Source organism: Scyliorhinus canicula, chromosome 20, assembly GCF_902713615.1.
Source record: "Scyliorhinus canicula chromosome 20, sScyCan1.1, whole genome shotgun sequence".
Classification (NCBI taxonomy): domain Eukaryota; kingdom Metazoa; phylum Chordata; class Chondrichthyes; order Carcharhiniformes; family Scyliorhinidae; genus Scyliorhinus; species Scyliorhinus canicula.
The window spans coordinates 2,727,280-2,871,458 of NC_052165.1; the positions used below are offsets into that span (position 1 = coordinate 2,727,280).

The following is a 144,179-nucleotide window of genomic DNA, read 5'->3' on the forward strand; positions in this document are numbered from 1 at the left end:
CCTACGCTCGAACTATATCAGGCAGTGCCTGCTGGAAAATGGGACCTCCGACCTGCGGGACACGGTAAAGCTAGCGACCTCACTAGCGGTGGCCCACCAAAACCTCAGCGCATTCCCTGCGGGCCTGGCGAACCCCTCGTGGACACCCTCGTCGCGGCGCCCGTCGGACCCGACTACGTCTCAGGCCTGTGCCGCGTGTCTGCCAGCCCAGCCCGGGGAACCGCAGTGCTACTTCTGCGGCCAGGGCCAACACCCCCGGCAGCGCTGCCGAGCCCGCACAGCAACGTGTAGCGATTGTGGGGGAAAATGAGCACTTCGCTAGAGTCTGTCTGGGCCGCCCTAAGGCCCAGAAATCGAAAGCACACCAGGCCCGACCCATGGATTCGCAGTCCCACAGACCCCGCAATGTGGCTGCGTGCCTTCCCGGAACGCCCCCGTCAAATGCGTCATCGGCATCGTGCGACTCATGGAGGCCGCCATATTGGGTGCCGGCCCCAACACCGACCGACGTGCGACTCATGGGGGCGGCCATCTTGGTCGCCATCTACGCCCCAGACCGACACGTGCGACTCATGGGGGCGGCCATCTTGTGACTCCACCGACCACACAGACTACCCGCAGCTGGGCGCAGTCACCCTCGACCAGTCACAGCCAAAACAGCTGAAGAACTCCATGATGGCCGTCAGGGTCAATGGGCACGAGACCCCATGCCCTTGCGACTGAGGGAGCATGGAGAGCTTTGTTCACCCCGACAGGTAAGGCGATGCTCCCTCCGCACCTACCCAGGCTCCCAAACAATCTCCCTTGTCTCTGGATCCCATTCAGTTCAGATCCGAGGGTACTGTATCGCCAATCTCGCGATGCAGGGCGCCGAGTACGCTCGTTTTAAGCTCCACATCCTCCCCCACCTCTGCGCCCCCCTACTGCTCGGATTGGACTTTCAATGTAACCATCAAAGCCTGACCCTACAGTTTGGCGGACCCTTGCCCTCCCTCACGGTGTGCAGCCATGCGACCCTCAAAGTCTTCCCCCCCCCCCTTCACTCTTTGCGAATCTCACCCCTGACTGTAAGCCCATCGCCACCAGGAGGAGGCGGTACAGTTCATAGACATGACATTTATCAAGTCAGAGGTCCAGCGACTGTTGAGTGAAGGGATCATCGAGGCCAGCAACAGCCCTTGGAAAGCACAAGTGTGATCGTCTGGACCAGGGAAAAGAATCGGATGGTTGTGGACTACAGCCAGATCATTAACCGATTCACGCAACTCAATGCGTACCCCCTCCCCCGCATAACGGAGATGGTCAACCAGATCGCGCAGTACTGTGTGTTCTCAATGGTCGATCTGAAGTCGGCCTGCCACCAGCTCTCAATCCGCCCGGAAAAGCGCCACTACACGGCTTTTGAGGCAGCCGGCCGGATCTTCCACTTCCTCAGAGTCCCCGTCAGCGTCACTAACGGGGTCTCGGTCTTTCAGAGAACGATGGACCGAATGGTGGACCAATACGGTTTGTGGGATACATACCCGTACTTGGACAATGTGACCATCTGTGGAATGACCAGCAGGACCATGATGCCAACCTCCAGAGGTTCCTCCAGGCCACTCAATCCCTCAACCTCACATACAATAAAGAAAAATGTGTCTTGCGGACTCCCCGACTGGCCATTCTCGGCTATGTCATAGAGAACGGAGTCCTAGGGCCCGACCCCGACTGCATGCGCCCCCTCACAGAATTCCCCCCTCCCCACAGCCTCAAGGCCCTAAAACAAAGATTGGGGCTGTTCTCCTACTATGCCCAGTGGAGTCCCCAACTATGCGGACAAAGCCCGCCCACTTATTCAAACAACCACTTTTCCCCTGACGGATGCGGCCCGCGCGGCCTTCAGCCACATCAAGGCCGACATCACCAAGGCCGCAATGCACGCGGTGGATGAGTCCGTCCCTTATCAAGTAGAGAGCGACGCGTCAGACGTCGCACTGGCCGCCGCACTCAACCAGGCGGGCAGGCCAGTAGCATTCTTCTCCAGGACCCTCCACGCTTACCCACTTTATTAAGGCCCGCAATCTGCCCTTCTCCACTAAGGAGGTCAAGGCCTTGACCAGGGACTGCCAAGTCTGCGCGGAGTGCAAACCGCACTTCTACCGGCCAGACAAGGCCCACCTGGTAAAGGCCTCCCAGCCCTTTGAGCGCCTAAGCATTGACTTCATGGGCCCCTCCCCGCCACTAACCGGAATATATACTTCCTTACCGTCATCGATGAGTGCTCCCGCCTCCCCTTCGCTGTCCCCTGCCCAACCTCAGCCACCGTAATAAAGGCACTGCAAAGCACCTCCAGACTGTTCGGCTTCCCTGCCTACGTCCACAGCGACCAGGGCACATCGTTCATGAGCAATGAGCTACGTCAGTACCTGCTCAACAAAGGCATTGCCTCGAGCAGGACTATGAGCTATAACCCACAGGGAAACGGGCAGGTGGAGAGGGAGAACGCAACAGTATGGAAGGCCGTTCTTCTGGCCCTTAGGTCTAGAAGTCTTCCAATCCCCCGCTGGCAGGAGGTCCTCCCTGACGCCCTTCACTCCATCAGATCTCTGCTCTGCACGGCCACGAACAAGACCCCTCACGATCGTTTGTTTATCTTCCCCAGGAGGTCCATCTCCGGGGTTTCGCTTCCATCTTGGCTGAAAACTCCGGGACCAGTCCTTCTCCAGGGGCACATGAGGAGCCATAAGACCGACCCCCTGGTCGAGAGGGTCCAGCTGCTCCACGCTAACCCCCAATACGCTTACATCGCGCAAGAGGACGAACGGCAAGATACGGTCTCCCTCGGGACCTGCCGCCCGTCCTGCCTACATCCCCCCTCCCACCCACAGCGCCCCGTACGCCCCCTGGGTCTCCTGTATTGTCCCGCGCCGACACTGCCGCCACCCATCACCCTGCTCCCTACCCCCGCACCCTACTCCAGACACAATGCCCATGGAGTCACCACCGACGACAACTGTGCCCACTGCACCATCAGAGCCGCGGAGGGCGAATATAACGATCCGCCTCCAGATAGACTGAATATGTAATGACCCCACGTCACCCCTGCTGTGTTGTTCCTCGGGTCTTAATAAAGCACGTAGTCTCAAATGTGGAGAAGATGCTTTATTGTGAATTTGTTCTCTCTTCAGAGATTAACTTACGGCTACCTCAAATGCTGCCTGCTTGTCTCTGTGTCCTGATACGAGTTCTGCCTTCCGTGAAGTGTGTCGTCACTTCCTGTCCCTGTGTATATATAGCTCTCCCGTGCTCCCTCTAGTGCTCACTCAGTTGTATTGCATCTACTCAGATCTACGATCACCACATCCCCCTTTTTTCTTTACATATTTTCTGTACATCGTTAAAGAAAATTGTACAAAACAGTTACTTATGATATGTGTATCTATACAAGTGATGGTGCTATTGCATATTTTACAAAGCCAATTTATATTTATGAGTCCACTCTTAATAAAAACATTTATGAGTCCATACTTGATGAATTTGTTCACTGAGTTTTTTCTTTTGTTGTTGTTGACGTGGTGAATGTTGTCGATGTTCTTGTTATTTTAGGTACCCAATGCGTCATCCCGAGGTGTTTGCATGGTCGAACCACTGATGTTGACAGATATGGACTTTTTTCTGTGCTTGTGGTATCGATTTATTATGTCAGCCACCTTGAAAGCTGGTGTGCTTGCTTGTTCTGGAGCAGATGTGAGTTTGTGCGATTCGTTGTCATCCCATGGCATGTCTGTAGTCTTGTCATTGTTTTGCAGCGTGCTGTGGCATTGTCCTTCATGTGCAGAGTTGTACCATTGTGTACAAGTCGTTGTTTCATTGCTGTTGTTTCTGTCATTCCTGTCTTTGTTGTTTTCGTTGCCGTTCTTGTTGCTGTTTTTGTCGTTTCTGTCTTTGTTGTTGTCGCTATCTTTGTTATGCTTCTTGTTGGTTTTGTTGTTCTTCTTGTAGTTTTTGTCGTTGTGCTTGTAGTTTTTGTTGGTGCTGTTGTTGTTCTTGTTTCTGCAGTGCTTCTTGCGATTTCTGTTGATCTTGTCGTGCTTCATGTTGCTTTTGTTCTTGCTGTTGTTGTTCTCGTTTTTGCTGTGCTTCTTTTGGCTTTTGTTTTTCTTGTTATGCTCAATGAGTGTCCCGTGTGGATAATTTGAGTCATTGAACGTTTCGTCTCGAGAATGGTGAGAATGATCTGATGTTGTATTGATGCTGGTGACATCAGTCATTTGTTGTGGATTTGATTCCTCGTCTTTGCTTTCTTGGTGCTCCTCTTCTGGAGTCAAATTCTTCACGATTTCATTTGACGCGGTCTCTCTGGATTCTTGGTGCTCCTCTTCCGGAGTCAAAATCTTCATGATTTCACTTGACGTGGTCTCTCTGGACTCTTGGCGCTCCTCTTCTGGAGTCAAAATCTTCATGGTTTCTGTTGATGTTGTCTCACTGGACTCTTGGTGCTCCTCTTCTGGAGTCAAACTGCGTCTGCGCATGCGCAGGAAACGGAAGCCACGCATGCGCAGTTGCAATCACCCGTTTTGCGTTCTGCGCATGCGCAAGCCGTGCATGCGCAGTTTAAAAGAGTTTGCGTTGCTGATCGTTATGTGCATGCAACATGACAAACAGACACAGTTTGTAGTTCTTTGTGCCCCAGAGACTGTAAAATGTGGTCGGACGCCATTTTATCGCGGATTTCAGCGTGTTTTCTTTCTGAAAGTTGTAAGTTACCTTTTCCTTTCGATCTGGACTGTATTTCAGCGTTGTGGCTGTGTGAAAAATTCAAGCTATTTCTTCTTTTTGATCTGTACTTTTCACTCGCGATTTCTTGTTCTTTTAGTGATTGTTTAAGTTTTGCATCACTCAGTCTCTGTGCAGTGTGGCCTCTGAGCATACCGTGCTGTTCAAATTCCTTACAGTACTCTTCAAATTTGTTTAGTATTGTTTGTAAGTTGTTGCTGTCTTCATCTTTTGAGTATTTAAATCCATTATATACTTTCCTAGCTTCATGTCCTGCAATGAGCATTGCTATTTTAATTTCGTCTGAGGCTGCTGCTACATCATTAGCTATGGTATAAAAATCGAACATTTGTTTAAACATTTTCCAGACATTTCTTACATTGCCAGTCGTGTCCAGCTGAGGTGGGTATCCAAGCCACATCCTCGAATCAGCGATGTCTTCCCAAGTCCAATGTCCAGTAGGAAATTTCCATGCCATTTTGTTCTTTCTGTGTCTGCAGCTGAGTTGTCCTGTAGTAAGCATCTGAAGCCAATCCTGGTACCATGTGTTGTTCCTCGTGTCTTAATAAAGCTCGTAGTCTCAAATGTTGAGAAGATGCTTTATTGTGAATTCATTCTCTCTTCAGAGCTTAACTTACGGCTACCTCAAATGCTGCCTGCTTGTGTGTCTGTGTCCTGCTATGAGTTCTGCCTTCCGTGAAGTGTGTCGTCACTTCCTGTCCCTGTGTATATATAGCTCTCCCGTGCTCCCTCTAGTGCTCGCTCAGTTGTATTGCATCTACTCAGATCTACGATCACCACACCTGCTGGACTTGTTTTTTTAACAGGGGGTGAATGTATTCACCATAATGCATGCATGATACCATAACCTGTGACCTATGACCTGAAAGTGGTGATATGAAGTGCTTCCAGGTACTGTACTGTAACCCCGGTATGGCTCCGACCACACCAGGGCCATATATAGGCCGGCCTCCTGTGGGCGGTATTCATCTGTACTACTGACTCTGGCTCAGCAAGTTCATGACTAATAAAGCCTACTGTTCACTCGCTCTCTCTGCCTCACTGTGGATTGAGGGTATATCAAGATTATTCTCAGTATAAGCAGAATCAAATTTACTACCATTGTCATTTGATATGCAATTAATGTCTTTCAACATTTCTTTCTTTGAGTAATTTAATGCCCAATGAGGTTTTCAAATTCCCATCTGTCCTGCCGTTAGTCTCTCATTTGATATCTAAAGTATTTCCCTCGGACTCTCTGTAATTATGGGTGAAGCTACAACCTTCGTAAGAGAGTTTGAGTAGCACTTGTGTCCCTTAAAATACTTATGGGTTTGGTTCCCTCAGTTGTGGAAAATGAGGTAATCTTCCCCTCATATAAAAACCATGCATATCTCTCATCTACCTCATTCATTATACCCGATCACCCTGCAGTGTTTACCTCAAGTCTCCTAAGTCCAGTTAGAGCAAGTCTGCCCTGTAGTATTCTCCACTTTTGTTCCCTTTTCAGAATCCTCCTTATGAACTCCAACAAGTCCCATGGGCTTTCCATGCAACTTCCAACATTCTGAATGAATGTGTCCCACCTTGTTACAATTGTAATACCTAGGTTTTCGAGTCGCATCTTCACCCTCAGTACCTTCCTTCCTGGTCCGAGGAGGAGATCTCTGAGCGTTCCCATCTACCCATTCTTTAACTTGGCTACCTTTCACTCTCCCACTTCCTATCTTTTTCAAAATTATGGCGGTGATGGAACAAAGGGTTAAATTTATGGACCAACTCATAATCATCAGCCATCACTGCTGCGTTTGATCAATTTATTGGTCACCAGCCAACCAATCTCTCGGCTGCCACAAAGTATGAGTTCTGTTGCTCGAAAACTATTACCATATACTGATGTTGCAACTTGTTGAATTCCTCATTTTCTCTATTGCTTGACTCAACGATACATGAACATTAAGCATCCATGGATCAAAATGATAATGGCAAAAAATAAAGGGAAAATAAGGAAAACAGGAAGGACCCTTACAATGCACACGTAGCTTTAATATGAGCTTTGGAAGTTTCATGATCATCAATATCTCTTTCAACAAGTCTTTACAGGTACAAACAGTACGAGTGGAGTGAGGGATAATCACAGGTAATCACAAGTAATCGAGGTGTGAATTGTCTCAAGCCAGAACAGTTAGTAGGATTCTGCAAACCCGGGCAGGATGGTGGGGGTTTCATGTAATGTGACATGAACCCGAGATCCGGGTTGAGGCCATCCTCATGCTACCAGTTTCTACTTGGCGATTCTGCGTTGTCGTATGTCTTGAAGGCCGCCTTGGAGAACCTAGTGTTGTGAGACTTCTTACTGTGTCATTTCAGACTTCATTTGAAAGCTCAGCTTTTTCAGGTGATGTGGTTTCTCCGGAAATCGGCAAGTCTAAGTCATCAGGTAAGTCACCCATGCGTTTTGGTGGATAAAGATGAATGTGAAATGAAAATCAAAATCGCTTATTGTCACGAGTAGGCTTCAATTAAGTTACTGTGAAAATCCCCTGTGCAGCTGGTGCACTGTTCAATACGTCAAACTTTTTAAAGTGACAAACTGTCTTTTTGTCTGACTTCATTGTCTTGCCTCATCTTCACTTTTATGCGTTTTTTCATATCACTAAAGAAACTTATCTTGATTTTGTGAAACTATTAAATTGTCTGAGAGCAGGCATTTGCACAATTAATACTGCATTTTTATGAGGTTCAAGCTCTGCAAAAATGGGGTTCATCATTTAACTACGAAGCTATGATTCTGATCAAGGATTTCAAACACACTCTACTCTCCCCCTGGTCATTCCCCCCTCAAATCTTCCATCCATGTGGACCCCATCACAAACTACCCGGCCCTCACACAATCTCCCTCCCTGCAAGTATGCAACCCAACAGCCTCACACATTCTCCTCCCCCCCCCCCACTCCGATCCCCTCAAGTTTCCTGCCACCCCTCAAAGTCTCCCATTCTCACTCACCTTGATTACCTAGGGTGTGCAAGGCAACCTGCCTCACCTATGCATTTTCTGCTGTGTCTTTGTTGTGGCTGCTGCACCTTGGGTCACTGTTGTGCATCTGTTGCTGGTCTTGGGGAGGTCTGCTGTGTTAGAACATAGAACAGTACAGCACAGAACAGGCCCTTCGGCCCTCGATGTTGTGCCGAGCAATGATCACCCTACTCAAACCCACGTATCCACCCTATACCCGTAACCCAACAACCCCCCCCCCCCCCCCCCCCTAACCTTACTTTTTAGGACACTACGGGCAATTTAGCATGGCCAATCCACCTAACCCGCACATCTTTGGACTGTGGGAGGAAACCGGAGCACCCGGAGGAAACCCACGCACACACGGGGAGGACGTGCAGACTCCGCACAGACAGTGACCCAGCCGGGAACTGAACCTGGGACCTTGGAGCTGTGAAGCATTTATGCTAACCACCATGCTACCGTGCTGCCCCTGTGTTGTTGGCACAAACCCAGTGCTCAGCTGCTCGTGGCTTTTCGAGGCGTTGTCGCACGCTGGTTGCTGCCCAGGAGGGTCCACTCCACTCGGCGCAAACCTGCAGTCTCACGCATCTGTTGCAAAGAACCGTGACTTTTCCCGCTCTTGGAGACTCATCCAATCAGAGTCTGATTCTGTTGTGCATTTTCTACTGATAGGCTCAAACCCATCTGCAGCAAATGCATAATCAGCCTCCAATTGGATGCCCTGCTAACTGTGGGCTCCGGCCATATCAAGCTAACGCTTACTGGGTCTGGCACAGCCCCCTGCCCTCCGGCCACTGGACGGTCCCTGTGCCTGAGCACGGTGTGGTTCATTGTAAATCCACCTCTGCAAAGACCATAACACTTGTTTCACTGCTGTGAAAAATGAACCCTATGAAGCAACATGGGGGAAAGTCCTTATGGAAGTAAAGGAACCTGTTTTTGTTAGAACAGTTTATTAAAATCAGGCTACAAATACACAAATGCTGGAGAATCTGGAAGAAAACGAGTCAAAGGTGGTCTCTGGCAACATCAATTTATAATTTTTAATTGCAAATTGACAGTCAACAATTCATTGCCCTGGTTGGGAGTATAAACCTGCCAAACAAAAATTGCAAAACAATTTCGCTACATCCTAACGCCCAATTACAACAGGATGCCGAACCAAAGGTTCACTGACATCATGGGGAACTTGGTCTATTTAAAATGTTGAAGAACCCACCTGCTGAACAACACAGAGGGAATTTGCATAGGGAAACTGCAGAGGGAATTTATGACCTCATTAACACTACACCCTGTATACCTTGTGTTGTCCTATTATGTATTTTCTTTTATTCCCCTTTCTTCCCATGTACTGAATGATCTGTTGAGCTGCTCGCAGACAAATACTTTTCACTGTACCTCAGTACACGTGACAATAAACAAAATCTAATCCAATATCCTTGTGTTAAATGTACTTAAGTGAAACCTGGTAAAAGTGACCACCAAGCTATAATGGCAGCAATCTATGTGGAAGCCAAGGTTATGAAAAAGAAACCAAACAGCATTATGGGTGTTCCTGAAACTCTTGGATTGCTGAAGTTCAAGACGACAGCACGCCGCCAGCTTCTCAGGGGAATTAAGGAGAAGCATTAAATGCTGTCCTGGTCCATGGGATGTGGATGCGACGCCCACATCACATGAAAGATGTTTTTTTGAAAGGTGTACCGCGATAGGGAGGGAGATGGGTCAGTGATCAAAGACAGCTTGGGAGACTCCTGTGACTATTATATCTCTGATGGATTTGAAAACAAGTCCTCAGATGAGAACCAAGAAATGCTATTATTAATGTTGTCAAATCCCATATCCCAAGTAAAACGTTAAGGATGGGAAAGAAATTCCCTGGATGAACAGCGAGATAAATATGAGAAAACAGAAACGTCTATAATAGAGCCAAAAATAAACCATGGACAGGTAGAGACTGGGAAGCTCTCCGCTACTTTGAAATAATATTGGACAAGGTTAAAATCACATCCAAGACACGCTAAGTACTGAAGATCTTCACACAGCACCCAAATGCTTCTGATTCTTTGCTGCGCACAAAACGGGAGATAAATCTGGAATACCAGCACCCCCCCACAATTACAACCATGTTGGAAAACATAGAATTACTAGAATATATGGCACAGGAACAGGCCATTCGGCCCAATCAATCTATGCAGGCTTTTACACTCCAAACATCCTACCATTTTTTTCTCATCTAAACCTATTCCCATCTCCCTCATATGCTTGCCTGGTTTCCTGTTAAATGAATCTATTAAATGCACTATTCACTTTAACCACTCTCTGTGGTAGTCAGTTCCACGTTCTTACCGCTCTTTGTTTAAAGAAGTTTCTTCTAAATTCCCTATTGGATTCCTTGGTAACACTTATATTGATCACAGTAATAAGTCTTACAACACCAGGTTAAAGTCCAACAGGTTTGTTTCAAACACTAGCTTTCAGAGCACTGCTCCTTCCTCAGGTGAATGAAGAGGTGTGTTCAAGAAACACACATATATATATATATATATATATATATAGACAAAGTCAAAGACAAAGTCAAATGCAAGACAATGTTTTGAAATGAAATGAAAATCGCTTATTGTCACGAGTAGGCTTCAATGAAGCTACTGTGAAAAGCCCCTAGTCGCCACATTCCGGCGCCTGTTCGGGGAGGCTGGTTCAGGAATCGAACCGTGCTGCTGGCCTGCTTGGTCTGCTTTAAAAGCCAGCGATTTAGCCAAGTGAGCTAAACCAGCCCCTGAATGCGAGCATTTGCAGGTAATTAAGTCTTTACAGATCCAGAGATAGTGGTAACCCCAGGTTAAAGAGGGGTGAATTGTCTCACGCCAGGACAGTCGGTAGGATTTTGCAAGCCCAGGCCAGATGGTGGGGGGTGAATGTAATGCAACATGAATCCCAGTCCCGGTTGAGGCAGCACTCACGTGTGCAGAACTTGGCTATAAGTTATATTCATGGCTTCTTGTTACGCACTTCCTCACAAGATGAAACATTAGCTATGTGGAGAGGTGAGATAAACTAACCTCACTGGAACCACGGGGGTTGAGAGGCGACCTGATAGAGGTCTACAAGATTATGAGTGGCATGGACAGAGTGGATAGTCATATGCTCTTTCCTAGGGTAGGAGAGTCAAGTACTAGGGGACATAGGTTGTTTACACAGAGGGTGGTAAATGTATGGAACACGCTGCCTGGGGAGGTTGTTTTGGAGCAAGTACGATAGCGGCAATTAAGGGGCATCTAGACAAATATATGAATAGGGTGGGAATGGAAGGATACGGACTCCGTAAGTGCAGACAGTTTTAGTTTAGGCAGGTACCATGGTCGGTACAGACTTGGAGGGGGGTGGGTGGGAGGGAGGTGGGGTGGGGGGGAGAGGGCGGGTAGGGTGGAGGGTAGGATGGGTGGGGAGGGGGGTAGGGTGGGTGGGGAGGGTGGGTAGGGGGAATGGGGGGTGCGAGGGGGTGTGCGGGAGGGGTGGGGGGGGTGCGGGAGGGGTGGGGGTGTGAGCGGGAGGGGTGGTGGTGCGTGGGGTGGTGGGGGATGGATAGAGGGAGGGGGTGGGGGATGGATAGAGGGAGGGGATGGATAAGGGAGGGGTGTGAGGGGGAGGTTGGGTGTGGGGAGGGAGTGTGTGAGGGGGGAAAGGATGTGTGAGCGGGAGGGGTGGGGGTGCGTGGGGGGGGAAGGAGTGTGTGTGGGGGCAGGAGGTGTGTGTGCGTGTGGGGGGAAGAGGTGTGTGTCTGGGGGAGGGGATGTGTGCGCGGGACGGGTGGGGGGAAGGTGTGTGGAGGGGAGATTAGGTGTGGGTGGAATGGGCGTGTGTTGGGTTTGAAGGGGAGGGGATGTGTGAGCGCGAGGGGTGGGGGTATGGGGGTGATGGGCGGGGGAGGGGGTTGTAGGTGTGTATGTGTGGGTGTGTGTGTAGGTGTGGGGGGGGTGTGTGTGGGGGTGGGGAGTGTGGGGGTGTGTGTGAGGGAGGGAGTGTGGCTGTGTGTGGGAGAGGATGTGTGTGTGGGTATGTGTATGTGGGGGTGTGTGTCGGGATGTGTGTGGGGGGGTGTGTGTGTTGGGGTGTGTGGGGGGGGTTGGGTGTCTGTGTGGGGGGGAGTGCGGGGGTGTGTGTGTGTGGGGGGATGGGGAGTGTGTTTGGGGGCGGAGGGTGTGTGGGTGAAGGTGTGAGGGGGAGGGTGTGTGTGTGGGAGGGTGTGTGTGTGGGGTGTCTGGGGGGGGTGTGGTGAATGGGTTGGGGTGTGTGGGGGTATGTGTGGGGTGTGTGTGGGGGAGGGGGTGTGTCTGGAGGTGAGTGGGAGGGGGTGTGTGTGGGAGGGGGTGTGTGTGGGGGGGGTGTGTGGGGGGGGTGTCTGTGTGTGGGAGGGTGTGTGTGTGTGTGGAGGGGGGTGAGTGTGGGGAGGAGGGGGGTTGAGTGTGGGGAGGAGGGGGGGTGAGTGTGGGGAGGAGGGGGGGTGAGTGTGTGTGGGGGGGTGGGTGTGTGGGGGGGTGAGTGTGGGGAGGAGGAGGGGTGAGTGTGTGGGGGTGGGTGTGTGAGTGTGGGGAGGGGGGGTGTGTGAGGGGGTGAGTGTGGGGGGGTGAGTGTGTGGGGGGGTGGGTGTGTGGTGGGGGTGAGTGTGGGGGGGGTGTGTGGGGAGGAGGCGGGGTGTGGGGAGGAGGGGGGGTGAGTGTGGGGAGGTGAGTGTGGGGAGGAGGGGGGGGGAGTGTGAGGGGGGTGGGTGTGTGGGGGGGAGTGTGTGTGAGGGGGTGGGTGGGTGGGGGAGGGTGAGTGCGGGGAGAAAGGGGGGTGAGTGTGTGGGGTGGTGGGTGTGTGCGGGGGGGGTGAGTGTGTGGGGGTGAGTGCATGGGGGGGGGGGTGGGGGGGTTGAGTGTGTGGGGGGGTGTGTGGGGAGGATGGGGGGTGAGTGTGTGGGGGGGGTGTGGGGAGGGGGGGTGGGTGTGGGGAGGAGGGGGGTGGGGGGATGGGTGTGTGGGGGGGGGGAGTGTGGGGAGGAGGGGGTGGGTGAATGCGGGGAGGAGGGGGTGGGTGAATGTGGGGAGGAGGGGGTGTGGTGAATGTGGGGAGGAGGGGGTGGGTGAATGTGGGGAGGAGGGGGTGGGTGAATGTGGGGAGGAGGGGGGGGGTGAGTGTGTGGGGGGGTGGTTTGTGGGGGGGTGAGTGTGTGTGGGGGGGTGGGTGTGTGTGGGGGGAGTGGGTGTGGGGAGGGGGGGTGGGTGTGGGGAGGAGGGGGGTGGGTGTGTGGGGGGTGGGTTGTGGGGGGGTGAGTGTGGGGAGGGGCTGGGTGTGTGGGGGGGTGAATGTGGGGAGGAGGGGGGGTGTGTGTGGGGGGGTGAGTGTGTGGGGTGGGGGGGGGTGAGTGTGGGGTGGGGGGGTGAGTGTGGGGTGGGGGGGGTGAGTGTGGGGTGGGGGGGGTGAGTGTGGGGAGGAGGGGGGGGGTGAGTGTGTGGGGGGGTGAGTGTGGGGTGGGGGGGTGAGTGTGGGGTGGGGGTGAGTGTGGGGAGGCGGGGTGGGTGTGTGGGGCGGGGTGTGGGGGGTGAGTGTGTGGGCGGGTGGGTGTGTGGGGAGGAGGGGGGGTGAGTGTGGGGAGGAGGGGGCGTGGGGGTGAGTGTGGGGAGGAGTGTGGGGAGGAGGGGGGTGTGGGGGGGGTGAATGTGTGGGCGGGTGGGTGTGTGGGGGGGGGTGGGTGTGTGGGGGGTTGAGTGTGGGGAGGAGGGGGAGTGTGGGGAGGAGGGGGAGTGTGGGGAGGAGGGGGAGTGTGGGGAGGAGGGGGAGTGTGGGGAGGAGGGGGAGTGTGGGGAGGAGGGGGAGTGTGGGGAGGAGGGGGAGTGGGTGTGTGGGGGGAGTGGGTGTGTGGGGGAGTTGGTGTGTGGGGGGGGTGGGTGTGTGGGGGGGGGTGGGTGTATGGGGGGGTTAGTGTGGGTAGGAGGGGGGGTTAGTGTGGGTAGGGGGGGTGGGTGTATGGGGGTGTTAGTGTGGGTAGGGGGGGTGGGTGTGTGGGGGGGGTTAGTGTGGGTAGGGGGGTGTGTGTGGGGGGGGTTAGTTTGGGTAGGGGGGGGTGAACGTCTCTATCCCCTTCCCCGCCCAGAAGCGGAACCGGAACCGGTTGAACCGGAAATTACGTCACTGTGTGTCACACTGATCTGCTTCCCTGTGTGTGGGTCCGCCCGCTCTCCGCTCCCCCCACCCCGCCCCGCGCACACACTCTCCGCCCGCCCGCTGGCCAACATGTCGGATGCTGACCGCAAACTAATCTGGGCCATCAAGAACGGAGATGTGGATGAAGTGAAGAACTTTGCCCAACAGGTGCGGGGCGGCGGCGGGGAGGGAGTGGCCTCGGAGGCGGGAGGGGAAATAGCTGCTCCGGCCTGGGTCCCCGGGCTCGGGTTCAATCCCCGGGCTCGGGTTCAATCCCCGGGCTCACTATCCGGCCTCAGTCCCCGGCCTCAGTCCCCGGGCTCGGGCTCAGTTCCCGGGCTCGGGTTCAGGCCCCGGGCTCAGTCCCCGGCCTCGGCCTTCGCTCCCCGGGCTGGCTGTCAGGCTGATGGGGTAGTGCAGGGCCGGGAACCCGGGCTGTTGCAGCCTGTGGGGTATTTAGCGGATGTTAATGTTTAACCCGTGAGATGTGTCTCTGATCAGCATCATTATCAGGAATGAGTGAGATTTCCACACTGTAAACACATTGCACACTCCAGGAGCTGCTACACTGCAGGCTGGCTGATCACAGGTTTCTATCCTTTCACAGAGCCCTGTGTCAGGCTTCAACCCTCCTACCTACTCATTCATTAAGTTGGTATGCACAGGCACGACTCACTACTTTGCCTATTACACAGAAACTCGGATGGCAAGGTGTTGTAACCCGAGAATGTAGAAACAAATTTTGAGCTGCAAGGCTGGTTGTTTAGACATAAGGAGGGGAAGGACAAGAGTGGGATTAATTTGATATCCTGACCAAATGAAGTAACGCAGGTGTGATGAGTGTCTGCTCCATCATTTTATAATGATTCTTATGATTTATGCTTTACAATTGAATGGGTTTATTATCACATGTACCGAGTTACAGTGAAAAGTATTCTGTGCACCGCTCAAACAGATCATTGTGTACCTTGTGTTGGCCTATTACGTATTTTCTTTTCAAGTACTAAATGTAAATACATAGACACCGGCATCAAGGGAAGCATACAAGAGTGTAGTGTTAATCAGATCAGTCCACAAGAAGGTCGTTTAGGAGTCTGGTAACAGCGGGGAAGAATCTGTTTGTGTGTTCTCAGACTCTCCTGCCCAATGGAAGAACGAATATGCCGGGTGGGAGGGGCTGGTTTAGCTCACTCAGCTCAATCGCTGGCTTTTTAAGCAGGCCAGCAGCACGGTTCGGTTCCCGTACCAGCCTCCCCAGACAGGCGCCGGAATGTGGCGACTAGGGGCTTTTCACAGTAACTCATTGAAGCCTACTCGTGACAATAAGCGATTTTCATTTTCATTCATTTCATTTTCTTTGATTATGCTTCCCGTTTTCCCATGGTAATGGGAGGTGTCGATAGAATCAGTGCATGGCAGGCGGGTTCATGTGATGTACTGGACTGGGTCGTCTTCAAGACTCTGAAGTTTCTTGCAGTCTTGGGCCGAGCACTTGCCATTACCAAGCTGTGATGCAGCCAGATAGGATGCTTTCTATCATTGAGTTGAGACAATCTGCCCAATGTTTGGGTGTGTATATATACATACATTACTAATGTATTACAGAAACTGGGAGTCTGCACACACATTCCTGTAATGCACTGATCTATCCATATATGTCACAGAAAATGCAACGATGGATGCGGTCTTGATAGCACAAGAAGCCTGATGTACTGGGCTACAATTTCCCGCTTGGATGTAAACATAATTAGAATGGCTTTCCTTTATTGAAAGACTGGCAGTAAAAGACTGAAAGAATGACAGTAACGCCAATGAAAGACTGAACTTTCTACTCCATATCAATCCCTTTTGTAAAATCCAAATTCTTGTCCCAGTGCAAGCTGCCCCATCCCCAACAGGGCCATCTGACACTTGTTCTTAAATTTTACTTTCACAAGGCACTGATAGTAACATTCTGCTATCTTACCTTTGTCACTATTAGCACCTTTTTAAATCCTTCACACTATCATTAATACTTCCTTTGTAAGTGACCTAACATTTGTCCAATCTCTCCTCGCTCACACCTGTACCTGACAGTACCCCCAAACAGTATAAAATCCGTCAAATTTCTTCCGCTCTGATGCATGCAAACTCAAATCCTTAACTCTGTTTCTTTCTACACAGATACTGCCAGACCTGCTGCGCTTTTCAAGCATTTTCTGTTTCTACTTATGAATAGAGTAACAGGGAGTGCCAGTTGCACCTACCCAAAGTTAATTGTGTTACCTATTTGCAATTTCTGGGGTTAGTCAAATTTTAATAACTGATGAGCTCCTGCTTATCTTATTAGAACCTTGTCAGGATCTGTGTGCTGCTGCAAAATTATAGGCCTGCAGCAGATTAAAGAGGGTGGAATTAGAAAGTTTGGTTGTGAGCAGTGAATGCTCGATTAGGCTGGTGTTTCAACCAGAAGTCCGGTTCATCCATCCATCATCCCTGTTCCACGTTAAGCAATGTCTTGGTTATAAAATTCTCCAACATATTTTCAAATCCCTCCACTAACATTCCTAATCTCTGTTATCTTCTCCAACCCCACAACCCTCTGAGATATCCAACATCATTTAATTCTGGACTGGAGTATTCCTAATTTTAATTGCACCACCATTGGCTTTTAGTTACCTGGGCCATAACGTCTGCAACTTTCTACCTACACCTCTTTGGCTTTCTACTTGCTTTTCCGTTTTTTAGTACTCCTTTAAACCTACCTCTTTGAACAAGCTTTTGGTCATCTTTGTAAAAAAAAATGAAATTTAGAGTATCCAATTATTTATTTTCTAATTAAGGGGCAATTTAGCGTGACCAATCCACCTATCCTGCACATCTTTGGACAAACGCGGGGAGAATGTGCAAACTCCACACGGACAGTGTACCGGGACTGAACCTGGGACCTCGGCGCCATGAGACAGCAGTGCGAACCACTGCGCCACCGTGCTGCCCAGCTTTTGGCCATCTGACCTAATATCGCCTTATGAGGTTGGCATTTTACAATGCTCCTGGGAAGTGTTTTGGGATGTTTTAAATGTTTAAGTGCAACATAAATATAGGTAGAAAAGGGCTTCTCTGTTCAGTTATGAATGGTGTAGCTATTAAAAGAAAGCAGCACAACAGCACTAACAAGAACCTGCCAGGCCAGAGACTGCTGATTGAACAATGCCATGCATAACAATCCACTTCTAGAATTATTTTGATTCTTGGTATGGCAGGGAATGTGAGAGGAGTTGGCAGTATCTTTTAAGACGCACTGGTATCTTAGCCGCTTGTAGCCATCGCCATGACCAGGAGGCCACGCATCATTTGCAGCCAGTCTTTAGCTGGCTGTTTGTAATTTAATTGCCTGCATTCCCTCCATGCCCATTGCCCCAAAAGCTTCATATTACATGCAGGTATTGGTTGAATGCACCTAGCATGTTATGTTGAGCTTGCTGGCACCTGTGCTCAGGTGCATAAACGGTATTAGCAACTTCAAGCAGAATATTGCCCACAATAGGACAGGGAGGGCAAATGGACTGCCAAACATCATCTCATTTTCCAGAAAAGAGGAATGATGTTCAGATCCTGATGGGAGGCCATAAAGGAAATTACAGAGAGTAAAGTAGGAAAGCATGTGGCACCTGTAGGTTTCAGTGGCAATGTGAGGAAGGTGGGGAATATTTCAGTGGTGGCAATCAACGGTCTTGTTGATGGATAGGTTATAGAGCTTGAAACCCAGTTTAGGATTGAGTTGGGTATTTACTGTTGGGTTGAACTGAAATGAGCATCTGGGCAGGGGATGGGATGAGGAGCCGAGGGAGTGGATTTTCTGATTGGTGTGAATATAATGGGGTTTTATTTGCCATTGTTAAATGCAACTAATCCAGGCTCATCAAGAACTTTGTCAGACAGGCAATCTAACAACATGGCAACAACCCGAGGAACAGAAGTAGGCTGCCTATTCAGCCCCTCTTGTTCATTCCACAAATTCCAGAATATGAATCTCCACCATATACACTCCTGTGATCGATTTCTCTCGTGTCCTTACAAACCAAAAATCTGACAATTTTGACCTTAAAAATGTAATTAATCCAGCTTCATAACTTGTTGGAACTGGGAATTCCAAATTTTGACTTTTAAAAAGAAAACGTGCTTCTCCTTGATTTGTTCCTCAAGATGATCAAGATACTTTAATTGTATTATTTTAATAGCCATGCCAGATGTGATGTTAGCCAGTTGGGCTAGAGCCTAAGGCAATGTTTAGAATCAAGAAAAAGGGGTTCTTGTGTTTTTTACATATTTTCATTGAAAATATTAGCAATTGAAATATACATACATGCACAACAGCCCTTGTTCTTTTTATTAGGGAATTGCAGGCAACCAATGGCCTGTTGGTCGTACTGAAAGGATGGTGTTGCATTTACCAGTATTATAGCAGTAACAGTTTGAGAAAGTGATGGCTTTTGAGACAGCATCTGGAAATTGTTGGGAATAAAAAAAAGGCATTAATTTAATACAATGGATAATACATTTGTAAAATGATTTGTTTGGGTGAGCACTACAGTAACTAATGTAAATGAGTTGAAATAGTCATTACAGCCCCCAAGAGCAAAGTTTTAAAAGTGACTTACAAAAGATCAAATTGAAAATCTCAAGGAGAAAACAGCTCAGTTGGTCCAATCTTTGCTATTGAAAGTTCTCAAATGTAGACAAAGGTGTGATTACTTCACATGACCATTAGTGAGGTGTTGATTCCAAAATGCACAATATTATTATGTTATTTTTATTAACCTGTTAATTAGTAAATAATAGAAATTGAAATCTTCCAGATGCAAAGAAGTTTAATATCTGGCACCAATGCACTGCATCCCAAACACACCAGCTCAGACTATTGAACCACTTTTCAGGTGCACCTGAAAGCTGGTTAAAACAGGCATTGGGTCATTTGCATGTGTAAATTAGGTGTTTTAGACTCCTTTTTGCTGCCAAAATTGCTTCACGATGTCTGGACCAGACTCTCTCCGGCATTAAAAGTATTTGAAACATTTCAGGAATGCCAGGAGGAACACCAGTCCTTGCAATATCACAGAAGTCCAAAGGGTCGATGCGTGCTTTTCACTGCCCCCTTCCCGTTCTCCTTCTGTCACCCCAGACCTTTACTGAGGGCGGTTGCAATCTGAAAGTCGTATTTCTCCATTTGAAAAGCTGCATGCGAAGGCAGAATTAATTAGATGAATATCAGTTCTCATGATCGTTTAACTACTTGCTTCAAACAGATTGTTTCCAGCTTCCAATTGGTGTCTAGACAAATTTCTGAACTAATGACTCGCGGTATGCAGTGTAATTTTTACATTCCAGGCTGAGTGATGCATTAGTCACATGATGTGGCAGCAATTTCCATACTGAATATTGGATCCATTTGGATTTCATTTGAAATGCGACAGTGCAGATTATTATATTTCATGTTGCAGTTAGATTTTAGTGTCTGGTTAATCAGCATTGCGGTGTGAGAAATTGTCATACTTTATGGTTTGTATTTTCGCAGTAATATTAAGACCTAGTTTAAAATGCTTACAGACAGCATGTCTGTTCGAGCTGTGATTTAAAAGTGAGGTGGTCAGTGATTTTTTCAGCAAAGTGTTTTGCTGATAGAGATTCAAAACTATTTGACCTGTTTGCAGATAGAGAGCTAATGTAATGTTGTAACAGTTTAAACCTAGTTAAACAAATCAAGGCACATCTTGTAACAATAGATAAAAGAATGCTGTGTGCTTTGAGTGCTGCTAGTGTAGGTAATGGGAGGGCAAGGTCTGTCTGGACTTGCTTCCAGGGCTCAGCTGAGCAGAAGGTTTTCAGCTTCATCCTTAAAAAAAGGTTTTTGTATTCAAGGACTCTGCACAAATATAAGCAAGTAAAACCCAGTTGTTATCTTGAGTGGTTTTGACATACGGATTGCTTAATTGGCATACAGAGGCAGGTTTCAGAAAGGAACAATGCTTGCACCTGTTGACTTAAATCTATTTCTTTGTTGCCGATGTGATAAATATAAGACATTGGTGTGTATATATTATATGTGGCTGCTGCAGTAATATTTTTATAAATATTGGTTTAAAAGACAGACTTTGTGGCTGTTGAACATACAATTAAGATCTGTAAATGTGAGATCATCAATCTTTCACTCCATGCTTATGATTATAAGGAGAGACCTTCACAGTGCCAGGATCCCAGGTTCGATTCCCACTTGGGTCACTGCGTGTGGAGTCTGCACGTTCTCCCCGTGCTTGCATGGGTTTGCTCCGCGTGCTCCAGTTTCCTCCCACAAGTCCCAAAAGATGTGCTGTTAGGTAATTTGGACATTCTGAATTCTCCCTCTGTACCCGAACAGGCAACTAGAGGATTTTCACAGTACCTTCATTGCAGTGTTAATTTAAGATGATTTATGACGATAATAAAGATTATTAGATTATTATTGGGCATAATGGGGAGTAGATAATTAGAGACATTTGTTTAGCCTTCGTAAGATGGCCATAACCCAGTTAGTGGGATAGAGGTGGTGTAATTAATGGGAGGAGCCAGGTCTGAAGCAGGCAATTTAGTTTGAGTTAGTTTCTGGAAGCTGTGAGCTGAACAACAGCTTTTGCAGAAAGCTGTCAGATTCAACATTAATCTGACAGACAGGGTTTTGCAGGTTGTTTACTGAAAGGATCTCTCTCTCTCTTCAAAATAATTCTTGATCCAGAGGCCGGCAGGTAATCCTGTGTATTCTAACTTTATTTAAAAGTGGCTTTTGGCCTGTGATGGTTTTTGCTTGATTATATATAGAGAAGATATCAGCTAGAAGTTAGTGTTTCCTTTTATTTAATTATTAAGTGTTGTTAACTGGTAATTGTAAGCTATATTTCTGTTACGGCTAAGTGATTGGTCGTCCTGTCTGATATCCTATATCAAACTCGGGGTCGTAACTCACGGTCGGGTATTGGGAGGGTCCCGGAGCAATTGGCTTTTTAAAATGCTGTCCACGACTGACGTTTAGATTGAGAATGTCGGTCATCCCGCACATGCCTGCCCCATCAGGCAGATTCAGCAGCACGCAGCCTCGGAGCCCAGCAGGACAGACCGTCGGCGCGTTGTCCCAGCACCGTCTCCTCCTGACGTCAGCAGGCTGTCCCAGAAGCAGTGGCAGAGAGCAAGTCATGCACCCAGCACGTACATGCGGTCCATGCTTTGGGTGTGAAATCACAGGAGAGATTCCTCCTTTTGTAGCTGCAAGCAAGCAACAGGACTGTGTGAAGAATTGAAGATGGATCATTTTGTAATAAGGAAGAGAGGGCCAGAGACACAAACAGGCCAGGGTCTCGCAACTGAATCTGCTGGAGAGAGCTGCACAGGAGAGTTCACGGCAGGACAAAGCAGTGCTAGTGTGAGCTCCAGGGCCTCTGATGGATAACCCATTAAGAAGAAGCTGTAATCAGGAACAAAACAGTATGACAATGTTTCTTGAGGTATGGCTTTATTAATTGTGCCAATGCAAATTCAAAGTTCTGGCAAATGAAGATTTATAACCCTCGAAACTTCAAAGGCATTTGAAGACTAAGCATGGCGAGTTCGAGGACAAACCTCTTGATTTCTTTTTTAAAGTATACAGCGAGAACTTAAATCATCAACTGAAGTCCTTAGCAGAAATGTAACATTGAATGTCAAAGCAAGTGAGATCATGAGGACCAAGCAGTCTTACTGTAGCATTAGAAGTAAGCAATAATGCTGTGTTGCATAAGTCACAAAGGTGTAGTTGATAAAGTGGGTCCTGGGAAAATAAGTTGAAAAACACAATCCGAGCTGTTGGGGCCTGGTCTGGGATCGTAATACTAATGTGCTTAATTCTGTGTTCAAATTAAAGTTTGTTTCAATGTAAAACCTGCCTACTGGTCAATATTATCACTCCTGTGGTGCAGGAGCATTTCCTCACAATTTTACCAAAAGCAAATAGTTGAGTTCTGATCAACTTTGCACCCTTGCCCACCAGATGGTCAAGTCTGGCGATGTCAGATTGAAAGTTACTAACTTTCTAATGTGGCAAATGCACTGATACAGCTACGTGAATGAGGGTGAAGAATTAGATTTTCAGAATGAGGTGAAGATTAGATTTTCAGTGTAATGTCTGTCTCTGTTTTCTCTGCATTGGTTTGTGGTTTTATTGGAGGCTTCTTGTACGTTGCACAGTAAGTACCCACTTTTCAGTTGGGTTTTTATCCAACACAGTGATATCTCAGAAGGGTTTTGAAAATAAGCAGAATGTAAGTGGAGATGTATTTAAACATCTGCCACTAATCCTGCTGCTCTTTCGTGTTATTTTTATTCGGAAACAGTTGCTACTGTTTCCCTTCTATTTTTTAAATTCCAACTCCCTTCCCTGTTCCTTGTCAGATCAAAGTTCAAGATTTAAAGCACAGCGCACAATCACATAATAGGCACTTCTGTTACTGACACACAAAGCAATGTGCTCCTTCTATCAGAGCTATCTGGGAGCAGTGTCACCTTTCTCAAGCTGGCGCTGACGCCTCAGCAGATGTGAACATTCCGTACTCCGGTTCTGCCTTTGTTGAAGAAGCTCTGTTGCTGTTCCATGGATGACAGCCAGATCAAGTGGAGTAGAGAGAGAAATGTGGACTCTTAAAGAAGCAACCAGGATCTTCCAAAGAGAACGTGAGGTGCTAACTACCGGGCTGATTGACAAGAACATTCTGCATGGACAAATGCTGTACATAGGAATTTTGTGTTTTGAGTGGAATAATTTATCTGGGGGGGTAGTTTGTTTGATGCTTGCCTCCTGTCCAAACAGTTAAATTAGCAATAAAAACAATCCGAATATTAGGTTACAATGTCAAATTAGTTGAGTTCAAATCTGCAGAAGTCATGTTATTTTGATCAGACTGTACCTAGAATACTGTACACAGCTGTACACAGCTGCAACATAAGGGACTAATCAAATCCTAAAGGTATTGCAGAGGAAAGAATTAAATTATTCCCATAATAACAGGAATCAAATATGAGGAAAGATAATATTTTTCCAAAAGATAAGTTGAAAGTTTAATTTACTGGTGTGCAAAATATGAAACAATACATTCAGAGATATGCCTCAACAGTAGTTTAAAAGGCCGTAGCTTCAGATTTGAGGCTAAAGTTTAAGACAAATGTCAGAATGAACAACTGGAACTGGTTGCAAGGATGGATGTTAAAGACAGGGCTCAGCCTTCATTCAAACAACATGGAGATGCAGTTATGGTTAGGTAGTCAGGATAGTATTCTGGGGGACAAAGTAAAATGGGTTAACCCTGTCGTGTGAACTACTCCTAATGTCAGCTGTTTGTATTGTTAGGGCTGGTGGGTGCTACTGGTTATTGTGCAGCACCTTCAGTAAACTGTAGAGAATATATTCTGATGCATATCATTCAAACTTCGCTGGTTTATAGTGCAGGCTTGTGACCAACCAACCATTCTTGTTCCTTTTTGTTGATTGATGGTAAATTGTTGGGGAAGTTTACTAATCCAAGATTTGGAACCACTGAATGGTGGTCATATTCTTACGGTGGCATTATAACACCTTCCAGATTTTGCCTTCCCAATGACCTGTCTGAGAACAGTTTCCATCTGCTTGCTTTCCTAATTAGCATTATTTATGGGTGGCACGGTAGCACAGTGATTAGCACTGTTGCTTCACGGCGCCAGGGTCCCAGGTTTCATTCCCGGCTTCACTGTCTATGCGGAGTCTGCCTGTTCTCCCTATATCTGCATGGATTTGCTCCGGTTTCCTCCCACAAGTCCCGAAAGAAGTGCTTGTTGGGTGAATTGGACATTCTGAATTCTCCCTCTGTGTACCCGAACAGGCGCCGGAATGTGGTGACTAGGGACTTCTCACAGTAGCTTCATTGCAGTGTTAATGTAAACCTACTTGTGACAATAAAGATTATTTAAAATAAGTAGATTAATTTTATAGGCCGGTGAGCCTCATGTTGGTAGTAGGTAAATTATTGGAGAGAATTCTCAGGGACAGGACTTATGCCCATTTGGAAACAAATGGACTCATAAGCGATAGACATCATGGTTTTGTGAAGGGGAAGTCATGCCTCATCAACTTGATTGAATTTTTTGAGGAGGTGACAAAAATGATTGATATGCCCCTGATGGATGTTCATAGAATCATAGAATTTACAGTGCAGAAGGAGGCCATTCGGCCCATCGAGTCTGCACCGGCCCTTACAAAGAGCAACCCACTCAAGCCCACGTATCTACCCTATCCCTGCAACCCCCACTTAACCTTTTTGGACACTAAGGGCAACTTAGCATGGCCAATCCACCTAACCCGCACATCTTTGGACTGTGGGAGGAAGCCGGAGCACCTGGAGGAAACCCACGCACCCACGGGGAGAATGTGCAGACTCCCCCACAGGAATTGAACTTGGGACCCTGGAGCTGTGAAGCAATTGCTCTAACAACTATGCTGCAGTGCTGCCCCAAATGAACTTCAATTTAGCTTTTAACAAGGTGACTCATTGCAGACTGATACAAAAGGTGAAGTCACACGGGATCAGAGGTGAGGTGGTAAGAACTTGCTCGGTCACAGAAGGCAAAGGGTAGCAGTAGAATGGTGTTTATCTGAATGGAAGGTTGTGACTAGTGGTGTTCCACAGGGAGCTGTGCTTGGGCCTCTGATGTTTGTCGTGTACATAAACGATTTGGAGGAAAATGTAGCTGGTCTGATTAGTAAGTTCGCGGATAACACCAAGGTTGGTGGAGTGGCAGATAGTGTTGAGGATTGTCAGAAGATACAGCAGGATATAGGTTGGAGACTTGGGAAGAGAAATGGCAAATGGGGTTTAATCCGGATAAATGTGAGGTAATTCATTTTGGTAGGTCTAACATAGAGGGGGAATATGCCGTAAATGGCAAAACTCTTAGGAATATAGAAAGTCTGAGAGATCTGGTCGTGCATGTCCACAGATCTTTGAAGGGAGCAACACAAATGGACAAGGTAGTCAAGAAAGCATAGGGAATGCTTGCCTTCATTGGACGGGGCATCGAGTATAAAAACTGGCCAGTCACGCTGCAGTTGCATAGAACCTTGGTAAGGCTGCACTTGGAATATTGCGCACAATTCTGGTCGCCACACGACCAGAAGGAAGTGGAGGCTTTGAAGAGGGTGCAGAGGAGGTTTACCAGGATGTTGCCTGGTCTGGAGGGTATTAGCTATTTGGAGAGACTGAATAAATTTGGACTGTTTTCATTAGAAAGATGGAGGTTAAGGGGTGACCTGATAAGAGGTCTGTAAAATTATGAAGGGCATGGATAGAGTGATGGGCAGGCATTCTTTTCCAGGATTAGGGGTCAGTCACCAGGGGGCATAGGTTTAAGGTCCGTGGAGCAAAGGTTAGAGGAGATGTGCGAGGCAGGTGTTTTGCACAGCGGGTGGTGAGTGCATGGAACGCGTTGCCAGGGGAGGTTGTGGAAGCAGATACATTAACGGCGTTCAAAAGGTCTCTTGACAAACACATGGATAGGATGGGTATAGAAGGATACGGCACAAGGAAGTGCTGAGGGATTTGGCGAAGGTTGGTATTGTGACCGGTACAGGCTTGGAGAGCCGAAGGGCCTGTTCCTGTGCTGTATTGTTCTTTGTTCTCTCACTGATGTCACAGACTTTGGTGAATTTAGCGGGTCAGAATGGCACATTTGCATTCTTATAGATACATAGAAGATAGGAGCAGGAAGAGGCCTTTTGGCCCTTCGAGCCTTCTCTGCCATTCATCACGATCATGGCTGATTTATCCAGCTCAATAGCCTAATCCTGCTTTCTCCCCATAGCCTTTGATCCCATTCTCCCCAAATGCTATATCCAGCCGCCTCCTGAATATATTCAAAGTTTTAGCATCAACTACTTCCTGTGGTAATGAATTCCACTTTGCTTTTGAACTCCACTTTGAACTGTACTTTTGCTTTTCCCACTGTAGCTTAATACTCTTTATTCAGCCCTGTGTAACACCTGTGTCATGATGGCTGCTGAGAGTTCAGGTATAGTAATGATGCCTCTGCCTGATATTCAGTCAAAACATTTATCTGCATTTCCTTCATTCCTTGTATTTCAAATTATTCATCACTGTTTGTTTGTTTTTCCTGCACATTCAGTGCCTGCACTTCCACTGGATTTTAAAAATATTTGCAATAGTAATGGAGTTTTTATTTTAGGATTGTATTGCATTCTCCATTGGCTTTGTTAAAACATCACTGGGGATGGTGGCTTACCATGTGATCACATCCATAGTACAGCTGTTTATCAGCTGTCCCGGCTTCTTTTACACACCTCAGACACATCACAAGTCAGTGAGTTAGTAACCCATTGGGATCTAAATTGTTCTTTTGCAGGATTAGAAAGCCTTGCATTCAAACTCTGCCTCAGGCTTGTTTTTGAATAGTTTATATCTCCCCACAGTTGCATAATGCAACTTATCCATCACAAACCAAAATGCTTAGCTGTTATATTTATTACCGCTCTCAATGGAACGTCCAATGGGCAGCACGGTAGCACAGTGGTTAGCACCGCTGCCTCACAGCACCAGGGTCCCAGGTTCGATTCCCCGCTGGGCTACTGTCTGTGCGGAGTCTGCACGTTCTCCCCGTGTCTGTGTGGGTTTCTTCCGGGTTCTCCGGTTTTCTCCCACAGTCCAAAGACATGCAGGTTAGGTGGATTGGCCATGATAAATTGCCCTTAGTGACCAAAAAGGTTAGGAGGGGTTATTGGGTTACGGGGATAGGATGGAAGTGAGGGCTGAAGTGGATCGGTGCAGACTCGATGAGCCGAATGGCCTCCTTCTGCACTGTATGTCTATGTTCTAATCCATGGACCCAACTGTCACCCACAAGAATTGGAAGAGAATGGTGATTTTCAAGAAATAAAAAGCTTTTTTGGACATAAAAGTAACAGGCTTGCAATGTCACAGAGCAAGCAATCCACCTCTAACACACGTCCACGTTTTTGTGCTAAAATTAAAGCACAAAACTGCTGGAAATCTGAAGTAAAAACAGAAAGTGCTGGAAGAACTCGGCAGGAATGGCGGCATCTGTGGAGAAAGCAACACTGAGTTAGTAGATTTTGCCCTTCTTAATCAGTCCTTTGGTTCGGCTTTTTCTGAGTTTTAAACTGTTCCTAATCCTCGGGTCTATTGCTTTTTCTTACTAATTTGTATGTCTCTTCTTTGAACTTAATGCTATTTCTAATTTCCCTTGGAACCAATGGTTTGGTCACAGTTCCCTTTCTACTCTTCCCCCAAATAGGAATAAACAACTTCTGAAGTTCACCTATGAATTCCTTGAATGTCTGCCATTGCCTGTCCACTGTCCTTACTTTCAGTAATGTTTCCCAGTCCATCATAGCCAGCTCATGCCTCATGCCAAGTAGTTTCCTTTATTGAGATTCAGAACCCTGGTCTCAGAATCAACTACCTTGCTATCCACCTTGAAAGACCTCACTATCGATCTTGATAAAGCGTTCTAGCATATTACGTTCAACCATATGTGCCCATAAACGAGCATAACACACACATTAAACACAAGATGAGAATTGTATGTGACTAGTCTAAATAGTACTGATGGGCGGCTTTGACTAAATCTGTTTGGCTGGTACAATTTAATTGTCTACTGATGGATGCAATATTCTCAAAGCTTTTTCTTAGTCCATATAGACACGTTACAATTGAATGTTTGAGATGATGACCCCTGCTGATGTTGAATATTGGTCTTGCAGTTCATTTCATATTGCATATGAATTAAGATTTGTTCTTGGTGCTTAAAATTCATAAACATATTATGTTATATGGTGTCTGCATTGTTAAAACAACCCTCAACCCAGGGGCAGGAGAAGTGTATATTTCTAAAGTTAGTTGACCCAATTTTAAGGTGGGGCTGGAATACCTGAATCCATTCATTGTAGCTGTCTCCCAAGTTCGGGTTTGATGCATTAATGTCAGGAAAGGTTTTAAGTCAGTTGTTCTCAGTAACCACCTGGGTAGATGTTCATCAAACAGCACAGCCCCGGTTGCAGATTTCCAGGCTTTTATCAATATCCCTCAGTACCTGAATCGTAAAAGGTGTACAGATGCAGAAAAGTCCTTTGATTTTGCATGAAACATTTGGAGAGCAATGCCCAAGACACAGTAGCACCGAGTGGAACTTCTGCTTTGTAAATATGTAAACTTACAAGTTAGCAGTGCAACTATTAGGAAGTTGAAGTGGTTTAGCCTTGGGCTCTGAAAGGAACACGAGTGGGTTTTAAATACTGCTGATACTACTTTACCCATCCCTGAGTGCTATGGAAAGGTGATGGTGAGTGGCCTTCTCGAACCACAGCAGCAGTTTTGGGCAGCTGAGTAGGAGGGCAGCTGAGTAGGAGGGCAGCTGAGTAGGAGGGCAGCTGAGTAGGAGGGCAGCTGAGTAGGAGGGCAGCTGAGTAGGAGGGCAGCTGAGTAGGAGGGCAGCTGAGTAGGAGGGCAGCTGAGTAGGAGGGCAGCTGAGTAGGAGGGCAGCTGAGTAGGAGGGCAGTTCAGAAGGAGGGCAGTTCAGAATCAACCATTTTAATGAGGGTCTGGAGTCCCATATTTTTTTTAAAAATGTGTTCATTGGATGTGCCAGCATTTATAAATAATAATATTAATTGCTTATTGTCACAAGTAGGCTTCAATGAAGTTACTGTGAAAAGCCCCTAGTTGCCACATTCCGGTGCCTGTTCGGGGAGGCCGGTATGGGAATTGAACCTGCGTTGCTGGCCTTGTTCTGCATTACAAGCCAGCTGTTCAGTCCACTGTGCTAAACCAGCCTAACAGTCAATCACGCTGTGGGTCTGGACTCAAATATAGGCCAGACCAGGTAAGGATGACAGATTTCCTTCCCTAAATTACATTACTGAAACAGATATATATTTACGACAATCAGCAATGGTTTCATGGTCATCACCAGATTTTTATTGAATTAAATTTCACCATCTGCAGTGCCGGGATTTGAGCCTGGGACCCCAGAGCAGTACTCTGGGTTTCTGGATTGCTAGTCCAGTGACAATACCACTACGCCACTGACTCCCTGCCATGCTGGATAAGGGCAGAAGGTTTTCTTTCCCATAGGGCATAATGAAGCAGTTAAAGCTTTGCGACAACCTATTAAGCTTTTATTTCCTGTCTTTTTCAAAATTAAACTATATTCGGATCTTCGAACTGCAATGGTGTGGGATTTGAACTCTCATTCTCTGAGTTATTTGTCCAGTCCTCTGGGTTAATAGTCCAGTCACATAAGCACTACTACTGACCTGGTACATATAATAATTCTGTGTATGTGGATGGTCTCCAGTGTGTCGTCATCAAGGTAATTATGAAATAATAGCAAAACGTACATTGCTTGTGGAATGAGGGTGTGATGGTTTTGGATTTTTCCTTCAGTGGCACTGAAGATTAGTCTTGATATTCAGACTGGAATTTAATCTGCATTCTGAACTCATTTAATACCAAAAAAAAAAGGCACCTTGGTGAAAGATAACATTATTAGATACATCAGGGAGATTGAGGAAATTGCCCAGCACTATGTATTTTTGAGGAAGATCCTACCTACATTTTCTACCTGTTGCACCCAATTTGTGCCTTCCTGCAAAGTTAATGAAACAGGTGATTTCATCACCCAATTCTTGAAATGCGCTTTAGAAAACTTGTCCACCTAGTAAAATAGCATTTCATTCATAAATGCATAATCTGCTAATTTCTGTTTCCTGTCTGTTATGTTTCATCCAGAATTATATCCTCGCCATTCAACTATAGCTCATAATTCATCAATAAATACAGTAAAAACAAATGGGTGATGTCATAGGCCCAACCATCTTCAGCTGCTTCGTGAATGACCTTCCTTCCATCAAAAAGTCAGGATTGGGGATGTTCGCTGGTGACTGCGCAGTTTGCGGAATCCAATACAGACGCAGTCCATGTCCAAATGCGGCAAGACCTAGACAATGTCTAGGCTTGGGCTGACATGTGGCAATTAACAAATGCCAGGCAATGACCATCTCCAGCAAGAGAGAAGCCATACATCACTTCTTGATATTCAGCTGCATAACCAGCACTGAATCCACCAGTGTCAACATCCTGGAGGTTACCATTTAACAGAATCTGAACTGGACTAGCCATATAAATATTTCACCTCTTGACTCCCCAAAGCCTGTCCACCATCTACAAGGTTTAAGTCAGGAGTGTGATGGACTTCTCTCCACCTACACCACAGGGACCACGGCAATGTAAGAAGGCAGCTCACCAATTGCCTACTCCTGTTCATTGGTTCTTTCTTAGCACATAAGAACTTTCTGTCTGTTAAGCTTTTAACTATCAACTACCCTGCCTATTAAGCTATTAACTATTCTGTGAATATTCTGTCTCCTAAGCTTTTAAGTAGGGTGCACTTTCCAAGGGACAATGCAGACTCGGTGGGCCAAATGGCCTCCTTCTGCACTGTAGGGATTCTAGAATTCTAATTCCATCTTCCTGCTCTTGGTCTGTAGCCTGTCGGTAGCAGCACCCCTAACATAAATCTGCTGTTCTTGGTTAATAAGGGGATTTCTTGATTAACCATGGGATCAGGGTTATGGGGAGAAGGCATGAGAATGAGGAACATAGCCATGGTCGAATAATGGAGCAGACTCAATGGGCCCAATCGCCTAAACCCCTAAATATTATGGTACAATCTCACAGAGATTTGGGTTGATCTGGCGGAATGTCTTCTGCATTCAGTCCACCTTACTGCACAAATTCAAACTGATTCCTGGAAAGTTTACCTTTCACAACCCTCTTAGCTGTTCCAATGGTGTAACCAGTTCCATCTGGCGACACCAGCACACCTATAACATCTGGTGGTTAAGCTTTGCTGTGGTCAAATGCTGACAGTTAGAATAGCCACATTATCTCCAATATTAACAGCCTGAAGTGACCTTGTGTTGCATGATTATCATCCGATTGGCTTGCTGTGTAATGCTCTGGTGTGCCACCTTCCTTGCACATCTGACAGGATGAAGATCTCCCATCAGATTTAGGGTCATCTGTCATGAATTTTCCAGAAGTCTGCTCAGGGTCATCCATGTTCCAGGAGATGTTTCAGGATCCATGTTGAATTGTCCGAAACTGGCTTAGGGTTGTCAGTTGGGTGGTTCAGGGGCAAACCCGGCAGGCCGTCCATTGTGGATGGTTCTGGGACTCAGTCAGAATCTTCCACGAGGGATGGTGCAGGGGCCAGTTCAGGATCAGGATTTTCCATGTTCCCCTCGCGAAGCCTTTCCAGTTCCTTTTCAATGGCTGTGGAGATTTTGTTGAACTCATCTGGCAACTTTGATCTGAGGCCACACCGTGATTCGTTTCCAGTGAGCGCTTGGTAAGGAGCCATCTTTATAACCTCATGGTAACTGCTGTTCATTGCCCACTGAAAGCAAGGGTCACCACAGCTCCACTGAGTCCAGTTGTTGTTACACATCCAGGCCATTAGCTTCAGCTTCATATCAGCATTACTGTGTTCCACAGAGCACGGACTCTGGGAATGTCTGGGAAACTCATTGGCCAACACCGGTTCTTCCCAGAGTGTTGCCAGTTCGTGGAAGGCCTATGCTGTGAACTCTTATCTGTATATGTGGAGCTTCAATGCCTAGAAATATGAGAAGCAGCTCGTGGGCAACCTCAGCTGCTGTCTTGGATTTCAGAGGATGCATGATGTGAAAATTTGTTAGGTACTCCGTGTAATATAATGGGAAATGATAATCTCCATTCATCATCATAGAATTTACAGTGCAGAAGGAGGCCATTCGGCCCATCGAGTCTGCACCCCATACATGTCAACCAGGTCTACATGTCCACGTTCATTCATGTCATTGATAGACAGGGGTCTCGCAACCACTCCGGTTGCCCATTCCTACCTGCAACCTTTTTCTTTGGTTAGGACACCAGACGAGAAACTTCAAACAATTTTCAATTTGTATAACTGCGAGGAAGTGTTTCATCACCCCCAGGAGTGTTGACTCTGACCAACAGATATCTTTTATGTTAAAACAAACTTTAAATTAAACACAGATTTTTTTTTTTAAATTTAGAGTACCCAATTATTTTTTTTCTAATTAAGGGGCAATTTAACGTGGCCAATCCACCTACCTGCATATCTTTGGGTTGTAGGGGTGAGACCCACGCAGGCATGGGGGAGAATGTGCAAACTCCACACGGACAGTGACCCAGAGCCAGGATTCGAACCCGGGACCTCAGCGCCATAGTCCCAGTGCTAACCACTGCGCCGCCGTGCTGTCCCTTTAAACACTGAGTTAACCATATTAACATTAAATAACTAGCACAGCTCTCGATGCAGTCATTGGTTTTTGCAGGGATTATGCTGGTTAGGGGGTTCCACAAGAGGTGTGAATGCCATCACGTTTTAATTGGGTACAGCAAAGGAGAGTTGAAATTGTCACCAATAAACTGTTGAGTGTTATTTGCCATATGAGCCTTTGAAGTAAACACCATGTTTACATCTTCGTTTGTGCCTTTATTGACAAACTCGCTTGCTGTTATTGAGCAACTTGGTACATGATGTAAAACTTGTACACCAACAGACTTAAGCAACAAATCCGCAAAGATTTTAAAACTCTTACACTGTACTGGCCTTTCATGAAATGAGCAGTCAAACTGTCCATTTCATGATCCGATCTGTTATTCACTCGGGGCTGGTTTAGCTCACTCAGCTAAATCGCTAGCTTTTAAAGCAGACCAAGCAGGCCAGCAGCACGGTTCGATTCCCGTACCAGCCTCCCCGGACAGGCGCCGGAATGTGGCGACTAGGGGCTTTTCACTAACTTCATTGAAGCCTACTCGTGACAATAAGCGATTTTCATTTAATTTCATTTCATTATTGCAGTTCAAGAAATGGGTTCTACCGGTGGCCATTTCATGAATTGGGCAGTTTCACAAATTGGGTGTAATGATTGTTAGGGAACTATGATGATTACCCAGGCACAGGATCAGCAAGGATTGTCAGGAAAGTTATGTTGATCTTGTATTGCATTGTCACCTTCTATTATAATTATTAGGTTATCAATAAAAGAGGCACTATCCTCCTTCTAAAGGTACAGTAAAGGCATTCCAACTTAACTTTCTGGACTGGCGCCTAGAAATTGAGGTTTGTTGGTCTTCCTCCAAGAGGTCTGCTCCTCATCGGGGAGGAGGGTATTTGTGAAAGTCTCCAGAGATTGTGCATTGCTCAGAAGCTAAACTGTTAATTTTAGAACCCTTTGTTTCTCCATGCTCAAACAGTTATGCTGTGGTGACCTTGCACTTCTGCCAATGTACCACCCGTCAGCATTAGTATATGGCGTTGAATAGCAATGCTGATATTGTAGCAGAGTGGTGGAATGTTTCAGATGATGTAGCAGTTTACATTTTGGGGGAGACTTTCTAGAAAGAGCTTTGTTATTGTCAAGCAGGCAGCTGTTTTTTAATTTGGTTCTATTGTAACTTTTCATGTACTGTTCATCGGAAGGATGAAACCTTTCTCTTTCTAATTTTGTCATAATTTTAAGGTGATCTACGTTCAATGTCAGGAAATGGTTCTTTTTTGACCTCAAACAAGCAGTTGGCCTTGTGGTGGATGCCAAGTCATGGAGTTTTTTTTGAAATAAGAGAGCTGAACTTTGTTTCTGGATGGGACAAAGATTATTTTGTACTAAAGATGAGACCCTGCATAAAATTATCAGGGTCAGCGTGATCTGGTTTAGAATCTCTTGGGTTTGTTCTTCCTCCCTCACACGGGATTGACCTGGAGTTCTCAGATTTTTGCTTGCTTCTACAAGAAGGATGTGGTAGCATAATGTTCATGTTACTGGAGTAGTAATCCAGAGACAGGAGCTCCACTCTCATGAGACTAGCCAGGGAGTTTAAATTGAGTTAATGAAATAATTCTGGAGCTAGAAAGAAATAACTGGTATTGGTAATGTGACCTAGTAACTAATGGATTGTCTTATGAACCCACTTGGTTTGCTAATCTCCTTTTAGGAAAGAAAATCTGTTATTCAAAGCCTGGCCTTTTTGACTCCAGATCCTCTGCACTGTGATAGACTCGTAACTGCGCCCTTGGTCGGCATTCAGTTTATCAAACTTTGGCTGGCTAAAACCACATTCATTGCCCACCCTTGGTTGCCCTTGAGAAGGTGCTGATGAGCTGACTTCCTGAACCACTGCAATCCCTGAGCTATGGAAAAAATCTTCAGAACAAAAATCAGATTAGCCACCTCTTATCAACCAAGTCATTAGACATGACAAAGGGTTTACCCAGATCTGTCATTGAGCACGAGATTACGGGCCATTGAGTACAAGAGTTTGCAGGCCATGTTACAGTTGTATAAAATTTTAGGCCACATTTGGAATATTGTGTGCAGCTCTGGCCACCACAGTACCAGAAGGACGCAGATGCTTTGGAGAGAGTGCAAAGAAGGTTTACCAGGATGTTGCCTGGTCTGGAGGTGATAACTATGAGGAGAGGTTGGATGAACTCGGATTGTTTTTGTTGGAAAGACAGAGGCTGAGGGAAGAACTGATTGAGGTCTACAAAATTACAAGGGGTTTAGACAGTGTGAATAGTCAGAAGCATTTACCCAGTGTGGAAGACTCAATTACAAGGCAACATAAGTTCAAGGTGAGAGGGGGAAAGTTTAGAGGAGATGTGCGGGGAATGTTTTACACACAGCGTGGTGGGTGCTTGGAATGCGTTGCCAGTGGAGGTGGTGGAAGCAGGACGATAGCAACGTTTAAGATGTGTCTTGAGACACATGAACAGGTAGGGAAAGGAGGGGTACAGATTGCTTGAGCAATAAGTAGTAGGTTTAAATAATCTGGATCGGTGCAGGTTTCTTGGGCCGAAGGGCCTGTTCCTGTGCTGTAATGTTCTTTGGTCTTTAACCTTGCAAATTCTTCCTCACTAATATCTGGTGATTTATGCTAAAATTTGGAGAGCTGGTTCATAGACTAGTTCAACAATAACCTTGCAGTCATGCACTCAAATCATGCCTATTCTGTCCCAGACTTCTCCAGGGTGATCAGTATGACCTTCAGCAATTATGATGGGCAATAAATGCTGCCTTGCCAGTATGTTCACATCCTGTAAAGAAGCAAAAACAAAATAACAGTTTCAAGTTGAAAGGGAATCTATATATTTCAATTGTTTTGTTAAGAAACAGCAATAGGCAACCAAGTAGTGTGGTTCTGATTTATTCCATGTAGGCCAATGTATAAATCAGGAAATTAGGAGCTATAGGATAAATCACAGGAGCTATAAAATAAATGGCAGAATCATCAGGAGCATAGAGACACAGAGAAGTCTGGGTATGCCGGTTGTGGCAGCACAGGTGGAAATTGTGGTAAAGAAAGCATATGCTTCCCTTCATAGGACGGAGTATCAAGTATAAAAGCTCAAATTATGTTACAATTATATAGAACATTGGTTAGGCCACATTTGGAATACCGTGTCCAGTTCTAGTCACGACACTACCAGAAGGACGTGGAGACTTTGGAGAGAGTACAGAAAAGGTTTACCAGGATATTACCTGGTATGCAGGGTATTAGCTATGAGGAGATTGAATAAACTGGGATTGATCTCCCTAGAGAGACAGAGGCTGAGGGGCGACCTGATAGAAGTTTATAAAATTATTAGGGGTATAGATAGGATGAACAATTGGAGCATTTTTCCCAGGGCGGAAAGGACAATTACAAGAGGGCACAAGTTCAAGGTGAGGGGGGAAAGGTTCAGTGGAGATGTGCGAGGAAAGTTTTTTTACACAGAGGGTGGTGGTAGCCTGGAATGCACTGCCAAGTGAGGTGGTTGAGGCAGATTCGTTAGCGACCTTTAAGACTTATCTGGATAGGCACATGAACAGACGGGGGTATAGAAGGATACAGGCGGTCGGCCGAGATAGTTCACTTGATCAGCGCAAGCTTGGAGGGTGGAAGGGCCTTTTCCTGTGCTGTATTGTTCTTTGTTCTAGAGGTGCGTGTAACACAAGGAAATGCAATAACCATAGGGAACTTCAATCTACATATATTCTGACAAACCTAATTAACCCAAATGCTGAGGAATTCCTGGAATGTATGAGCGATGTTTTATAGTCCTGCAGCAATTGTATCGAGCCCTGATAAGATGACACTTGGGAGCATTTTGTGCATTTCTGACCCCCTTACCTAAGGAAGAATATACAGTTTACAGAGCGTGTGCCACAGAGGTTTACCAGACTAATCCCTGGGATGGTTTGATTGTCCTGGGATGGTGAGATTGTCCATTCAGGAGAGATTTTGGAGACTGGGCCTATATTCTCTCAAGTTTAGAAGAATGAGAGATGATCTCATTGAAACATACAAAACTTTTACAGAGCCCAACAGGATAGATGCAGAAGGGTCAGAACATAAAATCCTTACAGTCCAGAAGGAGGCCATTCAACCCATTGAGTTTGCACCGACCCTCTGAAAAAGCACTCTACCCAAGCTCACTCTCCTGCTCTATACCAGTAACCCCACCTAACCTGCCCGTCTTTGGACACGGGCAATTTGAATGCTTCTCCTGGCTGGCTTGGTGGTGGTGGGGGGGGGGGGGGGGGGGGGGGCTAGAACCAGTCTCTGAATAGGAGGTAGGACATTTAGGACTGAGACGAGAGAGAATTTCTGTGAATCAACTGTTTGTATTATCAACCCCAGGGGACTGTTGAGGCTGTCATTGAGTATGTTCAAAGCAGAGATTGATGGGCGTTTACCAATGACGTGAAGTATGGGGATAATGCAGGAAGATGTCATTGAGGCAGATCAGCCATGATCTAATTAAATGGCAGAGCTGCTCTAAGTTCCAAATATGATGCACAATGTATCATAATTGTAGGGCAGGGAGGAAGGCTCAGAGGCTCATTTTTTGTACATTGTTAATAATATAGCATTAGTATAGTCAGTATGGTTTTGCACATTGACGATTATAAATTTGTTCAAGAATGTTGCTTGGTTGCGGTAGTGCATCACGGCGCTGAGGTCCCAGATTCGATCCCAGCTCTGGGTCGCTGTCCGTGTGGAGTTTGCACATTCTCCCCGTGTTTGCGTGTGTTTCGCCCCCACAACCCAAAGATGTGCAGGGTAGGCGGATTGGCCACGCTAAATTGGCCGTCATTTGGCAAAAAAAGAATTGGGTACTCTAAAAAAATTTATAAGAAAGAAAAATGAATGTTGCTTGATTCATGGTTTTCTCATTTACATAAATGTCATCTAAACAAGCATTTCTTTAGCTCATTCTCCACAAGACTAACTTCATCAGTTATTGTTAGTCTCCAGATTTGCAACTGATCCAAACCACTGGATTTTGAAATGTAATAGGGAGCTAGTTTACAGTTGCAGTTCCCCAGCAATGTGTACTGCCATTGCAAAAGTGTAGGTGTAAGCTGATCACTTTGTCTAATTCAGTACAGTCAAGGATCTTCTTTGAATGATGAGGTTTGCTGCAACTCCGAATAATGTGGAAGAGTTAAAAAACCTGCAGAAAGTCCCATTCGAGATTGGATACCAAATATTAAGCTCTATTGGTCAAAATTTTTAATGCTACCTTTTGTGAGGGCCACAAAGAATCCAGCACGAGTTTGTAGAGTCAAAAGGAAATAACTTTATTTACAATAATCTATACACCGCAGCAGTACTTCACCACTGCTTCCTACTCCAGCTGGTACCACACTGGCCAGCTCTATTTGTACAGGTGAAACTGCCTTTTCTGGACTTTGAAGCCTGGATTATGCAAGGGTGAACGGTGCTACAACCAGTGGGATGAAGTTGCTCGCAGGGGAAAGAGAGGATGGAGTTGCCTGGCTGCAGTTGCCACGCCTGGGACCTGTACTTGTTACTGGCTGCCTTTTGCTGCTTACCGGCTGGGAGCGGAGCATGTGGTGGATTTTGGTTGGCCTACTGCTGGGTTGAAAGTGGAGGAGAACGGACTCTTTTTTGCAGTTTTGGACTGGATGGTGTCTGGAGACCGGATGCTGGGACTGAGAGAGCAGCGGGGGGGAGGAGGAGGGGGGGGGGGGGATGGGGAGGGAGGGGGGGGGAGGGGATGGGGAGGGAGGGGGGGAGGGGAGGGGAGGAGAGGGGGGGGGAGGAGGGGGGGGGAGGAGAGGGGGGGGAGGAGAGGGGGGGGGGAGGAGAGGGGGGGGAGGAGAGGGGGGGGGGAGGAGAGGGGGGGGGGAGGAGAGGGGGGGGAGGAGAGGGGGGGGGGAGGAGAGGGGGGGGGAGGAGGGGGGGGGGGAGGAGAGGGGGGGGAGGAGGGGGGGGGAGGAGGGGGGGGGGGAGGAGAGGGGGGGGAGGAGGGGGGGGGGGAGGAGAGGGGGGGGAGGAGAGGGGGGGGGGGAGGAGAGGGGGGGAGGAGAGGGGGGGGGAGGAGAGGGGGGGGAGGAGAGGGGGGGGGAGGAGAGGGGGGGGGAGGAGAGGGGGGGGGAGGAGAGGGGGGGGAGGAGAGGGGGGGAGGAGAGGGGGGGGGGAGGAGAGGGGGGGGAGGAGAGGGGGGGGGAGGAGAGGGGGGGGGAGGAGAGGGGGGGGGAGAGGAGGGGGGGAGGAGAGGGGGGGAGGGGGTGGCCCAATTGACGATGTGTACTGATGTCGGTTTGATTTATTGCTGAGGGATTGTATGGTTATTATTGCATTTTTGTTGTGTATTGTTATTTTGGGCTTAGTGCTGGGTGCTGGCCAGTTGCGGCCCTCCTGTTTCTGTGCACTGGGGGTTGAGGGACCCTTCCTGGTGCTAATGAGGGGGAGGGGTGTTTACTATCCCTCTCCGCCTCTCTCCCCTCAACCTGTCCTGGTGCATTGAGCTGCTTGCGGGCGCCTGTGCACCGACCTGGGGTTGTTGCTGGAGCCGGGGGAACGGAGCGTGGGCTGGCTTGAGTGCTGGCGGCTTTGTCTTGTACTAAATCGTTTGTTGAGTTTCTTGTGATTTCTTTGTATTTTGTCTTGGGTTTTTTTTGTAAAGGGGGTTCTCTCCCTCTCCTGCCATGCCCCGTATCGATGTGGCTGCGCTGCTCATTTGGGTGTCGTTCCGCAAAAGATTCAAAAGATGTGGGGCTGCCGTTTTGGCATGCCATTGATGATTTCGTATTTTGTTGGTGTCCTGTAAATGCTTTTCACATATTACTGATTTTCGTGACTGTTTTTAGCATGTTGTTGATTCTTTTGTATTCTTGAGTTGTCAATAAGCTTAAAATATTTCTGGGATAACCAGTAGTCCCCAGCCAATACTATTCAGGCACGTTATGACACTACCCTTTTATAAAGATTTTTGGAAGGGTTAGTTGAGCTAATATATAAAGGCTCTGGTTTGCAAATCCTTTAATAGCCTCATCTATTTCAGCCTGTTCTGACAATCAGAATCAAAGTTGGACCTGATTATAGACCAGAACTGCAATGCATGTCAATGCTTATGGAAAATACTGCACAGAATCTTCTCTGATCACAACATACTCTCAGTTTGACTTGGAACACATTAATTTATTTTTGGTGCTGAATCTCGTAGTTCTAAAATTGAGCTTTTTTTCTCATACAGTACAGCACAAAGTTTCACCATCATTTTTAGATCATTTGATAGATATGGCATTACCACGACCATTTGAATTAGGAGCAGGAGTAGGCCATTCAGCCCCTCCAGCCAGCTCTGCCATTCAATAAGATCATGCTGATCTGATTGTAACCTCAACCCACCTTCCTGCCTACCTCCGAAGACTTTTCGCCCCCCTGTTAATCAAAAATCTCTCTAGCTCTGCCTTAAAAATATTCAACGTCTCTAATTCTACTGCCCTTTCAGGAAGAATGTTCCAAAGACGCAAGACTCTCTGAGAGAAAACGTATCTCCTCAGCTGCCTTAAATGACTAACCCCTTATTTCTAAACATTTACTCCTAGTTCTAGATTCTCCCACAAGAACAAACATCCTCTCCACATCCACCCTATCAAGACCGCTCAGGATCTTGTGTGGTTCAATCATGTCGCCTCTTCCTCTTCTAAACTCAAATGCTGTGTTTTTCAAACTTCTGGGACCCACTTTTATCAGCTGGCTGACCTTTGCGGCCCACACCACAAAGGGGATCAGGGGTTATGGGGAGAAGGCAGGAGAATGGGGATGAGAAAATATCAGGCCATGATTGAATGGCGGAACAGACCCAATGGGCCAAGTGGCCTACTTCTGCTCCTATGTCTTATGGCCTTACACTTGCCTTTAATGTAACAGGTAAGCCTGCTTGGTCCTCATGATCTCATTCCAATCAGGTTCACAGGAGGAGAGGGTAACGTGCAGAGTTCAGCAGGTTCCTTTGTGCTGTCTTCATTGTTGTGAAGGCAGAAAGTCCAACCTGTAGGTCATTGTGAAGGGCAATAGCAACAAAATGTTCGGTTTACTCAGCACTGGATACACCAGAATGCTGACAGCGACTTGTGGCGTGTTTTTAATGTGCTGTCACAGGTGAGGCGCAGAGGTTCAGTCTCTTCATTTTGAGTCAGCAGTAAATTAATTGATTCTGGGGATTCAAACTCAAAAGGAGTTTTCAAAATCTGAAACTTCTCCTCTGGAAGTAGCAACAAAACCTGTTGATCAGCACAGCCAAGTGTGAGTAAATAAGGTATGCCTATCTGTTGACAGTTCCCGTACTAACATTTTCTTCGATGTGTTGTAGCAAAGTGGGGAACATGTGTTAATTTTGCCTTTATACTCGCACTTGCCAAACTTTGAATGATGTTTGGAAATAATCTATTTCTTAAGTGATGAAAGCAATTATCTTCCCTTGCAATTTGAGGTTTCATTTGTTTAGAATTGAAAAGACGAAATTAAATGAAAATCGCTTATTGTCACGAGTAGGCTTCAATGAAGTTACTGTGAAAAGCCTCTAGTCGCCTGTCCGGGGAGGCTGGTACGGGAATCGAACCATGCTGCTGGCCTGCTTGGTCTGCTTTAAAAGCCAGCGATTTAGCCGAGTGAGCTACACCAGATGTCTGCAAGGTTAAGATATAGTTAACATCCAACTCATTGCCAGACTTCACTGCATATAACACACATGGGCGTTGCATCCTGATTTGCATTGGCACAATTAACAAAGCCATACCTCAAGAAATCATCTTTATATTGATTTGTTCCCGATTCAGTTTCTTCTTAATAGGTTGTTCACCCGAGCCCTGGAGCTCAGACCAGCACTGCTTTGACCTGTCGTCTACTGTCCTGAATATCTCTCTCCAGCAGATTCAGTTGTGAGATGTTTGCTTGTTTGTGTCTCTGACCCTCTTTTCCTCATTACAAAATGACTTCTTCAGCTCTTTCCAATCCTGTTTCTTCACCGTGATGTCGCTTCCAAAGCACAAACAGGGCGCGCGACCTGCTCTACGCAGCCGCTTCTGCCGGGAAGAATCCATTGTTCGTATTTGAAGGCTGGCCGCGGCCGGCATTCTCAACTTTAAAGCCGGTTGTGGCCGTTGGGCGCGCCCCCCCGTGCTCTGGAATACTGCCACTGATCGCTCCGCGACCTTCCCAACAACCGCCGTGGCCCACCCAGTTTGCGACCCCCAGTTTGAAAACCCTGCTCTCGTGGATACTTTTCCTCAGACGACAATCCCCCAGTTCCTGGTACTTGTCTAGTAAACCTTCTCTGAACTGCAAATACATTTACACCCTTCCTTGCATAAGGAGACCAATACTGTACAAAATACTCCAGATGTGGTCTCACCAATGCCCTGTACAACTTGAGTATAACCTCCCGACTCTGATAAATAATTCCCCTCACAATAAACAATAACATTCGGTCAGCTGTCCTAATCACTTGCTGTACCTATATAACCAACCTTTTGTGATTTATGCATTAAGGCACCAAAACCTCTCTCAAAACTCTCACTAATAAGGGCTGGTTTAGCTCATTGGACGTCAGCTGGTTTGTGATGCAGAACAAGGCCAGCAGCACGGGTTCAATTCCCTTACCAGCTTACCTGAACAGGCGCCGGAATGTGGCGACCACGGCCTTTTCACAGTAACTTACTTGTGACAATAAAATCTTATTATTATTAATATTTAGATATGTTCCTTGCCAAAATTGGCCATTTCGCATTTTCCCTTGTTACACACCATTTGCCAGATTTTTGCCCACTATCACCTAATTTTTCTGTGTCCCTTTGTAGCCACACGGTTATGTCCTCTTCAGAATGTGTGGCTTTTGTACGTTTTCCACGTGTCTGCATGGGTTTCCTCCCGGACCTCCAGTCCTCCCACAATCCAAAGATGTGCGGGTTAGGTGGATTGCCCATGCTAAGTTGCCTCTTAGTGTTCAGAGATATGCAGGTTATGTGGGGTTACATGCATAAGATGGGGGAGTGGGATGAGATAGAGTGCTCTTTCAGAGGGTCAGTATAGACACGGTGGGCCAAATAGCCAGCTCCTGCACTGTGGCGATTCTATTGATACTTTCCTACCCATCTTGTGTTGTCGGAAAATCTCTACTTTTGGTCCTTTTGCTAAACCTTACCCGCCACCCAAGTCATTTATATAAACGGTAAAATGTTGAGGCCCCAGCACTGACCCCTGTGACACAGCACTTTTCACATCCAGCCAAGACCCATTTATGCCCATGGTTAGCTCGCCGATCTTCTAATCATGCAATATGTTACCCCCTACACCTCGAGCTTCTATTTTCTGCAATTACCTTTGATGTGGAACCTTATCAAATATCTTCTGGAAATCAAAATACAACACATCCACCCAATAACTTTATTCACAGCATAATTTGACTCCTTCAAACAACCAATAACTTGGTTAAACATAATTTCCCTTTCACAAAACCCTGTTGACTCTGCCTGATTGCCTTGAATTTATCAAAGTGCACTTATAACATTCTTAATAATAGCTTTGAACATTTTCCTGTGAGAGACATTAGGCTAGCTGACCTGTCATTTTCCTAACTTCCTGTCCTTCCAAAATGTCACATACCCCTCGATATTCAGGTCCCAATCTCTGTCATCCTGTAGTCATGTCTCTGCAATGTCTATGTTTGGTGGATTGGCCATGATAAATTACCCTTAGTGACCAGAAAGGTTAGGAGGGGTTATTGGGCTACGGGGATAGGGTGGAAGTGAGGGCTTAAGTGGGTCGGTGCAGACACGATGGGCCGAATGGCCTCCTGCACTGCATGTTCTTTGTTTTATGTACTATCAGATTGTACTTACATTCTCTTTGCATTTGCACAATCAGTTCTTCTCTTTTGTTTGAATGCTACATATGTTTAGATACAGAGCATTTAATTTTTGTCCTTTTTAAACTTTTGTAGTATTGAGCCTTATCTGTTGATTTGTGATTAGATTTGTACTTTCTGTTCCTTCCTGTTCCTAGTCTATTTATCATTTCTCATATTTGTATCTTTCTCTCTTGATTTGTCTCTATTCTTTGGTTTAACACCACTCCTTCCCCCCCCACTATTTAATTTAAACCCCCTCTTCCCTAGTTATGTGGCTCGCTGGAACACCAGCCTCAGGTGCAGACTGTCACAGATTCTGGGGTCAGTGCCGGTGCCCCACAAACCACAACCCGTGTCTCCTTCAACAGTCTTCGAGCCACGCATTCCCGTAACAGCCTTCCCGAACAGGCGCCGGAATGTGGCGACTAGGGGCTTTTCACAGTAACTTCATTGAAGCCTACTCATGACAATAAGCGATTTTCATTTCATTTCATTCATTTCTCAAGTCTTATTTTCCCTATGCCAATTTGCAAATGGCTCTGGTAATAATCCAGAAATTATTGCCTTTGAGGTTCTGCTTCATCTCGCTCCTTATATTAACTATGCAGAACCTCCTTCCTCATTCTGCCTATGTCTTTGGTGCCCACAAGAACCACGACCACTAGATCTCTCTCTCTCTCTCTCCCCCCCACTGCGAATTCCTCTCCAGCCCAGGGCAAAATGTACCAAACCCTGGGATCAGACAGACGACAGTGTTAATCCTCCTTGCTGTATTGTCCCCGACGCCACTACATTCCAAGAACAAAGTACAGCACAGGAACAGGCCCTTCTGCCCTCCAAGCCTGTGCCGATCATGATGCCCTGACTTTAAAAAAACCTTTTGCCTTTACTCAGTCCGTATCCCTCTACTTCCTCCCCATTCGTGTATCCATCCAGGTGCCTCTTAAATGTTGCTAATGTGCTGCTTCCATCACATCCTCTGGCAGCGAGTTCCAGGCACCCACCACTTTGTGTGGAAAAATATACCCCGCACATCTCCCTTAACCTTGCCCCCTTTCACCTTAAACCTCTGCCCCTGTAATTGACACTTCCACCCTGTCTGTGCGACTTGATAGAGGTTTATAAGATGATATGGGGAATAGATAGAGTAGACAGTCAGAGACTTTTTCCCCGGGTGGAACAAACCATTACAAGGGGACATAAATTTAAGGTGAATGGTGGAAGATATAGGGGGGATGTCAGAGGTAGGTTCTTTACCCAGAGAGTAGTGGGGGCATGGAAGGCACTGGAAGTAGTTGAGTCGGAAACATTGGGGACCTTCAAGCGGCTATTGGATAGGTACGAATAATACGGTAGAATAATGGAGTGTAGATTAATTTCTTCTTACGGGCAGCACGGACATGATGGATGTTGAGGTCAGAGATAGGTGTGAACGCTCTTGAGGATGTCAATATATCAAAGAAGTGTACCTTAATACAATTTAGGATACTCAACACTTCTTTGATATATTGACATCCTCAAGAGCGTTCACACCTATCTCTGACCTCAACATCCATCATGTCCTTTTCCCTGGTGAATACTGCTACAAAGTACTCATTAAGGATTTCATCCTTTGTTCCCCCGCCACTTGAATGTTCAGAGTCAGTTCATCCACCCTGCAGCCCCCATTCACACAAACAAGCTGAAAAAACCCTAAACCAGTTGGACAATTGCAGAGACTGACATTCTTGCCCTCTTGTGTACCTCAGCTGCAATCACACCCCTCTGTCCCTAACTACCTTCCAAATCAAAAGACCCAATCCTCTGGCGTGTGCCCACCTTCTGCTGCAGTGTTCCAGGTAACTGTCGCCTTCCCTGATGTGTTGCATTGTCTGCAGCTCAGCCTCCAGCTCAATGACTTGAGATGAAGCTCCTCCAGCCCCAGGCACTTACAGCAGACATGTTTGTCCTGTATCACACTGGTATGCGAGAGCTCCCACATGCTGCAACCATGAAATATCACCTGTCTTGCCATCCTTTTGTGTTTTAATTAGTTTATTTAATGAATTCTTTATTTTCTTTTATGTATTTATTAATCATATGACAAATTCTTGTACTATTTTAAACTTTTGGAACAAAATAGACCTTGACCACTAACTGGATACTCAACAAACTGCTTTCTTCCCCTGTAGAAGGGCAGAACCAATAACTCCAGGTAGGAAACGTGAGAGAGTACCTCCCTCCCTCCTCACCGAGCTCCAGTGCTGGTGCATTGAAAATGTCTGTCTGGACTAGCTGAGGCCTGGACAGCAACGGGCAGTTTCTTTAATTAACTAATTCCGTTATTGCCAGTGGATAGCTTTCATCTCCCTGCTAATGCTCCTGTATGAAAGTTGTCATTTAAACAGGACTTGCAGTTAAATGTTAAATAGAAACAATATTAGATTTTTAGTAAGTTCAGTTTCCCTCAGCTCACCAGCCTCTCACTCCTTTGAGGTCACACCCCAGCCTTATAACCCCTTGATCTAATTATGTTCTGGGCAATGTTGGATGTTGCAATGCGGTGCCCATTTAAGAAACGCTTCTCGGAGAAGTGTATTTGATTTTTTTTCATATCACTCGATGGCCTGATAAATGTTGCCCAAACAAATGTTTGTACTGAAGAAAGTGTCCTGGATGAGGGGGCCGTTCCCTGTTTGAAAAATAAATTGGCGACAAAGCAACTCGTGATATAATGGACTGGGTCAGGTTGTGGATGAACAAAGCGCATGTTAACTGTACATGTTGTTCTGTCCCTTCTCGTGCATAATTTTGGCATAAATATGTTCATCCATTATAAACATTCTGCCTCGCTGGTACCGAGTCTACATTGGAAAATCTAATGAAATTGGATTACTGAGGAAAGCTCAGCCCTGCTTGCTCATGGTGAATTGACAGAAAATCTCCATTCACACTTTTCTAATCTGTCATCCTGCAGCTAGCTGTCTGGAGCAGATATCAGATTGTATTTATTAATTTCTGTTTAGAGCTATCAATTCATTTATTTTGTCTTCAATGCCTTGAATGCTATGTACATTCAGATACATAGCCTTTAGTTTTTGGAATATGGGCATGGGTTTCAGGCCCAACAAGTGGTTGCATGCAAGGACAGATAAAGGATGGGCTATTTGAAGAGCAGTGTGATGTAAAGGGATGGGGGACAGTGCCAGACTATTGACTATAGTTTGGCATCTTGTTTCTCAGTGGTAAAATCATTATTCTTCTTGGCCCCTCGATCAACATATTCATGTCACAGTGAAGACACCAGACTAAGCAGACCAAAATGTGTATACATTCCAAAATCAACTTGTCTGATATGAAAATGGTTAAACTGGGAAAACCAACAAGGATAATTTATGAAAATGTTTGGCTGCTTGGGGAACTGAAACATTTGAAGTTTCATCTGGCAGAATGTCCAGCTACAGGCATGACCATCTGGACAAACCAGATTCTGTCCTGGAGGAAATGCTAATCTAATGCCACCTCGTGGCATGTCAAAATGACAGTTCTGTTTTGTATTCATTGTCAGTGAAGGGAAGGGTATAATGGTCAGTGGAACCAGAGCAGCAGGTCAGCATGTGAGGAGAAGGTAGCGGTTAATAGAATGAACAGTCAGGGCCAGTGTAACGGCCATGGAGGGGTAAGGAAAAGTAGAAAATCAAAATGTTAAGTGACTGCAGGAGTTGGGGATGAGCCTGAGTGTTATGAGAGGTTAATAAAGCACTCTTCCTGCCACAGTCTGTTATCATGTCCTACATGAATGCCTTTCTCCTTGTCTCTTGTCTTTGATTTACCACATCGTCCCAAATCTGATCCCTTTCCCCTACTATTTAGTTTAAAAACCCCTCTACTTGGTTGTGGTTCACTCAAATTCATGAAAAGTGTAGTGCACAAGAAAATCCTACAAGGGAAAGACAAATCAGTAGGACCTATTTAAAAACCTTGTATCTTGTATTCGGAATAAAGTCACTGAGCTGACGGCACAAATAGAGACAATGGGTATGATTTGGTGGGGATCACTGAAACGTGGGTGCAGGAGGACTGGGAGTTAAGTGTCCAAGGGTACTCCATATTCCGAAAGAATAGACCGGATGGAATAGGAGGTGGAGTTGCTTTACTGGTTAAAGATGACATCAAGGATGTATTAAGAAATGATGTTGGAACCAAAGGCCAAGATGGTGAATCGATATGGGTGGAAATAAAAAACTAGGGAAAAAACTCCGTGGGAGTAATTTATAATTTATAATTTGGGAGCAATACTTCCAAAGTGGGGCATAATACAAACCAAGAAATAATGAGGGGTTGTGAGAAGGGTGCATCTCTATTCATGGGTGATTTTAACATACATATTGACTGGATTAATCCAATTGGCAAGGGTAGCCTTGAGGGAGATTTCATAATTTGCATGAGGGATTGTTTCTTAGAGCAGTGTGTGAAGGAGCCAACCAGGGAGGCGGCTATTTTAAATTTAGTATTATGTAACAAAGAAGGATTGATAAGTAGTCTTGTTGTTAAGGATCCTCTTGGAAGGAGTGATCACAGCATGCTAGAATTTCAAATTCAGATTGAGCGAGAGAGGACAGAGTGCCATACTAGAGTTTTAATGTTGGGCATAGGTAATTAGACAGGCCTGAGGAAAGAGTTGGCCCAAGTAGACTGGGCACAAATCATTGAGGGTGGGGCAGTTGAGGAACAATGGCGGATGTTCAGGGAGATATTAAACACCTCTCAATTAAAGTATATTCCTGAGAGGAAGAGGAATGGTAAAAGGGCATAAAGGCAAAAGTTAGGGCCTACCACACTGCAAAAGCTAGTGGTAAGCTGGAGGATTGGGAGAACTTTAGGGGTCAGCAAAAAGCTACTAAAAATTGAATTCAAGAAAGCGAAGATGAACTACAAAAGGAACTAGCAGAAAATGTAAACACTGATACTAAAACCTTCTTTAAGTATATAAAGAGGAAGAGTATAGGTGAAGTAAGTGTTAGTCATTTAGAGGACAATGCTAGTGAGGTATTAATGAGGAACACCGAGATGGTGGAGGCACTGAACCATTATTTTGCCTCTGTCTTCACAGTAGAGGATAATAAAAATTTTCCAAGAACTGCAGTTAATGGAGAGGAATTTAGTGCAATAACCATCACTAGGGAGACGGTATTGAATAAATGGATTAAAGGCGAGAAGTCTCTGGGGCCTGATACCCTGCACCCTAGGGTATTAAGGGAGGTGGCAGCAGATATAGTGGATGCATTGGTTAACATATTTCAAATTATCCTGGATTCTGGAAAGGTCCCAGTGGATTGGAAACACACTGATGTAGCTCCCATTTTCAAAAAGGGAGAGAGGCAAAAAGTAGGAAACTATAGACCGGTTACCTTGACCTCTGGTGGGGAAGTTGCTGGAATCGACCATTAAGGCGATGACTGAACATTTGTAAAGACGAGGCCTCAATCCACCATTGTCAGTATGGTTTTATGAAAGTAAGTCATGCTTGGCAAACTTGCTTTGAGTTCTTTGAGGACGTAACCAGCAAGGTGGGTAATGGGGAACCGATGGATGTGGTATATCTAGACTTCCAGAAGGCATTTGACAAGGTGCCGCATAAAAGATTGTTCCAGAAGGTGAGATTGCAGGGGTTGGGGGTAGAGTACTAGATTGGATTCAGGATTGGCTGACTGACAAAGCAGAGGGTCGGGTCCTTCTTTGGCTGGTAAACTGTAACTAGTGGGGTGCTGCAGGGTTCAGTCCTCTGATCTCAACTGTTCACAATCTATATAAATGATCTGCAAGCAGAGACAGAGTGTAATGTAACAAAATTTGCGGAAGATACTAAAATAGGTGGGAAAGCAGGCAGTGAAAAGGAGATTGAGCCAAAATCTGGCAGATGGAATTTAATGTGGATGAATGTGAGGTTATCCATTTTAGCTGAAAAAAAAGTCAGGCAAATTATTATCTAAATGGAAAGCAGATTCAAAGTGCCTCTGGGTAGAGGGATCTGGGTGTCTTTGTTCATGAATCGCAGAAAGCCTGTATGCAGGTACAGCATGCAATGAGAGAGGCAAATGGGATGTTAGCGTTTATAGGAAAAGGACTGGCGTATGAAAGTAGAGAAATAGTTGTTGCAATTGTCTAGGGTGTTGGTGAGACCACATCTGGAGTATTGTGTCCAGTTTTGGTCGTTTTATTTGAGAAAGGATGTGATGGCATTGGAGGCAGTTCAGAGGAGGTTCACCAGATTGATCCCGGGATTGATGTATGAGGAGAGATTAAACAGTTTGGGCTTATACTCGCTGGAGTTCAGAATGATGTGAGGCGATCTGACCGAGGTATATAAAATATTAAAAGGGATTGATAAAGTAAGTGTAAACAAAATACTCCCCTTTGTGGGGTAATCTAGAACGAGAGGTCACAGATATAGGTTGAGAGGCGGTAGATTTGAAACTGAGATGAGGAGGCACTACTTCTCGCAGAGGGTGGTGAATTTGTGGAACTCACTGCCCCATAATGCGGTAGAATCTGAGTCATTAACTGGTTTGAAGAGGGAGTTAGATTTATTTCTGATAGAACGGGTTAGAATCATAGAATCATTACAGTGCAGAAGGAGGCCATTCGGCCCATCGATTCTGCATTGACCCACTGAAAGGTACCCTACCTATGATCAGGTGCCCATCCTATCACCTTAAACCAGTAACACCTTTTGGACACTTAAGAGGCAATTCAGCATGGCCAATCCACCTAACCTGCACATGTTTGGACTGTGGGAGGGAACTGGAGCACCTGGAGGAAACTCATGCAGACATGGGGAGAAAGTGCGAACTTCACACAGTCACCCAGGCCGGAATTGGACCCGGCTCCCTGGCGCTGTGAGGCAGCAGTGTTAAGCACTGTGCCACCATGCCGCCCCCACTGTGCCGCCAGGGTTAAAGGGAATGGGGAACAGGTAGGGAGGTGGCTTTGAGACCAGGAAGAGATTAACCATGATCTGATTGAATAACGGAGCAGGCTCGAAGGGCTGAATTGCCTACTACTAATTGCTTTGTTTAGTAGTTTGTTTATTGTTTATTCCAAGCTTGGTTCAATTGTTCCTGGGTTTTTTGTCTGAATGAGTGGCAAGTCTGTCTTCATCTTATTAAATGTGTTAATCCTACATTTAAAAAATTACCCGTTCTGCTCCTCAGTTCTTATGATCATGTGTAATTTGCACTTTTATATAGACCATAAGAAATAGGAACAGGAGTAGGATCATGACTGATCTCATTCCTCCCCTCCACTTTCCTGCCCTTTCCCCATAACCCTTGATTCCCTTATTGATCTGGAATCTATTTAAGCCTTAAGTATGCACAAGGACTTTATGTCCACAGCTCTTTGTGGTAAGGAATTACAAAGAGTCACAATCCTCAAAAATTTCTCCTCATCTCAGTCTTAAATGGGCTCCCCTTTATTCCGAGACAAAACCTTCTGGTCCTAGACTTTCCAATGAGGGGAAATATCCTCTCAGCATTTACCCTGTCAAGCCCCTGAAGAATCCTATAGGTTTCATTGAGATCACCTCTTCCAATGAGTTCCAACCTTTGCTCATCTTTCCGTACCGGGGATCATCCTAGTGAACCTTCTCTGAACCGCCGCCAATTAAATATTGGGCACCATTTAACTGGGGGAAAAAAAATCAATGTCTGTTTTTGGGCATGTTTAGCAGGGTGTTTCTTGGCGGCTGGAGCGCCGAGATTTATTTCGCTATTCAACAGCACTCTGGGTATCTCTCCGCCGAGGCCCCACTTAGTGCCATTTCCTGCTGGCAAGCCCAGAAGGAGAGGCTACTCGCAGATAGGGGGTGCCATTTTGCCTGGCTGCCCCATCTCCTCTTCTCCCCCCACCCCCCCCCCATGCCAATGGCTAATGGTGCCCTGGCATTGCCAGTGGCTCTTTTAAATGTGCTGATTCAGATCACGCCCAGTGAGATCCAATGGCCTCGTCCAGACACCACGTCGGGCACGATGAGGCCACCAAATCGGGCATAATATCTTTCCTTAAATACGGGGACCAAAGCTGCTCACTGTTCTCCAGATGTGGTCTCACCAGTATCTTGTACAGTTTCATCGAGACTTCCATACTGTACTCCAACCCGCTTGAAATAAAGGCCAGCATTCCATCAGCCTCCCTGATTGCCTGCTGTCCCTTTGTGCTAACTTTGTGTTTTGTGTTTAAGTACCCCTTTGTGTTGCCAGCTTTGCCCATTTACTGAACATATCAATATCTCTTTGCGAACTGTCTGAGTGTGTTGCGGGGAGTGTGGAGAAGAAGAGGGGGGGGGTGGAAAGAGTTGTGGTGGGGGAGAGGGCGACGGAAAGACTGGTGATGGGGAAGCGAGAGGGCAGACAGAGTGGTGGTGGGGGGGTGGGCGGAAGAGTGTTGGTGGGAAAGGGGGAGAGGGTGGAAAGAGTGGTGGTGTGGGGGGGGGAAGGGTTGAGGGAAGATGGGGAAGTTGGCAGGGATGGGGAGGTGGGTGGAAAGGTCAATGCTATGGTTTTCCAGAAGCTCAAAATGGTTTGAATTCTTCTAACTTTTTCTGGGTAATTACTGCAATATGATAGGCAGCACAGTTTGCATTGATATTGCATTTTCAGATGGTTCCCACTGCAGGGCATCAACCCAAAGGAAGTTTGAACTTCCTGGGAAATTGCAGTGCCATCTTTACCTGGGGAACGTTTGTGAGTGGTGAGGTGGGGGTGGTGGTGAGGTGGGGGTGGTGGTGAGTGATTCCCCAGCACACATTTGGGGCCCTGGAGCTCCGAAGTTGCAGCACGTCGTCTGCTCCTAATCAAAAAACTTGCTCTGTTCTGCCCATTAAAGCATTTCTTCAGGATTATAATTATTTCTCATCTATTGGGTGAATTCTGATCCGTTGAATATCTGAGGTTTTGGATGTTAACTGATAGAAAACCTGGAGCGTGGCTCTCTGGAAATCCCAATCTAGCAACAGGGAGTTCTAATCTATTTTCAGAAAGTGTGTCTTGCTTGTTCTGCTTTTTAACCATGCCATGGTGTGTATGAAACAAACCAGAAAACATGTCTTGGTAAATGGGAAGGAAGTTACACACCTCCATTCTGTAGTTGACTATTAAAATGGTACTTGACAAACTGCATATGGAGGATGTACTGTTTTCTATATATATTCCTTTTGCTGAACATGTGGGCTGGGGTCTGTCAGTCTACAAAAGAAATGCAGTGCATAAAACTGTTTGGTTTGTACAGGAAATTGAGCTATTTAAAGAAAGATTGAGAACCAGTTTCATTTCAAAGCAGTACTTCTGCTTTTAATGTGATAAAATATTGGTGCTGCAAAAACTTTAGTAATGTTCATATAAAAACTTGTGTCAGAGCAGTTGAGCTTTTGCCAGCTGTGTGAGGCTAATTGGGAGTCCAGATGGGGAATAATTGCATTTCTCATCAGTAAATAAAAAAAGCATCTACACTTTAATGCTCCTGTTTGCATGATGTATGCTAAATTTCTCCATATGTTTGTTGGAGAAATGGTATGGGGAACAGCAATATTCTAGTGTTTCTTGACTCTTCTGTTAGATTTTAAACTCATATATAGAACCATTAAAAAGTTACAGTTCATAAGGGGGCCATTTTCCCCATCTTGTCTATGCCAACCCAAGGGTACCCAGGTACACTTTCTGATCCCACCTTCCTGCACCTGGCCCATAGCCCTGTAGCTTACTGCATGCACAAATCCGGCTACTTTTTAAATTTAGGCAGCGAATTCCAGACATCCACTACCCTCACTGTGAGGGGTTTTCTCATGTTCCCTCTACACCTCCTATCTTGAATCTATGTCCCCTGGTTCTAGGGCAGCACAGTGGTTAGCGCTGCTGCCTCACAGAGCCAGGGACCCGGGTTCAGTTCCGGTCTTTGGTGACTGTCTGTGTGTAGTTTGCATGTTCTCCCCTGTGTCTGCGTGGGTTTCCTCCGGGTGCTTTGGTTTCCTCCCACAGCCCAAAAATGTGCAGGTTAGGTGGATTGGCCATGCTAACCTGCCCCTTAGTGTCCAACGGTTAGGTGGGGTGGAGGTAGGGCTAGTTAGAGTGCTCTTTCAGACGGTCAGCGCAGACTCAATCGGCTGAATGGACTCCTGCACTGTAAGGATTCAATGGTTCTTCTATGAATTATCCACCAAGGGAAATAATTTTATCCTGACCACTATATCACTTCCCCTCATAATTTTGTACACCTCAATTAAGTCACCCCTCAGCTGCCTCTGTTCCAAGGAAAATAACCCTAACCTATCCAATCTTGCCTCGAGCTACACTTTTACAGCCCTGGCAACATACTTCTAAATCTCCTCTGCACTCTCTCCAGAGCGATAACCTCCTTCCTGTCATGTAGCGACCAGAACTGCGCACAATATTCCAGTTGTGGCCTCACTAGTGTTTTATACAATTCCAACATTATATCCTTACTTTTATATTTTATACCTCTGCCAATGTAGGAGAGCATTCCATATGCTTTCTTAACAAACCTGTCTGCTTGAACTGCTGACTTTAGGAACCTGTGTACTTGTATGCCATGATTTCTCACTCCATCTACCACTCTTGGTATATTCCCATTGATTGTGTACTCCCTACAAATGTTTGACCTCCCTAAATGCATGACCTCCCACTTCTCTGTGTTAAAGTCCATCTGCCACTTTATCGCCCACTCCACCAATCCATCTATCTCGTTTTGGAGATTATAGCTATCCTGTACACTGTCCACCACTTGACCAGTTTTTGTGTTGTCTGCAAATTTCCCAATCATGCTCCCCATGTTCACGTCCAAATTGTTAACATATAACATAAACAGTAAAGGCCCCAACACTGAGCCCTGTGGAACACCACTTGCAACAACTAAAGGCAGCCATTAACCCTTTATTTCCTGTTACTAAGCCAACTTTTTATCCAGTTTGCCCATGGGCTTTGACTTTTTTTGACCAATTAGCCATGTGGGACTTTGTCAAATGCCTGGCTAAAATCCATGTACACCACATCCACTGCACTACCTTCATCAACTCTTCTCGTCACTTCCTCAAAGAATTTAATCAAATTTGTGAGGCAAGACCTTCCTGCAACAATATATATTTATGTTTGCCTGTATTGTGCAAGAGTATGTAAGTTTTTTTAACTAAAATTAATACATGTGCCTCAAACAGTCCAATGAGAAAGGAAGCACTGGGAATGAGGTGGGCCCAGTCGATCAAGTGTCATTAAGCGAATATTTAAGGACTGCCGACTTTGTATCGGAAGGGTTGGGCTGAGAACAATGCTTCTGACAGATTTTGGTAAAAAATAGAATTGAGAACCAGGCTGACCTGGAAGATTCAGAGGAGATGTGAAAAAGCAGATAAGAGAAGCTAAGAATATGAAATGAGATTGGTTGTCCGTATGAAAGGGAATCCTAAAGTTTTCTATCGATATATAAATAGTGAAAGGGTGGTAAAAGAGGAACAAGACCAATTCAGAGCCAAAAAGGGAATTTGCACATCGAGACAGAGGGCATATCTGAGGTATTAAGTGAATATTTTGCATGTCTAACCAGGCCACGGTAAAAGGGAGAGTAATTCGGACAATTAGATAGGCTGCCTTCATAGATAAGGTACCAGGGCCGAATGAGATGCATCTAAGGGTACCGAGAGAAGTGAGTGGTAATTGTGGAGGCATTGGCCATATTTGTTCAGTCTTTCCGAGACTCTCGAAGACTGGAGAATTGAAAATGTTATACCCTTGTTCAAAAACGGGCATAAAGATGAGCCCTTCCACTACAGACGAGTCCGTTTAACTTTTGGGATGGCAAAACTTTTAGAAACAATGATTTGGGGGCAAAATTACTAGTCAGGTGATAAAATACAGGTTAATAATGGAGCAAGGATTTGCTTCGGGGAAAGCTTGTTTAACTTGCTGGAGTTTTTTGCAGAGGTAAAAGGGTGGTAAGGAAAATGTGGTTGATGTGGTGTACGTGGACTTTCAAAAGATGGAGGTTACGTTGAACTTGTCAGTTTAGGCTGCCACACGTTAGGAAGGATGTGGAGGCATTGGAGAATGGTTCCAGGGTTGGAAAACTTCAGTTATGAAGATAGATTTGAGAAGTTGGGACTGTTTGCCAAGGAGGAAAGAAGGCGAGGAAGAGATTTGATATCGTTTACAAAATAATGAGAGATCTGGACAGAGAAGATAGGATTATACTTTTCCCACTGGTGAAAGGATCAAGGGCAAGAGGGCCCAGATTTGAAGTGAAACAACAAAAAGCGACATGAGAGAAAACGGTTTCGCGCAGTGAGTGGTCAAGGTCTGGAATGCACTGTCCGAGTGTGGTGGAGGCAGGTTTAACTGAAGCATTCAAAATGGAATTGAATGTTATCTGAAGAAGATTGTGGGGAGAAGTTGGGGAAGGGGCGGGGAGGTGAATGGCATTAGTGAATTGCTCATTCAGATAGTCGGTGCAGACACTTTGGACTAAGTAGTCAGCTCCTTTAACATAACAATTCAGTGATTCAATAATGCTGCGGCCATAACTGTGGTTCATCAGTTTCTATTGCATTGCAGTGACCTAGCAAGAGATACTGACGAGCATTTAAAAAGGAACATTATATTTTCCTGTTTTCAAAATAAGTGACTAATTAAACATAATCTACAAAGGACCATAGATAATCTCTCAGCAATTAACTTCTTGATTTGAATAAACAACTTCCTTTTAATTTTCCTCACTATATCTAAGCAATGAGGCTTTATAGTCTTAGACAGTCCAGATAATGCATTGTTCATCTCTTTTATAATGTTTTTTTTTGAATGGTAGAATGCTTTTGGCCTGTTAGAACATCTTTACCCAAAGGCAGAGGAGTCTAGAACTAGAGGGCATAGGTTTAAGGTGAGAGGAGAGATATGCAAAAGAAACCAGATGGGCAATTTCTTCACACACAATGTGTTGAGCATCTGGATCGGGCTGCCAAAGGCAGTGGTAGAGGTGGGTATGTTTTTGTCTTTTAAAAAGCACTTAGAGGGGTGGTGCAGTGGTTAGCATTGCTGCCTCACGGCGCCGAGGTCCCAGGTTCGATCCCGGCTCTGGGTGACTGTCCGTGTGGAGTTTGCACATTATCCTTGTGTTTGCGTGGGTTTAGCCCCCACAACCCAAAGATGTGCAGGGTAGGTGGATTGGCCACGCTAAATTGCCCTTTAATTGGAAAAAATGAATTGGGATCTCTAAATTTAACCAAAAAAAGCAGTTAGACAGTTACATGGGCAGGGTGGGTATAGAGGGATATGGGCCAAATGCGGGCAAGTGAGACTAGCTTAGTGATAGAAACTGGGCAGCATGGGCAAGCTGGGCCGAAGGGGCTGTTTCCATGCTGTAAACATCTCTGACTTGCTAGAGGTAAAAAGGTAAAATCACCATCGTCCCAGCAACCATAGGCTGCTTTCTCCTTTGAAAGGGAGAGCTGGCTGGTGGTGATTTAACCTGAGGATCACCACACCTCTGGCGAGGGGCAAGGTTGAGAAGGCGGGGCCTTCATGGAAACCTCGGCCGGTATGGGAACCTGAACCCACGCTGCTGGCCTCGCTCTGCATCACAAACCAGCTGCCAAGCCCACTGAGCCTAACCGGCAATGGGCAACAACACAAGATCATTTATGATTTAATGCCTGTAAAGCATTTCATGTCAGATCAAGAGGTCCCAAGTTTAAATATGAGAAGGTTATAAGGATTCTGTGTCATTTGGAACAGAGAGGAAGTGGGGAAGTTACACCACCTATTGCTTTTGGAAGGAGTAAAGATATTCTGCATGACTTCCTGTTTTCAGACATGCTGTGGAATTTCAGTTTTAGTGGTCATAAAGATCAAGGATTCAAAATATTTTGTAAATTGTCGAGACAATTCTCTATCACAGACCACTGGATAGTGCTGAAGGATGTTATAGGATACAGAGGGACATAGATAAGCTGCAGAGCTGGGCTGAGAGGTGGCAGATGGAGTTTAATACGGAAAAGTGTGAGGTGGTTCACTTTGGAAGGAGTAACAGGAATGCAGAGTACTGGGCTAATGGCAAGATTCTTGATAGTGTAGATGAACAGAGAGATCTCGGCATCCAGGTACATAAATCCCTGAAAGTTGCCACCCAAGTTAATAGGGCTGTTAAGAAGGCATATGGTATGCTAGCCTTTATCAATCGGGAGATTGAGTTTCGGAGCCACAAGGACATGCTGCAGTTGTACATAACTCTGGTGCGGCCGTTCCTGGAGTACTGCGTGCAGTTCTGATCACCACATTATAGGAAGGATGTGGAAGCTTTGGAAAGGGTTCAGAGGAGATTTACTAGGATGTTGCCTGGTATGGAGGGAAGGTCTTATGAGGAAAGGCTCAGGGACTTGAGGTTGTTTTCGTTAGAGAGGAGAAGGCTGAGTGGTGACTTAATAGAGACATATAAGATAGTTAGAGGGTTAGATAGGGTGGACAGTGAGAGTCTCTTTCCTCGGATGATGATGACCAATACGAGGGGACATAGCTTTAAATTGAGGGGTGGTAGATATAGGACAGATGTCAGAGGCAGTTTCTTTACTCAGAGAGTAGTAGGGGTGTGGAACGCCCTGCCTGCAACAGTAGTAGACTTGCCAACTTTAAGGGCATTTAAGTGGTCACTGGATAGACATATGGATGAAAATGGAATAGTGTAGGTCAGATAGGCTTCAGATGGTTTCACAGGTTGGTGCAACATCGAGGGCCGAAGGGCCCGTACTGCGCTGTAATGTTCTATGTTCTACCATCTTCCACAACTGTCCGCCTCCGCACCAACCTCATGCCATCTACAACTGAAACGGTCATTTTGGTTTTTTTCTGCCCACAGCTTTATTTACTCCAGCGATGTCTTGATCTGCCTTCCATCTGCTACTGCCCATAAATTTCAGTTTATCCAAAATATTACTGCCCACATCATATCCCAGACCGTGTTCCATTCGTCAATCACTCCTCACTGACCTACGTTGATCCTGAAGGAACAGCAATTATAAATGCGTAACTCCTACAAGTCCAACGATATGTACTTATACAGCATCTTAAAAATACTGGGAATAGGATTGAAAAGAACTTCGGGAAGCCATGGAAAAGATGGAGAAACTAGGGACAGCAGGTTTAGGGTTAGGGTGGGAGCAAGATTGGGGAAACGTTTTAGCCAGTTCGGCAAAGGGAGAAGTAAAGCAGTAGTTACAGCTGAACAAATGATCTCCATATTGGTGATATATTCAAAAGCTTCTTGTGCTTGTTGGAGGTGAGGATGGAAAATAAGGGAAGAGAGAAAGTGAGTCTGGGAGTTACCTTGGACCTCCAGATGATCCAAGCACAGTGGCCAGTTTCAACAGAAACTCTGCTTTCGGCAATGGAGAACACCAGACTTGCGAGAGACACTCTTGGAGTGGAGAATAAAGGGAGCATGAGGCTCTGGGTCCTCACCCACCTTTGGACTGAAATTTAAATAACTAAATAAGGCAACAGTTAGGGAACAAAGCTAGGAGGATAAAGAAAAGGTGAATCTAAGAGCAGAACCAGGTGGTTAAAAGACTGTAAAAAGCGGAGTGCAGGCTTCCAACTCCTGAGTACAGCTGGGTAGGTACTTAGTACTACTGTTGGTTATAATTGTTGAGACATCATTCTGTAATTCATTGTAAGAAATATATTCTACAATAACAAAGAGCAGAGAGGGAGGGCCCCAGTTGACATTGTTTGATATTAAAAGGATCAATTAAGGAGTAAGACATGGCAGCAGAGCTCCAAGGCGTGGTCTGCTCTTACTCCATGTGGGAGAGCAGGAAGGTTTCCAGTTGCTGGGACCAGCATGTGTGCAGGAAATGCCTCCAGCTGCAGCTCCTGGAAGCCCGGGTTTCGGAGCTGGAGCGGCGGCTGGGGACACTGGAACATCTGCGAGGGCGGAGAGTATCTTGGATAGCAAGCATAGAGAGGTGGTCACATCGCAGGCTCAGACTCCACAGGCAATAAGGGAATGTGTGACCACCAGGCAGAGCAACAGGACTAGGCAGTGCAGGAATCTCCTGTGGCTATTCCCCTGCAAAACAGATATACTGTTTTGGACACTGTTGAGGAAAATGGCCTCTCGGGATAACAGCAGCAGCAGCCAAATTTGTAGCACAACGGTTGGCTCTGCTGCGCAGAAGCAGGAGCAAAAGGTGTGGAAATGCAATAGTCATATGGGATTCAATTATGAGGGGAATCGATAGACGTTTCTGTGGCTGCAAAAGAGACTCCAGGATGGTATGTTGCCTCCTTGGTGCTAGGGTCAAGGATGTCTCAGTGTTTGCAGGACATTCTGAAGGGGGAGGGTGAATAGCCAGTGGTCATGGTACATGTTGGTACCGACAACACAGATTTAAAAAAGGGATGAGGTCCTAAAAGTCGAATATCGGGAGCTAGGAAGCAAGTTTAAAAAGTAGAGCCTCAATGGTAGTTATCTCAGGATTACTACTAGTGCCATGTGCTAGTTAGAGTAGAAATTGCAGGATATATCAGATGAATACGTGGCTGAAAAGATGGTTGGGGGGGGGGGGGGGGCGTGGTTCAGATTCCTGGGGCATTGGGACTGATTCTGGCGGAGGTGGGACCAATGCAAACTGGATGGGTTACACCTGGGCAGGATCGAGACTGATCTCCTTAGGGCGGTGGGGGAAGAAACATGGCTCCAAGGTGACTGAGGATGGGAACTAAACCTTGAGGGCTAATCAATTTTTAGGAAGGACAAGCAGAAAGGAAAAGAAGGCGGAGTTGCATAGTTGATTAAAGTAGATATTTATACAATATTGAGGAAAGATATTAGCTCAGATGATGTGGGGTTTGTGTGGGTCGAGTTGAGAAAAAGCAATGGGCAAAAAATCATTCATAGGGTGGTATACAGACCATCAAACTGCAGTTGTAATGTTGGGAATAGCATTAGACAGGAAATCAGAGATGCATGTGATGAAGGAACAGCTGTGATTATGGGTGACTTTAATCTGCATATAGATTGTGAGTCAATCTAGTCACAGTTCAATAGAGGAGAAATTTTTGGAGTGTGTACGGGATGGTTTTCTTGACCAATACATTGAGGAACCAACAAGGGAACACCAACTTGGGCTGGGTGTGGTGCAATGAGAAAGGATTAGTTTACAATCTGATGGTGAGAGAACCCTTGGGGATGAATGACCATAATATGATAGATCCGAGACTAGGGTCCTGAATCTCAATAAAGGTAACCATGATGGTATGAGGCATGAGCTGGCTATGAGAGACTGGGAAACATTACTGAAAGGAAGGACAGTGGGCAAGCAATGGCAGCATTCAAGGAATGGATAGGTGAACTCCAAAAGTTGGTATTCCTATTTGGCGCAAGAGCAGAAAGGGAACTGTGGCCAAACTATGGCTTACAAGGGAAATTAGAGAGAGTAGTGGATTCAAGGAAGAAGCATATAAATTAACAGCAGCATCCAGCAAAAGCGGACCAAGGGGGTGATTAAGAAGGGAAAAAATAGAGTTTGAAAGTAAGCTAGCCGGGAACATTTGTAAAAAGAAAAAGATTGACAAAAATGAATGTGGGCCACTTACAGTCAGAAACAGGAGAATTTATAACCGGGATCAAATAAATGGCTGAAGAATTAAATTTGTACTTCTGTCTTCACAAAGGGTCATAGTTTGAGGATAAGGGGTAAACCTTTTAGAACTGAGATGAGGCAAAATTTCTTCACCCAAAAAATGGTGAATCTGTGGAATTTGGTACCACAGAAAATAGTTGAGACCAAAACCCCTGTGTGATTTCAAGAGGGAATGGCTTACCCCTTTTTTCTGTGCATGTTTCTATTTAAGATGGTGCTTAACCTGGTTAAACCAGATCTTGTGGTGGACAGCTGAGCTCATTCTGGCAATGGATTGTTTTGCCTATTTTGCAACAGAAATGGTCATGTGTACGTACACATCTTGGACTTGATGAATTAAAAGTGGGCAAAACAGAATTGACCAGGATGAGGGATGAAGCTTTCACTGGGCTGAAGGCATTGATATTGGAGCTGAGAAAGTGGTTAGTGTACATGAGCTGTTGGTGATATTGTGGCGAGTGCTGTGCATAAGATTAAACAGTTTCTAAGATTATTTTGTGCAGTACGGAGCACAAGTGGATACCACTGTAGCTTCATAGCGCCAGGGTCCCAGGTTCGATTCCCCGCTGGGTCACTGTCTGTGCGGAGTTTGCCCGTTCTTCCCGTGTCTGCGTGGGTTTCCTCCGGGTGCTCCGGTTTCCTCCCACAGTCCAAAGACGTGCAGGTTAGGTGGATTGGCCATGACAAATTGCTCTTCGTGACCAAAAAAGGTTCGGAGTTATGGAGAGAGGGTGGAAGTGAGGGCTTAAATGGGTCGATGCGGACTCGATGGGCCAAATGCCCTCCTTCTGCACTGTGTGTTCTATGTCCTATGTTCAGTAGCTGCAGAAGGAAGTTAATTGAAAGGGGGAGGAACGTGTGTGTTTAGGGTTGTGAGGAAATGGACAGAGATGGTGCAGCAGTGATCAAAATCTTGGAAGTACCTGGGAAGTAGTTTGAGAGAGTGAGCATGCGTAAGGGAATAAAATGGAGATTTAAGGATGGGAGGGAAGTGAATTTGGAGGAGAAGGCATAAAAGGAGATGAGGTGCTTGAAATCGCCAAAAATTAAGGAATACTGAGGTTGAGGGAGGATAAAAGGATACTTGGGAGTCAAACTTGGTTTTATTTATTTTATTTTTTCTTTCTTAAAATTTAGAGTACCCAATTATTTTTTCCAATTAAGGGGCAATTTTGCGTGGCCAATCCACCTACTCTGCACATTTTTGGGTTGTGGGGGCGAAACCCACGCAGACACGGGGAGAATGTGCAAACTCCACACAGACAGTGACCCAGAGCCGGGATCGAACCTGGGACCTCAGCGCCGTGAGGCGGTTGTGCTAACCACTAGGCCACCGTGCTGCCCCAAACTTGGTTTTATGACACCAGGAGATCATTTAGGTTATAGCCACTGTGGATGACTTCTTGAGTAGCAACTATTCTGTCAATGGTGATAAGGTACTGGGAGGTTTTTTTTTAAATCAGTGCAGATATCTTGCAGCTCTCCAGAATAACAATTTTATTTTAACAGCCATTATTTTATTATTTATATTTGAAGGCATACCTTGCAGGTGTTCTGTAATGTGCAGCATTTACCCTTCTGCCTGGAATTATTAATGTACATTGAGGCATTTGAGTCAATTTGATTTCACTGATCAGCTGAACTATAAGAGAGTTTACTGGGGTTTCTTTCTATGTTCTTGTGCTTATATTTTTGAATGGCATTTATAAATTCTGAATATTTTGCTTCTGCTCTTTTTAATGCCATTTTATTTGCATTTTCTTTCTTCAGGGTATAGATGTGACCACGGTAGAAGTAGCTGGTCGGAAGGCCATTCACTTTGCAGCAGATTGTGGTCAGCTTGAGGTTCTGGAGTTCCTGATTCACATGGGAGCAGAGATTAACGTGAGTTAGATACATGGCAATAATCTGAATGTCTCTGTCAAGGGTCATGATGGAAGTGGTTGGTCTGGCCATCCTTCTTTAAACAAATACTCCTGTCGTGGTTGTCAGTCTTTCTGTACCTTTTTATTCTGATTTAAGTGTTCAGATGTTTTTCCAGTTTTCAAATGATTTCCAATTTTCATTGGATTCTACATTATTAAAATGTATTTCGAATTTATTTAAAACAAATACCCTGTCAGGCATTTTGCACGGTTGGGATTCCTTCACATCCCTCACCACACACCTTCCTGCCCACCTTCTGTTCTCAGCGTTTGGATAGAGCACTGGATATAGTTCATTAAAATCCTCAAATAATACACAAATGTTAATGACCAACATCGTTTCATACTCAAAATGCATATTTAAAAAGTTAATTAAATTAAAGGATGAAGTTGCCAGACCTAAATGGTATGTAACCTCGATACAGAAGTTTGGATAGAAGCTGACTGAGGCTGTAAGCAAAATTTTCCAAAAATGTTTATGATCGGGCAGGAGAGCTGATTTTCAGTCTGTCTGCCAGAAGCACATGACCAGAAATTTAGGTGTGCGTTGTCCATATTCATTTCAATAGCCATAAAATTGTGGCAAAGTGCCTCTGAATTTCTGACCAGGGTGCCTACCTATATTGTAGATTGGAAAATTTGCTTTGTGATGCTGAAGGTGTGGAAGGTGCCAAGAGTTCTTTACTCTATGGGAAAGGGATGTACCAGGAAATTATAGACCAGTTAATGTTACTCAAATCTTTGGTATTTGGTCCCCCAGTGAGCTGTAAATGTTGAGTTATTTAGTAGGTTTAAGACGAAGGTCATTATATCTTTTGGGTACTAAAGAAATTAAACAATAAGGGGACACTGCGGGAAGAGGTAGAGTCTGTCGAATAGCAGAGCAGGCTCAAAGGGCCAAATGCCCTAGTCCAGCTCCTATTTCTTGTGTTCTGATTAGAGTAGGAAGCTCCAGCATCAGAGCTACCTTAGATGAGATGAGCTGGCTGACTGCTTCCTTTGTTGCAATATGTCTATGATTTTAAACAGGAAGCTATGTTAGGCCAAAATAGTACATTGTATTGCTGCATTGCAGACACCGTTTTAAATTAAAACTGATGAGTCATGATTTCTATGATGTTCTGGCAGTGTGGAGTATATTTGCATTGAATGTAAAAGGCACACAATGGGATAGCACCAGCATGAGCCTCGATGTGATCATTTTAAGCGTTTCGTACCAAGTCCACCTAAAGAGCTACATGATTCATCCACTGTTTTGACATAATGATGGTGAATTATTTTAATTACAAAGACGGCTTTCGGGGGGAGATGTTTATAGAACATCGAACATACTGTGCAGAAGGAGGCCATTCGGCACCAGTGCACCGACCCACTTAAGCCCTCACTTCCACCCTATCCCCGTAACCCAATAACCCCTCCTAACCTTTTTGGTCACTACGGGCAATTTAGCATGGCCAATCCACCTAACCTGCACGTCTTTGGACTGTGGGAGGAAACCGGAGCACCCGGAGGAAACCCACGCGTACACGGGGAGAACGTGCAGACTCCACACAGACAGTGCCCCAGTGGGGAATTGAACCTGGGATCCTGGCGCTGTGAAGCCACAGTGCTAGCCACGTGTTCTACCGTGCAGCCCCAAGGGAAGGGAAGGGATGTCAGAATGCCCCTCTTCACACAAGTGGTAATGGAAATTCTGAAACCCTCTTTCCCCCAAAATATTGTAGAGACAAGTCGATTACAAAACTAAAGTTGATAAATATTTGTTCGGCAAGAGTAGTAAGGGTTTGTAACCAATGCATATAAATGGAGTTAAAATATGGATCGACTATGAATAATTGAATATTAGAGGGGCTGAATGGCCTTCTTGCTGTTAAAAATTGATGCTTTTTAAAAAACAGTTAATTGATTATCCCTAGCCTTTCATAGATGAATTGTGTCTTGTAGTTTGAAGAATACATTATAAAGCATTAGCACCTGATGAGGCAGTTTTCACAGCAAAACTTGATGCGATAAAAAAAGACTTGGTAATGTCACTGCATTGGGTTATTAGCCGATTTTCACACCTGGATAAAATATAGGAATTAGGAGCCGAAGTGGGCAATTCAGCCCCTCGAGCCTCCACCGCCATTCAATCAGATCATGGTCCCAAATCCACCTCCCTACCTGTTCCCCATATCCCTTTAACCCGTTTTTAATCAGATAATTATAAACAATTATAATATGTCTGCATTGATTTTGATCTACCTGAATTCTAGAGCAAATTCTGGATTCAAAGATATAAAATGAATACTGCTGTTCAAGAAAAGAATTAGAGAAAACAGAACTATATAGACAAGTTACTTTGACATCAGCAATACGATATATACTTGAATCTGTTATTAAGGAGGTGATGGGCAGCACGGTGGCCTAGTGGTTAGCACAACCGCCTCACGGCGCTGAGGTCCCAGGTTCGATCCCGGCTCTGGGTCACTGTCCGTGTGGAGTTTGCACATTCTCCCCGTGTCTGCGTGGGTTTCGCCCCCACAACCCAAAAATGTGCAGAGTAGGTGGATTGGCCACGCTAAATTGCCCCTTAAGTGGAAAAAATAATTGGGTAATCTAAATTTATAAAAAAAAAATTAAGGAGGTGATAACAGGGACTTGGAATACCACAATACGATTTCATTTATTTATGGGATGTGGGCGTCGCTGGCTGGGCCAGTATTTATTGTCCATCCCTGAGGACATTTAAGAGTCAATCACATTGCTGTGGATCTGGAGTCACATGTAGGCCAGACCGGGTAAGGACGGCAGATTTCCTTCCCTAAAGGACATTAGTGAGCCAGATGGGTTTTTATGACGATCAACAATGGTTTCATGGTCATCATTAGACTTTTAATTCCAGAGTTTTTTATTGAATTCAAATTCCACCATCTGCCCTGGTGGGATTCATAGAATTTACAGTGCGGAAGGAGGCCATTCGGCCCATCGAGTCTGCACCGGCTCTTGGAAAGAGCACCCTACCCAAGCCCACACCACCCTACCCCCATAACCCAGTAACCCACTCAACCAACACTACGGGCAATTTAGCATGGCCAATCCACCTAACCTGCACATCTTTGGACTGTGGGAGGAAACTGGAGCACCCGGAGGAAACCCACGCGTACACGGGGAGAACGTGCAGACTCCACACAGACAGTGCCCCAGTGGGGAATTGAACCTGGGACCCTGGTGCTGTGAAGCCACAGTGCTAGCCACGTGTTCTACCGTGCAGCCCCAAGGGAAGGGAAGGGATGTCAGGAGAGGAACCTGCAGGTAGAGTCTGTGTCCCCATGAATCAGCTGCCCTTGTCCTTGTAAGTTATGGAAGTTGCAGGTTTGGAAGGAGCTGTTGAAGGAGGATTGGTGAGTTACTGCAGTGCAATCTTGTAAATAGTACACATGGCCCTGTGCATTAGTGCGGAATGACGTAAATGTTGATGGTGGTGGATGGGGTGCCAATCAAGTGGGCTGCTTTGTCCTGGATGGTGACGAGCCTCTTTTGTTGAAGGTGCACTCATCCAGGCAAGTGAAGAATATTGCATTATACACCTAACATGAGCCTTGTAGATGGTAGACAGGCTGTGGGGGGGTGTTGGGTTAAGGAGGTGGGTTACTCTGTCGAATTCCAAGCCTCTTACTTGCTCTTGTAACCACAGTATTTGTATGGATAGTCCAATTCAGTTTGTGACAATGGTAACCTCAGAATTCTGGTAGTGGGGGATTCAGCAATGGTAATGCCATTGAATGTTAAGGATAGTTGGTAAGATTCTCTTTTGCTGCAGTTAGTCATTGCCTAGCACTTGTATGTCCCAAATGTTACCTGCTACTGAGTCCAAGCCTGATTATTGTCCACATCTTGCTGCACATTGACAAAGGCTGCTTCAGTATCTGAGGAGTGGCAAATGGTGCTAAACATTGTGCATCATCAACGAACATCCCCACTTCTGAGCTGAGGATAGAGGGAAGATCATTGGTGACGCAGCTGAAGATGGTTAGGCCTAGGGAGCTACTGTGAGGAACACGTGGTGATATCCTGGAGCTGGAATGATTGACAACAATTGCAACCATTTTGCTTTGTGCTAGGTATGACTCCAACCAGTGGAGAGTTTTCCGTAGTTCCCTTTTTGTTAGAACTCCTTGATGCTATGCTCGGTCAAAGGCTGTCTTGCTGTCCTGGGCAGTCACTTTCAGCTCTACTCTGAGCTCTTTTGTCCTTTTGGATCAAGACTGTAATGAAGCAGTCACAATGAGTGCCAGTGAGCAGGTTGTTACTGAGGAAGTGCTGCTTGATTGCACTGTCATCTTTGGTGATTATCAAGAGTGGACTGATTGGGTGATAATTGGCCAGTTGGATTTGTCCTGCATCATGTGTACAGGGTATACCCGGGCAATTTTACCTATTTTTTATTAATTTATGGGATGTGGGTTTCACTGCCTAGGCATCTATTGCTTATCCCAAATTTACCTGGTGGAGAGGTACCACCTTAAACCGCTGCAGTCCCTGTGGTGTAGGTACACCCACAGTGCTGTTAGGGAGGGAGTTCCAGAATTTCAACTGAGCGACAGTGAAAGAATGGCGATTATATTTGGTAGTTGCAGCTAGTGGTCTTCCCTTGTGCTTGCTGCCCAAGGAGCCTTGGTGAGTCCCTGCAATGTATCTTGTTGTTGGTACATAGGCTGCCACTGTGCATCGGCACTGGAGGAAGTGAATGTTTAAGGGCCCAAAGCCTTTGCAGTGTCCAGTGCCTTTAGCAGTTTCTTGATACCATGTGGAGTGAATCATATTGGCTGAAGGCTGGCATCTAGTGATACCGGAGACCTTGAAGATGCCGAGGTGGATCATTCGGCATTTCTCACAGAAGGTTCTTGCAAATGCTTCAGCTTTATCTTTTGCACTGATGTGCTGGCTTGCCCGTCTTTAAGGAAGGGGATATTTGTGGAGCCTTCTCCTGCTAGTTGTTTAATTGACTGCTACCATTGTGATAGAAGTGCACAGCTTAGATCTGATCTGTTGGTTGTAACTCTGTGTATTTTTTATGCTGCTTCCGCTGTTTAATATGCAACTAGTCCTGCGTTGTAGCTTCAGCAAATTGACCCCTCATTTTTACGATATTCCTGGTCTTGCTCCAGGCATGCTCTCCTGCACTCTTCATCGAACCAGGGTTGATCATTTGGCTTTGTAAAAATGGTAAGGGGGCGGGGGTATAAGGTTACAGATTGGGGGTGTATACAATTCTGCAGCAGCTGATGGCCCACAGTATCTCATTGGTACCCAGTTTTGAATTGTGCTATCTGTTCGAAATCTATCCCATCGAACACAATGGTAGTGCCACACCATACAATTGGACATAACCCTCATGTGTAGGTGAGACTTTGTGTCATAGAGGTTTGCAGCATGGCAACAGGCCCTTCGGCCCAACTTGTCCTTGCCGCCCAGTTTTTACCATTAACCTGGTCTCCACAATGATTGTGCAGTGGTCACTCCTAGCAATACTGTCATGGACAGGTGGACCTGCAACAAGTAAACTGGAGAGGACAAAGTTAAACAAATAGCTTCTGCATCTTGGTGTTCTCACCGCCTGCCGCAGACCCAGTCTAGCTGCTATGTGCTTTAAGACTCGGCCAGCTTAGTCGGTAGTGGCGCTATTAGACATTGAAATCAGCCACCTAGAGTAAACTCTGTGCTCTAGCCACCAGCAATGCTTCTTCAAATTGACGTTCAACACGGAAGAGAACTGATTCATCACACGGTAAGCATGGTAGGTACTAGTCAGCAGGAGGATTCCCTGCCCATGTTGGGCCTGATGTCATGAGACTGCATGGGGTCTGGAATCAAAGTTGAGAACTCCCAGGGCAGCTGTCCAGACTATATAACCACTGTACCACCGCCTCTGCTGGGTCTGTTCTGCAAGTGGTATGGTGATGATCGTGTCTGGCATTGTCATTCTCATGGAATCATACCTTAGAAACATTGTCAAGCTGCTGCTTAATAAGTCTGTGGGGCAGCTCTCCTAATATTAGCACAAGCAGCCAGATGTTCATGAGGAGATGTAGGGTTGACAGGGCTGGGTTTGCCATTATTGTTTCTGGTGCTTGAGTCAATGCCAGGTGGTCTGTCCATTTTCATTCCTTTTAGACTTTGAAGTGGTTTGATGCAACTGAGTGGTTTGCTGGGCATTTCAGAGGGCAGTCAAGAGTCAACAATGTTGCTGTGGGTCTAGAGTAGCATTTCGGCCAGACCAGGTTAAGGACATTAGAGAACCAGATGGAGATTTATTTTCTGACAATTGATAATGTGATAGCTGTTAGAATAGCTTTTAACTCCTGATTTAATAATTGACTTTAAATTTGAACCCATGTCCCCAGAGCATTCGCTGCAGCCACTGGATTGAGTCCCGTGATATCACTACTGTGCATGTCACTGCCTATATCAACTCATCGTCCCGCAGCCCATCAAATGATTATTGCCCCTTTGCACATCAGTTTGAATATTACATCTAATTGGTACCCCCCCCCTTTATCTAATTTTATTGATCTTCTAATTGAAGCTGGCTAGAATACATTTTAGCTTGTAATTGTGAACAGTGACTGAACCTGAAGTTACTTTACTGCTAGTGGAGGCAAGAACAGGAGTGGACAATTTCACCGCTCAACACGAGTGAAATACAGCAAATGCTAGAAATGCGAAACCAAACAGAAAATGCTGCAAATACTCAGCAATTCAGGCAGCACCTGGAGAGAGGGGAACAGAATTAAATTTTCAGCTCTGTGACCTAATTCCAATGAAAGATCACTGACCTGTAATAATAGCTTTCTGTCCTCGAATGTTTCCAGCATTTACTTCCTTCACTCACCTCTTGATTCTGCCATTTAATTTCATTATCGGTGATCTGTACCTCAACCCCATTTATTTGCTTTTCTGCACATCCTTTGATACCCTTCCCTAATCACACAATCCATCGATTTCAGTGAAAATTTCAATTGACCTAGCATGTACAGTCATTCAATGGGAGTGGGTTCGCAATTTCTGCCCTGTATGTGAGCAGTGCTTCCTGATTTCACTCAAAACTTGGTATATAATTCTCCATTACATTTTACAGTGGAAAGTTCAGTACACATCCCTGATAGACACCAATTTGAGAACATATCATTTCAAGAGTTGTACAAAAGAGATTTCCTTCAACTTGTGCAGTATTATAATTTACTTGCATTCACAGCGTTAATAAGTGATCAGTTTTTCAACAATATTTTATCCCTCCTGTTTCTCTGATTCACAGGCTCCAGATAGACATGGTTACACAGCACTCCTGTCAGCAATCTGCGAGGGACATGTAGACTGTGTGAAATTCCTGGTGTCCAAGGTAGGTATAGCATGTTGATCTCTTTGACCACAAGACATAGAATCAGAATTAGGCCATTCGGCCCATTGAGTCTGCTCTGTCATTCAATCATGGCTGATATTTTTCTCATCCCCTTCTCCTGCCTTCTCCTTATAACCCCTGATCTCCTTATTAATCAATAATCTATCTATCTCTGTCTAAATGACATGATGTGGAGATGCCGGCGTTGGACTGGGGTGAGCACAGTAAGAAGTCTTACAACACCAGGTTAAAGTCCAACTGGTTTGTTTCAAACACGAGCTTTCGGAGCACTGCTCCTTCCTCAGGTGTCTTAAAGACACTCAGTGATTCGGCCTCCACAGCCTTCTGCGACAGAGTTCCACAGATTCACCACCCTCTGGCTGAAGAAATTCCTCCTCATCTCTGTTTTAAAGGATCGTCCTTTTAGTCTGGAGATCCTCTTCATGTCCACTCTATCCAGGCCTCGCAGTATCCTGTGGGTTTCAATAAAATCCCCCCACATCCTTCTAAATTCCAACGAGTACAGACCCAGAGTCCTCAACCGTTCCTCAGAAGACAAGTTCTTCATTCCAGGGATCATTCTTGTGAACCTCCACTGGACCCTTTTCAAGGCCAGCACATCCTTCCTTAGATACAGGGCCCAAAGCAATACTCCAAATGGGGTCTGACTAGAGACTTGTACAACCTCAGAAGCACATCCCTCCTCTTGTATTCTAGCCCTCTCTCCATGAATGCTGACACTGCGTTTGCCTTCCCAACTAAACCTGCTCCTTAACCTTAAGAGAATCCTGAACTAGGACTCCGAAGTTCCTGTGTGCTTCTGATTTCCTGAACCTTTTCCCATTTAGAAAACAGTCTGTGCCTCCATTCTTCCCTACCAAAGTGCATAACCTCTCACGATTCCACATTGTATTCCATTTGCCACTTCTTTGCCCACTCTTCTTGCCTGTCCGAATCCTTCTGCAGCCCCTGCTTCCTCAATACCACCTGTCATTCTGCAAATCTTTTTATCTTCTGCAAACTTAGCAACAGGGCGGCACGGGGGCACTGTGGTTAGCACTGCTGCCTCTCGGCTCCAAGGACCCGGGTTCAATTCCAGCCTCGGCTGAGTCTCTGTGGAGTTTGCATTATCTCCCCGTGTCTGCATGGATTTCCTCAGGATGCTCCGGTTTCCTCCCACAGTCCAATTATGTGCAGGTTTGGTGGACCAGCCATGCTAAATTGCCCCTTAGAATCCAAAACGTTGGCGGCATGATGGCAATGGTTAGCACTGCTGCCTACGGCGCTGAGGACCCTGGTTGGATCCTGGCCCCGGGTCACTGTTTGTGTGGAGTTTGCACATTCTCCCATGACTGCGTGGGTTTCACCCCCACAACCCAAAGATGTGCAGTTTAGGCGATTGGCCACGCTAAATTACCCCTTAATTTGAGAAAAAATAATTAGGTACTTTAAATTTTTTATAAAAGGAAAAGAAAAAGAGTCCTAAACGTTAGGTGGGGTTACTGTGTTACGGGGATCGGGTGCAGGCATGGCTTATGTAGGGTGCTCTTTCCAAGGGCCGACGCAGACTCGATGGACCGAATGGCCTCCTGCACTATAAATTCTATGATTCTATTAACATTGCCCTCAGTTCCTTCTTCCAGATGGTTAATGTATATTGTGAAAAGTTTGGTCCCAACACACCTGGGTGGGCAAAGGCCTAAAGAATGGTGAGATACACTGATTACATCACTGTTGCCTTGATAAAAAGTCAGCTGGTGTAGTCAGTATGTATGTAAATTAGAGTGATCTTCGACTAGACAAACTTACAATTGTAGCAGGCCTTGAGTTTTGACTGCATGCCTTTATAGCTGTCTAGTGCATTATTTTGAGTATATTTTGAGGTAGAAGTTGAAGTCTTAAATCTCCATACAATCATCTACTGCTCTAACTCCTTGAAAGATCTAATGCATGTTTATTGCCCATTGTCAACAAAGGAGGGAAAGTCAGTAACTCCATTGTCGGGCTATTTTATGAATGACTGAGATTGTATCACGTTTGGTGTTTTCTATTGTTAGGTTTCGGGAGAAAGTAGAAGATTAGTGACTTGTTTTAAGTGACTTTTTGTAGTGATACCTGATATCAAAAAAATGAAACCCTAAGCTCCCTCATGTTGCTATGCAAGTGGAAACTTGTCTGTAGCAAGGATTTGGTCATAATTTCACAAAGTTCTTAATGCACATGATGACTCAATTATTTATGATTGCCTTGGATCCTGTTATTTAGGGTGTGATTCACAAAGGCATTTCAATTGCTTTAAATGACATGTCAATGTCCTGAAATCCTTCACAAAGCCTCCTCTCATCATCCTTTTACAAAAAACAAATGGTAACTAAAGAAGGCAGTGCACTGGACTGCTTTTACACAGCACACAAAATGAAGATGAGTACTTAGCAGAAAAAAAGCACTCCAGATTCTAGTCACATGGTCTGTACAAGCATTGACATTTTGCTGAATAGCAACACTAAATTCTAAATATTACCACAGTCCCAGAGGACCATAGACTGCTCTCCCCTTTGAGAGCCGACTGGTGGTTGTTTAACCTGAGGATCACCACACCTCAGGTGAGGGACAAGGTTGAGAAGATGGGGTCTTGTGGACGTCGCTGGTTAGGCCAGCATTTATTGTCCATCCCCAGTTGCCCTTGAGAAGGTGTTGGTGTGCTGTCTTTCTGAACCGCTGCAGTCCCCAGAGGTCTAGGTTCACCCACAGTGCTGTTAGGGAGTTCCAGGATTTTGACCCAGCGATGGTGAAGGAACGGAGAAACATTTCCAAATCAGGGTGGTGAGTAACTTGGAGAGGAACCTCCAGTTGGTGATGTTCCCAGGTATCTGCTGCTCTTCTAGATGGTACTGGTCATGGGTTTGGGAGATGCTGCCTAAAGAAACTTGGTGAGTTCCTGCAGTGCATCTTGTAGATGGTGCACACGGCTGCCATAGTCGGTGGTGGAGGAATTGAATGTTTGTGGAAGGGGGAGCAATCGAGCGGGCTGTTGTTGGAGCTACACTCGTCCAGGCAAGTGGAGAGTATTCCATTGCACTCATGTCCTGTGCCTTGCAGATGTAGATAGGCTTTGGGGGTTCAGGAGGTGTGTTACTCACTGTAGGATTCCTAGCTTTTGACTTGTTCTGGTAGCCACAGTATTAATATGATTAGTCCAGTTCAGTTTCTGGTCAATGGTAACCCCCCTCAAGATGTTGATTGTGGGGAATTCAGCAATGGTAATGTCATTGAATGTCAAGGGGTGGTGGTTCGACCCTCTCTTATAGGAGATGGTCTTTGTCTGGCACTTGTGTGGCGCGAATGTAACTTGCCACTTGTCAGCCCCGAGCCTGGATATTGTGCAGGTCTTGCTGCATTTGGACATGGACTGCTTCATTATCTGAGGAGTCACGAATGGTGCCGAACATTGTGCAATCATCTGCGAACATTCCCACTTCTGACCTTATGATGGAAGGGAGGTCATTGATGAAGCAGCTGAAGATGGTTGGGCCTAAGATACTACCCTGAGGAATTCCTGCAGTGATGACTTCCAACCATCTTCCTTTGTGTCAGGTATGACTCCAACCAGCGGAGGGTTTTCCCCTGATTCCCATTAAATCCAATTTAGCTCAAGCTCCTTGATGCCATACTCGGTCAAATGTTGCCTTGATGTCAAAGGCAGTCACTCTCACCTCACCGCTAGCTCTTTTTTCCATATTTCAACCAAGGTTGTGATGAGGTCAGGAGTTGAGTGACCCTGCCGGAACCCAAACTGAGTGTCCATGAGCAGGTTATTGCTGAGTAAGTGCTGCTTGAAAACACTTGATGACTCCTTCCATCATTTTGCTGATGATCAAAAGTGGGCTGAAGGGGCGGTATTTGGCCGGATTGGATTTGTCCTGCTTCTTGTCTACTGGACACACATGGGCAATTTTCCATTGCCAGGTAGATGCCAGTGTTGTAGCTGTATTGTACTTCATCAATAACCTCAGCCAGTACCAATATTGAACACATTGCTGTTGGCGCCGCTCCGCATCACGAGCCGGCTGGCTTTGTGTTTATATATATATATTATATATATATATATATATATATATATATATATATGTAATAAATATATTCAGTTGTATTCATGAGGCCATGAATAGTGAACATGCCAGATTTCAATTTTGCAACCACTGAGATGGAGGAGGGCCACTCATGCAGTCCACTCACTAGCCTAGGTTTCCCATCATTGGTGTATTGGTGTAGGGCTATGAAATAAATGCCATAAAGTCGTCTTAGCTGGCTAACCTCCTGCTCAGTTGTACAGATTTGTTACAGGCACTGATAAGCTGTTATTACAAACAAAGCATCAGTGAGCGGGTTATTAATGAATAACTGGCGCCCGGCATTACTGTTAACAACGGTTTTGATCACTTTGCTGATGAACAGCACGCAGATAGAGTGGTAATTTGCCTGAATGGATTTGTTCTGCTTTTTTGCGGACAGGGCATACTTTAGGTAATTTTCCATTTTGTTGGTCAATACCAGTATTGTAGTTGTAGTGGAAAAGTTTGGCTCAAGGCGCAGCTCGCTATGAAACACACAAGCTTTCAGTACCCTAATCTTTGCTGTATCAGTTGGCTTTTTGATCGCATGCAAAATGAATAGGATTGGCTGAAGACAGGCTTCTGTGAGGATCGGGACCTGAATAGAGGCTGAATGGATGGTTGAAAATTTGTCTTGTCTTTTGTATTCACGCACTGGGCTCTACCATGACAAAAATTGGGATCTTCATGGAGCCTCCATTTCCTATTAATTATTCACCACAATATAGCAGGAATGCAAAGCTTTGATTTGATCCCATGGTTGTGGTGTCTATCGGCTGCTGTATCCACTGTTTAGCATGTTCATGTTTCTGTGTTGTAGCTTCACCAGGTTGGCACCTCATTTTTAAGTTTTCTTGGGACTGCTATGGAACGTTCTCCTGCACTCCTTTTTGAACCAGGGTTTTTTCTTTTGGCTTGCCAATAGTGTAAAGAACATGCTGGGACATCTTGAAGTTACAGACGGTGGTGACATACAATCTTGTAGATGCCAGGTTTTGTACTGCTGGATGTGATCCGAATATATCACATTGAGCATGGTGGTACTGCCACAAAGGTTTGAGGGGCTGTCTACTGGGTTGGAGTCATATCTAACACAAAGGAAAGTGCTTCTGGTTGTTGAAGGCTAATCATCTCAGTCTGAACTCAACACTGCACGAGTTCCTCAGCTTTGTGTCTATGACACAACCATCTTCAACTATTTCAATGACCTTCTCTCCAACATAAGGTCCGAAGTTGGGATATTTGATGATGATATCAGATGCTGAAGCAGCTCATGCCCACATGAACCAAGACCTAGACAACCTTCAACCCTGCACCAATAAGTGGCAAATAAGATTTATGCCACATAAATGCCAGGCAATGATCATCTACAGCAAGAGAAAATGAAACCATCTCCCCATGACTTTGAATGACATTTCTATTGCTGAATGCCTCACCAGCAGGACCCTGGGAGTTACTATTGACCAGGAGCTAAGCTGGACTAGCCAAAAATACAAGACCAGGTCAGAACTTGGGTATTCTGTGAGGAGAAACGTAGCTCTGATTTCCCAAAGTTATCCATCATCTGCAAAGAACAAGTCAGGAGTGTGATGGAATATTGTCCACTTGGATGCGTGCAACTCCAACAACACTCGAGAAGCTTGACAGCATCCAAGGCAAGGCAGCCCAGCTCCTGACCTGCTGCTCTATTGAACCAATGTTGTTTGCTGAGTGTTATAATGATGTTGGAGTGAGGGATATGCTGGACCATGAGGCAACAAAGTGAAAAGGAATTCTGCTTCTGACAGTCCAAAGTGGATAGTAACTTGGCTAAAAATAACCTGAGATTAGGGAGGAGTAATGGGGCAGTCATTCAGACGAGAAGAAGATGGAAAGTAGCCTTCAACAAGGATCAATGCTTGGGATCACTATTCATAATTTACAATAATGGCTCCGATTTTGTGGTCAATACTGGAGTGAGCACTCCCCAACAGTTTCATTCTGAAGTTAAATCGAGGAGGTTTCCAGGTGTTCAGCAACATAAAAGCAGCTAATCACATTGAAGAATTCTAAGACAGCAAACAGGGAGGCAAATAAATACACAATGCATCTGAAGAGTCATACATGACTTGAAACGTTGACTCTGTTTCTCTCTCCACAGATGCTGCCAGACCTGTTGAGTTTTTCTGGCACTTTGTTTTTATTTCAGATTTCCAGCATGGGCATTGTTTTGCCATTAACCTGGGAAGTAAACTACACTGGTTTTCATTACTTTTTATATAGACTTTACTGTTCACAAAGCAAAGATTGAAATTGAAAAATTGAAAATCGCTTATTGTCACGAGTAGGCTTCAATGAAGTTACTGTGAAAAGCTCCTAGTCGCCACATTCCGGCGCCTGTCCGGGGAGGCTGGTACGGGACATACTTATTGGGGCATACTTATAGAAGTAAGATAGCAATAGAAATATAATTGTTAAAATTTTTAGTATATTAAAATTCTATGAATTTTGGTATGTATAAAATTAACATTTTATAAATGTAAAATTAGTTTTTCATGGCCGAAGTGGGTTTTCTCTGTTTAAAAGCTCAGTTACACCTCATTCAGTATGTTGTAGCTGTTTGGGTGGGCTTTTACACTACATTGCAGCTTAAAAATGCATGTTTGTGTAGTTCAAGTACCTTCTAAAGATAGTACTCTGCAAGGACTTCAACGTACACTAATGAGTCGGAAATCATAGAGCAACTTCTGGATTTCCTTGTTTAACTATGTATTTGCTGATGCCAGAAATAGCTGTCCATTTCTCGGTTGTAATAGCAGCAAGCACTGACAATTTTGCTGCTACAAATGTAAATGTCAGGCCAATGAGTAAGCTGCAACATACGGCAAGACCTCAGAAAAAATTGCAGATTGTACAGTACAGCGATAAATGAACTTTAACGAGAGGAAATGTGGTATAATGCACTTTGGTAGGAAATGCAGAAACAGCATCGATACGGTCACAATCGTAGCGATGATCTTGAACAGTGGAGAATGCTTGATGGACCAAATGGACTATTCCTTCCATTTCTTATGATCTTATGAAAATAAGAAACTGATTGGGGATAGATGAGCAAAGGGACCTCTGGATGCAGTCAGCAAACCATTAAGAACAGCATTACAGGTCAACAATGCAATTCAAAATTCTATTATAAGAACAGGGATTTATTTTTAAGGGTATAGAATTGCAAGGAAATGAGGTCATGTTTAACTTATATGGGACATTGCTGTGGCTGTACTTCCCAGAGTATGGTGCACACCACACTATAGAAAGGACGTGCTTTGGAAAAATTGTAAGAATTATTTCTATGGATAGTATTAGAACTGAGAGGATACAGCAAGGAGGGAAGGATTGGATGAATTTGGGGGTTTTCGTTTAGTAAAGAGAAGACTTAGAGGTGACCTAATAGAGGTCTTTAAAACTATGAATAGGTTGGACGGGGGCGAATGCTTCAATTTATGGAACAATCCAAAAAGAGAGGTTATTAATACAAGATAATTACTAATGAGTGCAATGGGGAACCAAGGAGAAACATCTTTACTCTGTGGCTAGAATCTGGAGTTTGCCACCACAGGAAGTAATTGAGGCAAATCTTTAGTTGCTTTCAAAAAGAAACTAAATGAGTGTGTGTGAAAAATAAATAGAAAGGTATGATGAAAAGGTGAGGTAAAGGGAATGGGAGGAGGCCCATGTGGAGTGTAAACATTTGTATAGATACCTGGACCACATGGCCTGTACATTCCACGTAATACCCAAAATGAGTTGGGGTACAATGAAAGGATAGAGAAACTTGAACTGAGAAGATGGTGTGGAGATTTAACAGTTATCAAAATGAGTACAGAAATATACTTGGTGTATATAAATTAGTTTAATCGGCAAGTAAATTGAGGCCATGGTTTCAATATGAACACATAAGCATATCAAATGGATTCGAGAAAGCTTTCCATATTCAATGTAGAAAAGTTGGTCACGTATGCTAATCAGTGTCAAATTCATTATAACATTCATAAAAGGTACAGGATAATTTCAAGAGTACTGAAGGAAGAAATCATTTTTTTAATTTAGAGTACCCAATTCTTTTTTTTTTCCAATTAAGGGGCAATTTAGCATGACCAATCCACCTACCCTGCACATCTTTGGGTTGTGGGGGTGAGACCCATACAAACACGAGGAGAATGTGCAAACTCCACACGAACAGTGACCCGGGGCCGGGATTGAACCAGGATCCTCAGAGCCGTGAGACAGCAGTGCTAACCACTGCGCCACCATGCCACCTGGAAGAAATCATGATAACCACATTGTCAATTTGGCTTCCAAGCGGGGCCTAAATTGAGTGAAGCCGACTAAATGGCCACTTCCTGTCTTAAACTATTTCTGCTTCAATCTTCAGTAGTCCGTCCACGTATAGGTACAATAATCTTTATGAATCTCTTCACTCGGTTCCTGGTGTAATATTTAATTCTGCGAGACTCTGCTGTACAATCAATCCTAATTACTATGTACAGCTTCCTTAACTGTTAAACCCAGCTTCCAAAGTGCACGTTCCACTGACGCTCTGTTGTTGCTGTTAATTTTGCGAGAACGTCTTTGAGTTGCCGATATCCCACAGTGCTCATTAGTTATTCTGCTGTTGTATACATCTGGAAGGTTTGAAGCAGAATCCTCTTGCTGTCATTTGAATTGCTCCTGTCAGATTGCGACAGGACAGAAACTGGTCATAAATAAGAAGATATTGTGCTTTATCTGTGTTGAGCATGTTTAACAATGTTTTTATTTGTTTGAATCTAATGGTTCTTTAAAGTTTACAATTTAGAATAAATTATTTTTTGTGTTTTCAACGGCAAAGTCTCTAGTCGACAAAGACACTATCCTGAGGAGTATTTGAACACTAAATCCCAAACCACCAAATACTTCCCAATTACCATTTCCCTTTCAGAGGTTTTGATTATTGGACCATCCCTAAAAGAGGAAGGTGCAATTTCTTGTTTATTCAGGAGGTTAAGGGTTGCTTTGTAGTTAAATTAAAGCTTTACAGTAATTGCTTTTTTCTGATAGTACAGTTGGGAGTATGTACATCTCGAAGCAAATTGTTTGACTCTGAACTAGGCTGAGAGCATTGCACCAGTTTTCTTGAGGATGTTGATTTCAGTTCTTAAACCATACATCACTGCAGTGCTATTTCTATGGAATATTTCTCATTTAATTGTATTTTCTCCCTGTGGATTTTACACTTCATAATTCTAACAACAAAAGATAGCAGAAACTGAATCTCTATTTTATGTTGCTTAAAAATAGGTGTATGCATTGTTATTCTATGACAAGTAACCCTCATCTTTGAATATGTTTTGGGGATTGATACTGCCTTTTTGAAATGTGTCCACAATCTGTTGTCCAGTTAGCAGTATTTTCACTATCCCCATTACATATACGAGTGCGTCTATCTTTGGACATCAATTCCTTGGCCAGTAATGATTGGCAAAAATGGCTCTCCTGCCAGTAATTGGCGTGATCAAACCTTCATCTCCCACTTCTTCTGAACCACCTTGGACCTCATTATTCTCCCAGCATGCTGTTCTTCTCAAATTAAAAAAGTTGAGAGAAACTAAATCTTCCTCTATGGTCCTCAGGCTCTGCTCCCTCCTCTATTACCAGTTTTATCTGCTCTCGCTCTCATGATAACTGCTCCCATTCTCATGATAACTGCTCCCATTTATCCAACCCATGCTTTAAAAAGCTGTAGCTGGCCTTAACCGGGAATTGTGATGAATTGCAGGGATAGGATTCTTTTAACACTTCAAAAAGTAGTTCCTAGGCAAAGCCTAGACTCGGCTATTGAACTGGATGAAGAAAGTCTTCCCCACAATTCTAGGAAAGAGCTTGTTCGTTCGGAAACTGAGGTGCCACTGACTTCTCCTGGGAACAGAATTGTAGGTTACTGCAACCTGCCTTAAACCGTAGTTCCCTCTCAGCACCCTGCCGTTCTCCCCATACTACCCCTTCTCTGGACAAATCCCTTCTTCACCGCCACCTGACTTTTGCCATCAGAAAGTGAAACTACTTGTCTCAATTCCTCCCGCCATTGGAATCTGTGGCCCCCATGACCCATTGGCATGTAGTGCTGGTAGGTTCCCCTTTCGGTTTGATACGACACCGAGAAACAAAACAAAAAGTGAAATTAGCAGAAGAGAAACGGAGTAAGAAGAATTGAGAAAGGAGAAAGTAAAAAGTAGAACCAAGTAGCAGGTGAAAAAAGAGCATATCCTGTGACAGTTTTGAGAAGTGTTAGAAAGATAATTTTCTATCTCTCTCCTCTCCATCTCTACATCTCTCTTTCATGCCAGGGATTCACCTATCGAATCATAGAATCCCTACAGTGCAGAAGGAGGCCATTCGACCCATCGAGTCTGCACCAACCCTTGGAAAGATCACCCTACACAGATCCAATCCCCGCCCTATCCCTGTAACCCCACCTAACCCTTGGACAGTTTGGGGGCAATTTAGCATGGCCAATCTACTTCACCTGTACATCTTTGGATTGTGGGAGGAAACCAGAGCACCCGGAGGAAACCCACGCAGACACAAGGAGAAAGCACAAACTCCACAGTCACCCGAGGCCAGAATTGAACCCGGGACCCTGGAGCTGTGAGGCAGCAGTGCTAACCAACGTGCCGCCCACTGCTTACTTCCTTTCCACCTTCAAATGTAACTTTAGCTTATCTTTTTACTTTAACTACATCATGGGTGATATGATGTGTCTGCACTTTGAGGTACCACATCTTTCACACTTAGCTCCGGGCACCCTTCCTCTTTGCATTTATTGATAATATATTATTTTTATAAAGCATATCCCAACTCGCTGTGAGCAATGCAACAGGTATGCAAGATTATTTCATTTTGGTGACTGGTGCATATTCATCTAATTCAGAATAAATGTCGGAAACAGTCAGTCTTGTCTTATATTTGAGGTGACTGGACAGGGTAGATGGTGAGATGTTTTCACTAGTGGAGAGTCTCGAACAAAGGGACATAGCTACAAGATAAAGGGCCGGTCATTCAAAACTGAGATGTGTAGAAACCTCTTCTCGCAGACCCTGCACATCTTTGGGTTGTGGGGGGCGAAACCCACAACAATCACGGGGAGAATGTGCGAACTCCTCACAGACAGTGCCCCAGAGCCGGGATCAAACCTGGGACCTCGGCGGCGTGAGGCCGCAGTGCTAACTCACTGCGCCACCGTGCTACCCTTTCTGCTTGTATTTCTTGTGTTCACGTGTGTATTTGTTTGAATTGGTGAGATTGCAATTTTTGGAGTTTGGAGTGGAGCATTCCGACTCAATGAGTAAATTCAGATTAATGAGATACTATGACCTGTTGATGAGTGCATTGTCCACTACTCTTAGGAGATGATAGAAACACTGAAACGTGAGCAGATGGAGGCATTGGTCCATTGTCCCTGTTCTCAGACAATGCAGCTGGTTGGAGGTGAAGCTAATTAGTGTTACTCAGTCTTTGAAATCACACACGCACGTGCGCACATGTATGTACGCAGACATATTTGTAATATTTAAAGAGAAATGTTGGATAATTCTGTACATGTGTATGTCTTTGGCTGCGATGTTAAACTAAGGCACCATCTGTCTGTTCCGGTGGACCCTGAAGAAAGGTAAGGGAATCTGGCCTGGTCAATACTTATTCCTCAATTAACATCACAAAAAGAAATCTGATCAGTATCATATTGTGAGAGTTTGCTGTTTGCATATTGACTGCTGTGTCCCCTACATCGGAACCGTGACATCATTTCAAAAAGTATTTAATGCGCAGTAAAGTGCTTTGAAATGTCTGGTGACTGTGAAAAGCACAATATAAATGCGAGTCTTCAATTTCTTTTACATGAATGTGCAAGAAATTATTTGGATATTGCCATCAGTATTCTGAATGCACTTGTTGTAGTGACAGCTTTGATGGAAACCCCCTCTTGCTGTATTAGCAGAATGGTTTTCTTGTTCCCACACTAAGCAGTAATCTCCAACCTCATCCATCAGTGTCCACTGATAGAATTGAGTGTGTTACTCGTCATTCCCGATGACACTGGGGCAGCAGGTCATTAATTCTGTTGCTCAATTTATCACCTTTTACATATCGCTGGAGTTCAGGTGTGTTGGGTGTGTTTTGGGCCAGTTTGCATCATTGATATCTGTAACACCGATTTAATGGGCATTAACATTGTGTATTTTCATTGATTCAGTGTGGGTTTAAGGACCAGATTCTTAATTGGCGAATTCCCATTGCTCAAACTTTGTAGAGGGCTGAAGGCTAGATTCTGGTTTGTGATATTTATTTATACTTGTGTTTTCTAACTGGTGAGGGAGATAAAATAAAAGTTTTGGTATCTGTACACCAGAACAAAAAAAAATCAAAATAATTGAAAAATTTCAGGAAAAGCCTCTCCAGCTCATTTATAATGTCCTTGCTGACTCAGTCAACAACCTGTGCTGATATTTATATTAGATAAATCTCATCTCAGTCCATCTGCCTCACCTCAGACTTAATTGATCTGATTTGATATTTGCATTTTCTGTGTCCAGATCCGTTCTACAATGACCACCCTTGTCAATTGTGTTATGGTGCAACCCAGTTAACCCTAAAAATGGGCACTGTATAGCAGCATGGTAGCACAGTGGTTAGCACTGTTGCTTCACCGCGCCAGGGTCCCGGGTTCGATTCCTGGCTTGGGCCATTGTCCGTGCGGAGTCCGCACGTCCCCCCCGTGTCTGCGTGGGTTTCCTCCGGGTGCTCCGGTTTTTTCCGACGAGTCCCGAAAGACGTGCTTGTTAGGTGGATTGAACATTCTGAATTCTCCCTCTGTGTACCCGAACAGGTGCCAGAATGTGGCGAGGAAGCGCCTTTCACAGTAACTTCATTGCAATGTTAATGTCAGCCTACTTGTGACAATAAAGATTATAATTTTATTTAATAGTGGCTTGGTTGATGTGTAACAGGATTTGTTGCAGCAAGAATACATTTTGAGTTTACCTGCAGATGTTTTCTTCCTTTTCTGCCCTTTCCCAATCCTTATTTTTGAGATTTAATTTGAAGATTAACTTCTGCAACTAGAGTGAGCATTCCCCAGAGTGAGTTGCCAACTTCCTGCATGTTCTTGAGCCATTGAGTAGCTGTGCAGAAATTGAGCCGGCAGTCTGCTTTGTTTTGGAATAGACCCACTGAATGAGCTCTGGCCCACAATAAAATACTAATGAAAACGGAAAATGCGGAAGCACACCAGGTTTGTTGCATGCGTAAAGCGAGAATGTACATAATAGTTTTTGGAACAGGTATTCATCAGAACCCAATGGGCTTTCAACGAGAAATGTGGCTTCCAGCTTTTGCAGATTGTAATCTCTCAAACAAAAAACTTTTACAGTAGCGAAATATTGTGCCTAAAACCCCCAAAAAACTGAAATGTCATCTATCTGAAACTTTGAATTATGTTTCTTTCACCACAGATGCTGCCTCAGACCAGCTGAGTTTCCAACATTTTATGTTTTCAGTTCTATTAAACTTTGCACATTTTAGCCCAGCAGCTCAGTACCGAGCCACCCAGCGGGAATAAGCTGCAGATCAACTTGGTGCTTTTCTAAGAAGAGTTTTTTCCTCTTGGCTCATAATGTGTAATATCTGATCTGTTCTCATCGGAGTTGGAGCAGGAGTAATTTCATTGGCCTCCCATTTTTAAATTACAATTCTAAATTAGTCAGGATTGTGAGCTGGCCCTTTCATGAGTTAATTAAAATTGATGGGGATTGGGATTGACCTGGTTGCAGCCAATAAATTAGAGTGAAGAGGTGGGTTGCTCACCAGTGGATAGAACAAAGAAAGGTGGTTCAGAAAGATACTGGCTATCAGCACATGAATAGTTCTGCAAACTAAATATTATGTATTTTTAAATCTTGCATTTATATTATGCCTTTCACAACCACCAGGTATCTCAAAGCACATTACAGCCAATTTACTTACACCCTGTTTCCACAAACAGCATTGGGATAATGACCAGATTAATCTGTTAATGGGCCAGGGCATTGGAATAACTCCACTGCTATTCTTTGAAATAGTGGCACAGGATCTTTTACATCCACCCGAGAGGAAAGAAGGGGCCTCTGTTTAACATCGTGTCCAAAGGATGGCACGTCTGGCACTGCAGCACTCCCTCGGTGCTGCACTGGAGTTGTCAACCTTAATGTTTGTGCTCACGTTCTTGAGTGGGATTTGATCCCTGGAACCTCCTGACTCAAGGTGAAAGTGCTACCAACTGAGCCACATCTGCTAAGTAAAATATTGTCAACTGGATTAGACAGAAGTCATGGATACTGAGCAGGCCTCGGCAAGAGTTTGATGCAAGTTCTTAATTGAACAAACATTACATCAGTGTAAAGGAACACAACACAAGAAATGGATGTTAGCTCTACAAGCCTATTCCACCATTCAGTCTGATCATAGCTCATTTCTGATCTATCTCCACAATTTTGTTCCATGACCCTTAGGTTTTTGTTAACTAAATGTAGTAACAATATCAGATGTAAAATTAACAGCTAATCAAATCTAAAAGTTTTCCAAATTTGTACTGCCCTTGTGTAGAAATGTTCCCTTTTTTGCTCTTGAAAGGTCCGGTTGTAATTTTTAACAGTATTCCCCTGGTTCTAAAGGTCCCCATCAACCAATGAAAATCATTTCTACCTACCTGTCTATTCCCTTTAATACCTTGAAAACTTCAATCAAATCACCCTTTAAGCTTCTAGATTACAGGGAAGTTAACCAGAATTGTTCCTTTTTTTTTCCAATTAAGGGGCAATTTAGCATGGCCAATTCACCTACATCTTTGGGTTGTGGGGGTGAGACCCACGCAGACACTGGGAGAATGCGCAAACTCCACACTAACAGTGACCTGGGGCTGGGATCAAACCCGGGTCCTCGGCACGGCGAGGCAGCAGTGCTAACCACTGCACCACCGTGCCGTCCAGTAATTGCTCCTTATAATATCGCCCTTGCCGTTCAGTTATCATTCCAGTATATTTATACTGCACCCCCTCCAATGCCAATACTTAATTCCTAACCTCTGGTTCTCAGAACTGCTCTCAGTCCTTCAGGTGTCAACATGTGTTCCAACCCAGACTTTGTAGCGCAGTAGCATAACTTCTACCCAATGTTATTCTAGTCTTCTAGGTATAAAGGCCTGTATTCCATGCAACTTGATTTTTCGTACCTGTTCATGATATTTTGATGATCTCTGTACCTGGATCCCCAAATCTCTTGGAATCTATAGTTTTAGCTTTTCACCATTTTAGGAAGTATCCTTTTTAGGATAGTGGATTACATTACATTTGTCGACCAAAATGCAATGTGTTTCAAATGTTAAACGGGTGATTTAGACAAAACTAAACATACCTTTCATCTGTTCTTTGTCACATGCTTCTGTGACAGTTGTTTTGTGTAAGAAGCTGTTCCATAAAATTGTAGACATGTTTCTGCTATGGTACAGTACCTCATATGATTTGGGTATTGTAGACAATCATAGTTCTTTATGAATTAAACATAACGTTTGCACTTGTCAACTAATATTACTCTGTGGGCTAATTGAAAACTCTGTTTGTAACTCAAAGCATAGCTAGATTGAATAACTTGTGCAGGATGCTAATAGGGCAGATTGCATGGATGTGAAAACCTAGGGCTCGAATCCGGCAAGCATTGGGAATGCTACAGAGCAAATTTCCAAATTCTGGTTTTGCCTGTTACCAGTTGACTGAATAATAAAAGTACTGACACCCAAAAAGAAAATGCTGGAAAATCTCAGCAGGTCTGGCAGCATCTGTAGGGAGAGAAAAGAGCTAACGTTTCGAGCCAGATGACTGTCAAAGCCATTGCATCTTTGACAAAGACTCATTGGACTTGAAACGTTAGCTCTTTCTCTCCCTACAGATGCTGCCTGACCTGCTGAGATTTTCCAGCATTTTCTTTTTGGTTTCAGATTTCAGCATCCGCAGTCATTTTCTTTTATCCAAAGTACTGTCAAACATTGTGTGAATTGCAGAAAATAACACAACTCTCAAGTTGATCTGAAGATGCGAGTCCTCGAGACCTGTTTCAAGTAGTCTGCTTGTTTTGTATATAGGGGTTGAATAAATAACAAGATTACTTCCTAAAGGCTCAACTTGCTTGTTCCTTGTATGAGGTTCAAACTTGGGTAAAAATCTCCCTCCTAGTAGGCCCTCATTTCTTTTTCTGAAATATATTTTGGTGTTGTAGCTTACTGTGTGTCTCTTTGCAGGCTATTTATGAATCATTGGTTTTAAGTTGTATGTAACATTTTTTCCTTGTGTATGCTGACATTTTATTACAGGCTTGAGAAAGTGCTTTCTCTGGTGCAGTGGTTAAATGAGATATGGGTTGCTGTAATTGCAGTAATATTTGTATTCCTCTTCCTCTAGCAGGAAAGCACATGTCTGACAGAGGAATCCATCTCGTCTTTTCAGTAGTATCAGTGTTTGCATTGAATACAAATATTAATTCCCTGATGCTTGCAAGGAACAGGGCACAGATTGTCAAAACAACAGAAAAATTGAGGCACTATTCTGGATCAAAGCTTTAATTATTTAGTAGGTGCAGTGGGGAATATCTAAGATCCAATCATTCAGTTATTAGAACTGAAACGAATGTGAGAATATTTGGAGAGGAATTGAACTAATCTTCTGACAAACAGTTGCATGATCTTGTCTGCCAGAATCATTTGGTTAGTTCTGCTGTAGCAGAGGTCAAAACTTGAGTAACTGATTTTTCTGAGCATTCAAGCTGTATTGGAAAATTTCATTGGTCGGTATTGATATGCTTAGAAATGGTTCAATTGTTAAATGATTCATTTTAAAATAACTAATATTTTATTATACGTTATATTGGTTGAACCTTGAAAATTGATCCAAGTAACTACTTTATTTCACTTGAGTGAGGCTTGTTGGTTGCTTCAAGGCAGCTTCACAGTGATAGTGATAGACATATTAATCTGTAGTCCGTGCTCTCACTTTTCACCAGCATACTGCTATTAAATCAGCAGACATTTATTTTAAAGCTTGTCTCGTTGTTCCTCATGGGTGTCATTTTTAAAATTATGGTTCTGTTCGCTTTTCATTTTGAACAGGAGCCAATATTTTGGGTCATATTTATGTGAACGTCATCTGTCTCCAGTTGGTTTCTAATTGTGTCTTGTTTCCATCTTTTTCCATCACACAGGGTGCTAATAAAACAGGGAAATGCCCTGATGGAATGAGCTATTTCGAAGTTGCTGAAAGCCCTGAAATGAGAGAACTTCTCAAGTGACGATTGTCTTGCTTTGCCCTGGCCTCGTGCTGCACCATCTCATTTTTTTTTTCCTCCTCCAATTCTTTTCTGCTTCCGAGTGCATCTTTTAATTCTGACTAAACAGACAAGTTTGTAGCATGTTTTTGTACAGTTACAGACATCTTGATTAACATAAGTATCAGAGCTCTTGCAAGGCGTCCAATGGACTGATTCCACGTCTCACTAGGGATAGTTCAACACAAAAAATAAATTGCTGTGATTATTGAAGGCAGTTCGTATCATGATTATTCTACACATGTCCAGCTTCCTGAGTCACCTTTACTTGGACTTGTTTTCCTACGTTGTGGACAGAGTAAAGCAGATATCCTTTAAATGATTGTGCTGAAAAGTTTTCCAGCAGAAGTTTATTATTGTGTTCCCCTCATGCAGTACTCACAAAGTGTAGCAGCTCATGTCTGAAATTTGAAGATTTGACAGCCGCAGCACCTCATTGATTTGAAGACACCTTCCAAATGTTTTGTTTCCCTTGATTTTTGGGTATTGATTATCATGTGAACCATAATGATTTGTGAACGTTTTATTACAAAAAACAATTCTAAGGATGATCGTGATAACAATTGGATTATTGAGTGAACTATCACTATTTCTGTTGCATAATAATCAGTGACTTGAGAAATCTGTTTTAATAAAATAAAGATGTGTGTAAACGATCTTGTTTCCATTGTTTTGTGGGCTTATAAATTTAAAAATCGTTGATTCTTGTTGCTATTTTGTTGACTGTAGGAGGTGCAAAGCATCCATCCAGGTTTATTGAACCAACAGCCAGCTTGCCTCTCAACACATCTCATGGGTGGCACGGTCGCACAGTGGCTAGCATTGTTGCTTCACAGCACTAGGGTCCCAGGTTCGATTCACGGCTTGGGTCACTGTCTGTGCGGAATCTACACGTTCTCCCTGTATCTGCGTGGGTTTCTTCGGGTGCTCCGGTTTCCCCCCCACAAGTCCCGAAAGATGTGCTGTTAGATAATTTGGACTTTCTGAATTCTCCCTGTGTACCCCGGACAGGCGGCAGAATGTGGTGATTTGGGGCTTCTCACTGTAACTTCATTGCAGTGTTAATGTAAGTCTACTTGTGACACTAATAAAGATTATTATTGTAAGAATGCTGCATGCTCATTTTCAAATTGTCAATAAGCCCCAGAAGCCTTTTTTTTTTAAAGCAATTAATTTTTCCTCTTGGATTATATTCTCTCCTCAGTTTAAAATAAAACATCAAGAGACCATCTATCAGGAAGGGGAAATGTGAAATTTGATCAAGCAAAACTGGTTAATCAGAAAGAGCAAACTTGCCTTTATATTGTGGGAGCCTTTCAGAACTTCACAAATTGCCAATGAGTGTGAAATGTTTAACGTGTTTTCGCTGTTTTAGGGAAATGCAGCAACGTCCTGCAAATAACAGATAAATGAGCAGATGATGTACTTTTGATGGTAGGTATCGAAGGATGATTATTAGACAAGCCACCAGGAAATAAATATTGATCTTGTTTGTACAGTGCCATGGGATCTTTCACATGCACCTGAGACAACAGATAGGACTAACATCACACATTTCTGATATTGCAGCACTCTAAGTATAACACAGAATTGCCAGCCTTCATTTATGTGATCTTCTGGAGTGGGACTTGAACCAGTGACCTTCTGGCTCAGTCTTGGCTCAATGATGCTGCACTGTCATTTGATATTGAAAGCATTGGTGTAAGTTTAACTGCAACACCCTATTATGTAGGCAAGTAATTGGTGAGTGTATCTGCAGAAAGGCTTTTTTGTAGTGAGTTAGATTAAAGTATGATTAAATGTGATTTTGGCCAGTCTGCCTTCACTTGTTTCACAAAACATGCCTACATACAAGGTAAGACTGAATTGGATAATGGGACGATGGTGAAGAGACTGAATTGGATAATGGGACGATGGTAAAGACACTGAATTGGATAATGGGACGATGGTGAAGACACTGAATTGGATAATGGGATGATGGTAAAGACACTGAATTGGATAATGGGGCTATGGTGAAGACACTGAATTGGATAATGGGACGATGGTGAAGAGACTGAATTGGATAATGGGACGATGGTGAAGACACTGAATTGGATAATGGGGCTATGGTGAAGACACTGAATTGGATAATGGGACGATGGTGAAGAGACTGAATTGGATAATGGGACGATGGTGAAGACACTGAATTGGATAATGGGGCTATGGTAAAGACATTGAATTGGATAATGGGACGATGGTGAAGAGACTGAATTTGATAATGGGGCTGTGGTTTCTACTTTGTGGGTCACTCCATAAATTTTTAGGATGGTGATTCCCTTGACAGAATTTGCAGTCAAAAGACTTGATGCATTACAGAAAACCTTTGCTCATCGGGATAAGTAAAAAATCAAGACAAACTTGGGGCTGTCCTTAATTGTGTCTCCTAAGTATAGCAGGAAAGTAATATTAGCAACAAACAAATTTAATATGAAATTTAATAAATTAAAATATTTCACTGGATCCAAAAAAATGACAGTTAAGTAGATATAGATTATTTGTCTGTTCAATTGTACCATCTGATTTATATCTTTTAGTGCAAGCACAATGCCTGTCTGCAAAATAGTTTCATGCACTTATTCCAGCTGTAACTAGTTACTTCCTACCCTCAGTCAATCAAATAGGAGTGCAGTAAAATAAATAGACCGCGTTGACTGGCATCATCTTTTCCCACACGCTGCTCAACAACGTGGTGCCAAACATTTTACTGCAGCACAATGGCCTCTCAGTAAGTGCGGTGAAGAATGTGATCTTCTGTTTAAAAATGGCTTATTGCAGGCCAGTTGTTAAATTGTATTTATTAGATTTCAGCTGTTAGTGTCTTTATCTTCTGCTGCTGCTGTTGATGAGGCACTGTAGAGTTTCTAATACCTAGCTGCTTTGAATTCTCACATGTTGCAAGGTTTTTTCTCCACTCTAAAAATCATCCTTTTACAAATAAACAAATTGCATCACCAGGAAGTGGGAGGGGCTCTGAAGCACGGATAATTGAACCTAGGCAACATTCTCTGTAATGGCCGCCTTTGCCAGCCATGTTCAACGTTTTTACACCTATTAACACGTCTGTATTACTTCTCGCTTAAATGCAGCATTTTGCCTTGAAACTCCATATTATTTATACTGCACTATCATTGATAGGCATGCTTCCAGTGCCTGAACCCCCTCCCTAAAGCAATGGCTAAACATATCGTGTTGAGACTTAACTTCCATACATCTATCTGCCACAAACCAAATGTGACAGCGAAGGGCAGCACGGTGGCACAATGGTTAGCACTGCAGCCTCACGGCGCCGAAGTCACAGGTTCGATCCCGCCTCTGGCTCACTGTGTGGAATTTGCCCATTCTCCCCATGTCTGCGTGGGTTTTGCCCCCACATCCCAAAGATGTGCAGGGTAGGTGGATTGGCCAGGCTAAATTGCCCCTTCATTGGAAAAGATGAATTGGGCACTCTAAATTTATTTTTTAATGAATTCCCCCATTCCTTGCCCAGTGAAGCAGTTGAGGCTCCTTCATTACATGTTTTTAAGGTAAAGATAGTTTTTTGAAGAATAAAGGGATTAAGGGTTATGGTGTTCGGGCCGGAAAGTGGAGCTGAGTCCACAAAAGATCAGCCATGATCTCATTGAATGGCGGAGCAGGCTCGAGGGGCCAGATGGCCTACTCCTGCTCCTAGTTCTTATGTTCTTATGTATTTCTGACTCTCCATCTTTTTCTCTTGACATATCTATGGGAACTTTTACAGTCAGTTTTTATGTTCCCCGCTAGCTTACTTTTATATTATATTTTCCCCTTCTTAATCAATCCCTTGGTACACTTTTGCTGAATTTTAAATTGTTCCCAATCCTCAGGAATATTGATTTTTCTTGCTAATTTATATGCTTCTACTTTGAATCCAATACTATCTCTAATTTCCCTTGTAAGCCATGGTTTGACCACCGCTCCCTTTCTACTCTTGTGCCAAATAGAAATACCAACTTTTGGAGTTCACCTATTCGTTCCTTGAATGTCTGTCCATTGTCCTTCCTTTCGATAAGGTTACCCAGTCAATTATAGCCAACTCGTGCTTCAAACGATTACAGTTACCTTTGTTCAGGAGTCTGATCTCAGAATCAACTATCCACCATGATGAAGAATTCTACCATATTATGGTCACTCATTCCCAAGAGTTCTAAATTGCCAACTAATCCTTTCTCATTGCACAACACCCTGTCCTAGATGACCTGTTCCCTTGTTGGTTCTTCAACATACTGGTCCAGAAAACCATCCCTTATACACTCCAGAAATTGCTCCTCTGTTGCACGGTGACTAATTTGAGTCACCCAATCTATATGCAGATTAAAGTCACCCACAATCACAGCTGTTCCTTTACCACACACATCTCTGATTTCCTGTCAATTGCTATCCCCAACATTACCACTGCAGTTTGGGGGTCTGTATACCACTCCCATGAATGATTTTCTTTCCCCTTGGTGTTTCTTCACATGACCCAGACAGATTCAACATTGCGTGTGCCAATATCCTTCCTCAATATTGTATCAATATCTTCTTTGTGATTCAACAATGCAACTCCACCAGCTTTTCCTTTCTGTCTGTCCTTCCTAAAAACTGAATAGTCCTCCGGGTTTAGCTCCCATCCTTGATCACCTTGGAGCCATATCTCCATAAACCCAACTATATCATATCCCTTTGCATCTATTTGCGCAACTCAATCATCCATTTTAGTTCGAATGCTTTGTGCGTGCAGGCACAAAACCTTAAGGCTCATCCTTTTAGCGTTCCTTGTCCCGTCCCTACTATTTTTTACAGTGCCATTATCTGCTACCGACCCTTGATTTCTTTGCCTATCACTTTTCTCATTCTCCTTTCTGTCTTTTTCTCTTGTTCTTGATTCTCCTGCTCTGAATCCTTACATAGGCTCCCATCCTCCTGTCATATTAGTTTAAGCCTCCCAACCCCCAACTGCTCTAGCAAGTACCCCCTCCCCCCTTTCAAGGACATCAGTACCAGTCCTGCCCAGGTCTAACCCATGTAGTTTGTACTGGTCTCACCTGCCACAGAACTGGTCCCAATGCCCCAGGAATCTGAAACCCTCCCTCTCACACCATCTCTTCAGCCACGTATTCATCCCGATATATCCCACTGTTTCTACTCTGACTATTACGTGGCACCGGTAGTAATCCTGAGATCGCTACCTTTCAGTTCCAATTTCTCCACTTTCTTCCTAACTCCCTATATTCTGCTATATCTTGTTTTACTTATGGCGTTGATACCGATGTATACCAAAATCACTGGCTCCCCCTTCGTCCTGTAATCGCTCCGAGACATCCTTGACCCTTGCACTAGGGAAGCAACATACCATCCTGGAGTCTTGCTTAAGGCCACAGAAATGCCGATCTAGTCCCCTTACAATTAAATCCCCTCTAGCTACTGCATTCGCATATTTTTTTGCTGCTCCCCTCTGCAGCAGAGCTAACCGTGATGTAACGAGTTTGGCTGTTGCTACTTTCCTCTGAGAGATTATTCCCCTCAACAGTATCCAAATCGGTATATTGGTTTTGCAGGGGAATGGCCGCAGGAGATTCCTGCACTGCCTGCCTAGCCCTCATGTTCTGCCTGGTGGTCACCCATTCCCTTCTTGCCTGTGGAGTCTGAGCCTGCGGTGTGACCACCTCTCTATGCTTGCTACCAGTCTGATTCCTGGTTTGAAGGGTCTGACGTACGAGGAGAGATTGAGTCGGTTAGGATTATATTCAGAAGAATGAGGGGGCATCTCATAGAAACCTACAAAATTCCAACAGGACTAGACAAGGTAGATACAGGAAGGATGTTCCCAATGGGGGGTGTATCCAGACCCAAGGATTACAGTCTAAGGATACAACGTAGACCATTTAGGACAAAGATTGAGGAATTTCTTCAGTCAGGGAGTGGTGAACTTGTGGAATTTGTACCACAGAAACTATTGGTAGGGCAACCTCGGGCCTCCAGTGCCCCAGTCTGTGCAGGCTCCAGCGCGGTGCAGGAGGAGCGCACCCCAGCCACTTTGTGATGGGGAGCCAGGTGAAAAATGAAAAATGAAAATCGCTTATTGTCACGAGTAGGCTTCAATGAAGTTACTGTGAAAAGCCCCTAGTCGCCACATTCCGGCGCCTGTCCGGGGAGGCTGGTACGGGAATCGAACCGTGCTGCTGGCCTGCTTGGTCTGCTTTCAAAGCCAGCGATTTAGCCCAGTGAGCTAAATCAGCAATCAAGGTTGAAAACGTCCATTGAAGGCAGGCATTTAAACTGCAGATTTACATTGAAGACAACAGACAACATGTTTAACAAGCCTTTTAAGGGTATGGAAAAGTTATCTTAACAGGTTTTGTTTTGTTGCTCCTTTTTTACAGGCATTGCTGTTGTTATTGATTATTTTAGAGCAATTTTAATTTTTTTATGGTTAAAGGTGATTATTTATAAGTGAACATAGGTTTGGTTATTTATTTTAAATCTGTGAAACCATTTAAATCTGCACTATATTATATAATTTTACATGTGGCATGCTAAAAAATGTTCATATGTTTTAAGTTAAATTATGGACATAAGATTGTAAAAGCGCCACAGGGCTTTTTCCTTGTAAAGTCTGATTTGTCTTTATAGAATCATAGAATCACTTCAGTGCAGAAGAAAGCCATTCGGCCCATCATTGCCTGCAGTGACACTCTGAAAAAGCACCCTTCCCAGGCCCAGGCCCCCACCCTATCCCCACCCTATCCCCATAACCCCACCCAACCTTTGAACACTGAGGGAAAATTTAGCAAGACCAATCCATCTAACCTGCACATCTTTGGACGATGGGAGGAAACCAAAGTACCCGTAGGAAATGGCAGTGGCACAATGGTTAGCACGTGTGCCTCAAAGCTTGTGAGACCCAGGTTCAATTCCAGCCTTGGGTGACTTCTGAATGGAGTCTGCACATTCTTCCCGTGTCTACCTGGGTTTCCTCCGGGGTGCTCCGGTTTCCTCCCACAGTAATAAATGTGCAGGTTAGGTGGAATCGCCATGCTAAGCTGCCCCTTAGTATCCAGGGATGTACAGGTTAGGTTGTGGGTGGCACGGTAGCACAGTGGTTAGCACTGTTGCTTCACAGCACCAGGGACCGGGTTCGATTCCTGGCTTGAGTCACTGTCTGTGTGCAGTCTGCACATTTCCCTGCGTCTGCGTGGGTTTCCTCCGGGTGCTCCGGTTTCCCCTCACAAGACCCGAAAGACGTGCTGTTACGCTAATAAAGATTATTATTATTCCAGGGATAGGATGCTCTTTCAGAGGATCAGTGCAGACTCAATGGGCTGAATGGCCTCCTTCTGCACTAGGGATTATATGATATTGTCACCTGGGTCTACCTCTACATAATCACAACAGTTCTGTTTATTTATAAAGGGGAGGGACGAAAGAGGAGGCGCGGGGGGGGGGGGAGTGGAGGGTTTTGACATATCAATTGTTAATGTTACAAGCTCAATGTCCAAAAGCAGAAGCTGCTGAATTGCAGTGTCCTGGCAGACATCTCTGACATCATTTCAGGATGTCCTTTGGCAGTATACTCCTCGGGCTGGGTATTTGATTTACTGCAGTACCTGCAAGACAGATAATTCATATTAACCTACAGGAGGCTTGCATATGTCAACTAAGGCATTAAACATTGTTAAAGCATTTGACGTAATTACTGAGGCTTGTAATAGTGAACATTAAGGAGACTCTTAAACAATACAGGTTGCAATACATTACAAAATCCAAATGTACGTTAGCTTTGAATCAACTGGGAGGACAGACGTGGTAATGCCCTTGAAGGACTGGATAGCACCAGTATAGAGGCCATAATCATCCGAAACCAACTCCGCTGGGCCACTTAGGATGTCAGAGTCCTGACTATCAAAGCAAATCTTCTTCACCCAGCTCCAGGAAGGAATCCAAACAAGAGGAGGACAAAGGAACCTCTTCAAAGACACCTGGAAGGCTTACCTCAGGAAATGGAACAACGACATCACTGTCTGGGAGACCCTTGATCAAAAAAGACCTACTTGGAGGAACCTCCTAATCGAAGGGACACAATTCTTCGGGAACACCCAACAGCAAGAGGAGGCCTGGAAAAGGAGCTTGAGAAAGAAATGCCCGTGACTTAGCGAGCAAGGACCGATGCTACCTTTTAGAAACTCCTGTCAAGTGAGTGATTGAAGATGCGGCTCTAGGATCGGGCTCATCAATCATGCAAGGACCCACAGAACCCGTGACCAGTAACAGAGTATCTTAGGTGGACAATCATACTCATTAGTGAGTGATCACCGCATTCTATCCATTATAGTTCCTTTTAATGGCATTAACAGCCTCATGACAAACTTAAATAAAAATATATCTTCCTTTCACTTTATTCGCATTTTAAACATATTTATAAATGCAAAACACTAATGATATCAAACATTAACCTATCAGACAAATGTCTCCCGATGAGTCCTGCCTCCATCGATAATCCTAAAGAAACAAAAGTTGAAATAAAAAGATGTAAATGCCCACCTGAAACTGGGTCATCCAAGTTAGCGCTGTACCTGCATTTTTCATTGAGCAGCTCTAGTGCAGCGCATGGCTTTAAACTTGCAGCCCGTTTTTTTTTTACAAGTTTGAACGCCGCGCACTCTCACCCGCACATCTGGGTCATCATGCCGCGCATGTCCGGTGGACCAGCAACTTAAATCGCTGACCCGAGAGGAAGTTGCGGGCCATTATTTCAGACAAGATATAATTGGGTTAGAAGCAGTTCAGAGAAGGCTCACTCATGTAATGTAGAGCTTATCTCCAGAGAGAAACGTTGAACAGGTTGAGTCCATACCCATTGGAGTTTAGAAGAATGAGATCTTTGCTGGACAAGGGTGTTGAGGGTTCGGGGGCGGGGGGGCGGGGGCGGGGGGGGGGGGGGGGGGGGGCAGACGGCCAAGTGAAGTTGAGACCACAACCATATCGGTTCATATGGTTGCGGGGCAGGCGTGAAGGCCGAATGGTCTACCCTGCTTCGAATCCTCAGTGAAGATAACCAAAAATGGCAGTATGAGGTGCTGGCATAGAATTCTGTTGGATTATTTGAGAGACAGGTATCTCTTCATTTTAATGTAGTATATTTTTTAACAGGCGAATATTGAATGTGATCTTCAGGTGAAGAATAATAAACACCAAAAGTGAAGTAAAAGGTAAAGTCGTCATAGTCCCAAAGGCTTTCCCCTTTGAGGCGCAGAGCTGCCTGGTGGTGATTTAACCTGAGGATCACCATACCTCAGTTAAGGTTGAGAAGGCAGAGCCTTCATGAATAACCTTAGCCGGTCCAGGAATTGAACCTGCGCTGCTGGCCTCGCTCTGCATCACGAACCAGCTGTCCAGCCAAGTGAGGTAAGCCAGCCCCTGCCAGAAGTGAGGTAATTTCCCTTTGAATGTACTGTAATTTGGATAAACTCACTAGATGTTGGTAGACAACATTAATTCAAAGATTGCATTGGCTTGTTTATTAAAAATAATAAATGTGTAATGGAGTTCAACATGGAAGGGACATATTAAAATTATTCTCAAATGTGGGATGTTGGAATGAAAACCTGTATGATTCAGAAGAAGGGAGGATGGTGGGTGTGGATTAAATGGCAGAGTGCAATCCAGTCTTTGATTCTGAGAAATATTCAGAAGCAATATGTTGTCTTAATACTAAAAAGTGATTTGTAAATCTTTGCTCTTTGGCACAAATGAGTAATTCACTCAGACTAACTCCTACAGATAGCATTCATCAAGGAACATGAGACATTATTATCAACTGTCACAGCTACAAAAACACAGTTACAGGATGTCTGGGACATCCATCCAATCGCCTCTCAACAGCCTCCATTCTCTCTCTTCCCTTTGATTCATTCCTGCCGTATTATTCTGTCAGCACATCTGCTTCCGATTGAAGTACATTAATGGGGAATGGAGGTATTCAAGCTGCTTCTTAATGACAGACCAGTTTTTACTTCTCATGGGAATGGGAGGCAATGGCGTAGTGTTCTTGTTGGTGGACTGGTTTCCAGAGACCCATGGTAAGTTCTGGGAATCCAGTGACCCACGGTAAGATCTGGGAATCCAGTGACCCACGGCAAGATCTGGGAATCCAGTGACCCACGGCAAGATCTGGGAATCCAGTGACCCACAGCAAGATCTGGGAATCCAGTGACCCACGGCAAGATCTGGGAATCCAGTGACCCACGGCAAGATCTGGGAATCCAGTGACCCACGGCAAGATCTGGGAATCCAGTGACCCACGGCAAGATCTGGGAATCCAGTGACCCACGGCAAGATCTGGGAATCCAGTGACCCACGGCAAGATCTGGGAATCCAGTGACCCACGGCAAGATCTGGGAATCCAGTGACCCACGGCAAGATCTGGGGACCTGGGTTCAAATGCCGCCAGCAGGTTAGAGGACAGATGAAGAAACCATTCTCATTAGCAGAAGGATTCAGAACCATTGGACACCGATTTAAGGTAATTTGCAAAAGGTCCATCAGTGACCAAGAGGATCTGGATCAGTGAAGATTGCTGAGAATTGGAAGATTAGTTCAGGATGAACATGTTACACACGTTAGGGTTCCGTTTGAATGAGCAACTGGGATTAATGCCTGAAGCCACAATTTGTGGTGGGAATTAAAAACATTAAACTACTGACAATGTTAATTCAAAGAGTTACCTATCATTTGCAATTTTCGACGAGAATCATCACCTTTTCCTCAAGATCAAGATATCTGGCCTAACACCAGCGCTGACCCTGACATGTACCTTATGTTATATTCCCTGTGTTTCCCCTTTTGGCCATGGTGTTAGGACTATACCTCGCCACGTACCATTATCTTGAAATCTCCAGTGGAGGTTTATGTTTGGCAGATGAACAGTGCATTGGGCTCAGCAACGATATTCTGTGAGCGGATGTCCTGCAGGCACAGGCTTTGAAGCTCATACATCATTAACAGGTGTCTAGTGAGGTCCCAAAGTTGGACTGACAACTGTTGAACCATATTTCATAAAAGAGTCAATGCTTTAGAAGGAAATTAAATAGTTTGAATCATCGAGCCACTTGGCCTGTGGTGTCCATGCTGATTATCTGTAAGAACAACTCACTTAGTCGTATTCCTCTGCTTTTCCCCCCTTCGCCCTGAAAATGTCTTTCTCCAGATAATTCTCATTTTGAAAGCCACGATTGATTCTGCCTCCATCACATTCTCGAGCATTGCTTTCTAGATCCTCTTGTCTCTGATGTTTCTTTTGCAAGTTACCTTAAATAGGAGTCCACTGGTTATGGTTCCTCCTGCTAATGAGGACAGTTTCTTCCAACTTACTGTGTCCAGACCCCTCGTGACTTTGAACACCTCTATCAACTCTCTTCATTTTCTTCATGAACCTCGCAAATCTATCCACTGAACTGAGGTTCTCCGACCCTGGAACCATTTGTGAATCATTTCTGTACCTTCTCGAATGCCTTCACTTCTTAAAGTAAAGCTCTAGGAACTGGACACAATATTTCCATTGAGGCTGATCAATGTTTCATGCAGGTTCATCATAACTTCTTTGTTTTTGTACTCTTAAATCACTATTTATAAAATCCAAGATCCCACATGCATTATCAACTACTTTCTCAGCTCCCCTGGCAACTTCAGTGAGGGTTGTGAGTCTTTGCATCCCTCAAAGGGCAGTGGAAGCAGTGAATTTGAATATTATTACGGCGGTATTATGACCCTGGGCCAGACTCCCAACAGTTGCTAGAAGAATTCTATAACTCTATCGGCCACGGACTGAGTGCTGGAAGATGAGATTCGAATAGGTCGGTGTTTGATGGTCAGCACAGACAGGATGGGCCGAAGGGCCTCTTTCCGTGCTGTAAAACTCAATGATTCTATGACTGAACGGAAAACCCCAAAAATCCTATTGAATTTGTAAGACTGTGAGAATCGTTACTGAGCTCCAGGAGTGATTGCACACACAACTAGGGATATTGTATATTAAACAAGCTTTATTACTAACACAGGATTAAATTAATGTTTTTTCTTAAATTTAGAGGACCTATTAATTTTTTCCAATTAAAGGGGCAATTTAGCGCCTCCAATCCACCTACCCTGCACATCTTTTTGGGTTGTGGGGTGAAACCCACGCAAACACGGGGAGAATGTACAAACTCCACACGGACAGTGACCCAGAGCTTGGATTGAACTAGGGGCTGGTTTAGCACACTGGGCCAAATCGCTGGCTTTTAAAGCAGACCAAGGCAGGCCAGCAACACGGTTCAATTCCTGTACCAGCCTCCCTGAACAGGTGTCGGAATGTGGCGAATATGGGCTTTTCACAGTAACTTCATTGAAGCCTACTCGTGACAATAAGCGATTTTCATTTTCAACCTGGGACCTCAATGCCTTGAGTCAGCAGTGCTAACCACTGCGCCACCATGTTGCCCTGGATTAAATTAATTTTAACATAAGTCAAGATAATAGTTTAAAACTACCTATTAAACAATGCTTAACAATGACAATGAAGCACTTACTCCTAGCTGTTGGGTGGAATTCTCCCTTCCTGAGGCTAAATGCCGGCGCCAACGGAGAATCCGCGGGGGATTCACATTGGGAAAATTGGTGTGAAGCCCACAATGGTTCCACTGGCACAGAACCCACCGGATCGTGCGGAAAATGGCCGGAGAATTGCCGGGTCCCGGGCTGCGCATGCGCAGGGCTGACGGCCTGCACTAATCGCACCGGAAAACATGGCACCGGAAAACATGGCACCGGAAAACATGCGCCGGCCATGCTGGAACCCTGACCCGCCCACTCCAACCCCACAGCCCACCCCCTGGCCACCCCCCCACCACTCCCTAGCCCTAGCAGCAGTCCCCAGACAGCAACATGGATTCCAGATGAGTGTGCCAGCACTGGACACTGTCCGCAGATGGCATGCCAGTTTCCCGATGGCTGGGACCACACGTGGCCCATGCCATCGGAACTCGCACATGCGGGGTCGGAACATCGCGGGTGAGCCTGCTGATAATGTGCCAACGGCCTTGCAATTGCGCATGCCGCATGTCCCAATGACACCAATTGGATGGCGGAGCATCGTGAACCGCCGTCCAAACCGGCGCCTGACCACAATCCGGCGTCGGAAGCCATTCTCCTCCCGATCGCCAATCCCGATTCCGGCGTCGGGCTACGGAGAATTCTGCCCAATGCCTTTAATTATCAACTCCCAGGGAACCCTCTTAATATAAATTAAATTCCATTCGTCCAACTTCAGCAAACAATATCCCTGGCTACAATGAATTATGATCTTACTTTTGTGGTGCTTGCACTTTACAATATCCAAAATGCCTAGCTGCCTTTCAAACTTTGATTTTTAAAAACATGACTGCAGCAGTCACACACACTAACCCGTACTGCACCAGCTAAATATAATACATCTGAAAATCCTGCATTCATCACAGTATGTAAATTCTTGATAAACAAGGGGGTGAAAGGTTATCACAAGCAGGCCGGAGATCATAATCAGATCAACCATGATCTTACTGACGGAGAAGCAGCCTCGAGGAATTGAGTGGCCTACCCCTGCCCCATTTTTGAATGTTGGTACGTATAATTTATGCATATCCGCCTCCAGGTCTCTCTGCTACTGCACCTCCTTTTAAATTGTACATTTCATTTATATTGCCTCCTCATTCTTCCTTCCAAAATGAATCACTTCACACTTCCTGCATTAAATTTCATCTGTCACTTGTCCATTCAGTAGGCCATTCTGCCTATATCCTCTGCTAATCTATCACTCGCCTCACAGTTCACAGTTCTTCACGTTTTGTGTAGTATGAAAATTTGGAAATTGTTGAGGAGAAAAAAAACTTGTTCTAAGTTCTTGTCACGAATATACAATCATCCTGCTGCTGCCTCCTTATAGCTCTGGGAATTCGGCAGAATCACAGAATAATACAGAGCAGAAGAGGCCCTTCGGCCCATCGAATCTGCACTGACGCATGAAAGACACCTGACCTACCCACCTAATCCCACTTGCCAGCACTTGGCCCATAGCCTTGAATGTTGTAGCATGCCAAGTAATCATCCAGGTACTTTTGAAAGGATGTGAGGCAACCTGCCTCTACCACCCTCCCAGGCGGTGCGTTCCCGACCATCACCATTCTCTGGGTAAAAAGGATTTCCTCAAACCCCTCACATTGAACTTGTGACCCCTCGTAACTGACCCTTCAACTAAGGGAATCAGCTTCTCCCTGTCCACGCCCCTCACAATCTTGTCCACCTCGATCAGGTCACCCCTCAGTCTTCTCTGCTCCAGAGAAAACAACCCAAGCCTATCCAACCTCTCTTCATAACTGAAATGTTCCATCCCAGGCAACATCCTGGTGAATCTCCTCTGCACCCCCTCCAGTATAATCACATCCTTCCTATAATGTGGCGACCAGAATTGCACACAGTGCTCCAGCTGTGGCCTCACCAAAGTTCTATACAGCTCCAACATGACCTCACTGCTTTGTAATTTGTGCCCCAATTGATAAAGGCCAGTGTCTCATATGCCTTTTTCACCCCCCTATTAACCTGCCCTCTGCCTTCAGAGATCTATGGACAAACACACCAAAGTCCCTTTGTCTGGAACTTCCCAGTGTCAGACCTTTCATAGTATACTTCCCAGGGCAGCACGGTGGGGCAGTGGTTAGCACTGCTTCTCACGCAGCCGAGGTCCCAGGTTCAATCCCGGCTCTGGGTCACTGTCCGTGTGGAGTTTGCACATTCTCCCTGTGTCTGCGTGGGTTTCGCCCCCACAACCCAAAGATTGCAGGGTAAGGTGGATTGAACCACGCTAAATTGCCCCTTAATTGGAAATAATTAATTGGTTACTTCCGTGTTAAATTACTCCTTCCAAAGTGTATACCTCACACTTTTCAGGATTAAATTCCATCTGCCCATTTGACCATCCCGTCTATATCTGTCTGTAACCCAAGGCACTCAACCTCACTATTCAGCACCTGGCCAATCTTTGTGTCATCCACAAATTTACTGATCCTAACCCCCCCCCCCCCTCCACCCCCCGCCCCCCCCCCCCCCCCCCCCCCCACCCCCATATAGACATCTGTGTCATTTATATAAATTATAAACATTAGGGGGCTCAGCACCTGCGGTACACCACTGGCTCCAGTTATTAAAGCAGCCGTCTGTTATCACCCTCTGTCTCCTACAACTAAGCCAACTTTGAATCCACAATATCAAATCACCCTGTTTCCTGTGTGCATTTGCCTTCTTAAGAAGTCTCCCAGTGGGACTATGTCAAAGGCTTTGCTGAAATCTATGTAAACTACATCAACTGCACTACCCTCATCTATACACTTGGTCACATGCTCAAAAAACTTTCAATCAAATTTCTTAGGCATGCCCTCCCTCTGACAAAGCCATGCTGTCTATTCCTGATCACGCCTTGCCTCTACGAGTAGAGATGGATTCTCTCCTTCAGAATCTTCTCAGTAGTTTCCCAACCGTTGATGTGAGACTCACTGGTCTGTAGTTCCCTTGCTTGTCTCTACAACTTTTCTTAAATATTGGAACCACATTAGCTGTTCTCCAGTCCTCTGGCACCTCCCCCGTGGCCAGATAGGAATTCAAAATTTGCATCAGGGCCACTGCAATCTCCTCCCTCGCTTCCCACAGCATCCTGACACACAATTCATCCGGACCTGGAGAATTGTCCGCTTTTAAGTCTGCCAAAACCTCCAACGCCTTGTGACAATATGCTCAATAACCTCACAATTTCTCTGCCCAAGTTCCGTAACTACCTCCTCATTTTGTTGGTGAAGTCAGATGTGAAATATTCGTTCAAAACCCTCCCAATACCCTCTGGCTCCACCCACAGATTTCTCCCTTGCTCCCTAATGGGCCCTACCCTTTCCCTGGTTATACTCTGCCCATTGATATAGTTATAGAATATCCTGGGATTTTCCCTGCTTTTACCAGCTAGAGCTTTTTCATGCACGTCCTCCCCGTGTGTGCGTGGGTTTCCTCCGGGTGCTCCGGTTTCCTCCCACAATCCAAAGATGTGCGGGTTAGGTGGATTGGCCAGGCTAAATTGCCCGTAGTGTCCTAAAAAGTAAGGTTAAGGGGGGGGGGGGGGTGTTGGGTTATGGGTATAGGGTGGATATGTGGGTTTGAGGAGGGTGATCATTGCTCGGCACAACATCGAGGGCCGAAGGGCCTGTTCTGTGCTGTACTGTTCTATGTTCTATATCCCCTCTTAGCTTTTCTTATTTATTTCTTAAGCTCCAACCTGCACTTTCTGTACTTCACTAATGCTTCTGCAGGCTTGCTCCAGTTATACTTGTTAAAATCCTCTCTTTTCCTTCTCATCGAAACCTGAATGTCTCTGGTCACCCATGGCTCTCTGGGTTTGTTACTCCTTCCTGTTACCCTAGAGGGTAACCACCAGTCCGGCTTCATTCCCCACAATTAGGTCCAGCACTGCACCCTCCGTTGTTGGACCCTCCACTTGTTGAGCTAAAAAGTTCTCCTGTTTACATTTTAAGATCTCTACTCCATCCCAGCCCTTAACACAATGACTATCCCAGTTAATGTTGGGAAAGTTAAAATTATCCAATATAATTACCCTCTTAAAATTTTTACACACCTCCGCAAATTGCGCACCTATTTGCTCTTTGGTTTCCTGCAATCAGGGCAGCACGGTAGCATTGTGGATAGCACAATGGCTTCACAGCTCCAGGGTCCCAGGTTCGATTCCGGCTTGGGTCACTGTCTGTGCGGAGTCTGCACATCCTCCCCGTGTGTGCGTGGGTTTCCTCCGGGTGCTCCGGTTTCCTCCCACGGTCCAAAGATGTGCAGGTTAGGTGGATTGGCCATGATAAATTGCCCTTAGTGTCCAAAATTACCCTTAGTGTTGGCTGGGGTTACTGGGTTATTGGGATAGGGGGAGGTGTTGACCTTGGGTGGGGTGCTCTTTCCAAGAGCCGGTGCAGACTCGATGGGCCGAATGGCCTCCTTCTGCACTGTAAATTCTATGAAATCTGGGGGTCGATAATAAACACCTAGCAACATAGCTGTCCCTTTATTATTCCTAAGCTCTACCCATGAAGCTTCATTTGATACCCCCTCCAAAATATCAGCTCTCCTTACTCCAGCAACTGCCTCCTTTACTAATAATGCAATGTCTCCTCCTCTTCTACCCCCTTCTCTGTCCCTCCTGAAGATTCTGTATCTCGCCCCTCACTCAACAATATCTCTGTAATAGCTATTATAATCACACGTGTCAATCATCGCCCTTAACTCATCCGTTTTACCTTTATTACTCCTGGCATTAAAGTAGAGGCCACCTTGCCTTACTCTCTTGAAACTTACTACCGCTGTATTCTCTACTGTGTCCCTATTCTGCTATCGGTCTGCGGCCCCTCCCCCTATCAAACTAGTTTAAACTCTTCCCAACAGCACTAGAAAACCTGCCATCGAGGATGTTAGTCCTGCTCTGGTTTAGATGTAGACTGTCCTGCTGGTACAGGTCCCCAAAACAATCCCAATGGTCCAGGAGTCTGACACCCTCACTTCTGCACCAACTCTTAAGCCACGCATTCATCTGAGCTATTCTCCTATTCCAGTACTCACCAGCACGTGGCACTGGAAGTAATCCAGAGATTACAACCCAAGAGGTCCCGCTCTTTAGTCTATTGCCTAACTCCCTGAAACCTTGATGCAAGGCCTTATCCCTCTTTCTACCTGTGTCATTGGTACCAACATGTAGCATGACCTCTGACTTATCACCTTATCCCTTCAGGATGCCCTGCAGCCATTCAGTGACATCTCAAACCCTGGCACCAGGGAGGCAACACACCATCCTGGAGTCTCTTTCATGACTACAGAAATGCCTATCTGTGCCCCTGACTACGTAGTAGCCTGGGTGGAAAATTTATTTTGAAAATTTTCTGATGGTTAATTGGATAGTAAGACAGTTGCTTGCATCTATTGTCACAGAAATACGGTGGACAGAATTCTCCATTCCCGACACTGAAATCAGGAACGATGATAAGGCGGAGAATGGTTCCCGACACCGAAATCGCGGCAGGCCCCGGGTCCCGATGCTCCGCCCCCTCCAACTTGGCATCATCGAGACATGCGCCCCGTGCAGTCGCAACCCCGTTTCATTATAACATTATCGGGCCCATACGCCTGCGATGCGCTCCGCTGAGTACCTGATGGTGCGGGCCACGTGTGGTCTCAGCGGTCATGAGCAAGGCATGGTGGCTGCAGAGAGAGAGAATGTTCAGACTGCGTTCAGCACCTCCATACTTCACCGAGTGCCTTGCCACTGGCTGGGGGGCTTCTGCCAGGGCTGGGGGGAGTAGTGGGGGATGGACAGGAGGTGGGCTGTGGACGAGTACGCAGTCCAGTACAACCGGCGCCTGGAATATGGAATTGCCTGCCTGTTTACACTCCCGGGGAACATAAACCAGTACCAATTATCCTCCAGCGGGAAAAGGGAAAACATTTCGGCCAGGTGGTTGACGTTTCAGTCGGTGATTACTTTGGGAATAGCGATCACAATTCCGTAAGTTTTAGAATACTCATGGACAAGGATAAGAGTGGTCCGAAAGGAAGAGTGCTAAATTGGGGAAAGGCAGAGTATAACAAAATTCGGCAGGAGCTAGGGAATGTGGATTGGGAGCAGCTGTTTAAGGGTAAATCCACATTTGAAATGTGGGAGTCTTTTAAGGAAAGGTTGATTAGAGTGCAGGACAGACTCCCTGTGAAAATGAAAGATAGAAATGGCAAGATTAGGGAACCATGGATGACGGGTGAAATTGTGAGACTAGCTAAGATGAAAAAGGAAGCATATGTAAGATCGAGGCGACTCAAAACTGATGAAGCTTTGGAGGAATATCGGGAAAGTAGGACGAATCTCAATCGCGCAATAAAGAGGGCTAAAAGGGGTCATGAAATATCTTTGGCTAACAGGGTTAAGGAAAATCCCAAAGCCTTTTATTCGTATATAAGGAGCAAGAGGGTAACTAGAGAAAGGAGTGGCCCACTCAAAGACAAGAGAGGGAATTTATGCGTGGACTCGGAGGAAATGGGTGAGATTCTTAATGTGTACTTTGCATCGGTATTCACCAAGGAGAGGGACAAGACGGATGTTGAGGCTAGGGATGGATGTTTAAATACTCTAGGTCAAGTTGTCATACGGAAAGGGGAAGTTCTGGGTATTCTAAAAGACATTAAGGTGGACAAGTCCCCAGGACCGGATGGGATCTATCCCAGGTTACTGAGGGAAGCGAGGGTCGAAATAGCTGGGGCCTTAACAGATATCTTTGCAGCATCTTTGAGCACGGATGAGGTCCCGGAGGACTGGAGAATTGCTAATGTTGTCCCTTTGTTTAAGAAGGGTAGCAGGGAAAATCCAGGGAATTACAGACCTGTGAGCTTGACGTCAGTGGTAGGCAAACTGTTGGAGAAGATACTGAGGGATAGGATCTATTCACATCTGGAAGAAAATAGACTTATCAGTGATAGGCAGCATGGTTTTGTGCAAGGAAGGTCATGTCTTACAAACCTAGTAGAATTCTTTGAGGAAGTGACAAAGTTAATTGATCAGGGAAGGGCTGTAGATGTCATATACATGGACTTTAGTAAAGCGTTTGATAAGGTTTCCCATGGCAGGTTGATGGCAAAAGTGAAGTCGTATGGGGTTCAGGGTGTACTAGCTAGATGGATAAAGAACTGGCTGGGCAACAGGAGACAGAGAGTAGTGGTGGAAGGGAGTGTCTCAAAATGGAGAAGGGTGACTAGTGGTGTTCCACAGGGATCCGTGCTCGGACCACTGTTGTTTGTGATCTACATAAATGACCTGGAGGAAGGTATAGGTGGTCTGATTAGCAAGTTTGCAGATGATACCAAGATTGGTGGAGTTGCAGGTAGCGAGGAGGACTGTCAGAGAATACAACAAAATATAGATAGATTGCAGAGTTGGGCAGAGAAATGGCAGATGGAGTTCAATCCAGGCAAATGCGAGGTGATGCATTTTGGAAGATCAAATTCAAGAGCGGACTATATGGTCAATGGAAGGGTCCTGGGGAAAATTGATGTACAGAGAGATCTGGGAGTTCAGGTCCATTGTACCCTGAGGGTGGCAATGCAGGTTGATAGAGTGGTCAAGAAGGCATACAGCATGCTTGCCTTCATCGGACTGGGTATTGAGTACAAGAGTAGGCAGGTCATGTTACAGTTGTGTAGGACTTTAGTTAGGCCACATTTGGAATACTGCGTGCAGTTCTGGTCGCCACATTACCAGAAGGATGTGGATGCTTTGGAGAGGGTGCAGAGGAGGTTCACCAGGATGTTGCCTGATATGGAGGGTGCTAGCTATGAAGAAAGGTTGAGTAGATTAGGATTGTTTTCGTTGGAAAGACGGAGGTTGAGGGGGGACCTGATTGAGGTCTACAAAATTATGAGAGGTATGGACAGGGTGGATAGCAACAAGCTTTTCCAAGAGTGGGGGTGTCAGTTACAAGGTGTCACGATTTCAAGGTGAGAGGGGGAAAGTTTAAGGGAGATGTGCGTGGAAAGTTTTTTACGCAGAGGGTGGTGGGTGCCTGGAACGCTTTACCAGCGGAGGTGGTAGAGGCGGGCACGATTGCATCATTTACGAGGCATCGAGACAGGTATATGAACAGGCGGCAACAGAGGGAAGTAGACCTTGGAAAGTAGGAGACGGGTTTAGATAAAGGATCTGGATCGGCGCAGGCTGGGAGGGCCGAAGGGCCTGTTCCTGTGCTGTAATTTTCATTGTTCTTTGTATTGAGCCACATTCACCATCAGCGGGATCCATCGCTTCGCCGGCAGCGCACTCTCTCCCACAGTTTTCCCGATGGCGTGGGGGTGCCCACAATGGGAAAGTCCATGGGCTGGGAAGGAAAATCCCGCTGCAGACAGTGGCGCACCAGAAAAGTGCGGTGGGAACGAGAATCCAGCCCGTAGTCTCCCAAATGGAGAATCCCACCCCCTATATTTGAACTGATTTACAGGGCAACAGGGTAGCACACTGGTTAGCACCATTGCTTCACAGCGCCAGGGTCCCAGGTTTGATTCCCGGCTTGGGTTATTGTCTGTGCGGAATCTGCCCGTTCTCCAGGTGTCTGCATGGATTTCCTCCGGGTGTTCCGGGTTCCTCCCACAAGTCCTGAAAGACGTGCTTGTTTAGGTAATTTGGACATTCTGAATTCTCCCTCTGTGCACCCGAACAGGCGCTGGAATGTGGTGACTAGGGGCTTTTCCCAGTATCTTCATGTAAGCCTAATGGTGACAATAAAGAGTATTAAGAATTAAAAGATAAATAAGATACAAAGATTATTAGAGGGGAAGAAAGAAAAAGGCATAATTGTATCTCACAAAACAAATGAGAGCTGCCGCTTCGGTGATTCATTTTGAGACTAAACACAATTTTGAGCTGCTCGCAGAAAAATACTTTTCACTTTACCTCGGTACACGTGACAATAAACCAATCCAATCCAAACCGTGAGAGTCAAGGAGCAGGTACATTATTTTGCCAATCTTTTACCACAGTCATTACACATCATGGAATATTTGAATGCATTGTACAAATAAAAATCTATGAAATAGTAGAAAGCACATCTAATGAAGGGGGAGAGGAGAAATGCAGCCAGAGCCACACTCCAGAGAAAGTTCAGATTGGGGTATATTGCTACGTCTAAAATCACTGCTACACCATTGTCCTGACACTGTCAATGAGGAACATCATCAAAAGATGTAGAACCTTGTAATGCCCTTAGTGTAAGCACTTGCAAGTATCATAGTGTACAGTAATGAGGAAGCAAATTTGCCCAAATTAACAGCAAAAAAGTATTCAGAAATGATGAGAAATTAATTATAGCTTGTGTCGTTTCCCTGTGTCTAACTTTCCGGGAACTACAATTTTGAATCCTTGGTATCTAGCCCTGCCACAAAACAGCTCTTATCAAACACACAAAGAACATCCCATATGACTGTGAGCGCAGTGAAATATCCCCTCTCTGCAGCCTTTGATGCAGAGATCACATCATCCTCTTTGATGCTCCTCACAACGTCCAGCTGTGTTTTACTCCTCTGACCTGTCTCCATTCTGATCTACCCAGTCACAGCCACAGAATCAACTGTATTGGGTTCTCCTCCTTCACACAGAATATAAACTCTATAGTCCTTCCAAGCATTTATCCTTGACCAGAATCACAACCATTTCTCATTTACTGTCCCACAACAACATCCAAACAAACGCATGTTAGTTCCAGATGTACGGTGATGACACCCACCTCTACCTCACCTCTACTATCTTTCTCTCTACTGTCTCTATATTGTCAGACTGATTGTTATACATCTGGATGAGCAGTGATTTCCTCCAACAATCTGATGACTAAAGCCATTGACTCGAAGCCAACCACAAACGTTGTTCCCTAGCCGCTGACTCTATCCGCCTCCCTGGCAAATATCTTTGAGGCTAAACCAAAATGTACACAACCTTGTTGTTGCAAATGAGATGAGCTTCAACTCAAATATCTGCAACATTACTAAGACTGCCTACCTCCACATTGATCACCCGACTCCACGCATGCCTCAGCTCATGAGCTGTCGAAACCTGTACCCCTGCCTTTGTTACCTGCCTGGGCAGCCACCAATATTCCACCGTAAGGCTATCCAAAACTCTACAGCTCACAATCTAACTCACACCATACTCCGTTTGCACATCACCTCTGTGCTTAATAATTTACACCGGCTCCCAGGTCAGCAATGCCTCAATTTTAACATTCTCATGCTTATTTTCAAATCCCCTGCAGCTCTGTAATCTCCTCCAGTCCTGTACCCTCCGCCATTCCTGTGTCCCTCTGATTCTGGCTTCTTGCGCATTCCCGATTTTAACCAATGTCGGTGGTTCTGTCTTCAGTGGCTGAGGCCCTAACTGTGATGTTCTTGTTGAATGGCCTGAATTATATTACAAGAAACTATAAACGATTTATTAACGTTAACTGTGGGTCAACTATATACAAAACAACAGATGAATAACAGTATGATCATGCACAGCCAACCTCTCTCTCACAGCCCACCCAGTCAGTCTGAGGTCACCTGACTCTAACATTCACTTATATACTAATGAGACTCCTAGTGGTAAGTCGGTGAATTACAACAAAACCATGATATCACTACACTAACCTCTCCAGCCCTTTTCCTCCTTTGCGACACTTCTTAAAATTCATCACTTCTTTTCATTATTAGCCCTAATTATCTCCTTATGTGGCTCTGATTTTTTTGACAACACTCCTGTGAAGCACCTTGGAATACTTTGCCACATTAAAGGTGCTGTATAAATACAAGTTGTTGTTGAAATTAAGAGACAGTCCATAGTGGTGAAAAAGATAAAAACAGGTTTAAACATGGAGCACCCCAGGTTTGGTCAAAAATCCAGGCGTAGTGCTCCATTATTAAACTTAACATTGTAGTCAAAAGAAAGTCAAAGTTTCTGTCACAGATAGACTTTGAATCTGATGCAACAATGGATTTTAATGAATGATTCGGTATAGCTAATAAATATTAAGTTCAAAAACTTTCTCCACTCCTTCAGCAACCCTCTGAGTCTTGCTCCTTTTCACAATGATGTGAATATTAATTTTGCTGTCATGGTTTGTGCATTGGCCAAGAAAGGTTATGTGTTTCTGAAGTGTGTTGGATCAGCAGTCCCAGTGTAGCACATGCTGCTTCTCAGCGGAAGCCACATTAGATCTTGAGTAATTGTTATACCTATTAAAATCACATTTGCCAGTCATAAAAGCATTATTACCCGAGGCAACTTAACATTTCTGTCGAAATAATTTGAATATGCAGCTAGTTTTACAATCAAGACAAGTTCTCCAGATTCTAATGGAGATGCCAGACAGAGAGTACCGATTGTGGTATTGTGGGCCAGGGTGTTCAAAATGGTCCAGATTTTCTTCCTTGATTCTTCATTTACACCAAAACTCACTCCTTTTTCTAAAATCAGACACTGTTCACTGTTTCTACACTGTTGTTCGTGGCTCATAACCACGAGCATGGGACCTTATCCAGGTCTGGGTGGGTCACAAAGACAACCACCCCCTGGGATCACAAATTGCCCTGCTTCCTTATCCAGACAGGTTCTTCAGTGTAGTCGGTGTGTTCATCTTGGTTACCTTTCTGGGTCCTTTCTTGCCTTCTCATAGTAATATCCCAGTAAGTGCGAGGTGATTCATTTTGGTAGATAAATGTGAATGCGGATTACAGGGTCAACGGCAGGGTTCTGAGGAATGTGGAGGAACAGAGAGATCTTGGGGTTCATGTCCACAGATCTCTGAAGGTTGCCACCCAAGTGGATTGAGCCGTGAAGAAGTTTCTCGTGTGTTTGTGTTTATTAACAGGTGGCTTGAGTTTAAGAGCCGCGGGGTTATGCTGCAACTATACATGACCCTGGTGAGACCACATTTGGAGTATTGTGTGCAGTTCTGGTCACCTCATTATAGGAAGGATGTGGAAGCATTGAAAGGGTGCAAAGGAGATTTACCAGGATGCTGCCTGGTTTGCAGGATAGGTCTTATGAGGAAAGGTTGAGCGAGCTAGGGCTTTTCTCATTGGAGCGGAGGAAGATGAGAGGCGACTTAATAGAGGTTTATAAGATGATGAGGGGGATAGATAGAGTGGACGTTCAGAGACTATTTCCTCGGGTGGATGTAGCTGTTACAAGGGGGCATAAATATAAGATTCAGGGTGGGAGATATCGGAGAGATGTCCGAGGTAGGTTCTTTACTCAGAGAGTGGTTAGGGTGTGGAATGGACTGCCTGCTGTGACAGTGGTGTCGGACACTTTAGGAACTTTCAAGCGGTTATGAAAAATAAAATGAAAATCGCTTATTGTCACGAGTAGGCTTCAATGAAGTTACTGTGAAAAGCCCCTAGTCGCCACATTCCGGCGCCTGTCCGGGGAGGCTGGTACGGGAATCGAACCGTGCTGCTGGCCTGCTTGGTCTGCTTTAAAAGCCAGTGATTTAGCCGAGTGAGCTAAACCAGCCCCTATATTGGATTATATTGGTCATTGGATAGGCACATGGAGCACACCAGAATGGCAGGGAGTGGGATAGCTTGATCTTGGTTTTGGACAATGCTCGGCACAACATCGAGGGCCGAAGGGCCTGTTCTGTGCTGTACTGTTCTATGTTCTATCCCACACAGGACTTACCGGGTGGGAATAGTTATCTTCCCCTTGGTTTTCGCGAAGTACGAGGTCCTCAGCTGAGAGGCGGGGGAACTCCATTCAACTGTGAAGAAAAGGTTGGCCAGTAAAGCACCAATCCTGGAGATCCAGGAGGGATCTACCAGGAAGTGTATATAACGTAACTGTAATCAACCAAAGTTCTTCACTCAATGTGGACACCCCGCTCTTCCCCCCCCCCCCCCCCCCCCCCCCCCCGCCCCTGTCATGTCCTTATTAAATTTACTCTGTGATATTTTGACTTTCATATCTAGATGGCTCTCAAGTGTGGTCCCCAATTCCCCAAATCTTCAAGAGTGTCCATTGTTGCCTTGAGCTGCAGCTAAGCCAGTGTGTTCAGCAAATGAACAATAAACCCTCTGTGATGCTGCTTTAAGCTGCCGGATTTATCTGTTCATAAAATCTAATTCCAGGCTTTGAAACTAATAAAGTATCACAGCAGACCTTCTCGGTGAAACTAGAGATGGACAACTGAACCCAAGTTTACCAGTCTCAGCCAATATCTTGGGAAGAATTTTTTTTAAACCCTGAGCAGCAAAAATAAAGTTGTATCTGATAAATTCAAGTTCTGCCTGGCCTCTGAACTCTGATCGAAGGAACATTACAACTTTAACAAATGTGCACGTTTCCCTAATATTACTGTAACCTGTAAACTGCACAAAATACATCGAATGTAAATAATTTAACGGCAGCGCTACAGAAATCCATAACAGAATGTCAATGTGAAACTGCAGTTAGGAAAAACTTGCAATCCTATATTACCTTTCAGCTAATGAAACATCCCAAAAGCTTTACAGGGGCTAAGGGATCCAAGTGGGAGAGAGAGGGAATAATTAGGTGAGCTGATAGAACACATTTTCAAAGAGATAGGTCTCGGAAGCCAGAAAGAGAAAGCATTGACTGAATCAAGCCTGGAGCTTGTGGATAAGGATTTCAACAGTGATCTGATGAGGTCGGGAAATGTTTCAAAGTTTGAAAAGATGTTGCCAGTCTTGATTTTTAAATGGGAATGAAATATAGGCTGGCAGCAGGTTTAGCAAGGTGTAGCTTGCCCCATTGGAAGGACATCTGATATAGGGTTAAGATGACTAAAAGTAGAGAAGAGCAAAGCTATCGAGTCACTAGAGAGCAGAAAGAGGCCCATCGTTCCATATTGGACATTGAGCACCTAACTATTCTAATCTCATTTTCAAGCACTTGGTCCATGGCCCTGTATGCTGCGGCATTTCAAATGCTCATCTAAATACTTCTTAAATGTTGTCACGGTTCCCGCCTCTTCCACCCTTTCAGGCAGCAAGTTCCAGATTCCAACCCCTCTCTGGGTGAAAATGTTTTCCCTCACAGCACCTCCAACCCTCCTGCCCATTACCGTAAATCTATGCCCCCTGGTTATTGACCCCTCCATTAAGGGGAAAATTTCCCTTCCTAACCACCCTATCTATGTCTCTCATCATTTTATGCTGCCCAATTTGTTCCCTTCTCTGCTCCAGGGAGAACCCCTCCTAGTGCATTTGGACACAAAGGGCAATTTAGCGCAGCCAATCCACTTAACCTGCACATGTTTGGTCTGCAGGAGGAAACCGGAGCACCCGGAGGAAACCCACGCAGACACGGGGAGAACGTGCAAACACCACACAGTCACTCAAAGGTCAAAATCTAACCCGGGTCCCTGAAGCTGTGAGGCAGCGGTGCCAACCATTGTGCCACCGTGCTGCAAAGATAAACTGGTTCCACCAATCATATAGGCCAGTGTGCAAAAATGGGCATTGCAGTGGGTTGCGCATTCGTACAGTTTTCAACACAGATCAGGTACGCGATCTCAAATGCTGATGCTTTAAGCCGGCTTCCACTTGTACAGACAATGTCTGAGCCTGGTAATTCTATAATAAGAACTAGAAAGTAAGTCAACTTCTTCAACTCCAATTTTACTGTGTTCTACAATTGCGTCTCTACCAACTCTACAGTGCCACCTGTATCCCCTTTATATATATATGTACAGTCCATCAAACAATACGTGTGGCCTATTAAACAATTAAACCCCCAATTCTTTTTTTTTTTTTTTTATAAATGTTTTTATTCAGTTTTCGTATTTTATATTGAACAAATTACAAATTGTTAGGAGAGAGAAACAAAAAAAAAAACAAACAAAAACAAACACGCAAAAATTAACATACATATTTACAGGTAAGCATCTTCGTAGTAGTAACTGCGCCCCCCCCCCCCCCTCAACATGTTTATTTAGCTTAGTTTTGGGCCTTAGCTAGCCATCGAACCCCCGTAACGAACCTGTACCCCCCCCCCCCCTCCCGCTACCTTCCCCCGACTATTCTTCCTCTTGTACATTGGCCACAAATAGGTCCCGGAACAGTTGCATGAATGGCTCCCACGTTCTGTGGAAGCCGTCGTCCGACCCTCGGATGGCAAATTTGATTTTCTCCATTTGGAGAGATTCCGAGAGGTCGGACAGCCAGTCCGCAGCTCTGGGCGGTGCTGCTGACCGCCAGCCAAACAGGATTCTACGGCGGGCGATCAGGGAGGCAAAGGCAAGGGCGTCCGCCCTCCTCCCCAGGAATAGATCTGGCTGGTCTGAAACCCCGAAGACCGCCACTATCGGGCATGGCTCCACCCTCACCCCCACCACTTTGGACATAGCCTCGAAGAAGGCTGTCCAGTACTCCACAAGTCTGGGGCAAGACCAGAACATGTGGGCGTGGTTGGCCGGGCCTCTTTGGCACCGCTCACATCTGTCTTCCACCTCCGGGAAGAACCTACTCATACGGTTTCTCGTTAAGTGGGCTCTATGTACCACTTTTAGTTGCGTCAGGCTGAGCCTTGCGCACGTGGAGGTGGAGTTGACCCTATGCAGTGCTTCGCTCCAGAGTCCCCACCCTATCTCCATCCCCAGGTCGTCCTCCCATTTCCTCCTTGTTGCGTCCAGTACGGTAAACCCCCAATTCTAACTTCAGCTTGGGGGACTATGACCTCTTTCCCAACAGATTCCCCCTTCTAAAGAAAAAAAATGATCTTTAAGTTTGACGTAAATGAGGTGACCATAACACAGATGTACCTTTTTTCCTACAATAAATGCATCCTATTCCCCCTTCTTAATTTTTTGAGACCACCCTCACGTTCTCTTCCTTCTAAGAAAAGACACCCATCTTTAATTTCTAATAACTTATACTTATTTGAGATCAGCCCTTTTCTCATTACACAGATAATTGGTAACTGCTATCAACCCACGCAAGCTTGTCAATCTCCCTGTTCTCTGGCATCTGTTTTAGGCTCGATATGTCAGTTCGTAGCCTCTTTTCATTGACATATTTTGTCGAGTGGACATTCTCCCAAAGGGATTATGTCTATGTGACACTCAGTTCTGTTCCCGAATACCCTGTTCCATTCAAACTTTCAGTCAGGATTCAGAATATTAAAAAAATGGCACATCCACTGCCTCCAGTACAGTAGGTGTGTCAAATCAGCATTGCACGCTGAATGACACCATGATCTGCCTACTCAGAATAATGCCAGCGATGCTCCCGGCACAAGGCTTAATGTCCTCCCCAGCTCACACCAGACTTGCGCATGTTGTTGCTATACATTAGGGAGACAAACAGCTCCTGTAGCACCGAAATATTGGAGGCTACAATGCTGAATTTCACAGCCATCATTTTCTTCCACAAAATAAGAGGAATTTTAAATAAAAATCACCCAAGACTGACCTTTCTTTCTTTTCTTTTTTAAAAAATCTTTTTATTTGTATTTTCAAAAATTATATACATTGCCGTTCGTGTTCATTTACTGCACAATACAGAAAGGTTTGTCCTTTTCTTCACTTGAATTTTTCTAGATACAGTCTGCCGTCATCCGATTAAGGAAATAAACTGTTAATTATTATGAAATGTTTGCACTGTACATTACGGATGAACAATTATAATTTAATTTCAACTTCTAATGCAGTTATCTCAAATGTAGGATAGGCACAGCAAACGTACTCACAGTTGCTTACCAAGATAGCGGCATACAAAATTAAAATTTAATTAAAATGAATTTTAATTTTAAGCCAGGGTTCTTATTGCAACATTCATAACAGCAGTGTCTGTGTTATTTCAACCATCTCTCTGGCTTTACTCTTCTCCAGTGACATAATTTACACTTACACCTGGTGAAGATCCCCCCCCCCCCCCCCCCCCCCCCCCCCCCCCCCCGCACCGCCCCCAGAGAAGTTGGGGAAAAGATGTTTATGGGGAAATTTGATTGAGGTGCTCAAAAATCATGAGGGCTCCGAACAGAGTCAATAGCGAAAAACGTTCCCATTGATGGAAGGATTGAAAAGCAGATACCAACCAACACAAGGTAACAGGCAACATGATGGAATCATTTTTTTTCCACACTAAGTGGTTATGCCTGGAAAGCACTGCATGGCACTGTGGTGGAGACAGGTACAATCATGGCTTTCAAAATTGAATCGTAATCTGAAGAGGAAACGTTTGCAGAGTTAAGGGGGTGTAGCACTCGGTGATTGATCTTGCACAGAGACAACACAGACATGATTAATTCAATTGCTTCTTCCTGTGTTATAACCTGTCTATGGTTCTCTTCTATTTATAATGGGCAAAATTCTCCCCGAAAATGATCAAGTGTGCAGGTTAGGTGGATTGTTTATGCTAAATTGCCCATAGTGTTCAAAAAGGTGAGATGGGGTTACTGGGTTATGGGGATAGAGTGGAGGTGTGGGCTTCGTTGGGTTGGTGTTTCCAATGCGGACTCAATGGGCCAAATGGCCTCCGTCTATACTGTAAATTCTATGTCTATGTCTCTGTGTCATTTTGAGCGTGGATCGCAGGGTGATTTCCACCGGGCGTTTGGTCCCCTGAAACTGCCCCTGGCACCTCCTGAACAGTAACATTGCTGGTGAACTCTGTTGTTGTGTGCGGTGTTCCAGTAAGACATTAAGAATTTGCTTACACGCCTTGCCAATGCATCTCAGTCTTTTGGTGCCTTGATGGAATGTTTCAAGAATTGATCCAAATGTTCAGCCAGCCCATTTGTTACAGGATGGTACTGAGCTGATGAGATGTGTTCCATCTCCCTTCAGGTCGTCGTCAAACTTCTGAAAAATGAACTGAGGACCATCGTCACTTGCGACTTGCTCTGGTGTTCCAACAAATATTTCCTCTAGCTTCTCAATGGTCTGTTCGGTCGTTGTGGAGATTTATAGTGTGCATCCACAATCACTAGAATATGTGACCCTCCGGTGGACCAGCATAATTGATGTGTATTCTCTGCCATGGCTGACTCACCATTCCCATGGATGTAATGGCAGAGTATTTCTCCATTTCACACAAGTTTGCCATTGCCCAACTCTCTCTTCAATTTGAGCATCTAATCCTGGTCAACAAAAATAACTGTGTGTCAGTTCCATAATCCACAACACACCAGGATGTCCCTCATGCAATTGGTCAAGGACGTTACTACGCAAGCATGGATTCCCCAGAATAGAATTCCATTCTGAACTGTCTTCGTGTGATGTAGGGTTTCAGTACTAGATTTCTAATGGCGAACATCTGACATGGTTACTTTTTAGGCCATGTCCATCCCCTTTCCCGTCACTGGATCGGTTCTTTTATACCTCTGTACATTGAGATGAAATCACAGGTATATTATCCAAGAGTGAGAAATACAAGATACTGGCAAAATATTCTTCAGATGCTTGATGACTTGCAACGGCTATCTTGACAAACATCGCATTTGCATGTTGCTTTGACTTACGATATTAGATATTGTACATGTCTGCCAACAATATCAAAGACTATCTTTGTAACCTAGTGTCTTTATACAGCCTAAAGATTGTAGTCAAGGGCCCATGATGTGTCAAAAGAGCAAACTGACGTCCACAAAGGTAATAATGGTACCTTCTTACCCTGAAAATGATGCTCAAAGCTTCTTTTTCTGGCTGAGCATAATTCATTACTGTGCTAGTCAGAGGTTGTGAAGCTACTGCTATTGGTTGTTCCTCTTCTGAAGGCAGAATGTGCAAGACAACTGTATCAACCCCATTGGGAGACGCATCGTAAGCAAATTGTAGCTTCAATTTGGGATCATAATGAACCAACAGCTCTGACGTCCGTAAGGCATCTTTTCACTTCATTGTTTGCACTTTTGCATTCTTCTTAGCCGTGCCATACCTGTTTGGCACATAACAAAGTGTGAAATTTGGCATGAATTTACCATAATAATTAATCAATCATAAAACCACCTCATTTGTGTTATATTTTTAAAATGTGGTGCTTCTAAGATTGCTATCATCTTCTTCCGCTCCTTGTGTAAACCATCTGTATCGATGATGCGGCCCAGATAATTTATGAATGTCTTGACACATTCCCTCTTTTCCTTTTTAACTAGGTGTTTATGGCTTTGCTGACATTTTCAAGTAGCTTCCAAGTTAATGCAGAGGCTGTGGGAAGGGTTTTAAATGAATATTTTGTCTCCGTGTTTACAAAGGAAATGGATGATGCAGATATAGTCGTCCAGAAGGAACACTGAGATACTGGATGGGATAATCATAGAGAGAGAGGAAGTACTCGAAGGATTGAAATTCTTGAAAGGTGATAAGTTGCCAGGGCCAGGTGGATTGTTTCCGAGGCTACGGAAGGAGGTCAGAGAGGAGATAGCAGATGATTTGGGAATCAGTTTCTAATCCCCACTAGACACAGGGGATATAAATGCAAACATGATTCCATTGTTTAAAAAGGAATTGAAGGAAATGCCGAACAATTATAGGCTAGTTACTCTTATATCAGTGGTGGGAAAACTAGTAGAATCAATCCTGAGAGATAGGATTAACTGTCACATAAAAAGGCATGGACTAGTCAGGGATAGTCAGCATTGATTTGTTAAAGGTCTTGTCTCACAAATTTGATTGACTTCTTTGAGGAAATGACAAGAAGGGTTAGATAGATAGAACAGTACAGCACAGAACAGGCCCTTCGGCCCTCAATGTTGTGCCGAGCCATGATCACCCTACTCAAACCCACGTATCCACCCTATACCCGTAACCCAACAACCCCCCCCTTAACCTTACTTTTATTAGGACACTACGGGCAATTTAGCATGCCCAATCCACCTAACTCGCACATCTTTGGACTGTGGGAGGAAACCGGAGCACCCGGAGGAAACCCACGCACACAGGGGGAGGACGTGCAGACTCCACACAGACAGTGACCCAGCCGGGAATCGAACCTGGGACCCTGGAGCTGTGAAGCATTTATGCGAACCACCATGCTACCCTGCTGCCCTTACTTGATGAACGTAGTGCAGTGGATGTGGTGTACATGGATTTTAGTGAGGCGTTTGACAAAGTCCCACATGGCAGATTGGTCAAGAAAGTGAAAGCCCTTGGGATACAGATTAACATGGCAAACTGGATAACAAGTTAGCTTCGTAACAGGAAAGAAAGGATAATGTTGATGGCTGCCCTTGTAATTGGAAAGTTGTTTGAAGTGGTGTTCCACAGGGCTCGGTGTCGGGACCCTTACTGTTTGTGCTATATAGTAACGATTGACGGAGTGGGCAATAAAGTGGCAGATGGAATTTAACACTGAGAAGTGTGAGGTCAAGAATTTAGGGAGCTTGAACAGCTCTAGGAAGTACACAATAAATGGGAATATACGAAGAGGTGTAGCTGAAGTGAGAGATCTTGATGTAAAGGTACAGACAGCAGTTCAAGTAGATAAGGTTGTTAAGAAAGCATATGGAATGCCCTCCTTCACTGGCAGAGCTACAGAGTATAAAAGTAAGGATATAATGTTGGAATTGTATAAAACACTGGTGAGGCCATAACTGGAGTATTGTGCGCAGTTCTGGTCGCCACATTACAGGAAGGACGTTATTGCTCTGGAGAGAGAGCAGAGGAGGTTCACAAGAATGTGGCCAGGGCTGGAAAAGTGTAGCTACAAGAAGAGATTGGATAGGTTGGGGTTATTTTCCTTGGAACAAAGGCGGCTGAGGGATGACTTGATTGAGGGATACAAAATTATGAGGGGAAGAGATAGAATAGACAGGATAAAATAGTTTCGCTTGGTGGAGAATTCCAGAACCAGGGGACATAGATTCAAGAGGCAGAAGGTGTAGAGGGGACATGAAGATGGGTTTTTTTTGTACAGAGGGTAGTGGGAGCCTGGAATTTGCTGCCCGAGTTGGTGGGGGAAGCAGAGACCCAAACCCCTAAACTCTTTTAAAAACTATCTGGATCTGTACCTTAAGTGCTCTAAGCTACAGGGCTATGGAGCGGGTACAGGAAGGTGGGATTAGAAAGGGCACCTGGGTGTCCTTGGGCTGGCATGGACACAATGGGCCAAATGGTCTCCGCCTGTGCTGTAACTTTTCTATTATTCTAAGTTCTTCAAGTGTTACTGGTCATTCAAACCGGTGATGAGAATGACATTGCAGCCAGTTAGCCCATTCGGAATTTAACCCACAGACCTCTGACAAAGAGCAGGAACTCCCTTCCGTATCTTTTGAATATCTGGCACAAGAGATCCCTTATTTCTGCCTGACTGTGGTTTGACCTTTTCCCGAGTCGTTTCCTGTACAGAGTCCTGACAAAACTTCTGAATCCCAGCTCCCGACAGGCCGTTTAGTTTCACCGCGTGCACAGTCTCTGCAACCTAGACACCACCCCTTCAGCGGCAAGCAGGGTTTCGAACTGTCGTTCTTCTTTACTCACGGTTGCAGTCGATTTTATTTTCTTGCAAAAACCTTCAGCATCAGTGACTTGCTTCACCCAATGTACCTGTGAGAGTCCGGTCCTGCGAATCTTCGCCGCTCTCAACGCCGATTTTGTTAATGATTTGTTTATTTTTCAGCAACTCTGTTTTCTTGCCTCAATCCTCATCGCCAGTTTTTTCATTTGTTATATCTTTGAGTTTGCCACAAAGGGAAAAGGTTTGGAGGTGACCACACTCTGGATTCTTACAAACACGGTGAGAAGTTTTATCAGGGATGTTGCTCATACAATCCAAGAAGGGGAACTGACTCCCACACAAACACGCACAGCTAACGTCACAACACACACACACGTCACCAGCAGTTTGTATTCCCAGATATATAACTGCCCCTAAGCTGAATCACAAAATCAAGGGATGTGGAATTGGGTGACATAGCACTGTTTGCAGTGATAGTACAGAGGCTATGTGCCAGGTATGACCATCCTGTTGCTGGATGGCCCAGGTGACTCCCCTGTGCATGCAGAAGGGTGTCACTGGAAACTGTCCGAAGATCACACAGATTAACCAGAATGGCAGCAATGCAGGAAAAAGACAATGAGCTCTCACTCGTGGTTAAGGCAGGCGAATGCACCCTCACAGTGCATCTCATTCTCACCAGAGCAAGAAACTCTCACTCTGCCCAAAGCACTTCACTCCCATCACTCAGCCAGCAGCACTCCCTGGCATTCAGAAGCTAAAACCTAAGTTAGGTATATACACCCCCACCATGATCACTGCCGCCAGTTTCACACACCCGCCTCCTCCTGCCTCCACACCAGCTACTCAGCGATGACACTATTCACAGTATTCTAATCAGTGAAACCGGTTCCCATGTAGAAACCTGGGTTTAAACAGTAGTGCTGATTAGTTTTTCACACTAAACTATCTTCTCAAGGATTTGGACTCAGGCAAATAACATTCCATTTGTAATATGATGGATTGAACAACGTGCTGTGTGATTATTGCCAGCACATACAGGGAGAAATCAATAACTTATGCTGAATGCTAAAACTTTGAACATAAATCTTGTCAGTATTATCATATTACTGGAATACCAGCAAAGAGCACTTTTGTTAAATGTGTTTGCGAAGATTAATGGATGTGAGAAATTATTTATCTGTGTTTAAAACAAAATTACAGAATGTGAAAAGGCCATTCGGGCAGCTAACTCAGTTGTGGCGCTGGGCGCCGTCCACCTGGTATTGACTCCGACCTTTATGTCTTGAAGGAAGGTTGTGTGATCTTTCCTCTGATTCCCCATCAACTCCAAAGATAATTGAGCAAAAACTTGCGAATTTGAAAAATTAGTTAGAAAGGTACCGAAGTTAGGGTGGTACAGTGGCACAGCGGTTAGCACTGCTGCCGCACGGTGCCGAGGGTCATTCCCGGCCCCAGGCCACTGTCCATGTGGAGTTTGCACATTCTCCCCGTGCCTGCGTGGGTTTCGCCCCCATAACCCAAAGATGTGCCGGGTAGGTGGATTGGCCATGGATTGGCTAAATTGCCCTTTAATTGGAAAAATAATTTTAAAAAATAAAATAAAATAAAGGTCCCGAAGTTGAATCGCAACATCAAAGGGTGTTGCAGCCCCCGGGCAATATGGCTGAGGCCCCCCCCCCCCCGGGTTTGGATCCCCCCCCACCATGGCGGCCCCCGCAGACAGAACTTCCAGGTCCCGCCCTGTGGGACCAAATGTGACTCACGCCAGCGGGACTCAGCCACACTCGGCCCGTCGAGGTCTGGAGAATCACCGGGTGGGGTTGTTTTCAACGACCCCTGACCGGCGCGGCGGCAATCCCGCGGGCACCCGAGAATCGGCGCTGGAGAATTGGCGAGCCGGCGTCAGGGCAGCGTGGCATGATTCTCGCCCCCCCCACCCCCCGGGGATTCTCCGACCCGGCGCAGGGTCGGAGAATCCCGGCCCTTGACTCCATTCATCTGGAACAATACAGACCTGGTTATTGAACATAAAGAATGAGATTAACTTGTTTGTTCTTGTCAATTACATCAATAATTTGGCTTATTGCTCTTTCGCATTGTTGACTGGCTCCTCTGACAGATGTTTTCTGTGACACGCATAGCAACTGGTAGTAATGTATCCGTTTCGGTAGCAAAAATAGGAAGGCAGATTATTATTTGAATGGGTGTAAATTGAGAGGCGGATACTCAGCGAGACCTTGGTGTCCTCGTGCATCAGTCGCTGAAGATAAGCGTGCAGGTACAGCCGGCAGTAAAGAAGGCAAATGGTATGTTGGCCTTCATAGCGAGAGGGTTTGAGTGTAGGAATAGAGATGTTTTACTGCCATTGTATAGGGCATTGGTGAGGCCACACCTGGAGTATTGTGGGTAGTTTTGGTGTCTTTATCAGGTGAAGGAAGTTCTTGCTCGAGAGGGAGTGTAGCAAAGGTTTACCAGGCTGATTCCTGGGCTGGCGGGACTGACATATAATGAGTGACTGTCAGTAAGGATTATATCCATTGGAGTTTAGAAAAGTGAGAGGGGATCTCATAGAAACTTATAAAATTCTAACAGGATTAGACAGGGTAGATTCAGAAAGAATGTTCCAGATGGTGGGGGAGTCCAGAACTAGGGGTCATAGTTTGAGGATAAGGGGTAAACCTTTTCGGACTGAGGGGAGGAGAAAAATCTTTACCCAGAGAGTGGGGAATCTGTGAAATTCACTGCCACAGAAAGTAGCTGAGACCAAAATTTTGTGTAATTTCAAGAAGGAATTAGATACAGCTCTTGAAATGAAAATGAAAATCACTTATTGTCACAAGTGGGCTTCAATGAAGTTACTGTGAAAAGCCCCTAGTCGCCACATTCCAGTGCCTGTTCGGGGAGGCTGGTACGGGGCTAAAGGGATTAAAGGATGGGGGGGAAGTGGGATCAGGGTATTGAACTTGATGATCAACCATGATCATAATAAATGGCCGAATAATAATGAATGGCCGAATGGCCTCCTCCTGCTTCTATTTTTTATGTTTCTATGTTTGCCTTGGGTGAAGTCTGGCTGAAAGGCGTCAACAGGAATTGCATACTTACCAACAATCGGAATTTGTGGGTCAATCCTCACCTTTCTGCCTTGAGCACTATTCTTACTCAAAGTGATGCAGCGAACTGTGTACTTTAAGCGAGTTCTCATGGGAACAGGATTTGTTGCTTATGGTAAACAGTGGCCAAAGGCTCATCCATGAACAGCAGCAATCATTTAGAATCAATGCTTCAGCAAGAGAGGAGAGGATTAACTCAAAGAAGAACAAGGTAAAGGTAAAGTCGCCATAGTCCCAGATGACCATAGGCTGCTTTCCCCTTTGAGGGGGAGAGCTGGCTGGCGGTGATTTAACCGGAGGATCACCACACCTCAGGCCAGGGGCGAGGTTGAGAAGGCGGGGCCTTCATGAATAACCTCAGCCAATAAATTTACATGACTTGTGGGAATTTACATGAATAGGATGGGAATAGAGGGATATGGACACCGGAAGTGTAGAAGATTTTAATTTAGACGGGCAACATGGTCGGCGCAGGCTTGGAGGGCCGAAGGGTCTGTTCCTGTGCTGTACTTTTCTTTGTTCTTTGTTCTTTGTTCAAGGGAATCGATGACAATGAAGATGTACATACGACATTCTCAAATTTGAGCGAAACATACTGTTTCATGCATACTCTATCAAATTTTCATCAGCATTGAGTGGCCAGCAATCCAGCCAGTGGCATTAGGCTACTGAGTTGGATGATCAGCCATGATCATAATGAATGGCGGCGCAGATTCGAAGGGCCGAATGGCTTCTCCTGCTCCTATTTTCTTTGTCTACTTACCTCCAACTCCATGGACTCTTAACTTCTGACTTAACCTTCTGTGAAGTACCTTGCTGGAAACCTTCTGGAAGACCAAATAAAACACATCTACTGCTTCCCCTATTACCAGGGTTGGGACGTATTCAAGAAAACTCTATAAGTTAGTCATCCACAGGTCACGGTCTGATGTTGATGGAGCTGTGAGGCAACAGTGCTAACCACTGTGCTACCGAGATGAGAAGGCGAGTAGGATGTTGACCCACCAGCTTAGGAAACAGGAGGCAGTGAGGGAGATTGGTCGAGTGAAGGATGGAACAGGAAGGTGGTGCTGGGTCTGGAGGGGTTGAATGGGGTGTTTGAGGAAATTTACAGGAGGTCGGAGCCCCCGGCCGGGCGGTGGGGGGGTGGTAGAGTTGGGTTGGAGTTTCCCAGGGTGGAGTTGGTGCAGGGATTGGAGGCCCCAATCGGGCTGAGGGAGGTGATGGAGAGTATGGGGGGGGGGGGGGGGGGGGGCGATGCAGCAGGAAGCCCCAGGCCCGGACGGGCTGAGGGAGGTGATGGAGAGTATGGGGGGCCGATGCAGCAGGGAAGCCCCGGGCCCAGATGGGTTCCCGGTGGAGTTTTATAAAAGGTTTGAGGGGTGACCTGGGGCTGTTTCTGGTGAAGGTATATAATGAGGCTAGAGGGGGAGGGGTCGAGCACACGGTTTCGTTGTACGCGGGTGACCTGTTGAGAGGCATTGGCTGGATTCTGGGGATTTTGGGGGACTTCAGTCAGTCCCTGGGGTACAAGTTGAACATGGCAAAGAGCGAGGTGTTCCTGATTGAGACCTGAGGCTAGGAGAGGAGGTTGGGGGAGATGCTATTTAAGGTGGTGGGGGCGAGCTTCAAATAATTGAGCATCCAGGTGATGCGGGTTGGTCGCAGTTACATAAGTTCAATTTGATTTGTTTGGTGGAGCAGATGAAGGGGTATTTTAAGGGGTGGGATGCGCTGTCGCTGTCATTGGCTGGACGGGTGCAGACAGTGAAGATGACAGTGCTGCCATGGTTTCTGTTTATATTTCTAACTTTCCAATCTTTGCCCCAAAGTCATTGTTTAAGAAGGTTAATGTGTTGATCTTGGGGTTTGTGCGGATGGGGAAGATCCCAGGCATCAAGAAGGATTATTTTGGAGCGGGGCGAGGGAAGGAGGGGGTTTGGTGTTGCCGAATATAATGGATTACGACTGGGCGGCTAACATTGCCATGGAAATGGGCAGTGAGGGAGGGATCGGCATGGGGGCCGGATGGAGATGGCTTCCTATCGGGAAACGAGCTGGAGGGCGTTGTTAACTGTGCCTCTGCCGTTCTCGCTGGCCAGGTACTCCATGGGCCCAGTGATGGTGTCGGTCTTGAGGGTCTGGGGGCAGTGGAGGCAGCATTTGGGGCTGGAGGAGGCCTTGGTATGGGCACCGATCAGGGGCTGGTTTAGCACACTGGGCTAAATCGCTGGCGTTTAAAGCAGACCAAGCAGGCCAGCAGCACGGTTCGATTCCCGTAACAGCCTCCCCGGACAGGCGCCGGAATGTGGCGACTAGGGGCTTTTCACAGTAACTTCATTGAAGCCTACTCGTGACAATAAGCGATTTTCATTTTCATTTCATTTACACGGGGGGGGGGGGGGGGGGGGGGCGCTGAATGCGAGGTGGCTGTAGGCTGGGATTGAGCGATTCAGGGACCTGTTTGTAGGGGGCAGTTTTGTGAAATTAGAGGACCCGGAGGAGGAATTCGAGCTGCTCAGGGGGAATGGTTTCAGGTACCTGCAGGTCCGGGATTTGGTCAGGAGGGAGGTGCCGTCCTTTTGCAGGCGGCTGCCCTTCGAGCTGCAGGATAAGATGTTGTCGAGGGAGGGGGTAGGGGAGCGAAAGATGTCCGAGGTCTACAAGGAGCTGATGGATTAGGATGGAGCCCCGTTGGGAGATATTAATTAAACAGAAGGGGGAGGAAGAGCTGTAGGGTAGTGGAGGCTGGGACGTGGGACGACGTCCTGTGGAGAGTGAACGTGTCCTCGGTTTGTGTGTAGTTCAGACTTATTCAGTTTAGCTGAGTTCACAGGGCGCATATGACGTGCTGTGGCGCGGAGGCGTGGCTTCTTTGAGGGAGTGGATGGTAGGTGTGGGCGGTCCTTGAATCACGTCAACATGTTCTGGGCATGTGCAAAACTGCAGGGGTTTGCAGACATGTCCGAGGTATTGGGGGTAAAGGTAGTCCCAAGTCCAGAGGTGGCGATATTTGTGGTGTGGGAAGACCCGGGAATGCAGGGGGCGCGAGAGGCTGGTCTCTTGGCCTTTGCCTCCCTGGTCGCCCGGAGACGGATATTGCTGGGGTGGAGGGACGCGGAGCCGCCGAAAGCGGGGGGGGGGGGGGGGGGGGGGGGTGGTGAGCGACCTGCCAAAATTCCTGAGGCTGGAGATTGGGTTCGTCTTGAGGGGGTCGGTCGATGGGATGGCCCGGAAATGGAAGCCATTCATCGACTTCTTTCAGGAAGTTTGAGGATTCAGCAGAGGGGGAGAGGGGGTGAAGGAGGTTAAAAAGGGGGAAGGCAGGATGGTAGGAGGGGGGAGGGCAGCGGCGGTAGTGGGTGTTATTTATTATGTTGTACAATTTCACTTCTGCTTTCATTTGATCTGTTTGTTGTTTGTTTTTATACAAATGCCCGAATAAAATATTTAATAAAATGAAATGGTGGAACAGGATCTGTTTAACATCGCACCTGAGAGTGCAGCACTCCCTCAGTACGGCTGCAGCACTCCCTCAGTACGGGTGCAGCACTCCCTCAGTACGGCTGCAGCACTCCCTCAGTACGGCTGCAGCACTCCCTCAGTACGGCTGCAGCTCTCCCTCCCGGCTGCAGCTCTCCCTCAGTACGGCTGCATCACTCCCTCAGTACGGGTGCAGCACTCCCTCAGTACGGCTGCAGCACTCCCTCAGTACGGCTGCAGCTCTCCCTCCCGGCTGCAGCTCTCCCTCAGTACGGCTGCATCACTCCCTCAGTACGGCTGCAGCTCTCCCTCAGTACGGCTGCAGCACTCCCTCAGTCCGGGTGCAGCACTCCCTCAGTACGGCTGCAGCACTCCCTCAGTACGGCTGCAGCACTCCCTCAGTACGGCTGCATCACTCCCTCAGTACGAGTGCAGCTCTCCCTCAGTACGGCTGCAGCACTCCCTCAGTACGGCTGCATCACTCCCTCAGTACGAGTGCAGCTCTCCCTCAGTACGGTTGCAGCACTCCCTCAGTACGGCTGCAGCACTCCCTCAGTACGGCTGCATCACTCCCTCAGTACGGCTGCAGCTCTCCCTCAGTACGGCTGCATCACTCCCTCAGTACGGCTGCAGCTCTCCCTCAGTACGGCTGCATCACTCCCTCAGTACGGCTGCATCACTCCCTCAGTACGGCTGCAGCACTCCCTCAGTACGGCTGCATCACTCCCTCAGTACGGCTGCAGCTCTCCCTCAGTACGGCTGCAGCACTCCCTCAGTACGGCTGCAGCTCTCCCTCAGTACGGCTGCAGCACTCCCTCAGTACGGCTGCATCACTCCCTCAGTACGGCTGCAGCACTCCCTCAGTACGGCTGCAGCTCTCCCTCAGTACGGCTGCAGCACTCCCTCCCGGGTGCAGCACTCCCTCAGTACGGCTGCAGCACTCCCTCAGTACGGCTGCAGCTCTCCCTCAGTACGGCTGCATCACTCCCTCAGTCCGGGTGCAGCTCTCCCTCAGTACGGCTGCAGCACTCCCTCAGTACGGCTGCAGCACTCCCTCCCGGGTGCAGCACTCCCTCAGTACGGCTGCAGCACTCCCTCAGTACGGCTGCAGCTCTCCCTCAGTACGGCTGCATCACTCCCTCAGTCCGGGTGCAGCTCTCCCTCAGTACGGCTGCAGCACTCCCTCAGTACGGCTGCAGCACTCCCTCAGTACGGCTGCATCACTCCCTCAGTACGGCTGCATCACTCCCTCAGTACGGCTGCAGCTCTCCCTCAGTACGGCTGCATCACTCCCTCAGTACGGCTGCAGCTCTCCCTCCCGGCTGCAGCACTCCCTCAGTACGGCTGCAGCACTCCCTCAGTACGGCTGCAGCACTCCCTCAGTACGGCTGCAGCTCTCCCTCAGTACGGCTGCAGCTCTCCCTCAGTACGGCTGCAGCACTCCCTCAGTACGGCTGCAGCACTCCCTCAGTACGAGTGCAGCTCTCCCTCAGTACGGCTGCAGCACTCCCTCAGTACGGCTGCAGCACTCCCTCAGTACGGCTGCATCACTCCCTCAGTACGGGTGCAGCACTCCCTCAGTACGGCTGCAGCACTCCCTCAGTACGGCTGCAGCACTCCCTCAGTACGGCTGCAGCACTCCCTCAGTACGGCTGCATCACTCCCTCAGTACGGCTGCAGCACTCCCTCAGTACGGCTGCAGCTCTCCCTCAGTACGGGTGCAGCACTCCCTCAGTACGGGTGCAGCTCTCCCTCAGTACGGGTGCAGCACTCCCTCAGTACGGGTGCAGCACTCCCTCAGTACGGCTGCAGCACTCCCTCAGTACGGCTGCAGCACTCCCTCAGTACGGCTGCATCACTCCCTCAGTACGGCTGCAACACTCCCTCAGTACGGGTGCAGCTCTCCCTCAGTACGGCTGCATCACTCCCTCAGTACGGCTGCAGCACTCCCTCAGTACGGCTTCAGCCTTGATTCCTCTGCTCAACCCCCAAGTGGGACTTGAATCTGAAACGTGGTTCAGATCTACCAAGTGAGACGAGGCAGACACTCAATATTTTTAAAGTATCATTAATGTACCCAGCGTATCTGCCAAAATAGATCAAGGAACTCACAAAAATGTGTCAATTTGAGCAATATGGTGCTGGAGATCTGAGCGGTGGGTAAATTGGGTGATTCATTATTTAACACAGGCAGTTTTGAGACGGAGTGGCTAGCGGTGGAGGAACACAATATAATCGATGAGTAGCTGGTGAGTGAACTGCCCACCTTAGGTCTATAGAGGCCTCTTAAGTGGCCAATGAATTAAGGGCTTTGTTCCCCCTCTGCTGCTATATTATGTGTGGCAGGTAAAGCCGTGGCATGAGGGTTGCCTGGTAGTTTTCACTGCCCGGGTCTCTATCCAGCATCGAGTGAGTGTTGCCTCCTTTCGGGCCCCCTCCCTGCCCATCAGAGGCTCCTTCCCTCCAGATCATCCCCTCATCCACTTTAACCCTCCTCCCCTGACTTCTCTAACCCTGTCCCTCAACCCCCCAAATAATGAAACTCAATATTAATTGAAGCACAAGAGAAATAGTTACTTCACAAGAAGGGGAAACCCATTCATGTGGAAAGCCCAGGGCAATCAGCTGTGTGCCCCTTACTGTTCGACAAGGTGGCTGGAGGAATCCCACCGTAAACACAGATAATATGGCCAGATTGACACAGGAGTACATAAAGCAAAGACAGCTTTTCCCTGCCAAGTGTTATTAAAGTAGACAGCATTGACCTTATGTATCCTGAGACACACCATTCATCTTTCATTGATGGAACGCTGTAGTTAGAATGTGTGCGATAATTACACACTGTCAGAATAATCCATCACAGGCTGTAATCAGCTCCTCAGCACATTGTCAAAATGTTTCCACTTTCCACAGTTTTGTCATGATTTTTATCATTATCGCAAACCAAATGAAGCAAAATCAGCACTTTTGGTGCATTCATTTACCCCTGCTTTATTATTCTTGTTTATCTGATGTCCTTGATTTTTATCCTCAAGCGACTTCACCCACGCACAAACTGCAAGAAATCACAGCAACTTCATTACTTTGGGTGACTACGGGAATGTAAGAGGATCAGTGATTTGTTTCACTGCAATTTGGATTGTCTCTTTAACCCTTAAACTGTCAAAATTAAAGGAACCTCACTTATTAAAGATGAGATCGCGAAGCACTTGGAAGTGCATGGTAAAATAGGACTGAGTCAGCACGGCTTTGTCAAAGGGAGGTAATGTCTGACAAATCTGTCAGAGTTCTTTGAGGAGGTAACAAGAATGTTAGACAAAGGAGAACCAGTGGATGTGATTTATTTAGATTTCCAGAAGGCCTTTGACAAGGTGCCGCATAGGAGATGGTTAAATAAGTTAAGAGCCCATGGTGTTGAGGGTACGATCACTAGATCAGCCAGGTTTTAAAGTTTTCAGCTCAGCATTTTGACATTGATTCGAATATTAATAATAAAGTATGGATGATTTTCAAATGTGCAAAGTGGCTTCATTACTGGAATACCATCCGTAAGATAAACAGTGAAATATAATTTCAAACTTGTCAATTCTGAACTCCCTTCCTTTTCCTCTTATCCCTTACCAATCCTTCACTCTCGCTTTTCTCATTTTTTAATTATTTTAACGTTTTGTTGCCAAATCTTAAAATCTTACAGCACAGGACCCATTTTCCCTGTGCTGTTTTTTTTTTTACAGAACTGTCCAATTTAGTCGCACATCTCAGACATTCGCTCAGAATTCTGCAAATTAGTTTTTACAGCACAGAAAGGAGTCCTTGGGCCCATCGTGTCGAGGACAGCCATCCAGCACCTATCTACTCTCACCCTAGTTTTCAGCATTTATTCCGTAGCCCAGTTTGCTGTGGCAGGCTTTTTCAAACTCAGGGTCAGGAGTCGCGGGTGGGTGTCTGGAGGGCTGTGGGGTGATCGGTCGTGGCATTCCTAATCATGGGAAAAGCGTCCAACAGCCGCGACCGGATTTTAGGTTGAGAATTCCGGCCGCGACTGCCTGGAGACACAGCATTTTGCCTTGCTCCAACCGATTGCCACCAGATTATCCAACGGGTGATCAGTTTTCCTAACATCACATCCAGCGCCCCTTTGTTCCGCTGACCAATAGGCGGAGGTGCAGGTGAGGGCGGTATTCCCCGCGGTGGGACTGTCGGAACTGGGGGCCTGTGAAGGACACGACGAGCAGCCGAGTGACGTTTGTGTGCAGGGTGAGAATGGCAAGTCACGATGCTGGCAGTCAGCTCCAGTTCACTGGCTTCCACAAGTATTTCCAATGCCAACACCATCGCAGGAAGGAGGAATTAAGTGAGAGCTACAGGAAGTGGGATCACAGCAATTTGTTTGTTCTTCAAACTGAAATCCAAGAAGACGGCACCAGGAGCAAACCCAGAAAATAAGCGTTGTGAGGTTCTCCTCTGGGGCAGAACAGGTGGGGCGCGATTCTCCGCTGGCCACGACGGGTCAGAGAATAGCGGGAGGGCCTTCCTGACAATTTTCACGGCCTCCCGCTATTCTCCCCCCCCCCCCCCCCCCCCCCCCCCCCCCCCCCCGGCCGCCCCCTGACACGAATCGCTGCTCGCCGTTTTTTACGGCGAACAGCGATTCTCCGCAGGCCGATGGGCCGAATACCGCGGAGTTTACGGCCGTTTTCACGGCCGCGATCACACCTGCTTTCAGCGTTCGTGAAAATGGCCGCAAAGTGCCCATCCCGGACAACCATGGCACCGATTGGCACGGCCGCACCAAGGGTGGCATGGGCCTGCGATCGGTGGGCACCGATCACGGGCAGCGGGTCCGATACCCGCGCACTATTTGTTCTTCCGCCGCCCCGCAGGATCAGTCCGCGGGGCGGCTGAGGGGCATGACGGCCCACGCATGCGCGGGTTTGACGCATCTGTGTGATGACGTCATCCGTGCATGCGCGGGTTGGAGCCGTCCAACCCGCGCATGCGCGGCTGACGTCATCGTGTGCGTCAGCCGCCGTGACTATTGGCGGGCGGAGTTAGCGACGTTCGCTAACTCCGCGTCGCCGTGATTCCCCAGCCCCGATACTAGCCCCGCCCGGGGGGGAGAATCGGGTCCCGGGACGGAGCTCCGAGGATGGCGTGAAACACGGCCAGTTTCACGCCAGCCTTCACGGCACGCCGGATTTGCAGAGAAACGCGCCCAAGGAATTTAATTACCGGCTCATGAAATCTGTGTGAATGTTTGAAACCTCTGCAGTCGGGTCACTATAATGGTGAATTAGAAGTTATCAGTCTTCACAAACAAAACTCATGGGATGCCGTGTGCTGTTTAAAATATCCAATTGCCTTCTGAAGGTTCCTGTAGAAGATTCCACCACCCTTTCAAATAGTGGGGGCAATTCTCCGGGGCTGTCGCACCAACCAGGATTCCCGCTGGGCGGTTGAATCGGGCATGAGCGCCAAAACGGGATTCTCGCTGGGCATCAAACCCACTGTGAGCCTCCCGCCCGCTGCGTCTAGCGAGGTCAGCATCTCGCCCAGAGCGGTCCAGACCTGCTCCAAACCTGCTCCAAACCTGCACCAAACCTGCTCCAGACCTGCACCAAACCTGCACCAAACCTGCTCCAAACCTGCTCCAGACCTGCACCAAACCTGCTCCAAACCTGCTCCAGACCTGCTCCAGACCTGCACCAAACCTGCTCCAAACCTGCTCCAGACCTGCTCCAGACCTGCACCAAACCTGCTCCAGACCTGCTCCAAACCTGCACCAAACCTGCTCCAGACCTGCTCCAAACCTGCACCAAACCTGCTCCAAACCTGCACCAAACCTGCACCAAACCTGCTCCAGACCTGCTCCAAACCTGCACCAAACCTGCACCAAACCTGCACCAAACCTGCACCAAACCTGCTCCAGACCTGCTCCAGACCTGCACCAAACCTGCTCCAAACCTGCACCAAACCAATCACCATTCATTTGAATGTAATTAATGAGTTTGAATCAGAATGTTCTGGCCTCCCAGTAAACTCCCTCTCACCCCCCCCCCCCCCCACCCCCGCCAACAGCTGGAGGTCACCCAGGCGCAGATCCCGACAAGTGGGACCGCGCACCATGGACACCGAGGGGGAGAAAAGGGGTAAGCACCCTCTATAAACTTACCTTTAGGGTGCCAAATGCAGTCCTTCAGGGAGGTGAAGGTCGGGTTGGGGGCACCACGGGCTTGGTTGGAGGGGATCAGATCAGGGGTCTTTCCCAGGATGGGGGTCACATGGTACGTCATCCGTCTACAACTTTGAAAATCACTAAACTCTGTTTCAGATGTCAGCTTAGTTATAGACTCATAGTTATAGAGATCGACAGCGCAGAAAGGACCCTTCAACCATTGCATATGAGCCAGTCAAATACAACCATCTTTGTATTCTAATCCCATTTCCCAGCACTTGGCCCATAGCCGTGTCTGTCCTGGGATCGCAAGTGCACATCTAAATATTTCTTTAATGTTATGAGGGTCTCTGCCTCCACCCCCCCTTCAGGCAGCGAGTTCCAAACCCCCACCACCCTCTGGGGGGAAAAAGGCTTTCCTCACATCCCCTCTAAACCTCCCGCCCCTCACCTTAAATCTCTGACCCCCTGGCCATTGATCCCTCCACCAAGGGGAAAGGTTCTCCCTGTCTATCTATGTCCCTCATAATTTTATCCATCTCAATCATGTCCCCCCTCAGTCTCCTCTGCTCCAAGGAAAACAATCCCAGTCTATCCAATCGCTCTTCATAACTAAAACTCTCCGGCCCAGGCAACATCCTGGTAAATCTCCTCTGCTCCCTTTCCAGTGGCTATCACATCCCTCCTATAATGTGGATTCCAGAACTGTGCACAATACTCTAGCTGTGGCCTAACCAACATTTTATACAGTTTCAGCATCACCTCCCTGCTCTTAAACTCTGTGCCTCAGCTAATAAAAACAAGTATACCATATGCCTCTTAACCACTGTATCCACCTGCTTTGCTACCTTAAGGGACGGGTGTACATGTACACCAAGGTCCCTCTGACCCTCGGTGCTTCCCAGGGTCCTGCTGTTTATCCTGTATTCCTTTGCCTTGTTTGTCCTGCCCAAGTGCATCACCTCACACTCATCCAGATTGAATTCCATTTGCCACTGATCAGCCCATCTGACCAGCCCGTCTATATCCTCCTGTAATCTAAGGCTATCCTCTTCACTGTTTACCACCCCAATTTTTGTACTGATCAACCCCCCTACCAACCCCCTATCTAAATCATTTATATAAACCACAAACATTAGGGGTCCCAACACTGCCCCCTGCAGGACCCCACTGGACACAGGCTTCCAGTCAGAAAAACACCCCTCGACCATCACCCTCTGCTTCCTGCCATTCAGCCAATTCCCGATCCAATTTGCCAACTTCCATGGGTCTCGGGCTCTCACCTTCACTCTCAGTCTCCCATATGGGAACTTATCAGAAGCCTTGCTGAAGTCCACATGGACTACGGGGTGATTCAGTGGCTTAAAGCGAAGTCCGCTGTCGGCCACGTTTAACGGGATCTTTCCCGGAGGCAGCAGCGAGGTCCAAGATAATGCCACTTCACCCTTTCCGATAATTGGCAAAGCCTCCCAGGCCCTACCCCAACACCCTGGCAGTGTCATGACGGTGCTGTGAGGGTGCCAGGGTGGCACTGCTAGGGTGCCGGGCAGGCAGTGCCAAGCTACCCAAGTGCTATGGAGAGGTTCAGGGTACCACCCTGCCCTCTCTCTAACCACCTGATGGTCTCCAATGACCTGAGAGACCCTTTGAGGTGTTGTTAGACCTGGTCCACCTTTATGGAAACCAGGGGAGGTCTCGCAGGTGCGACAGTTGACCCCGGGTGGCGGATGGATCTGGCTCCCAGGTGTTCGGCTCATTTAATTATGCAGATCTGGATATCGCCTCGCGATGGCAAGATGCACATTGTGCCAGGCGGAGAACCTTGGGAGACTCGCGATCGGCCCATCAGGGAGCCCAATTTGGGGCTCTCGCCTGATTCACCCATTGGGCCCTGACCCGTGCCAGATGCTATGGGGTCACTGAATCAAGCCCTACATCTAATGCAATGCCCTTATCTACACACCCTCGAGACCAGGCAACATCCTGGTGAACCTTCTTTACACTCTCTCCAAAGCTTCCACGTCCTTCTGATAATGTGGTGACCAGAACTGCACACAATACTCCAAATGCGGCCTAACCAAGGTTTATGTAGCTGCAGCATTATTCCCCAACTCCTGCACTCAATGCCCTGGATGATGAAGGCAAGCATGCCATATGCCTTCTTAATCACATTGGCCACCGGTGTTGCCACTTTTAAGGAACTGTGGACCTGCACGCTCAGATCCCTCTGTATGTTAATGTTCCTAAAGGTTCAGCCATTTACAGTATAATTCATACCTAGATTTGATCCTTCAAAATGCATCACCTCACATTTTCCAGATTAAACTCCATCTGCCATTTCTGTCCCAAGTCTCGAATCTATCCATATCCTGTTGTATCCTCTGAGAATCTTCGGCACTGTCAGCAACTCCGCCAATCTTCATGTCATCCACAAACTTACTAATCAGACCACCCACATTTTCCTCCAGATCTTTTATGTATACTACAAACAACAGAGGTCCCAGCACTGATCCCTGCAGAACACTACGAGCTAAGATCTCCATTCAGAAAAACACCCTTGCACCTCTACTCTCTATCTTCTATAACCAAGCCAGTTCTGTATCCATCTAGCCAGCCCATCCCATGTGATTTTAGTTTTTGTGTCTGTCATGTGGGACCTTGTGATTAGGAAGGCACATGGGCAGCACGGTAGCATTGTGGATAGCACAATTGCTTCACAGCTCCAGGGTCCCAGGTTCGATTCCGGCTTTGGTCACTGTCTGTGCGGAGTCTGCACATCCTCCTCGTGTGTGCGTGGGTTTCCTCCCACAGTCCAAAGATGTGCAGGTTAGGTGGATTGGCCATGATAAATTGCTTAGTGTTGGGTGGGGTTACTGGGTTATGGGGATAGGGTGGAGGTGTTAACCTTGGGTGGGATGCTCTTTCCAAGAGCCGGTGCAGACTCGATGGGCCGAATGGCCTCCTTCTGCACTGTAGATTCTATGAAACCTATGAAATGCCTTACTAAAGTCCAGATAAACTACATCCACTGCCCTTCCTTCATCAATGTTCTTTGTCACCTCTTCAAAAAACTCAATCAAGTTGGTGAGACATGGCCTTCCCTGTACAAAACCCTGCTGCATGTCACTAACTGATCCATTTTCCTCCAAATGTCCATATATCCTGTCCCTCACTATCTTTTCAAAAAGCTTCCCCACCACTGATGTCAGTCTCACCGGCCTATAATTTTCTGGATTTTCCCTGCTTCCTTTATTAAATTAGGGAATAACATTGACTATTCTCCAGTCTTCTGCAGTCTCGCCTGTGGCCAAAGAAGATGTGAAGATATCTGTTAAGGCCCCAGCTATTTCTCCCCTTGCCTCCCGCAGTAACCTGCGATAGATCCCATCTGGCCCCAGGGACTAGTCTACCTTAATGCAATGTAGAATACTCAACACTTCCTCCTTTGGTATATTGACATCCTCAACTGTGTTCACACACCTATCCCTGGCCTCAACATCCGTCATGTTCTTCTCCCTGATGAATATCGATACAAAGTACAGATTAAAGATTTCACCCACTTTGTGTGGTCCCACGCACAACCTCTCACCGTTGTCTTTGAGTGGGCCGAATATCTCTCTTGCTACCACATTGGCCGTCGCATGAATAGTTCACTAATGTCCTTTAGGGAAGGAAATCTGCCGTCCTTACTTGGTCTGACCTACATGTGACTCCAGACCCAGAGCAATGTGGTTGATTCTTAACTGCCCCTTGAAGGACAATTAGGGATGGGCGATAAATGCTGGCACAGCCTGTGACGCCCACATACTATGAACAAATTTTAAAAAACAACAAGATCCTTCTCATCTCTCCTCAAAGTTGTTGAAAATGGAGCAATCACCCATCATGCCCTATAATCCAGGTCTATGTGGCAGCAATCTGAATATTTGCGGGAGACTCTATAGCTAGTCAGACCCTCTGGCATGGAGTCTCCATTGCAGATATCCAAGTGGGCTCCTCTACACAACCCATCAATTCAACACCATGGAATAGTTTTCAATGGCAGCACTAATGCATATTACTCACTGGGCATCCTTAGAACATAGAACATAGAACGATACAGCGCAGTACAGGCCCTTCGGCCCTCGATGTTGCACCGACATGGAAAAAATCTAAAGGCCATCTAACCTACACTATGCCCTTATCATCCATATGCTTATCCAATAAATTTTTAAATGCCCTCAATGTTGGCGTGTTCACTACTGTTGCAGGTAGGGCATTCCACGGCCTCACCACTCTTTGCGTAAAAAACCCACCTCTGACCTCTGTCCTATATCTATTACCCCTCAATTTAAGGCTATGTCCCCTCGTGCTAGCCACCTCCATCCGCGGGAGAAGGCTCTCGCTGTCCACCCTATCTAACCCTCTGATCATTTTGTATGCAATCAAAGTCCCCTGGGTCGTCAGTGAAGAGGGTGATGAGAAATCCTTCTCTGTGGAGCAGTTTCTGCTCGAACTCACCTCTGCCACCATCACCTACTTCCCTTCACTCCCACACACACTGCGGCACGTTTTGATTTCATGCGATGGTGTGAAATGGATGATCGTGAATCGACAGCCTGCGCCACACTGCAGTCAACGGAACTAAACACTGTGAGACGTGAAAGAGGCTACAGTTCACTGCCTCGTGTTTTACTATCGCACAAATTCAAAATTACTAAATGGCACAAGTATTGCTGAGGAACAAAAAACACAAAAAAAAGGAAGAAAACAGTCAAACGAAGAAAAGGAGCGTGGAAAAGGACAGAGACAAAAATAGCGGAATTGATCAAAGAGAAGCTGTAACAAAATACTTAGAAAATTCATTTGCAATATCTAAAACTATGCAATAAATGGGATGGTACTAGTACGCATGAATGCCAGACCTGCATTTCCTGGGCACCGATTTCAATGGAGATATAAATTGAGAGTGGCACTGGTTTGGTATTAGTTATTCCGCACAATACCAGAAGTCCAACACTACACCCCTCAGGGTTTCACCCAACGCCCTTGTATTTATATAAATAACCATTTTAATCAGCTAGTTTTATCTTAGTTGCCCCTAAGGAAGAACAGAACATGATGGTTCATGCTGTCGAGTACTGTCAAGACCAGGTCCTGCCTCCGCTTTCTCTGGCACCATTACAGAAAAAGATAAAAGAAATTGACATTCCAATGGTATCCTTATAAGAAGCCTTCACTTATAGCTTCCAGCACCGAGTACTGCATAAACATGTTTCCATGTATAGTTTCTAGGCAGCAGGGATGTGAAAAATAATAGAGCATGATTACCATGATCAGACTATGTGTATGTTCTTCCTTCTTTGTGAGGGAACAGCATAGACTTGGGAGGTTAAAATTAAATCATTAATTGTAGAGATTCCCAATAGGCAGACTGGAATCTTCATACACCATGAAAGCTGTATTAAATAGGACAATTACTTTGCCTTGAATGCAGAAAAGAATGCGAGTGAAGCAACACTTGCAGAAGAATGTTGGTGGTTTTCAGTGTACCTCAATTTAGAACATTGAAGACAAGAACTGAGCTCCCTTTCCGAATCCCTCCAAATCAGATTCTGCCCTGCAAAAGCACTAAAATTGTCCTAGTTAAAACCATGAAGTGCATTCTCTCACGCAGTGCCTATCATTCATTACTCATCCTTGATTTCTTTGCAGCCTTTGGTATGATCAACTACACCATCCTTTCTGTAGTTTGGTGAGACTGCCATCTCTTGGTTCCACTCTTACCGATGCAGTCGGAGCTTCAGAATTTCCAGCAAGGCTTCTCTACCTGGCCTTAAATCACCTACTCCAAATGCTCCAATTATCTAGCCTTGGCCTCCTTATCTATGGGCTTCCACTTAGCAACATCATCCAAAGATATGGTGGTCAACGTCCAAATGTACATTGATGATGCAAATCTATGTTTCCATCACTCTCTCAAATCCTCCATTGAATTTGTGTTGTTAGTCTGCTCAACCAACACCAGGTCTTGGATGCCACAATTTATATCAGAGAACGAAACAACATAAGAACTAGGAGCAGGTCGGCCATTCAGCCCCTCGAAGCCGCTCCACCATTCAATACCATCATGGCTGATCCCATCTCGGTCTCAACTCCTCTGTCCTGCCCGTTCTTCATAACCCTTCAACCCATTACTAATTAAAAATCTGTCTATCTCCTCCTTAAATTTACTCAATGTCCCAGCATCCACCACACTCTGAGGGAGTGAATTCCACAGATTCACGTCTCTTTGAGATAAATAATTTCTCCTCCTCTGCTTTAAATGTGCTATCCCTTATACTGAGGCTATGACCTTTCTGTTTAGGTGAACAATGAAAAGGCCACTGTCTTAGCCTCCACCACAAATGTTAATAATTTAAATCATCTCTAAAGACACAAGTAGGCTTGCATTACTGCGGCGCCGAGGTCCCAGGTTCGATCCCGGCCCTGGGTCACTGTCTGTGTGGAGTTTGCATATTCTCCCCATGTCTGCGTGGGTCTCACCCCCACAACCCAAAGATGTGCAGGTTAGGTGGATTGGCCATGCTAAATTGGCCCTTAATTGGAAAAAATTAAATAAGTCGAAATTTATTTTCGAAAGTAGAATACATTAACACTGCAATGAAGTTACTGTGAAAAGCCCCTAGTCACCACATTTTGCCGCCTGTTCGGGTAAACTGAGGGAGAATTCAGAATGTCCAAATTACCTAACAGCATGTCTTTTGGGACTTGTGGGAGGAAACCGGAGCAGCCGGAGGAAACCCACGCAGACACGGGGAGAACGTGCAGACTCCGCACAGACAGTGACCCAAGCCGGGAATTGAACCTGGGACCCTGGAGCTGTGAAGCAAAAGTGCTGCCCATTGTGCTACCGTGCTGCCAATTACCTTGTGTAACCTATGAACAGCCCACTCTTCCTTGTTCAGGTCTGCCATGACCACCTATATAGCATGTGTGACTGATAATTGGGCAGCAATCAGGGAGATTTAGTGCATGACAGGACACAGCCCTCCCTCCTGACTTCAACATCACAGGCTTCAGGGACAATGTATATTGACACAGCACCCCACCGCCGTACTGTACAAGGTTCTGTTGTTAGAAAAGCTCTTCATTGCTTTAAACAAAACTGTTCAACATAGACTTAAAATGTTCCTGAGCCACGAAGTAGGGCAACAGCAATGTGAAAGTGCATCTTAAATCATTCCACAAGGGTCGTGTTGAGTGGGCATGCAATAGCTCTACTGGGACATATGCCTGAAGCCATGTAGGCAAATTAAAACTTTTATTGCTAACATTAATCATAGATGTCACAGCTTCTGTGCAAGGAAGGCCTCACATTATTTACCCCAGTGCTTTAATTTTTATCTTTCCACAGTTGTTCTGATAAGGGTGATATTCTACACGGTCTCAATTTTCACTTCCCATTGCTCTGCACAAAGGTGAGTAAAAGCCCATTGGAAAACCAATTACCTGCAAGGAAATGTAATTATGCCAAGTGTGCTTGGAGTTATAAGTGTGCCTCCACCAGTAATGACGGCATTCCTGATCACAGTTGCTGTGTAAAGGTGCTGTTTCTCCAACATGACCTTTGCTTCTAAGAGCCCACATGCTCCTATTAATAACATCAGTATCTCTAAACCCAATGATAAATTGCCCGTGTCAAAATCCACCTTTAAAACTAAAATAATAATAGATCGCACAGGTGAATGTCCTCAGTAAGTTTAAATACCAAATAATTTAAATGGTGATGACGAATCCCTCCCAATCAACTGTAGCCAACTCACTGTCTGCTTTTTCCTCTCTTTTTATTCTTTCAAGGGCATGATCTCAAACCCCACCATTATTTCCCTTCCCTAATTGCTCCTGAGAAGGTGATGGCGAACCACCTTCTTGAACTTCTGCAGTCCAGGTAGCGCAGGTAAACCGTTAGGAAAGGCTTTTCAGGATTTGACCCAGTAACAGTGAAGGAAACACGATCTCGATCCAAATCAGGATGTTGTGTGACTTGGAGGTGAAGCTGACATTCCCATGTGCCTGCTGCTGTGGCAGAGGTCACAGATTTGGATGGAACTGTCAGTCGAGCCTTTGTGAGTTGCTGATGTGCCTGTTGTAGATTTGCACAGATTACAGTTACAGGGAACTGTGGTGGAGGGAATGAATATGGCAGGTGATGAATGGGGTGACACTCGAGCAGGTTTCTTTATCCTGGACAATGTTGAGCTTCTTGAGAATTATTGGAGCTGCAGTCATCCAGGCAAGTGGAAAATATTCCATCACACAACAGGCTTGTACCTTAGAGAAAGGTAGTGGAAAGGTTTTGAGGCGTCAGGAAGTGAGTTGTTCCCCACAAAGTGCCGACATCTGATTTGTTCTTATTTCTGCTGGCTGGTTCAGTTAAGTTTCTGCTCAATCGTAACCCCCAAGGATGTTAATGGTGTGAGATACAGTCAGGGTAATCCTGTTGAATGGCAAGGAGAACTGATTAAATCCTGTCTTGTGGAGATAGTCACTGCCTGTGTGACAATTGCAGGATTTTAGATATATTGGTTGCAAACATTTGGCAATTTAAGAGTTAAAAGCCTGGGGTAAGAGTGTGATTGACTGTATAGTCATGTTTTTAAAAATAATCTTGTTTTGCTGGATCAGAAATCTTTTAGGATGCAGAGGTGAAATTGAGCACCATAAAAGCTTGGGCTAATGTACTGTTGTTTGACTAGGGGGAGTCCCTGGGGAGTTAATGGTCTTTCAGCTTGGGGAGATGATGTCATTGCTGGGTGGAGCTGAGGTAATCAGGCATTTTGAGAAAGATTTTGAGTTGAGTTGATCAACAGCCTGGGAGGGCCGAAGGGCCTGTTCCTGTGTTGTAATTTTCTTTGTTCTTTGTTCTTTGGCTATCATTAGGACCACGAGTAAGGTATTTTGCTCGCACAATTGGATAGTTAACAAAATATAATAATATTTAGAGCAGTACAGACTTGTCTGAGGACAAGGGGGGAGCTGAACATTTTGAAGATATCCAGCCAGAGCCTGCAGATCTGTTCTGGAAAGCAAGTATTAATCTGTGCCAGTGGGATGTGGGGTGGATTGAGAGCTGTGTGTTTTTCCTTTCTTGTTTAATTGGGAACAGAGATAGTAATTAAGGATATTCTATTTACTGTACTTAGTAGTATTGTTTAAGGGGTGATTGTAAGCTATTTTCAGGTGTGATGTTAAAGATTTTAATACTATGTTAATAATAAAGTTTTGTTTGACAATACCAAATCTATTTTTTTTCTTATGTAGTCACTCCGGGAGCAAAGTATTCTTTCCTCACAGTCTTAAAAAAATTAAAGTAAAATATTGGGGTTTTGCTCCAGTATTCTAGCCACTGCTGGGGTCTGGGCTGTGTCGGTATACCTGGCACTTGAAGAGTGGCATTTGATGCTGTAATGAGGAGACAGAGATGAATCCCGTCTGTAGTTTTATATTTTTATTTATTTCTCTCCGACTACAATATTTCATTTAAATTGATTTGGTGGGTAAATACTCT

At 45.6% G+C, this 144,179-nt stretch overlaps 1 protein-coding gene across 1 annotated transcript; it reads left to right on the top strand.

The window, feature by feature from the left end:
• The first annotated feature begins 13,951 nt into the window (after nucleotides 1–13,951).
• On the top strand, nucleotides 13,952–88,446 carry mtpn (myotrophin). The gene is made up of 4 exons (XM_038780597.1): nucleotides 13,952–14,131; nucleotides 62,727–62,840; nucleotides 70,179–70,262; nucleotides 87,668–88,446. Exons 1-4 carry the CDS (start codon nucleotides 14,054–14,056, stop codon nucleotides 87,752–87,754), a joined length of 363 nt encoding a protein of 120 aa, XP_038636525.1. The 5' UTR covers nucleotides 13,952–14,053; the 3' UTR covers nucleotides 87,755–88,446.
• The last annotated feature ends 55,733 nt before the right edge of the window (nucleotides 88,447–144,179 follow it).

Coding starts and splice junctions, on each gene's coding strand:
- mtpn (XM_038780597.1), top strand. CDS start 14,054: ATGTCGGATGCTGACCGCAAACTAATCTGGGCCATCAAGAACGGAGAT. Junction 14,132..62,726: donor TGAAGAACTTTGCCCAACAG/GTGCGGGGCGGC, acceptor TTCTTTCTTCAG/GGTATAGATGTGACCACGGT. Junction 70,263..87,667: donor TGAAATTCCTGGTGTCCAAG/GTAGGTATAGCA, acceptor TCCATCACACAG/GGTGCTAATAAAACAGGGAA.